Source organism: Nomascus leucogenys, chromosome 15 (assembly GCF_006542625.1).
Source record: "Nomascus leucogenys isolate Asia chromosome 15, Asia_NLE_v1, whole genome shotgun sequence".
Taxonomy (NCBI): Eukaryota; Metazoa; Chordata; class Mammalia; order Primates; family Hylobatidae; genus Nomascus; species Nomascus leucogenys.
The window spans coordinates 15,055,457-15,196,960 of NC_044395.1; the positions used below are offsets into that span (position 1 = coordinate 15,055,457).

At 53.6% G+C, this 141,504-nt stretch overlaps 1 protein-coding gene, 1 long non-coding RNA gene and 1 other non-coding gene across 4 annotated transcripts; 1 reads left to right on the plus strand and 2 right to left on the minus strand.

Moving 5' to 3' along the window:
* Nucleotides 1-5,787: 5,787 nt before the first annotated feature.
* LOC105737591 lies at nt 5,788-15,659 on the minus strand. The gene is made up of 4 exons (XR_001113285.2): nt 15,436-15,659; nt 11,657-11,750; nt 8,489-8,600; nt 5,788-5,880 (listed from the first exon to the last, which is right to left on the minus strand). It is a non-coding gene; the product is annotated as an uncharacterized LOC105737591 (long non-coding RNA).
* Nucleotides 15,660-15,850: 191 nt separating this feature from the next.
* On the plus strand, nt 15,851-111,158 carry NECTIN1 (nectin cell adhesion molecule 1). 2 transcript variants are annotated; one of them, XM_030828933.1, is made up of 8 exons: nt 15,851-16,767; nt 66,081-66,431; nt 66,989-67,291; nt 67,627-67,744; nt 69,532-69,683; nt 109,265-109,412; nt 110,466-110,541; nt 111,024-111,158. In XM_030828933.1, the coding sequence occupies exons 1-8, from the start codon at nt 16,689-16,691 to the stop codon at nt 111,156-111,158; spliced, it is 1,362 nt and encodes a 453-aa protein (XP_030684793.1). In that variant the 5' UTR covers nt 15,851-16,688. The 2 variants fall into 2 exon arrangements, with proteins under 2 accessions (XP_030684793.1, XP_003253328.2); XM_003253280.4 differs by lacking the exons at nt 109,265-109,412; nt 110,466-110,541; nt 111,024-111,158 and adding an exon at nt 79,743-84,048 and having other exon boundaries at nt 15,854-16,767.
* Nucleotides 88,621-88,726, minus strand: LOC115830502. The gene has a single exon (XR_004026056.1). It is a non-coding gene; the product is annotated as a U6 spliceosomal RNA (small nuclear RNA).
* Nucleotides 111,159-141,504: the final 30,346 nt, after the last annotated feature.

The following is a 141,504-nucleotide window of genomic DNA, read 5'->3' on the forward strand; positions in this document are numbered from 1 at the left end:
TACCTCTGAAGGGCCAGTGAGGCCCAGTTTGGTGACTCCTCATAGTCCTCGGTCCTAGGGTAAGAGCCTTCGCCTCAGACCAGACTGAGCCCAACACAGAAACCAGACTGTCTGCAATACCCACAGACCCTGCCCCAGGAGACAAGGGCCACTGGCATTAGACCTGTGCACAAAAGCTCCCTTCGATGGCAAGTTCCCTGAGGGCAGGGCCCATGCCTCTCTAGCAGGCCCACGGTAGTAAGGGAACACACACTACAGAGCCTGCAGCCTCTCAGAGAGGGCCCTGGAGAAAACCTAACCCCTTGCCATTTCCCCCAAGAGGGGAACTTGGCAGAAAGAGTCACTCCAAAGAGACCACTGCTTACACCACAGGAGTAAGCAAGGCTGGGGAGCAGGAGAACCACCGCTCCCAGGGGTACCCTGAACACAGCTAAAGGGGCCACTGTCAGCATGGACCCGTCCTTCTCCCCACCAACCTCCCTTGACACATTCCCACTGCTCTCTGCCCCACCTCCACGTTCACCGACCACAGCACTTCTCCCTGATCCTCCCTCCATAGCCCTTATCCTCCAACCCCAAACTCACAATCTCACTTTCTGCTAAAGAAACTCCCCTTCCCATCTCCACCTTAACTCCAACTCTAATCACAGGACCACTGCTAGTCCCTGTGATAACTTTGTACAAATTAGAAAACGTGCCTCTTTCTCCAGGTGGATGCAGGCCTGATGAGAAAAGCATAGGCTGGATTTCAGCCCCCAACTCTTTCTTGGCCAGGTGTCCTTGCACAGTGCACAACCTAGCCACCTGCACACAGCAGCCCCGTTTGACAGACTCAGGGACTGCACCCACTGAAGGGTCTTGATAGACAGCCCAGCCATGGAGACCCAGGAGAGTGGGCTAATTTATCCATGATGGCATGGCAAGCTGGTGGCACAGTCAAGGTCGAAGATCCAGGTATCATGACTCCCAATCCAGTGCTCATTCCCTCTCCCCACTCCACCTATGTCTCACTCTTGGGAACAAATGGCAAAGCCAAGACAGCAGAACCCGTGAAAGCAGCGCCTGGGGAAGCCTTCTTGCACTAATTAGAAGAGAAATGATAACCTCATCTCAAGCTCTGTCTAGACATAAAATTGAACATAAAACTTTCTGAACCGTGTACCACCTAACCCTTGGCTGGTGTGGAACGTAAATACCGATCTTCCCTATTTATTTCCCATCTACCAGCCACATTAATCTCATGCTACTTCATTGTGAGTATGGCCCCTATGTCTGTCTAGGCCAATGCATCTGTCTTGGCCTGGAAGCACCCAGATGGAGTTTCCAGCTTGCAAGGAACCCCTGAACACACTAGTGCTGAGAAGATGGCTTTTAATTCAGATGAAGGTGAGGGCAATGGTGATGAAGGAGAAAGCGAATGGGAGGGGAAGGAAAAGGTGGGGAGGAGGAAGAAGAAAGGCAATTCCTGATGTCTTGATTTCATATCCAGCCTTCCCAGTTGCCTCTAACACCACTGAGCTCTGCTTCCCAGAAATGGTGGTGAAGATACACACACATGCCTGCGCATTCTTACTTGCTCTCTCTGTGTCTTTCTCTCTGTCTCCATCTCTCTCTCTGTCTCTCTCTGGGCAGTGCCTGCAATATAATGTGGTGATTACACTCAGGCAGAGCCAGGCTTCCTGATTGTATATCAGGCGTTGCCACCTCCTTGCTGTGAGACTTCAGGCAAGTGTCTTAACTTCTCTGTGCCTCGGTTTTCTTTTCAACACAGTGGGGATAACAACAAACATGACCTCACAGAGTTTCATGAAGATTATTAGTGAATATATGTAAAGCACTTAGTACAGTGCCTGGCTAAGGAGGTATTCTGTAAGCATGAGCTGTAACTATCTTAGGGTGCTGTGTTTTTGGCATCTTGTCCTGGTCCCGTTTTCATGCAGATGGGGTAGGGGGTGGGGAATTGTCCAGGTTGCTGGCACAGTTTCCAGCTCGGCATTCCAACAGTCAGCAGAGATGGGCTGCCTGGGGAAGAAGTGAGCTTCCAGTCACTGGGAGTGATCAAGCAGAATCCAGATGAGCATTCGGCATAGATATGGCAGAACAGGTGAGGGAGGAGGGGGAAGGCCTCTTCCAAAGTCCCTTCCAACCCTGAGAGCCTGGGAATGTGTGAGTAAACCCACATCTCCAGGCACCTGCGTGGGCAGAGCCTTGCCCGCAAATGAGGACACATGTACAGGGGCACACTCTCTGCCCTGGCATTGAGGAGCAAGAAGAAGTGTTATAAACCAAGCAAGCCAGCACCCCCACCCATGCTCTCCCCGGCCCCCAGCCAATTCCTGTGTGCACACAGGCATCCAGGTGGCGAGCGGGAGCTCTGAGGGAGGTACCAAGTAGATATCACTCCTAGCTCTCTTTTAACGGGTACCAACTGCCAGCCACACCCCACCCACCACAGCCCAGCTATGAAGCAGGGCTGGGGGCAGGAGCCAGGAACGGCTTAGACAGTAGGGTGTTCGTTGTACTTCTGATGTGGGTGGACTGATAGGGAACCTAGGAAAGTCCTGGCCTCCAAAGATCAGGGTGCCCAGAATTCAGCTGTTGTGGGAGTGAAGGCCTTTGCCCATCACGGAGGGAATCAAGCAGGCGTTTGTAGAAGGGCCGGGCACCCCACCTCCAGCAAACGCTCAAATTCAGCTCCACCTTCAGGTCCAAGCAGCTTCCTTTTAGGGGTAGGATAAGAAGAGAGATTGCGAAAATCCCTGCTGCCTAAACTCTCCTGCTCTGGCCTTCTCCTCTCCTCGCCGCTCGGCGCACGGTCTCCAGCCCTCCTTCCGCTGGGAGCCGCGCCCCCATTAGCCATTCCGCGCTGATAAGCCCGCGCGGCCACACACTCAGACCCTCCCTCAGCCCGTGATGCATTACTGCATATGATTTGTCTTTGCAGCAGCTGCCACAGCAGTTCTTCCTTCCTAACAATGTTGGCTTCGCCTGGTATTAAAAAGGGGCCGTAAGTGCCACCGAACATCTTTGCTGGGGAGAGGAGACTGCACAGTGGGGGGATGGGGAGGCGGGCCCGCCCCGAATGAGCCATTTGCTGCGGATTCATCCAAAGGCCGATGATCCATTGGCAAAAATTAGGCAGGGGGTGGGGCGAGGGGTTGGGGAGGAGACGAGAGCGAGTAGGGGGCGAAGAGACGACATCCGGGAGGCGGGGCTTTCCCCCCAGGCCGGCGCCCCCCCCCCCCCCCGCCCCCCCCCCCCCCCCCGCCCTGCGGAGTGTCAGGCGCGGCAGGAGGCGGGGTGTGCCTGTGTGTGCCTCTCTGTGTGCGTGTGTGTGTGCGTGCCTCTGTATATGTGTGCTTGTGCCTCTGGGTGTGTGTGCCTCTGTGTGTGCGCGTGTGTGTGCCTCTGGGTGTGTGTGCCTGTGTGTGCGTGTGTGTGCCTCTGTGTGTGCGCGTGTGTGCGTGTGTGTGCCTGTGTGTGCGCGTGTTCCTCTGTGTGTGCGCGTGTGTGCCTCTGTGTGTGCGCGTGTTCCTCTGTGTGTGCGTGTGTATGCCTCTGTGTGCGCGCGTGTGTGTGCCTTTGTGTGTGCGTGTGTGTGTGTGCGTGCGTGTCCCCCCCAGCCTTCCTACCGCAACCTGGCCGTTCTTCTCAATCAATGGCCTCTTTGTGGCGGAAGGACTGGAACAACGTGTGCGGGGGAGGGTGGGAGGCTGTCTCCTGGGCACCTGGCGCGCCCGACCCGAGCTGACAGCCGTGGGGCAGGGCTCCCCGTACCCCAGTAAAAGTACGTTCCCCCGAGGGTCTCCACCCTCTGTGGACCTAGAGAATGGGGCCGACAGAGGCGGTGGCTGGAGCCTCCGGGACTCTGCGCTATGGGGCGGTCGCAGGTCCCACACGGGGAAGGAACCGGACGCTCTTTCCGCGGCCCGCGACCGCTAGGTGGCGCCGTGCCCGTCCCGCCTCCAGGAGGCCCCGCAGGGTCCCAGGCGCCCAGGGCACCTGGAGGCGAGCTGGGGAGGCGGAGAGGAGGTGGGGGCAGCATTCCCGCAGTCTCATTCATTCGTGCATTTGTCCATGCCCACTAAATTGGACAGTCGGACAGAGGGACAGGTGCACATCCTTCTCTTGAAGGTCTAAATGCCCAAACCTCAGAGAGACTAGAGAGAGATAGCCCACAGGAAAAGTGAATCCAAGGTCATCTATGGCAAAGGCCAAGAGAGAGGTATACCCAGTGCGCTAAGTTCAGAAACAACCGTGGAATTCGACAGCACAGAACCCCGAGATGAGTTATCTTGACCATTCTGCGCCAGACCAATCAGATGGGGGACAGTCACTCATTCCCGCCACTGCCAGGCCCTGGGCTGGACTTCGGACGCTCAACTGTGACCTGTCCTCGGGGAGTTTATGGACTAGTGGGGGAGAAAGACATCAGGCAGATAACTACACAAATAATTCCCTAGCTAGCTGTCTTGCATGTGAACAGGCGTAGAAAAAGGGGAGAAGAGTCAACCCTCGCCCTGCGTTGCCTGCTCCAGCCCTAACTAGGGTTGGAAGTAGGGGTGTTTGCCTTATGAAGAACATAAATCACTTCCTCTTAGTTCGAAATAGAAATAAGAACAGTAATCTAACATCTGAGGCACAGTCAAGGCAAGAGTGACCATTTTTCGGGGGTAAACTGGGGACCACAGGAAAAGAGCCTGGAGATGAAGCGCTTAATTCTATGTGCGGGGCACGGTGCGTGGTTACTCCTTTAACCTTTGGTCCACTGTGTGGAGTGGATGTTAAGCCTACTTTACAGAGCAGGACACTGAGGCCCAGGGAGGTAAGAGACTGGCCCAGAGTGCCAAGAGCCAATTTATGACAGAGCTGGGACTGGACCCCATAACTGCCTCAGGCCCAAGTCCCATACCTCTTCTGCTATAACAGCCTGCCTCTAGGACCGTGTCTGGTTGCCTTGCTAGGGCCAGAGCAGTAGGGTGGAGGGAGATCAGAAAGAGAAAGGGGCTGGGCAGGTGAAGAAGCCTCCAGATTGGGGCCCTCGTCACCACTCCCAGCTCATCACAGCCAGCCCTTTCTCAGCATCTCCTGACCAATGCACCACCCGCTTAACATTCTGCTCAGTTTCCTCTGTACTCCGACTCCAAATGTTTATCAACACATGCTGTAATGTAATCAGCTCCTGGGAAAATACACACCAGGTAATGGATGCTGATAAGAGTGTCAAACAGATGTCCCCTCCCTGCCCCTCCCTCCCAGCCAGAGCTGGCACACCCAGGAGGCTGGGGAGGCATCTCTTGCCACACCACCCCTCCAGCCCTGGCAGTGGAGGCATTCCTCCAGAAGCTGCCCAGGCAGGCAACAGGGCCTGACCCTGTGGGGCCCAGCATTGTGCCAGGCGCTGTGCCGTGGACTTCATATACCTCACAGTAGCACTATAAGTTTGGTGTTACTATTCCCATTTTGCAGATAGAGAAACTAAGGCACACAATAATGATGAAACCAGAGTGAAGCAGCAGCAGCATCAGAAGCAGATTAAGGGGCTATCACTCCACCTCTCCACTCATCATCAGGCCACCTCCCCACTGAACATGGCCCTTTGAAGGAAGCTGCCCTCATTACCTTTCTAAGTTGTTGGATCTAAGGCCCCAGCCTGTATGGACTTGGCAAGTCAGGTGGAGGAGGGCTTGCAACCTGTTCCTCATTTCCGGCCCAGCCAGGTAGGAGACAGCGTCCTGAACCTGTCCTGAAGGCTCAAGCAGAAGAGGGAGGCTCCCACTAGGCATGTGGGAGCAGAAGGGGATCCAAGGGAAGGGGAGAGCCTTCTTTGTCCTTTTCTCCTCCCTTTTCCTCAAGCGGCTTAAGGACCCACACGTGGACCTAGACAGAGGGGAGAGAAAGTGCACAGAGTTGAGGACAGCCCTGATGGAACAGGATCCCCCCACCCTCAGCACCTTCCAGGACCAGCTGTCTGAGGCTGGGCAGTCCTAAAGGAAATCAGTATTTGCTTTTCCCTCCAATGCAGTCAATTGCTCCTTTCATCTGGCAGGGAGTTGTAAATGAGACTTTATGGGATTTCTAATGATGGCGGTTTCCCTTTATCAGCCTCCAATTCCCACTTCTCAGCTGGGGTTGACCCGGGGAAATGTTTTGACCAGGAATCAAGAATCTAGCAGGCCCCTGCCCTGGCTGCTGCTTTCTGCAGTAAGGGCTGGAAGTTGTCAAATAGGCATGGGAAGCTCACTACCGAGAAGTCAAATCTGAGTTTCAGGCCGCCTCCCAGATGGCGAACTTCACCCCTCTAGCTTCTGTTGCTTCAACCATAAACCTGGGGTAATAATGCCTGCTCCACCCACCCGTCTCACAGGGCTGCTGCGAGGATCAAATGAGATTACAGGCCTGAAAGCCCTTTGAAAAATATGAAGCAATCATCCACCCCGGTTTTGCTATTATTATTATTGTGGTGGTGATTGTGTGTAGGTGCAAATGGGAAAGCACATTATGGCAACCTGCACGTCTTTGAGAGCGAGCCTGTTTGTGTACACAGAAGTGTATGTGTCAGTTTGCGGAAGGGTCGAGCTCTTGTGTGTGCACCCGGGTTTAAAAGAATGTATGGGGCAATGTGTGTGCGTCTATGAGTGTATCAGTACATGGGCACATATTAAAGTGTCTTAATATGATAATAGCGTATTAAAATAGAATATAATAGTCCTATGTGCCAGGCATTGTGCTAGACACTTAATATGGATGCTTCCTTTTAATTCTTGTAATGTGTTTGTAAAGGCATGAGAAGGGCTCTGGGCCAGTGTAGGTGTGCGGGCATCTATGTGAAGCTATGTATAGAGCATTTGTGACATCCATGTGTCAGTGGTGGAAGGGCATGTCTCTGATGAAGGTAATGGCATGTAAAGTAATGCAATGCCTATTCATCTCATCCGGGTAGCAGGGAATCTCTCCATGTGCTCTCCTGAGTTTCAATGAAAGGATAGGCATAAAGGTCAGTGAATCTGAATGTGTGTGCACATGCATGTGTGTGCATTCACATGCATAGGGGTGCACACCTGCCTTCCTGTTCCTAGGCCGATTAGTATAATTGTTTGTTAATCATCAGCTGCCTGGGCTGCGTGAGCCCCCGGCATGCCCTGAGCGCCATTGCCACGCAGCCATCAAACCCACACAGACACACTGTGGTGACAGCAGCATGCTTGGGAGGGAGTGCCGCTCTGCTCTCTGGAGTCACAGTCTGTGCCAGGCTGCAGACCCCTGCCAGGGGAATGTCCAGATTGACTACACCAGGTTTGGAGCTACAGAAGCGCTCCACAGATGGGCTAGGCTCAGAGCCTTAGAGGAAGACAGAGCCCAGAGGACCTGGGCCTAACAGGCAAACCAGTGCCTGGACCAGGAATGCCATCTGAGTACAATACGGGTTGGGGCTGCTGAGTGGCCAGGTATAAAATACGCTTGCTGGGCTACAGCCCTACCATGTACGGCTCCCTGCGACCCTCAGGATGAAGTCCAAACTCCATAATGCAGCACAAAGGCCCTCATGACATGGGCACGTGACTCCCCAGGCCCCTCCCTAACACTCTCCTCTTGCACCGCACCAGCCAGACTGAACGAACTACTCTCAGTCCTTCAGAGCACCCAGCCTCTGGGCCTTCTTGCTGTCTTCTCCTGTGCCTGATTTCTCTACAACATGACATCCCTGGCCAGCCAGTCCTCAGCCCTCAAGGGGGCTCTTCTCATCTCGGCAGGAACATGCCCTGACCCTTCCTGACCCCCTAGACTAGGGAAGGGTCCCTGCACACCTGACATTCCCGAATTCCCTAGCTTTCCCTGCTGTCCACTTCCTTATGGATCCTTGCCTCCCCCATTAGTCTTTGGTCCCAGGAAGGAAGACAGCATGTTGCAGCCATTCACGGAATATCCAAATGCCTAGCACAGATCTGATTGTAGGTGTTCCATACACATTTCTTGAATGAATTATTGTTAAAAGCCAGTTGTGAGAGACCAGTTGTCTTAAGCTCTCCATATATAAATCATGGTACCCATCCAGACAGGCTCTTGGTCTCTCAGATCTCAAGGCTGGGGAGAAACACCCCTTTCCCCACTCCCCTCCTCCATCCCACCCCACCAGTGATAATTGTCATCCCCAACAGGTATGAAGATGGCATACAAAATGCTTTTACAAAGATCCTGGGAGTCATCAGTGTCATCTTACAAGTGAGGAGACTGAGGCTGAGAGAGGTATTAATAGCTCATTAATAGGGTGACCAACTTGTCCCACTTTGCCTAGGACCTTCCCAGTTTTAGCACTGAAAGTCCCATGTCCTGGGAACCACCCGCTCCTCAGCCCCAGGTAAACTCCAGGTTTCACAGTTAGTAAATGGCGGGTCCAGGACTCAAACCTAACTCCAGAACACAGCATCCTCTCCCTTGGCTGCCTCCTGGGCAGCACGTGGTCTCATGTTCCTCAGAATTCAGTTACCTGCATGGGCATTTTCTACCCTCTGGATGTCACCTGCAGGCCACTTGGCAGCCTCCTGGATCACCTCTTTCTGGAAACATGTACTCAGGATGTACAGGGCATTAATATTAACCTAAATCAAATATAATTCAAAAGCTCATTTCTTCAGGAAAAGCACTTTACATAATAGAGGAAAAAAAAATTAAATCTATTATTAAAGTAGCCTTATAATGATATTAAAGTAAATTTTAAATGAAATAAAAACTCTTCACCCACAAATTATTTTCATTTCTCCATGTCACCTTCACATTTTTTCTCTTTATAAGTGTATATTTTTACAGAATTATAATGCAGTCTATGGATAATACTTGTTCTTTTCACTTCACATTATAGAAGTGTCTGGGTTGGACTTTCCTCATTTGGGGTTCTCCATGTCATTAGCATGTCATTAGCCCAGATCACAGGGAGTCTGGGCTCAGGGCTGCCTCCTTCCCAAAGCACTCCTTCTTCAGCAGGGATTCCTAACTCAAGGCCCCAGCTGGGCTTCAGCAGGTTGCCATGCAAACATTGTCCTTGTGCGTATGTGCAGTTTTCAGGGACACAGCGCTCATCAGATCCCGAAAAGGTCTGAGACCAAAGAGTCAAGACCCACAGCTCCACAGCCCCAGCCTCACCTCCCCACTCCCAGGCAGGCATCAACCATGAGCTTTTTCTGCTGGAGTTAGGCTGATCCAGGAACTCTGCTCTTCCCTAACAATACCTTCTATTTCTTGGTTTCCACATAACTTGCAAGAAAAATCTGGTTCCTCTAGACAAGTAGTCCATCCTGATCATTATCCTGACCATAACACCCATCCCTGGATATAAGAGCATCATCAAAGGGAGGAAAGTGTGGGTGGGAGGTTGAGTATCTTCCTTTCTCAAAGCCCTTTTCCCTTTTGTCTTTCGACATAAGGTATGCTCCACACAGAAGCTCCACTCAGTCCCTTCCCATCTTCTTGACCTAAGCTGTCTGGTCTACGTGGATCCTGGATGAAACCCTGTTCTCAGTATCACTGTTGAGTTTTAAGTGCTCCCATCCCTAATCAGGAATGCCGCCTCTACTCACATCCAGAATTCTTTAGGATTTGGGATGTCATGATTCACAGCAGTATATTGAGGGCCTTCTGACCAGACACAAGGCCTAGATCAATTTCCCTACTTTCTGGAGAGTTGGATGGTTCAAGATGGAACTTGGGCCTTCCTATCACCGCTCAGAGCTCAGCCCCAAATGCCATGCAGATCGCTGGGACACCATGGCCCACAAGGGAGAGGCTGGTGTCTGTTAACCATCTTGGCAGCACTTCAACACAGTGGATCATTGCACCGGGGAGTGGGTGCAGCTGTGTGTAGTTGCTCCATCCCCAAGAGCAATGGCAGCCAAGACTCTGCAGTGATCTCCATAGGAATAACAGTAATTAAATGTTGCTAAGCGCTGTGGGATACAGAGGCACCATCATAATCACCACAGCCACCAGCGTGATGATCATAGTAATTAGGTGCTGTGGCTTCCCATCAACCCTGGGAGCACTGCCTGAGGTGAGGTTGGCCTCAGGTTAGGGCAAGAGGGTAGCCATGCCAGGTGGGTCCTCTTTGTGGTTGGCAAAGGCTTTAGCCATACTTTCTTCATGGGATTCCTCCTCCTTTCCTCTCCTCTTGCTCTCAGCCTTAACTGACACCAGGGTAAGGACTGGGGACACAAAACGGGATGACCCCCATCCAGCATGCCACTCCAACATATCTTCTCCTATTGACAGATTTCAGGGGATTGGGGAATCTTGGGGAACTCTTAATAGGGCTCCTCTCACATCAAAGTGAACTTTATTAGCCAATTGATGAATGACACAGAGGGGCCTGGGATATGACCGGGAAGGGAAGTCATTATTGTATTGACTTTGGGCCTTTTCCAAGCCCAGCAGCTGCCTCTCTGAAAGAACTTGTGGAAGTCAAGGGAGGGCTCAGAGGAGAGTTTCCTAGGGATGGCACCTTCCCCAGGGCTGATCTCTTGTCTAGTCGCCCCACCTCCTGCCTCCAGCCCTGAGGTGGGTGAGAAAGGTGAGCCCAACTGCCTGCTCAAGTGGGCTGTCATTCCTGCAGTTATCAAGTCTCAGGGCCAGGAGGGAACATGGACCTCATTGCATCCATGCTCCATGCCAGAGCAAGAAGCCCATGCACAGCATGCCTGATGAATGGGCCTGCAGCCTGAGTCTGAAAAGTGACTGGGATGTCAATCCATTGTCGGTCAACTAGGATCCCTCAACAGTCTTGCCTAGACTAAACTGAAATCTACCTCCCCCAAAAATATGCCCATTGGTCCTGACTTTTCCCTATGAGGACACACAGATGATGCTTGCTCCTCTCTCCCTGTAGATTTTGGGAGCTTTGTAGTCATACCCCCCTTAACACTCCCTTTGGCCTTCTCAATTGTGAAGCCTGAAGCCGCTTTCCAACCTCTCTCTGCAGATAACTTCAGCTCCCACTGTACTGCAATGACCTTATTATAAACTTCCACCTTCACTACTCCACCCCAAAACTTCTACCTTCACTACTCTCTTCACCTTCCCTCCAGGCTCAGAGAAAGATGGGTCTTCTCCTTTCCAAGGCTGACCCCTTCCCACCCTCAGTGCCCCCCAACCCAGGGCTTGCTCCATAAATGACACCCTATTTCACTTCTTACACTTGCTTCTCCACTCCCTCACTGTCCACTAGCTCTTTTCCTTCTGACTACAAGATGCTCAGTAGCTTTTGATTTCCGATGAAAAAGGAGAAAATAAGCCTCTTGGTCTGTCTTGCTAACCCTCTCGGAGCTTCTCATCCACCTTGCTCATTCCGTCCGCCACCAAACTTCTCAAAAGCAGAGAGGATACCTGCTGCCTCTGCTTTTTCACCTTCCAGTTGCTCCTCCTCCCACTTTGATCTGGGTTCAGCCCCTGCCTGGTCACCAACATCACTCTCTCAAAGGTCACTGGTGGTTTTGCCACTGCTTCCAAAGACCCCTTCTGATCCCCACCTGCTTTCTGCAGCATCAGACACTGTTAGCAACCTCCTCCACCTCCTCTATTAAATCCTCTTCTCACTTGGCTTCCATGACAACCCTCTCTCCTCACTCCCCTCCTCCTTCACTGACCAATCATCATCTGTCCATCCTACCCACGTTGTTGCCAGATTCATCTCCTGAAGCACAACTCTGACAGTTCCCAATAAGTGTTTCTCTGTTCAGAAACCTTCCATGGCTCACCACTGCCTGCAAAAATAAATAAATAAATAAATAAATAAATAATAATGGAGTTGTAAAATCATGCAACTATACGTAATTCATAATATACAATAATCTGTCGGGTTTTCAAACATTTTTAAGCAGCAGAATCTTCAAAATCCATTAAGAGATATCTTTCTCAGAAGCCCAATTTTCAAGCACATGAAAACACATGCACTTTAAATGTGGCTCCTATTTAGCCCAGGAAATTCTAGGGTTTTCAAAACACAATTGGAAAACCAGTGAACAAATTAAACTCCTCAGTCTGCAGATGAGAAAACTGAGGTCCAGAGAGGGGAAGTGATTGGCAGAAAGTGGCACAGGATGTGAGTTAATCAACACATTTTCCTTACAAGCCTATCAGGTACCAGGCACGTTCTAGGTGCTAGAGATATAGCAGAGAACAAGAGCAACATGATCCCTGCCCTGGAGGAGCTGACAGTCTAATGGGGAGTGAATCAGGCACTATAAACCATCACGAAAGTGGTCCCAAGTATGCAAAGTCTATAGCAGGGGATGATTGGAAATCCCAGTGGCTCCTCCTCGAAGCCTCAGAGCAGGGTGAGATGAGGCTGCAGAAGCAGGCATGGGCCCCTTAGGCCTTGTTGAGGACTTGACACTGGTCTCAGAGTCTGGCAGGCCAAGAAATTGTTCCTGGACATTGCAACTTGACCATCGGCATTTGAAAATAATCCACTACTAAATGTAATGTTGTATCCTGGATTAAATTGTGGAACAAAAAATAGACATTAGTGGGAAAAAACCTGGGGAAATCTGAATAAATTCTGTAGTTCAGTTAATAGTATTAAACTAACACTAATTTCTTAGTTTTGATAGATATACCGTGGTTCTATAAGATGTTAACATTCAGAGAAGATGAATGCAGGGCATATGAAAACTCTGCACCATTTTTGCAACTCTATTGCAAATCCAAAATTATTTCAAAATAAAGCTTGTAAAATATATATAAACCATTTTCAGGAAAGGGAAAACTGGATGTGGAGAGACAGATGACAATAATAATGATGATGAATACTTAAACAGTTTTTCCTGTACACCAGGCATTGTTCCATGCACTTCACATGTTTGGCTCAAGGCTCATTTAATCCTCACAACTTCAAGAGGTAGGTGCTCTTATTTCTCCCTGTTTTACAGAGAAGGAACCTGAGCACAGAGAAGTTAAGTCACTTGACCAAGAACACATAGCTATTGGATGTCAGAGCTGGAGTTCAAGAATTCCAATCCAGGCAGATTAGCTCTCCAGAGTTCCATGTGCTAGACCATTACATTTTACTCCCCACCTCAGTGCAGACTGGCTATACTGTCAGACAGTATTGTAAAGACCAGGTAGAAATCACGAGTGCATGGACTAGATTAATAACAGGAGAAATGGAGCAATGTCACTAGACTTTATATATATATCTCAGGGGCAGAATCAACAAAATTGGAACATGGTGGTTTAGGAAGAGTTAAGAAGCAAGAGTGACTCCTGGGCTCACAGCTTAAGAGCAGGAACCAAAGCCTGCTTTCCTGCTGCTTGGTCCTGTGTTTCTTCCTGTCACTAAAGGAAACCTTCTGGTCCTTTTGCCTTCTGTTTGCGCCTACCTGTCCCTTTCTCTTATATATCCCTAAAACGCAAAACGAACTGGACTGCCTACTGTCCTAACACAGGTGGCACCCCTCCCACCTCCACGCACCTCCACGTTCTTGTACAAGCTGTTCCTTCCACTTAGGATTCTCTCTCCTGCCTCTTTTGGTCCAAATCTGATCTGTCCTTCAGGGTCTCAGTTAAATGTCCCCTCCCCCAGCAACCTTCCCTGCTTATTTAAAGATGATGAGTGAACAACCATGCTATATCACTTACTTGCTTCCATATTCTCCACCCAACCAATCCCCAGGCAGCCATGTCTTCCCCGTTGGCCGCACCCTCTTTGGAAGCTCATTTAAGATCAGAGGATCAAAGAAGCCTGACTTAAAGATGGAGAGAGTGCAGCTGGGTACAGTGGCTCATGCCTGTAATCCCAGCACTTTGGGAGGCCAAGGAGGGCGGATCACCTGAGGTCAGGAGTTCCAGACCAGCCTGGCCAACATGGCGAAACCCCGTCTCTACTAAAAATACAAAAAGTAGCCAGGCGTGGTGGCACACACCTGTAATTCCAGCTACTCGGGAGGCTGAGACAGGAGAAACACTTGAACCTGGGAGACAGAGGTTGCAGTGAGCTGAGATCACACCACTGCACTCCAGCCTGGGCAACAGAGCAAGACTCTGTCTCAAAAAAATAAAATAAAATAAAATAAAATAAAATAAAATAAAATAAAATAAAATAAAGATGGAGAGGATGGGAGGGTAAGAGCAGGGAACAAGAAGACATTGGTACATCTGGGATTGCCCCTTCAAACCATGCCTTCAGCTTCTACAATGTGCCTGGCACAGAGCTGAAGGCCACCACAATGAATTCAATTCAACCCTGGCCCTTAAAGCACTCAGCAGCCAGATGGGAGATTCCCAGCTGCCACAAACTAAATCTGATAGCGTGTTCCCCAGTTTAAAACCCTCCTAGCGGCTACCGAGCATGATTCACGAATCTGCAGGCCTCTCCTTTCCTCAAGTCTTAGGCTAAGGCTGCCACCAGTCAACGCTTTGTGGGCCCCCTACTCACCTGACTATCGCTTACCTTCATTCCTTTGCTCGTGCTGATTCTCTACCTTAAATCCAGTCTCTTTTATGTCTCTGCCCTCCAGCACTTACCTTGGTCTGACAGATGACTCACTGAGACCCTGTGTTCCCTTCCCTGAAGCCTTTACACCAACCCCCACCCCGGGCTAAACTGGGCACTTTTTCTGTGACCCGCCAAACCCACACGATCCCATATTAAATATTTGTTTACAACATCCGTTTCTATGTCTGTCTTCCCCCACCCTTCAACTAGATTGAGTTCCTTCAGGGCAAGGATGATGTCTCTGTATCCCCAGGCCAGGCACTGTGTTTTGATACAAAGAAAGCCCAGGTTACATTTGTTAAATGTAAAAGACCATACAGTGAGTGGGTGAGTGTTCATGAGAATGCCAGATCTGACTACTTCCGCGAGAAACCGAGACACTCCAGGGCCGGATTCCAGACAGTGGGAATATGGCGCTGTCTTTGCCCCTTCTCCAGTGAGGAACCAGAATTTACATGTTATCAGAAACAGCAACTTCCCCTCCGCTCCTGCCCGCCCAGAGGGCTGGGCAAAGGGTAGAGGGAGCAGTGTCCGGCCAGGGTCTGGGGAGAATTCGGCTCTCCTTAGTGGGAAACTCTGTCTGTCTTCCTCCCCCAGGGGAAGGGGATGGGGATAGGAGGACCAGAGTAAGGGGAACAGGGCAGGCCCAGAGGGCGCAGTCGCCTTGGCATAAATCCTTCCACAGCCGGATGTGGTGGGTGGTGAACGGGATGGGGCGGAGAGTCCCTGCCCTGCCAGGGACACTGACTGGACGATCCACTTTCGCGGGAATCCCACAAATCTCTCAAAACCAAGGTCCTGGAAAGTGGAGGAGAGCTCGTTTTCGGGCTATGTTTGGGCGCGGGGTGCTTCAATTTTTGGAAAAGGAACCCCCGAAGGGAGCAGGGATTAGAAAAGAAACTCTACCAGAAACCTCAGTGGGCCCGTCTCACCGACTCATGCCCACCACTGACTTCTCTGGCAGCTCCCCGTCGCCCCGCGCACCGCTGCCTCTCCGTGGAACGTCCAAGTGGTGCAGAGGAGAGGGATCTCCGGAGACTGGGTTCTGTTGCGAGTTCTGCCACGTTCCGCCCCGGGCGGAACTCTTCTTTGGGCCTTTGTTTCCTCGTCTGTAAAATGTGGCCAGGGTGGGAGCAGAGGGCTTGCAGGAGTCCTGCCAGCTCCGACGCTGCTAGCCGGGATTCTCCATCCCGCCCTCTCCTCCACCGCCGCCCCCGGCCCCGTGCTAACTCCACCCCCACCCGCCGCGCCTCGGCGCCGCCGGCCGCTAGGGGTCACTGCCTGCCTTTGTCAGCGGAGGAGGAGGGCAGCCCGCGCTCCAGCCGGCTCCCCAGCTGGAAGGCGGCCGAGGGGTAGCTCCTGACCGAGGGTCCTGAGCCGGACCCCGCGGCCCGCGCTCGCGATCCGCCTCTGTTTAGGTCGGGAAGGCGCGTGCGCTCGGGCTCCCACCGGGCCCCAGCTGGCGCGCATCGAGGCCAGGAGGGGGTTAACGCTAACCCCTCCCCTCTGGCTGACATCACGGGCGAGCGGGTGAGAGGCTGGAGCTCGGCGAGTGAGAGAAAGAGAGCGAGAGCAGCGAGCGCGGCTCCACATTGTTGCGGATCGCCGGCACCCGGCAGAGCGGCGGCGGCTGGGACGCGCGGCGCCTCCGACCCGTTCTCCTCGCGCCCGGCCGCGCAGCCAGAGCCACCCGGGCCGCCGGCCGCCGAGCCCCGCGCCCGCCGCCTGGGCCCGGAGCCTCCCGCGCCGCCCGGGTGCGTCCCGCCACCCTCGGAGGACGGCCGGCCATGGACGCCTGCAAGTTAGAGCCGAGCAGGAGGGTGTGAGCGCGCCGGGGCCAGGAGCCCGCGCCGCGCAACCGGGCAGCCGGGCGCGCCGGGGGTGGGTCCGTCTCCCCAGCCCCGCTCTGCGTGGAAGAAGAGGGCGGGGACCGGCTCCGGGAGGAGAGCGGAGGAGGCTAAGGGGCATGACTCGTGCAACTTGCGGCGGGCATCTGCCGAGCCTCTGAGCCGGCGGCGGCCCGGGGCCCGGACTGCGGCCGCGCGGATCCCACCCAGCCCACCCCGCCCCGGCCGACGGCTGCGGCTGACCTGGATCCTCCGAGCGCCCGCCGACCGCCAGCGATCTTCCCTCATCTTCTGGGCTGGTTTCTGCTGCGCGAGGAGCGCTGCCCTCGCCGCCCCTATCGCCGGACCCCCGGCCCCCGATGGCTCGGATGGGGCTTGCGGGCGCCGCTGGACGCTGGTGGGGATTCGCTCTCGGCTTGACCGCATTCTTCCTCCCAGGTAAGAGCGCTCACCTCTGCTGTCCCCACCCCCATCCAATGCCTCCCCGGGGCTGGGAGCCGGATGGCGGGCACGACTGGATTGTGGGGAGTGAAAGGAGCCAGAAAAGTTGGGTCACGGCTTGGGTAAAGGGGGTGGGAGGTGGCAAGACGGAGAGAGAGGTTGAGAAGCCGAACAGCCTGCCCTGCAGGGAAGCAGTCGGATGCACGTCTCTATGTAGCATGAAAGCACTTTCTCCGCTCAGTTCTTCACAAAAATAATAATATGTAATAGCGTTCTATTTATTTAATAACCAGCTCTCTGCTCGGGAAGCAGTTTGGAAACACTGCGTGTTACATAAATGCAAAATAATCACCGTAATCACCGTCTCGGGGTGGGAGACAACAGCCCCAGGGGGAGGGCGTCAGTCTCGGAGCTGCGGGTTTGGAGTATGGCGGGGGGGGGGTCTTCGTTTCTTTCGGCGGCCCCTTTGCCAGACGGCTCAGGACGCTCCGGCCCCCTCCCGCCCCACACTGCCCCACAGCGGGCGCGGAGAGTCGGCTGCTGCGGCAGAGGCGGCTCCTCTCTCACCTGCGGTTCCTTTCCTGGAGGGTGAGGCCGGGGCGGCCTCCTCCTGGCCTGCGCGGGACCTGGCTCCCCCTCGGAACTCTGCTCCCAGCTCTGGGGGCTCTCCCTGGAGGAGACACCCGCAGGCTTCGTGCCATCCAAGTAGCTGCATGACCCACTTTCCCGAGGGTGCCCCGCGTGTCCTTCCTCGAGGTGCGGGCTGCCGGCAGCCGAGGGGTTAACCTCGCGCCCGACCCCGGGGTGGCCCTGGGGGCCCATTCTGACGGGTGGGGTGGGGACGGAGGCTGGGACCAGCCCAGGCATATTGTGCTGGGGAATGAACTGGAAAATGCGTTTAGGAGGCAAATCCGACCGAGTCCCCTCGCCTGGATTTAACCCTTTGTGTCCCTGGGGAATCTGCAGAGTTGGCCGGCTGACTGGATACCAAGCGCGGGTCAAGGGGTGTGGGGAGTTCCTCCAGCTCTCTGGGTGGAAACCAGAGACGACCCTCAGCTCTAGCAAGACGGGATTTTGGGGAGGGGGGCGGATCTTGACTGGAGCACGTGGTCCCCGCCTTGGGGTGGCAGAATAGGGGTTCAGTGTACAGAGACCATCTCCTCGTGGGGCAAGAATATTAGATCCCGAGTTCCTGCAATGTGCTTTGCCGCAGAATGGCCAGGCAGTTTGTTATCGAGGGACCAGTCTGGCTGCCTAGTTCCGGGGCTAGGGTGCACTCCTGGAAGGCAGAAGCCTGGCTTCATTCCCTTCTATGTCTCTTCTGCTGCCAGCCAGCTCACTACGAGGGCCCCGCCAATCTCGCTGAGTGGTGGATGTCTGGGAAGCAGTTTGTGAAAGCCAGTACTGGGGTGCCTTTACCCGTGAAGCCTGGGGTGCTGCCCTGCTGGATGTGGGGGGTGGGGAAAATCCAGGGCTCACAGGTGTGACTGCCCACCCTGCCCCCAGAGGGTGGTCTTGGTGAGAGTGAGAGGTCTTCTCACACTGGATGGCCTAGGAAGCCAGCCAGAGATACAGAAGTTCGGGCTCTAGGACTTGCCTGGCCATGGGGGATTTGAGCTTCCAGGAACCCTTCAATTACATATGTCCACATCCTGAACCCAGAGAAAGGAGAGCTTCCCAGAGCTCTGGTTGGTCCAGCACACTAGGGGTTAACGTAATCCTGGGATGGACAAAGGGTGGTGGGAAGGGTTGGGAGAAGGGGAAGGAACTCACCCCATTCTCCCCTCCTTTTGTTATTCTCTTTCCCCAGCTTTGTGATCCCTTCATGGTTAATTCCTTCACTGGGGGCTAGAGGCCTGCTGGGCTCCACCCACTCAGGAAGTAGGAGCAGGCAAGTGAATTCACCTGGCTCAAGGTGGATACAACCCCTGCCAAAAATCTACATGAAAGGGTGGGATGCAGAGAAAGGAACCAGGGTTGAGAGAGGTACTTAAATGCTCTTCCATTGACTGTAATTGACTGATGGGTAGCATCCGTGCACTGAAGTTCCCGGACCACCCAGCTCTTCTGCCCAGTGCCTGGGCTCCTGGTGCCTTCTCTGCTTGCTTGCTCTAGGCTCCACGGGTGCAGGGAGGCAGGTGCATACGGTTGTACCCAGTCTGACACTTGGATGGAGGCTGGTTGGCCCAGAAGTTGCAAGCCCACACCCTACTTTGCATCACCTGCTGGCTTCCTCCCCATTGCCCACTATAGCGTCTCTCTAGGGACTTGCCAGTCTGATGCTCTTTTCAGGGTTTTCCTGGGCTGTGACAGGGAACCTGGGTCTGGGGGTTTGAGGAGAGGAAGAGGGAGGGGCCTGGAGTGTTTGTAATTGCCCCCAACTTCAAAACACTCCCAATCTGGCTATTGAAGTGTAAACACAGAAGTATGTTTTCAACAACACAGACTTTACTGAGCAGTGTGGTGAAGCCCCACAGCCCTGTTTCCTGAGATGACAATCCACGGTTTCTTCCTGTTAACTTAGAGGAGAGGGTCAGTGGGGTAGGTGGGTTACATCCCAAAAAGAGATAGGGGGAGCCCGAGGAGGAGGCAGAGGACCTGCCTGAGAAGCAGGTGCGTTGAGCTGTTGTCCCACCTACACCACACCCTCCCTAATTGGCTTCCCCACACCTTTTGTCTGGAAAGAGAACACACACCCCAGGTGTCATGCACACCCTCGGAAGACCTGTCGGGTCACAGCACACCCCTCTCTGCAGCCTCTCTCTGCAGCTTGTGCAGAGCTTGCTGCTATGTGGTCTTTGAAATTCCAAGTGTCGGGGCTATTGGTTTATTTTCCTTCCTCTCTCTCTATTTCTCAAATACAGTGGTGTGCTTCAGCTTGCTGGGCAAGGCATTACGGCAAAACCAATTCTGCTGGCCTGGGGTTTGCAGCAGGTGTAAATGGGAATCTCCTTACCCATTTATAAGGCAGCACTGTGGAGTGCCTTGGAATTGGATTCTAGGCCTCCATAGTCAAGGCTGGAGGGGAGGAGGAGATACTGCAGAGCTTGGGCCCAGTTGCCCTGGCTGAGTGGCCCAGAAGGCATCCCTTGAACCTGAACTTCTGAGCAAATGAGACAGGTAGCCCTTGTTGCCTGAGGCTGGCTGAGGCTAAGAGTGTTATCGGTTCCCTTCTCAGCCACTCACCTTTGTACAATGAATCCACCCTGGCTACTGTTTGACCCCCGGACTCTGTTGTATGTTGCCAGGATGGTTGAGCCGGCCAGAACCCTAGTGCTGATGACTGAGCAAGTGGGCCAGGCTTGGGGGGCAGAGAGTCAGTTCCAGTTGCTGTGTCTATGATACTGCCATTGTTTAGCAGCTGACTAATGTTCATTGTTCAGCACAAACAGAAAACACCCAAGGGAGGTGTGAATGTATCTTCAATTTTTCTGATTGTATCTTTTCCTGGTTAACCTGGTGAATTGAATGCCTCCTGCCTCAGAGAGGGACAGACAGACAGGTGTCAGCATATTCACCTGTTTTGCTGATTTAAAAAAAAAAAAAAACTTTAAACATTAGCCAGTGTGCCAGGCTAAAATGGTCATGAGCCAGCTGTGGAACTTAAGCTGTGACATTTCTGACAGTCTGCATAGGGTCTCACCTTTAGTATAAAGTGTGTGTGTGCACACACGTATACAGGGCTTTGTCTGTGTGTGTGTTGGTGATCTGCCATTCACTGTGCATGTGCGCATCTGTGGGGACTAGGAGTAGGAGGTGTATGTACTTGTGTCTGTGGGTCACTATGGGACCAGGGCCATAAATATATAACATCAAATGTATATTCACATATAACTGACTGCTTAGAGCTTTCTGACTAGGACTTTGTGAGTGATCCGGACTTGAGAATGCCTATCTTATGTGTCAGAGTGCCAGCGAGGGTGACTTTGGGAGGGCACCTAGGATTTGCCCTTGGTTAGCTCTTCTAGGACACACTACCAGGTCTTTTGGGGGGTGGGAAGCCTCTATGCCACTTCCTTTTTCTGTTCTGCCCTTGGCTTTAGACTGGGCCTCTGCCTCCTCACAGGGAGATGCTGAAGACCTTGACCACACCGGGAGAGATATTCCTCTCTTGTCAGCCTTCTGTTGCCTCCCTGGCAGGCATAGCAGCACTGGAACCTGGCATTACCTGGGGCCTGGCCTGCCCCACGAGTTCTCATGATCCGTGAACGGCTGGGAGGGGCGAAGGGAGGCAGTTTTTCAGCTCCTAATTTGGCATCTTTGCTTCCTACATGGGTACTTGAGAAAAGAATCATGGTGTGTGTGGGGGGAGGGGAGGTAGCATACTCTGGGCATTTAAAAAGAGTGTGAGCATGAACTTTGGTCCTCCATGAGGGCCCTGCAGAGCTGTGTGTGCCCAGGTGGGCAACATACGTGTGCCTGGAAGCATCCTGGGTTCATGCAGCAGAAAGCAGCAGCTCCCTTATTGGAAAAAGAAGTGGGAATAAGGGACAAGGAGTGGGGAAGAGGGTGGTCCTGGGAGCCCAGCACCCTGTGCCCAAGCCCAACTGGAACCTGTTTCCCCATGATGCCCACCCCTGTCCACAGAGACCAGGTCTGCAGAGCCAGCAGCAGATGTGCTGGCTGGGGCAGGAGGTAACTTAAGATCTGAGCAGGGATCACCTTGCAGAGGGAATGCCCTGAGCTGGAGATAACACCCTTTAGTCCAGTTAACTCTTTAAGCTCTGGATTCTCTCGGGCTGTTGGGGGCTAGGAGATGGAGAAATGGAAGAGATATGAGAAAACATATGGAACATAATATCTGTACCTCACCCCATTCCACAAGGAGAGATGAACTCAGTGTAACAGGAGAGACCCGAGATGGACACAAAGACAGACTTTCTGACAGCAGACTGTAGAATCTTCAGGGCAATAGATTATCCCAGGTTTGTCCTGGGTGGGGGCGGGGGAGGCAATAGGTATGTATTCTCAGGGGGCTAGTGGGATGTCTGCCTTTCACAGCCTCCCAGGAGAGAGCAGAGCAGCAGTAGTCCCAGGCGCTGGTAGAGGGAGAGCAGCAGACAGCTTAGTTCCTCTCCCTACAAGCTGATGATCACTCCATCTTGGCAGCCCAGCATAATGAGATTGCAAAGTGGGGCCCACTGGCCTGGGTTAGAATCCCAGCTCTACCAATTACTAGCTGAGTGACCTTGGTCAAGTCACTTTATAGGCCTCAGTTTTCCCATCTTTTTTTTTTTTTTTTTTTTTTTTTTTTTTGAGACAGAGTCTCACTCTGTCCCCCAGGCTAGAGTGCAGTGGTGAGATCTCAGCTCACTGCAACCTCCGCCTCCTGGATTCAAGCGATTCTCCTGCCTCAGCCTCCCGAGTAGCTGGGACTACAGGCACGTGCCACCACACCTGGCTAATTTTTTTGTCTTTTTAGTAGAGACGGGGTTTCACCATGTTAGCCAGGATGGTCTCAATCTCCTGATCTCATGATCTGCTCACCTCAGCCTCCCCGAGTTTTCGTATCTTTAAAATAGGTTTTTGTTAATACAGATTCCCAAAGAGGTTTGTGAAGATGAGATTGAGAATGTTGTATGAAAAGTGCTTAGCACATTGCCAGGCACGTGAGCACATGCAGTGAAGTGAACTTCTATCCCTATGCCTTCCCTCTCAATGGTCCTGGCCCCTCTGAGTCTGCTACTTGTGTTCCCTTGAGAAAGAGCCACTCAGCTGCCTGCACACTGCTGACCTCACTTCCCGTGTCCCCAGCCAGGTGCTACTTGGGAAGCGAGTCCCTGCCCCCAGTCGGGAGCCTGGCTGCCTGTGGGTACCTGCACAGGTCCAGCCGAGGTGGCTGAGGGCTACCTAGGCAGCAGGTGCTGTGCGGCCTTTGTTCTGCCGCATGTCACTGAGGGCTCTCCTGGCACCTGCCTCACTCCCGGGCTATGGCCCAGCTGGGGCTCCATTGCCCATCTGGAGGCTAGCCGTGGCTGTAGAGAGGGCCTGGGACTCAGCCCCTGCCTTCTTTCACTTTCACATTTGAGGGGAAGGTGGGCAACAGCACCCTCCTTCCAGGACTCCACTCACCCCGTGAGATGGTATCAGCCTGATGGGTAGAGAATCCCTGCTGGTGTCACCTCCTTCTCACTGCAGAAAGTCCTTTCAGTCTCCTGTTACAGACTGAATCCTTTTGCAAATTGTCATAATATTGTCTGTGGCACTCTATAGCCACAGTTTCAGCTGAGCCTCTCAGGAGCCCCATGTGAATGGCATTAGTGTTGTATTAGTTCCATTTTAGAGATGAGGAAAGTGAGACCTAGGTTTAGTAATTTGTGGACCGTCTTATGCTGTTGTGGCCAAATTAGACACTGGGTCTTCTGACTGCAAATCCAGTAAACCAGAAGGATGAAAAGATCGGGAATGGACAGACGGAAGAGGATGAACCGGGCCAGTAGGATGTTAGAAAGTGTCCGTGGGATGGTCCTCCACTTTACCAGCCACCACCAGCTCACACTCCCCCCACAGCAGGGCAGAGCCTGGCAGCTCCCTGGGGAAGTGAGGAATAAGTTGAGGATATAGGTTGGAGGGTGGCCCAGCCGGAGCTGACCACAGAGCCCAGGTTGGTGTAGAATAGAGGATGCCTAACAATGGAACATTCCTAGGGGCCAGGGAAGCAGTGTCCTGGAGCATCTCTCTCTGGGTATCTGGGCTGAGACATGGGCAGGGCCCCTGAGGTGTGAGCATGGAGCCCCGGGGCACAGGCAGGCACAGTGCCAGGGTATGGGCCTGGCCCGGAGCAGAGAGCAGGTGTGGACTAGACAGAGCAGCAGAGAGACACGGGGGCTGGCCCTCTCCTGGACAGTCCCCCATCCACTCTGGTCAGCACAGACCCCAATTTCATTCTCAGTTTATGAGAAGTCTCATTACCAAACCACAGACAATAAAACCCTCCTGGCCACTCTGGCCTGGATCTCATTAGAGGACATTAGTTCCACTGGCTGGTGGCTCCACAGGGACACAGCTTCGGGAGTTGGGACACAGCTGCGGGCGTGGCCCAGGCAGCAAAACAGGCCAGTGGCCTTGGGCACCAGAATGTCCCACTGGGAGTCTGAGTTCAAGCTATGGGCTTAAATGGAGTCCCTCCCCACAAAGTCCTGGAACGCTTGCTTCCCAAAGCTGGAAATGTGTGTCCTGCCTACCCACTTGGATGCTCAGTTCTGCCCCCTGCCTGAAGAGGAGAAGGACACGGCTCCCTCCAGGGCTGTTCTGGGGAGCCGGCCTCCTCTGGGAGGAGCTGGGTGGAAGTTCAGCAAATCATCATTCCATGGAGGAAGGCCCTTGGGGACAGGGGACAGAACAGCCTCCCACACTCGGTACATCTGGATGTGCTCTGAGATATACGCCCTGGCACCAGAGATGGACTCTGGAGTCCTCGCAACAGCCTTGGCCTGAATCTTGGCCTGTCTTTCTGTCTGAAAAGTGAATGTAGGGAGTTGGGTACCCTAGAAAGGAAGCATTTCCCCTCACCTATAGATGGAGTTTCACCGATGGCTGAAAGAGCCAGCCACTACGGAGAGCCGGCAGGTAGCCTTGGCAGGGGCTTCCTAGTCCCACCCCTCCCCGGCTTGAGTACTTTGTCCTCAGTCATTGTGCTGGGGCCTTGGATTCCATCTTGTGGTTCTTCCCACCAAAGACAGGAGGATTTCTTTCTTAGCAGATTCTGGTGCCTGCTGACCAGCAGCCTCCTCTCTGCCTGTACCTTCTCTGCTTTGCGTCCCTCCCCTGCAAGCCCACATACCTGCTGGTCATCAGAACACTGCCATGGCTTGAAGGATGTGGCCATGAAAAACAAGACAGGAGCCAAGGCAAGCGTGTCCCTTCTCGATGCCTCAGGCTTGTGAAGGAAAATGAGCACCACGCCCAAATAACTGGCTTTTAGCACACACAGGCTCACTCGGGGTGCTCCCATGGGGGGGTCACACGGGTCAGCCCACGCTTTCGCAGGTGCCTGCCAAATGAGTCAGTGGAGATGGGAGCGCCAGTCTGCTGGGGCAGATGTGAGTCTGCCCTGCTGTGGAGGAAGGGGGACTGAAGGACTGCGTGGGCTCGTGGAGTGCCCCTGTGAGGGCCTGCCGGCAGCTGGTCTGGGGTACGTGCCCCAGGCGGGACTGGGGAGGCAGCTGCTGTGACTGTTCTCTGTGCCCCATGCACCCTCTCCCTCAGTCCCGGTGTCTTGTGGACAAATGCTGTCAGCTGCTAGGACAAGGGCAGTGGAGGAGGTGCCTCTGGTCCTAGCCAGCTCTGCCACCACGTCATGTGGGTCCCACTGCAGGGGAGGATGGTGGCACATCCTCAGTCTGCTGCTCCAGTCTGCCCACACTGCTCCTTGGGTGAATCCACCTAAAGCACACCTGAGGGGGCACAGCACCGCCCTAACTGGTCCACCACTGTCCTCCCCTGCCCACCATGCTTTCCATGCCCAGCACTTTCTTGCCTCAGTGCTTTTGCACATGCTGTTCCCCACATTCCCACTTATTTCCCATAAATATGAAATCTAAATACTGAGGTCAAGAGCCACTTCTATTGTGAAGCTTCCATGACCCGCCCCCCCAAGCTAAGGACAACTTCTCTCATCTCAAATCCCCCAGCGCCTCACCCATGCCACCCCCTGCCACCAATTACTCTCCATCCTGCTATCCAGTCACTTGGGCCTGGGATTTATCTTCATCACAAGACTGAGAGCTCCATTGCTGATGAGGCTTGGTTTCTCCAGGGCCTGGCACAGGGGACCAGTAGGCCATGCTGGGTAGGTAGACAGTTGCTTGTTTGAACCATTGATGAGGATAATAATAACACACTTGTATTGAGAATTCCTGGATGCCAGGCACTGTTGTAAACATCTTACATGTAATTACTTATTTAATCTTCATAACAACTCATATGGAAGGTACTTCTGTTCTCCCCAGTTTTATATATGGAAAAATGAGGTCCAGATAGAGCTTAGGTAACTTGCCCAGGGTCACGCAGCTAGTAAGTGGCAGAGCCAGGATTCTGATTCCAGAAGTCAGGCCCCATGTCCGTGATTATACCATGTGGCTAAGCTGCCTCTCTTCCTGGTGGGTGGCAGACAGGTGATGGAGGAAGACAGTTTCCTAAGCCTGGAGTCCTCACAAGACTTCGCTTCCAGAATCTCTTCCCACCCCTGCATAGCACCTTCTTATTCACGTTCCTGTCCCTTCGATGGTGCAGCGATAACCTGGTGTTGTAGTTGTACATGCCTGATGCATTTGGGCAGTTATTAGTGCTGAATCTTCAGAGAGTCTTGGCACAGGTTGAACATCCCTAATCCAAAATCCAAAGCTTTTGGAGCGCCGACATGACACCACAAGTGGAAAATTCCACACTTATCCTCCTGAAGGGTCGCAATCCAAAGGCAGTCAAAACACTATTTCATGCACAAAATTATTAAAGCCACTGTATAAAATTACCTTCAGGCTATGTTTATAAGGTGTATATGAAATAGAAATGAAATTTCATGTTTAGACTTGGGTCCCATCCCCAAGATAACATTTCATGTATACAAATATTACAAAATCTGAACAAATTTGAAGTCTGAAACACTTTGGGTCTCAAGCATTAGGGATAAGGGATATTCAACCTGTATTACTGGTATATCCTGCCACAGACACTGTTGTGTCTTGGGAGTATTCATGTGGCTGTGCCAGAGTGGAATGTCTTGATGTTATCACTGTTGCATCTCCTGAGTCTTTGGGCATCACTCATACCATCTGGACCCCCCCACACACACCATGTCTCACGGTGAGACCAGAGGCAGGTATAGTAGCTCCTCTGAGAGAATCTGCCTGGTCCCCCAGCACGTGTTCCCAGGCCAGCCCCAGATCCTGGGTGGATCCAGGGCTCAGCAAGCTGATCCTATGCCAGAGCCTGTCCTAAACTTCTGGAAGGTTTCAGGCCTTCTTGCCCTCACCCAGAGATCCCAAAAGATGGCAAGGGAGGAGCCCCTACCAGGGAGTGTGGATGGGGAAAAGGATTTAGGGTGTTCTCCTGTGCCGGCTGCTTTGATCTCCTGGGATGAAAGAGCTGGTGCTTCCTCTGCCCCAGGCAGGATCAGGACAGCAAGCTGGGGAGAGAGGCATTGATCCTGGGTCCAGGCGTCCTCAGCTTCACAGGCGAGGGCAGAGAACTATCCCAGGGAAGAAGATCACGGGGGCAGAAAAATCAAAGCCCTTCCCCAGGGTTGTGGCTGAGGACTAGGAGTTGACTCCAGACAGTCCCTGTGCAGATTGTCCTCTCGAGGGTCACCCAGGGTGATGCTCCTCCCAGCACACCCTAACCCTGCAGGTCACCATGCAGGCTCAGGCCTCACAGACTCTCTTGCTTAATTAGGAAGGTAATTCGGCTGCAAAACAGTCATCTGATCTGTATCGACGCCAAAGCGAAATTCCTCCTAGACCCTCTGCTGTTCTAGATTATCCATGCTCCGTTAGCTTGAATTACCGCACGGCCTCTGTGGCCCAGACACAAGCCAGAGCTATGCGATCAGCTCCTGGGGCTGGATCTGCCCTGCACCTAGGAAGTGCTTGGAAGCAGCAGGAGGAAGGAGGGCGTAGGATCTGCCTGACTCCCATCCAAGCCCGAGCATTGCCCAGCCAGCACAAGGGGACCAGCATTGCCCAGAGCCCCCCTACCCCAGGGCCTGCAGGTGCCTGCCGGGCTCCCAAGCTTAGCCACTTTTATGTCCCTCTCCTCTGCCTGCTGGGACCAGGCCCCTTTGAGGGTTTTGAATCAGTGGCAGAGGCTTTCTGCAGCAACTCCTAGGCATAAATTGGAGCAGAGGCAGGGACAGCCATCTCCCTGAGTGTAAATAACACTGGAGTGGAGCAGCCACACTGCAATGGATTATTTTATCGTGATTGCCCACCTCCCCCGCCCCCTGAACTGTCCCGATCTCATTGGTCTAGATTGCTGCATCTCTCAGAATGATGGAGGGGCTACCTCTCCCTTCCCGGGCAGGGTGGCCAGCCCTGCCATTGAGGCACCCTCCTACCCAGCAACTTCCCAGATTTGTTCCCTGTCTTTATGGTGCCTGGAGAGTCATCAGTGTCCTGGGCCGGCAGAGCACTCTGATGATCTCCACTGGCATGATGGATGGGCCTTTGGGGGAACGTGTGCGACAGCCCCCTGCTCCCGGCCTGCCTCTGCCCTGACCACAGCACCGTTCCCCACCCTCCCAGGGGTCAGATGATGGGCCTCGTGGCCAGTCCTGAAGGGGCAGTGATGATGGAAGAGGGAGACAGCATCAGTCCTCGGCGCCCACCTCTCAGTGCTGCTGCAGAGTCTTTCTGGCCTCCTCCCCAAGCTCTGCTCACAAACACCCTTCCCAGGAAATATCCCCGTTACCCTCTCTCATATCCCATCACTCCATTACTGCTAGCCCCTCGGCACTTGTGTACACAGTTTGCGCTGTAATGATAATCTGTGCTGGTTTATGTGTTTCTTTACAAGTGTTTTTATGTCCTCTGTGTGTGTATGAGGAAGGTTTATGGTGTGTGTGCGTGTATGAGGTCACGTGCTGTGTGTGTGCGTGTGTGCGCGCACGTGTGCACGCGCCTGCTTCTGATTAGACTCTGATCGCCATCTTCTCCCACACACAGATGGGGGGCTCTCACCCCACTCCTGGGGTTGGGGCACAGCCTGGCTACTAAGGGTGGGCGGAGAAGGAGGGGGAGCCAAAGATGATGACTGTCCGGGCAAGGTCTACACTGCCCCCCAGCCGCCAGTTAGAGAACCGGCGAAGGTCAGTCTTAGATCACTGTTTTGTCTACAGGGTCACAAACAACTGGTTTGACTATTTTTCCCCAAGAAATTGACTGAACCCAGTGGTTATTTTGGAGTCAAATGATCTCAGCCTTTTATGACTTACCTGTGTCAGTGGGTGTATCTGTCTTCTCTAAACAAGTTCCCCTAGCTGTACAATGGGATGAGATGATAAGAGTCTGGAAGGGACGAATAATGCATGTGGTGTGCTTAGCACAAGCAATAATTTGCTTGATCCAGAGAAAGTCTTTGCACCACTGGGCTGTTGTGAGCTACCACTCAGAGGGACTCCCAGTCTGGAGAAGGAGGGTCCGTTCCCTGGGGCTGGGGAAGCCAGGCCCAGGAACCCTCCTGGCTGTGCGTGTCCCAGAACGCTGTGCGGAGCCCCTCTGCTGGGCTCTTGTGACTTCTCCAGGTTGGTCAATGCAAGCAGGGTATGTCTTAGTCTCAGGCCCCTGGGCTACTGGAGATCCCTCCCACCCCCAGATGATCACCTGGGCAGGTGCCTCCTGTGCTCCATTCTGAAAGGAAAGCAAGGGTTTCACTCAAGGTGCAGAATTCTGGCTGCCCTAAGTGCCCAGTGCCAGTCCCTGTAGGAATCCCACTGCCCTGGATGTGTTGTGGGAGAGGCAGACAGGTTCATCCCGGCATTCACTCAACATGTGCCAGGCACAGAGGTGGGAGCTGTAGACAGCAACAAACGTAATATCCAGCCCAGCACTGCATGGCATCCACGCTCTGACCTCTGACCTCACACACAGCAGGTGACCCCTGAGGGTGTCAGCTCTTTCAGGCAGGAATGCTAGTCAGGTTGAGGCCTGGGTGGATGGTGGAGAGATGGAGCTACGGCCTTGTGGGTCAGGCCTCCTTCTCCTTAAGCCATCCTGCTTGGACATGAAGGGACAGTGACACTAGGCAGGGGCCTGCATTCTCCTTCATTCTGCAAAGATGTGTTAAACACCTGAGCCCACCGGGCACAGTGGCTTATGCCTATAGTCCTAACACTTTGGGAGGCCCAGGCAGGTAGGTAACCTGAGGTCAGGAGTTCAAGACCAGCCTGGCCAACACGGTGAAACCCTGTCTCTACTAAAAATACAAAAATTAGCCAGGCATGGTTGTGGGTGCCTGTAATCCCAGCTACTCAGGAGGCTGAGGCAGGAGAATCACTTGAACCCAGGAGGCAGAGGTTGCACTGAGCCAAGATCGCACCATTGCACCCCAGCCTGGGCAGCAAGAGTGAAACTCCATCTTAAAAAAAAAATGAAAATAAAAAAATAACCTGAGCCCACTTGTTCCTCTCCCAGACCCAGGTCTGGAAAGAGCCTCCCAGCTGGGCCTGCAGCTGAAGGTACCTCCCTGCCCTGCAGGGGAAGGTGGAGAGGATGTCAGAGAATCCTGGAGTCTTAGCATTGGAAGGGAAATCAAATGCTGTAGCACCCCATTCACTTCCTAAAACCCCTAACCACATTCTGGCCTGTTGGTCATCCTCCAGCTGCAGCTGAATCTCTCCACTGACAGGGTACTCACCACCCTCCATGGAAGCCAGGACAGCCCTGACTGCCCCCAGCTCCCCCTTCCCCCTGAAGCTCCCACCCATTAGTGTTGGAATCGCATGGAGCTCACGTGATCCTGCAGGCATTTACAGACAGCTCGGCCCCCGTCTCTCCTCTCCTGAGTCTCACACACCTCACCATCTCAGGTGCTCCCCTCAGATCCCAAGGAACAGCTCCAGATGTGGGCTGCCCTGCCCAGGGATGTCAGCCTAGGATTCCCAGCCGCCACAGCTGTCCCAGATCTAGGAGGAGGCAGTGTGGGTGGGCCCTCCAAGCTTCCCCACCTCCCTCTATCCCTTTCCCACCCCCCACCCCCTTCCCACCCCTGTTTTCCTTAGGATTAATGATAAATTTCAGTGAAAGATCCGCTTATCTCCAGTAGGAATTAAGGAATTAAGTTGACGATGGGGAGAGAGGGGACTGGGAGAGGGAGCATATTGCAGAGGGTCAGGATGCAGAGGGACCGTGAGCAGGGCAGGACAGGGCAGGGGATGGCGGGGATGTGGAGCAGTCCCTCTGCCTGCATCAGTTCACCCTGGGATGGGCTGGGCTGCGCTCCCCACCTGCCTGCACCATCATGGGGGATGGATGTGGGGCTGCTTGGGGATGGGCGTAGTGACTTGTGGAAGGAGGTGCATCACAGGGATCCTGCAGGTGGGGTGATCTGGCAGCCTCCCGTGTCACCTGTTGGTGCTTCATGCCATGGTGCAGCAGCTCTGTGGCATGTCATGGCCCTGGGAGGGCGAGCCACGGCATGTGGCAGGGTGAGGCGCCCCGCTGTTGGCATTAGGATACAGAGGCACATTCTGCAGTTGGAAGTCCAGGGGCCACCACCCCACAGGTGGCTCATGAGTACCATCCAGGCACTAACACAACCCCCAGGCAGGCCCTGGCTGCCCCTCAAAAGGGGCCCACCCCAGAGGCTGCCGCTCCTGCCTCTGCTTCTTTGATGGGACTGACTGAGTTGGGGTTCCTGCAGCAATGGCTGAAGGAATCTCTCACCCCTGGAGAATCTGAGCTTCGATATATCCTCAGAGCAACTCAGAAGCCTCTGTCCTGAATACCAAGGGGGGCCACTCAGGGTCTGCAGCATCCCTTGCCCCTAAAGCCCAGGAGACTGTTTAGAGTTTCTCCCCAAGTCCCCAGGCTTACTGCTCCTTGGCACCCCCCTGGCATCAGACGTCTCACTGGCAAGCAACGCCGGGCCCAGGACTGCAGCCCCAAACGGTGCCTCCCCTCGCCAAACTCTGAGGCTAACCCAGGAGAGATGGGAGCTGCCCTCCAGAGAGTGGGGGGTGAGGAGGTGAGAAGTGAAGACTGGGTGGGCCAGAGGACATGACTGCCCCTCAGGTCAGCCAGGCCAAGCTTCGCCTGCCCCAAATATGTTTCAATCACTGCGGTCCCATTCTTTCCTGACACCCCCAAGGCTGGGAGTAGGGGTTGGTGTTCAGTAGCAGCAGCCACCAGGACACCTGGAGATAAGAGGAGATAAGGGCAAGGCTGGGCGGAGACAGTCACAGTCAGGGGTAAGGGTGGGGAGGGGGCAGGGGAAGGGGGGAGGCGGGGCACGTTGGGGAGCTCAACACTCAGGAAGCTAGGGGAGGCCAGGAATTGGGGCCTCAAGTCCAGGAGTCCAACTAGTTAATAATTAGTGACTCTGGTTAATAAATCATGGATGGTTATTTTTTTTCCTAATTTCGGCTTCTCCTTCTACCCCACAACCCTAGAGATCTTTCTAGGCTCTGCCCAGGCCTCAGAAAGGAAGCCCCCACGCCTACCCCTGCCCTGGGCTGTCACCTCCCAGGCAAGATTCACCTTCTGTCCCTCCACAGCCCTCCATAGGCCTCTGCCCCCTCCCCCAGCTGGTTTCTGGTCTCCCAAGCCAGCGTGGTGTTTAATCTCCAAGAGAGATTAGTGACCTGCTTTCGCCGCCCTCCCCCACAGGCTGCTTGGATGCCCCTAAATATTCCCTGCTGGAAGGGCAGGCCCCCATGGCCACCCAGAGAGCGTCTCCAGGTGCCCTCCTTGACAGTGCCACCCGCCCCATCCATTGACCCACTTGGCTGCAGGCCCTTTCTGCTGGCCAGAAGGTGTCATGGGGCACCCTGTGGGTAACTGCCCAAATGCTTCAGGTGAGGTCAGTCAACAGATGTTCCTTGGGCATCTACTGTGTGCCAGGCACTATGTGTCAAAAAAAAAATACTTTAAGCAACTGGAATTGAGGTTAAAGGCTGATGCACGTGAGCGGGGACCTGAAGACCAGGTGACTCCAGGACTGGCAGTTTAGGGTGAGGAGAAAAGGGGACACTGGGCATTTTTCATCTCTAACTCCAGGATGCTTCCGTTAAAGGTCAGGCCGTTTTCCGGGTTTCTGTCCCTTTTGCAAGATTGCACCAAGGGCAGAGATCTGCTTTTGTAAGGCTTGTGGTGGTCAGGGAGAGGGAGGGAGGAAGGAAAGGGGAAGGGGGTTGCCTCCTTCCCCTTTTTTTGAAGGTTTTGAAGTTTCCCTCTTTTTGAAGGGTTTAGGCAAAATAATGAGGGGTCCCTCTCCCGTCCTAAACCTTGCACGTGCTGGGGCTGAGAGTACAGTAGTGATGGATGAACTGGCCTCAAAACAGGTGAGGCCCCTGTCTCCCAAGTGATCTTTGCACAAAGCCCCCAGAGATTTACTTAGGTGATTAAACTATGCCCAGGGCTATGGTGGAGACACAGGGGCCTGAACTGGGGGAGGGGAGGGGAGGCTTCTCTGGGACCGTGGCCTTGATTCTGAAACCTGGAGGCTGAGAAGGAGTGTGCTGGGACATGACCAGGACAGCCAAGGAAGACCCAGCCATGAGCATGCCTGGAAGAAAACCAGCGCCTCCGCGGCCTGTGGACTGGGATTTGAAAAGAACAACCCCGCAATCTGTTCTCTCTGATTTCAGCCTGACCTGTGCGCAGTCCAAGCCCAACTTGTCCAGAGCCACCCTTGTCCTCTTCTTCCCAAGACACAGCCCTCCCTGGGCTCTTCCCATTTCTGTGATGAAAGCCCAGTTCTGCTGTGCACTGGAGCCGTGGCTCCCTCCTTCACCCCTGCCTCTGATTTGCTATGAGTTCTTATCCCATTTCTGCAGGACCCCTCCCCAATCCTAGCACCACCACTGCCATCCAGCCATTCCTGTGCAGGGTGACAATAAAAAGTGTCCTCAGACATTGCTGAATGTTCCCTGGAGGACAAGAGCACCCCAGTTGAGAAAACACTGGTCTAGGCCTTCACTGCAACCAGCCTCTTCTTCCAAAACTACTTTTCCACTGACTGCTCCACACTCCCACAACTTTACATGGATCTATTTTAGGTTCCAGTCAAAATAAACTGCTCCTAGCTTCTCCAGTGCACTCCTCGGCCTTGGCTCCTGATGATGGCTGAGCCCCAACACACCCACCTGTGAAATGCGAGGCTCCCAGACACCAGCCCCCCTTCCCCTTCTGTGTTGTTTAGTATTTACTTTCTCTCCTCCGCTAACCCAGCACCTGAGCTCTTTGAAGGATAGGACCCAGCCTTAAAATCTCTGCAGACCCTAGCTCAGCGCCTTGCACACAGTAGGTGTCCCATAAATGTACAGTAAACCGATGGGAACTGGCTGGCTTCACAACCCTGATAAGCTATGAGGTTTCCTTCTCCATGCCCTTTTTTTTTGAAACAGAGTCTCACTCTGTTGCCCAGGCTGGAGTGCAGTGGCACGATCTCAGCTCACTGCAATCTCTGCCTCCTGGGTTCAAGCGATTCTCCTGCCTCAGCCTCCCAAGTAGCTGGGATTACAGGCACCCACCACCATGCCTGGCTAATTTTTGTATTTTTAATAGAGATAGGGTTTCACCATGTTAGTCAGGCTGGTCTCGAACTCCTGACCTCAGGTGATCCACCTGCCTCGGCCTCCCAAAGTGCTAGGATTACAGGCGTGATCCACCATGCCCAGCCTCCCATGCCCCTTTCTTTCTGGTTTTTTGTTTTGTTTTGTTTTTTTTTTTTTTTTTTTTGGCAACCCTATTTAACCCCCATGCCAAGAAAGGAAAACTTCTGATGCTTCCCTTTTACTTGACACCTCCCCTCCCATCTCATTTTGTTTGCAGTAAACAAAATCATCTTTTTTCCATTTGCTCAACATTTATAAGCACCAGGAAGGTCTGCGGTTATGTGTGTGTGAAGTTGTGCGTGGATGTGTGGATTGACAGGCAGGCGCTGTGTGATGGCATGGTTCATTATGTGGGGTGTTCGTGTTTGAGTCAGAAATTATACTCTCCACACCAGGACTTGTATGGGGTCTTATCTCCCATGAACTCCTCTACACTTCAAACTCCTCTCACACTGGGCTTATCCCCTCCATAAGCTCTGAACTTTCAGTCCACCATGCCTTTGCTGTTCCTGTCTCCTCTGCCTGGAGGACCCTACTTCACCAGCTGGCAAACTCCTACTCATCCTTCAAAGCCCAGTGAATTTTTACCTCCTGTGGGACACCTCTTGTTTCTCTAATTCTCCTCCCCACATTCATCATTTCTTCCCTGTATCATCATGGCACTTTGTGAACAGTCCTACCATAGCAGTGATCATGTGAGTGAATTTATCCTGTGTCCTTGATATCCTTCACATGCATACACACGCATGCAGTGTGTGTGTTTGTGTGCGTGAGTTTATAGCCCTACTGGCAGGCACTTGGTAGATTCTTAATACTTATTTATTAAGTAAATGAGAATAAATTGCTTACTTGGTTTTCCAAAGCATTTTCTTTGTACTGCGTTAGAGGAATGTGTCTGTGCAATGACTCTGCCTGACCTTCCTGCACTGCTGCCGCGTTCCTGAGCATGTCGACCTGTGTGCATACCGCAGCGTTCAGCTGCACATGTGTGCTTGGGTGTGCGTGTGTGCGTGCATGTGGCTCTGTTTCAGCGCTTCTGTAAATGGAAAGCTGTGGCTGCCCCTCCCCAAGCTGACATTCCCTCAGCACCACGCCCCCACCTTTGAGGATTGAAGGGGTGACTGGGTGGTGACCTCCCCCAGGCAGCTTTCTCTACCCACCTGATGTCCCCTCCAAGAACGGTGACCCAGGGTTTCCCGTCCATCCTGGGGGCTGAGCTCTCTGCAGCCTCGTCACATCACACTCCCTTCCTTATCCATCTCTGCCCTGTTTAATTGGAATTTGGCTAGTGGAGACCATCTGTTCTATTCCGGCCTGTTTCCATGACAACCAAGTGGCTTGAGACTGAGGTTTGTGGTGAGAGAAGTGGCCTGGGGGATGCTGGGAAAAACCAGCTAGGTCCTCCCCCTCAAACCCGCTCCGCCTCGCCCTGCCCTCTCTCCACAAACCCAGAGTTAAAATAAAGCTGTTCCCTGCCTGAGAGTTGGGGAGTCCCTGAGCATCACTCTCCTCTCCCAGCCCCCAGCCCCAGTCTTTCCCAGGCTCCTTTCAGGCTTCCCACACGGGGCTCCCCTCCCTCCCCGCTTCCATTCAAGAGCACCTTCTGCCCTTACAGACTAGGGAGCTAGCCCTTCCCTTCCCCAACCCCTGAACCTCCACCCCTGGAAGTGAGTGCTTCCTCACAGCCTGGTTACAGACGCTCAGGGCCCCACAGAAAGGACTCTTTAGAGGGTAGTCTCGGCTTCCTCTGCACCCCTGCCCCTGCAGGCTCTCCCCCGGCCCCAGGTAGCAGAGTGGCCCAGGCAAGTGCATGGCAGACAGAGGCACCCTGGGCCCGGATGTGGAGCTGGTGATCCCAGATTCTCAGGGGCTGAGACAGGTCCTGGTACACTGGGGGTATGAGTGAGGGGGTCTCTTATTTCTGAACAGACAGTTCTGTTTTCACGGTGTTATTTTCTGCCCTAATTTCCCCATCTATGTCAAAGCCTCTTCGTGCCTGTTCTATTACCAAGGGACCCGCCTGTCTTCAAAAATAGGTGGTGTGGCTTGTCAGGTGACCGTCTGTCGCTCTGGTCCCAGGCATCTCATGCAGGATATGTGCGATATGTTGGCTACGTGGGCGGGCGTGGGGGGTGGAGTGTCTCAGGATCTCTCTGGTGCCCCCTCCCCCAGCAAAATCAGTCCTGGGCAGAATCAGTCCTGTGCAGTCCTGAGGAGGGAAGCTGAGTCTTAGACTTCAGAAGGCCGGTGCTCTTAGCAGCTGCGCTGAGCCGTGGGACCCCAGGGCCCCCACGCTTGGGGGTGCTTCTGGCTTGCAGAGGTCTTCTGGTAGCCTGCTTGTCTCCAGCCTAGCTGTGCCATCATCCATCCTTCTTCATGTGCCTCTTTTCTTCTTTTGTCTTTGTTGAGATACAATTCGCAAACCACAAAATTCGCCCTCCTAAAGTATACGATTCAGTGGCTTTAGTATATTCACAGGGTTGTGCAGCCATCTAATCCATAGCATTTTCATCACCTCGAAAAGAACCTCGGTATTCATTAGCAGTCACTCCCCATTTTCCCTCCCCCGGCCCCTGGCAACCACTCATCTACTTTCTGTGTCTATGGATCTGCCTATCCTGGACATTTCATATAAATGGAATCATACAGTATGTGGCCTTTTGTGACTGACATCTTCTACTTAGCATTCCACATGCCTCTTTCCAAAGCACAGATGTGACCATGTCACCACTTTGCTTAAAAGGCGTCAGTGGCTCCCAGTTGCCTACAAGGTGAAGTTCAGACCCTCATCTAATACAAAGCCCTTTTACAATTGGCTCCTACCTTGCTTTCCATTCACCCTGTATTCCCCTCTCCTCTGCCCCAAATATCCAGGGCTTTCGCCACATCCAAGCTTTTAAAGACACTTTTTCCTCTTTTCCTCTTCCCCTCCTGTTCCCTCCCCACAACGCCCCGTCTGTCTGTCTATCTCTGTCTCTGTCTGTCTCAAGGACTCCTGCTTATCCTGCAGGACCCAGCTAAAAAATCTCACATCTTCTGTGGCGCCTCCATCACCTTCAGACAGAATCACTCCCCTTTCTGAGCTCCCATTGCTTTGGGTTTGTATTTTTCAGAAACAAACAAAAACTGCGTTTATCACTCAGTCATTATTTGTTTTCATGTCTGGGGCCCCTGCTAGACAGAGCTTTTAAGGCAAAAGAAAATGTCTTAGTCTTTCTTATTCCTCCACGCTCCTACCTCTTGCCACTACCACTGTCACTTTCACCCAAAAGATGCCAGCACCGTGCTTGACACATTGTATAGGTGTGGTAATGCTTCGTGAATTAAAGCAGGGATAGAAGAGTGTCGAGGTGATGGATAGTCCAGCCCTGATTTGATATTTTGATACCTGCCTTACAATGTGTAATTATCAAATCAGGGCTGGGATCTCGTGTACCCCCAAAATATGTACAACTATGATATATCAATTAAAAATCCAAAAAAATAAAAGCAAGGAGAAGAACCAGAGACAGTAGATTTAATCTGAGAGAGGCAACCCTATAGAGGAACCTGGAGGAAGGAGAGGATTCCGCAACTTGGCGTAGCAGGGACAAGGTGGGGTATGACTGGACCTGAGAACTGCCTACATGGGCAGTTGGAGTGGGGAGACGGTGGGGAGGGGTCGTTCACCCCGTTCGACAGCCTTGTGGAGTGTCATGGTGGTCACTAGCATGAGAGATGGAGTGGAAGGTTTGGCAGGGGTGGGAGAATGGGGAACGGCCATAAAAGAGAAGGTGGAGGTGACCTTTAGCAAGAAAAGGGGAGTGGTGGGTACAGGGGAGGGTGATCCCAGCAGACAGAACCACTTGTGCAAAGGCCCCAAGGCAAGTGAGAGCCAGTGCATAAAAGACCCAGGAGTGGAGCCCAGCGTGGGGTGGGGAGAGAGGGCAGTGGTGAGGTTGGGCTGGTGGAGCAGCCTGGTCACGCAGAGAGCTTTAGGACAAGGCGAGGGTGGTGGCCCTTACACCTGTGTCTGATGAAAACCTCCCTGTCCTTCAAGGGTCACTTAAGGATGAACGGCCTTTCCCTGTCCACCCCAGCCAGCAGGGGCAGTAGTGGGCCTACTTCCTTTGCCAGATGTAAGCTACCAGAAGGCAAATGATTGATTCTAACCCCTCTCCTTCCTCACCCAGCTCCGGGGGGAGAATTGAGGGACAGGGGCAGATTTGGGTTCCCCGCCACATACTAGCTTTGTGCCCTTGGACGCCCTACACCAACACTCTGGTCCTCAGTTTCTTCCATGAATACTGACCCATTGAGGACAAAAGTGGGATAATGATATAAACCTAGAGGGAGTTCATGAGGATTAAATAAGATAATATATACAAATGCTCTGAAAGGGCTGTGCCAGCATTTATTCTCCTGTGTGCTGTTAGGACATGGTGACAAGGAAGGAAGCAGAGGCCCAGGGTCTACAGTTTGAAGAAATCACCAAGGCCCCTGCCCTCTTTTGTGCTGTTGTCTTTGATGACATTTCCAAGCGATTAGAAACCCTGGTGGGGGCAATATCATGCTGTTTATTTGAAATCGACTTGAAAGCAATCAATACTATATTTTCTGGGGGGAAACACAAATTTAGCCTCCACCCTTACTCCAAGGGTGCAATGTGTGCAGAGAGAAGATACAGTGGTGCCTGGCTAGGAGGTCCCTCCCTCTTCCTAGGCAACCAGCAGTTCTCAGAGCAAAGGAAAATGGGTCCTTCCTGGTGCTGGGGGGTGAGTTGGTGTGGGCCCAAAGCTTTCTCCACTCGGAGTTACAGGAGCCACTGGCCCTCCCCACTGTGGGACCCAGTTCCCAAGGAGGATGCCAAACAGACCTTCTGCCCCTACAAAAACAAACCTGTCTAATTGCCTTTAATCTTGGGCTGTCGGTCCGCTGGTGTTGGTGCTGAATAGTAAGAGGAGATCATATCTTTCCCTTTGAGTGAAAAGTTATTTGATCTCTGTGTGTCAGAGGAAAGCCTGTGCCCAGGGAAGAGGTGGGGACGGAAGGGGAAGGTGGAAGAAGAGAGGATCGAGGGCCTGGCTGGCGGCCGAGGGGAGGCTGCAGCTGAGGGCTTTATTTCTCCCAATAACAATCATAAATAAAGGGGAACAAGCATCTCTCTTGTCTTGGCTCAAGGCCATTGTTTTGTGCAGGGCTACCTCTTCACCCCTACCCCTCCCTGCCTCCCTCTCAGCCCAGGATGGGAAGACAGCTTGTCTGCAGGGAGAGGGAGCGGGCTGCCAGCTGTCTCACCTGGAGGGGTGGGAGAGGAGGGCTCCATAGACCTTGATGCAGCCTCTGCCCTGCCTCTGGCCTTGGGGCTCCCTCCTCAGCTCCGCAGGGGCCGCGAAGATGCCCCAGACGATTGCAGTCACCTCCACCAGTCTCCCGGCCTGCGCTCCCTCCTGTTCATTCTCAGCAGTTGTCAGTGGTCTTGTTAAAACAAAGCTGGGTCACAGATCTCATACCTCTACTCACAGCCTCCAACAGCACAGTCCAGCTCAGGGGAGAGGCCTGGCCCCTGCATCAGTCTCCTCTGTCTAGCTACACCGGCCACAGTTACCAGACGCTTTCCAGCCGCAGGGCCTTTGCACCTGCTGTCTGCTGCCTGTGCCTGGAATGTCTCCTCCCAGGTGGCCACATGGTTGGCTTGCTCACCTTGTTTTGTTCTTTGCTCAAATGTCTCCTTTCTCAGTGGGATCTTCTCTGGACATCTTTGATCTAAAATTAATTAATCCTACACACATTTTATCTTCTTTATTGTCTGGTTGCCATTGCTAGAACATAAGTTCCATGAAGATAGAGAATGTTTTCTGCTTTGTCCAATGCTGTATGCCTGGGACCTAATACGTACTGAATGACAACAGGAATATTTTAATAAATGAATACCCTAATGGACAGCTGCTGCCTCCTGTGCCTGCACACCCTGTTTCTGCATGCGGTCACATGAAGTCTCCCTGAAATTCCTGCTCATGAAGGCCTAATCTCGAGCCCTGCCTGGCCAGCACACATTGCATCTCCCTTATGGTTTCACCCTGGCCTGTGATGTGGGCTGGCCTCCCATAGAGCCTTATCATCCTGCAGAGCTTTATGGCGTCTACACACTTCTCTCACCTTGTCTTCCTAGCACTCTCTGAGGTCAGGACTATCATCCTGGTTTACATTTGAGAAAAGAAAGTTCAGAGGTTAATGACTAATTTGCTTGAAAATATCACCACATGTAAGTGGCAGGGCCGGGACTCAAACCGGATCTTAGCCAGAAATGTCCCCTTGCTGCCCAAGGTCCCAGGACACCTGATTCCCCATCCCTGGCGTGTGCAGTCATGGCTGAGATCTCAGCCCTTTTTCTACATCTGCTCACCTGCCCGGAGAGAGCCTACCGGGGTGGAGTGGGGCATTCTCACCGCCACCAAGGCCTGCCTCATACCCCACAGAGGAGAGGGAGACTCATTCTGAGCCCTCCCAAAACTTAGTAAACCAAGTTACACATGGGGCACTAGAAGCTGGGAGCATCCAATGGACCTCTTCCTACCCTCAGGCGAGGGGCTGAAATCCATAGCCTCTTTCCGGGAAGCCCTTCCCTCCAGCTCTGGGCTCTCCATTTCAAGAAACATGGGGGTGGGCTGGGCACAGTGGCTCATACCTGTAATCCCAGCACTTTGAGAGGCCGAGGCGGGTGATCACTTGAGGTCAGGAGTTCTAGACCAGCCTGGCCAACATGAACCCTATTTTTACTAAAAATACAAAAATTAGCTGGGTGTGGTGGTGGGTGCTTATAATCCCAGCTACTTGGGGGGCGGAGGCATGAGAATTGCCCGCCTGGGAGGTGGAGGTTACAGTGAGCCGAGATTGCAGCACTGCACTCCAGCCTGGGCGACAGAGTGAGACTCCGTCTCAAATACAAAAAAAGGAAACACTGGGGTGGTCCTGGATGTAGACCCAGAAGGAGGAAGGAGACAGCCCCTGCCCGCAGGTTCGTGTGCAGGAAAATGATGGTGGGGTATGAGGGGTGCACCCAGCTATGTGACCTTGGGTGAGCCTTCTGAGGCAACTCCTTGCCCAGAGAACCATGTTCCTGGGTTAAGCTGGGGAGATTTGCCAGGAGGAGCCATTGTCTTGGAGAAGAGGTGGCAAAAAGGCACACTAAGGCATACTCTGAGTGTGACAGGATGGGCATGATAAAGGCCACCCTCTCCCTGTGAGCGCCGCTCCTGAGCACCTGTGTGCCAGTTCCGAGCCCAGCACCCTGGATGCAGTGGAGTTGACAGGCTGAATGGGCTGAGCCGCGCATCTCATTACTCTAGCAATAAGCTACCTTGCATTTTCCATGATCAATCCTTTTGGGATCTCATGAAGAGTGTGGGTGGCAGAGGACTTTACCAATAATCCAGGGTGATGGAAATTCAGGGTATGAAGCAGACAGGAGGCTCTTTGCTAACGTGGGCCGGGTGTGCTTTCACGAAAGAGCGTCAGCCTCGTCGTCGGGAGACCTGCCTCAGCCACTTGCGGGTCGGGTCACCTCAGGCACTCCCTGGCCTCAATTTCCTTATCTATACGGCAAGTAGGTTGGGCTTGTTGCTCCTGGGGAGCTGTTGGAGTCTCCTGGCCCACCCTGGGTGCGCAGGGGATCTTTGTGGGACCAGCTACTATAATCCTACCACTTGGACAAGTCCAAGGCAAACACCAAGAAGGGTACAAGACAGCGTGGTATTGTGACTTCTGAGGGCCAGCCAGCCTGTGAGCTCTGGAAATGCCTGACTGCCCCTTGCTGAAAGACATTTATCTGTCCCTTTGGTGCCAGCATGAAGGCCCTTCCTGACTACTTGGGCCTCCAGCACGTGGGACACAGAGTGGGGCCAGGCAGAAGAAACTCATGGTCAGATCCTCTGCCAGGAACATTTCTCAAACCCACGTGGGTCCCAATCCTTCCCACTGGAGCTGGGGAAGCTTTGAGACACCTTGGCCTCCTGGTCATGCTGTGTGTCAGTCACCTCTTAATTGTTGATCACCTCCCATGTGCAGGCCCTGGGAGGTCCTGGGCATCAGCTTTGAGCAAAACAGGTGCCATGCATGTTCTCATGGAGCTCACAGGCTGGTGGGGGCCAGACACTGAATATGCTTTTTAAGTGTGGCAAAGGCCTGAGCCTGGTGGGAACATAGAACAAGGGGGGTTTAACCCATACTGGGGGACAGGAATGCCTCCCAGGGTCAGGGATGTTACTCAAGGCATGAAGAATGAATGGGCCATGGAGAAAGAGTTAAAAAAAAAAAAAAAAAAAAAAAAAAAAAAGGAAGAGACCCTGGGAAGGCCCTGCATCTGCCAAAGGTTTGGGGGCCACAGCACCAAAAGCTACCATCTACTGAGCAGTCCTGTGCCAGGGTCAGCTCTCAGGGCTTTGCTTATAGAGCTTTATTTATTCTTCCCTACAGCCTTTGAGGGAGTGATTATTCTCTCTCCATTTTTATAGACGAGAAAAAGAAGTCGCAGAGCTTGCAAGTGGCAGAGCTGGGATTTGAACCCAGGAGCCTGGAGTCAGAGGCTTCTCTGCTGTATAACTAGAGAGAATGGGGATCTTCAGTAAATGCCCCTGGTGAGGTAGGACTAGAGGGAGGCAAGTGGAAGGGCCAGGCTAGGCCCAACCAGAAGCAGAAGGAACAATCTGCTTCTTCCCAGCAGCAGAGTTAGCCTAGCGGTACACAGATGGCCTCGGCCACAGCCCTGGACTCGCCTTGATGGCATCTGGTGGTGGCTGACCCACTCCCAGGCTCTGTATCAAAAGGCTTAGGGAAATGGACTTGCTCTTCAGCAGAAGGGATCGAGATGAAACCACAGGACGAATTTCCCAGCTGTCATGACCATACGCTATTAAAACAGGCAGCCGAGGGAGGTGGAGGCCCTGGTGGGAAAGGTTAATGCTTTGGTTGCTCAGAGCTGCTGGAGAGGTGAGTGGGGCAGGGGGAGGTCCAGGATGACCCCTCCAGTGTCTAGAGATGAGATCACGTCATACGGATCAAAAACACTGTCCCACAGGAAGAGGGCACTGTCAGCTGTCCCCAGGCTGGTGCCACCCTCTTCCTGGGACCCTGTCTGCCCCAGCCCTGCCATCGGACTTCATTAAATTGCATTTTCCCAGAGCAGGGCAGGCCGGTGACAGAATGAGTCAACGCCAGCTTGCTACAACTGTCGCCCCTGGAGCCGGCGGGCATAGAGGGAGATAATTGGGAGTGGTTTGACAGCTTAATGTCTGGGGCTGGCTTCCTGGAGCAGTGGAGGGATAGGGATGGGGCGGGAGCCAGTGAGGAGGAGGCAGGTGGATTTGGGCTGCCCCTGTCTTCAGATTGACCACCCCCCACCACCTTTCCCCTCCATTTCCCTAGCAGCAGCTTGTTGGGCAGGAAAATAAAGCACCGGGAAGGAAATGAGATCTGGAGAATAAATTAGGCTTTCTTTATTAATTTGTCAGAACTAATTAACATCTCCCCTAGGTTTGTCTCCTCTCCAGATGCCCCCTAGAGCCAGGAGGAAGGGAAGAGTCTGGGAGAGGCCAGTTTGGGCTTTGGAATCCCAGCCCTGGCCTCTCCCCACAATACCAACCCCAGAGCAGAGAAGGACAGAAGAGGTGTCACTCAAAGGGGGTCTGTGGTCCCGTTCTAGGGACTGCAAGCTGAGAGGGCCCCCACAATGCATTTTGTCCACTTGCCTAGGGTTCTGAGCCCCAGACACCCCTTGGCATTTTACCTCTCTGTGTTTGTGTCCCTTCAATGAAACAGAGTCAGTGCCCACCTCATTCAGAGTTGGTGGGAGGATGGCCTGCGACAAGCACTGCTCAGAGAAAAGTCAGCTCTCATTATTTTGAGAGGCAGAACTTCAGTAAAGCTCTGGAAGCTTCTCAGAGCTCTTTCATACTCATGAGGTCACTTTGGTTTGACCCTAGCAATAATCCCAAGAGCTATAAGAATCTATAATTGGTGTTCCCATTTCACAGATGACACAGCTGAGGCACAGAGCAGTTACATATGTTACGAGGCCACACAGCGAATGGCTGGCAGTGGCAGGATCAGCGCTTAGCTGAGCAAGCACCCTGCTCCCCAGCCTCCCCTCCTGAGCACACACCCGTACCCCCACATCTGCCCCACTGCAGAGACCTGACTCACGGCTGGGAGTCTCACTTACTAACAGACGCCTCACTTCCTGGGTGTAAGTTCAAGGTCTCAGCCCAGGAGACACCCTAAGCCACAGAAGCTCCAGTGCTACTGTGGGCTGCTCTTTGACTTGGGCAAGAGCCTGGATTTGTTTCGCAGAGTTGGTGCCTTTTCTCATATAGTCCCCCATCCCAGAGAGGGGCCCAGCCCTGGTTTCAGAGAGTCACCAGCTCTAAGAAGCACCCCTCAACAGGCGCAAGAGGCCCTTGACAGAGCCACGCCTTGCATACAACACCTTGAAGGGTTGCAAAATCCATTCTGTTTCATATCCCGCCATGCTGCAATCACATCCTAGAGGTTTCATTTCCGCTGAGCTACAGGACCCTGGGCACGTGGAAGTGAACACTCCGCACCCACCGTCCCACCCCCAGGCCTGAGAGCTTGTTGCCTTCCACACCGGCAGCCTGTTGGAGGGTGGCTGCAGAGCAGAGACCCCCAGACTGGCCAAGCCAGATGGAACCTGAAGGAAGGATCAACCGAGCAGCCTTCCTGTGTTTTAAATGAGGAAACTGAGGCTTGGAAAGAGAAAGCCACACAGTTCACTGGCGCTTGGCAGCATCAGTATGAGTACCTGGGTCTCCTGACTCCCAAGCCAGGCCCCTTTCATGAACTAGGTGTCCGGACTTGACAAATGACATTGTAACTAAGTGAATTTGTCCCATTAGGGACTCTCAGAGCCAAGAACGGGCAACCTTCCAGGGTAGGTGGGGTGTATGCCAATGGTGTCAGACCAAAGGTCAGCGTCCAGTGTTAGGTCACACCACACCCCCTCCCTGCCTCAGTGACCACAAGGGCAGATTCTCCCCCAGGCCTCCTGGCAAAACCCTCAGGCAGGCCCTCACCCCAGCAGGAGACATAGGGTCCTGTTTCAGGGCCTCGAATCATGAACAGGGTTGTAGCTACAGTGCCTCTTCTCCAGTAACACGGTTCCCTCTCCAGAGTTTGTTTCATCGATGGTCTCCCCAAACCTCAGGGGCTGGGCTGATGGTGGTTCCCACTGTAAGAGGGGGGACAGAGACCCAGAGGTTGTGATTTTTCGACAGAGCTAGGCCTGGAAAGCAGCCCTGTCTTCTGAGGTCTTGGAGAGAAAGGGTGAGCTGGTGGGGTACACACTACACTTGGAGTCAGGAGACCTGGGTTTGAATCCTGGCTCTGCCACTAACCGTGACCCTGGCAATCCCGAATGCCACTTCGTCTCGATGTCTTCGGCTGTCTCCTAACACCTGCCTCGGAAGGCTGAGGACTTCATGAGCACTCCAGGGAATGCACCCGAGCGTCTTTCAAAAGGCCCTATCCCAGGCTCCTGCCACTCTTCCTTGCATGTTTGTGGGTGATGAGGGAGCAGGCAGAGATGGAACGGGCCCTCCAGTCATCCTGTGACTCCAGCCAGGCCTCGAGGCCCAGCCGCGCCTGCCCGCCAGAGGGGCCAGAGTGCAGGGGTGGGGCGGGCCGCTGGGACGGGGGCCTCTGCTCTCCAGGACTCGGGGCTGGGCATTGACAGAGCTGGGTGTGGCCGGCCTGGGGAGAAGGACGCAGGGAGAGGGAGGAGCTGGGCTAGTTGGCGTCTGCTGGCCAGCCGTGGGAAAGAGTCCCAGAGTTCCCTTGAGGACAGTCAGAACTCTTAGACTCCAGGAACTCAGGAAGGAGACTGGGAAAAGTCCCCTCAGCTCTGGTCAAAGCTCCAGCACTGGTCCTTGTTTTCCTGCATCCTTAGGGCTCATCACATGCCACGGTATAAACACAGGCCTGTGCTCGTACCTACCAGGGGGCCGGCTGGCAGAGACACACGGCACTTCCCCTTATCCTCTGCAGAGAGGATGATCCTAGCTCTTTGCAGTGCTCTCCTGGGCCCCTACCTGAAAACCATAGGACTCCAGGACCAGGGCAGGCACCACAGGCCAGAGTGAGGATGCTGATTTTCGAGGAAACAATTGAGCTGTCTGACACCCATTGTGGAGCTTTGAGGCTGCCCACTTTTCTGCAGGCTGGCACAGGGCAGCTTAGAGAATCCACACAAATGGAAGTAGCCGTGGCCTTTGGAGAGGGCCTGGAGCCCACTTTGGGATGCTAGAAAGCGTCTTGCTCTGACGCTGAGGGATGGTCTCAGCTTGCAGCCCTGTCCATGATCCTAGGGTACCCACATACCAGTTCACCACCTCCAGAGCAATTATTCTGTGTCAGTCACTTGGCTAACCATGTACATACATTATTTTACTGAATACTTATAGCCATTTTGTGATAAAGTATTAAAAACTGGGGTTTCATGTTACAGATGAGGAAACTGAGGCTCACAGGGTAAGGCAACCTGCCAGTGAGTGGAAGAGCCCAGCCCCAGGTCTGTCCACCATGCGAACTCCCTCTCTACTCCCCACTGCTCTCTCCTTATGGGGAGGAACTACCTGATCCCCAGCACTGGTACCTGATCTCACAGGCCCAAGCATGCCACAGGACAGAGTGTGCTTCCCTTATAATAAGAGGAATTGAGAGTAGATATCAGGAAGAACTTCTCCACTACTCAAGGGTATAGAACAGTTTAGCAGTTTCCCAGGGGGAAATGGTAGAATCTCATATGCTGAAGACCGTGAAAGAAGGGGAAGAGACGATTTAATCACCTGGGTGGGGTTTTTTTGGAGTAAAACCTTGCCAGCATCGGGGGTAGTATATGACAGTACCCTTCAGTTGGGAAAGTCTACAGGCTCAGGCCCCCAACTCTGGTGGGGTATGACCTCTATCTGCTGCCACCTTGCCAAAAGGGTCCGGCATGGTAATTGCTTTTCCAAGAACTTTCTTGTCCAAGTCCACTTGGGAGCCTTTGCCAACCAGTGCCTGGGGCGGCATGTCAGGCAGGGCAGGGCCTGGGCCTGGGCAGGTGTGGTCCCCAGCTACCTGTCTGGGCACCAGTTGGATCCACACCGAGAGCTCTGCCATGCCAAAACCCCAGTGTTTGCTCTTTCTTTTCCCCTTCCCTGTCCCTGGTAAGGAGCTGGGAGAAGACCCAGGCTGGGCAGGACACCGAGGGCTTCAGCCTCTGCAGCCCACCCTGCCTGTCCTCTGGGGAAATCACTCTTCAGCAAATTTGTTGAGAACTTATAATGTGCACACCAGTGATTAGGCACTGCCTGCCTAGAAAGCTGGAATCTGGTATTAAGAGAGGGTTCCAATTGAGGAGGCAGAAAACTAAAGGGCAGTGTCGGTCTGAAAGAGAGCACAGTGGACCACAGCCAGAAGACTCAGGTTCAGGTTCTGGATCCACCACCCTTTAGCTATGCAACTTGGCAAATTTCTCAACCACTGGGCCTCAGTTTCTCCCTCTGTAAAATGGGACTATCAGTCCTTGCTCCAGAAGATGGAAGTGAAAAATAGGACATTCTGAGTGCCTGGTAGATAGAAGGTATTCAGCCAATAGTGGTGGAAATAAAGTAACTTGCTGCCAGAATTCTGGGAAGCAGGAAGCACAGATACTGACCACCAGTATTTATTTTTAGGGTTGAGGGAGCCTACGAAGGAGAGGGGCTGAGCCTTATAAAAACTTGGGCACATAATCTGTCTAATCACTTTGAAGATGAAAAGTTGCTGTGAAATGCCAACCGTGCTGATGGGACCAGGGCTGGAGCAGAGATGAAGAGACACAGCAGGGCCAATTGTGTAAAAATAAAATGCATATTTTTTAATTGCTTGAGTTCACAGCTCATAAAAGAAAAAATAATAAAGCCCAAGCCCTTGCCTTTCCCTACCCCCCTCTCTCGGCTGTGAGTCAAGAACCAGTTCCCACCAGTCTTTCTGGGGTTCAAAGCGTCTCCCCGCCCTAATCCTCACCACGACCTCCCCACCCCCATATCTATTGTGGGTGAGAGGGCCTTTCCCTGAGCTGCTCGCACGCTGCCCCTCCCAGGCCCGGCCTCTGCCCGCTGCAGCGGGCAGCATACAGAGTGGGCAGGCCTGAAAGGAGGCGGGGAGGGGGCTGGAGAGACAGGATGCCCTCCCACCTCCCCTGCCAGGCCTCCTGTTGATCTTAGCGAATTGTGCGGGTGACATGGCGCGGCTATCTCACTATTCTCAGGCCTCAGCATTGGTTCTTCCCTACACAATATGGTAAGATGCCTTCCAGCCTCGCCCCTATCTGCCCCCATGCCGCCAGCAGTCCTGCTTTCCAGGGCCTGCCTGAGCCTGTAACCCAGGAGAGGTGGAGGCCTTGGGCCAAAGACCCACTGAGCCAACCCTGTGCAATTCCCACCCTGGGGAACCCACCCTTTCCTGGTCCCTTCCAGCCCTGGTCCCTGTGTCCTCAGAAATGGGACAGACCTCCTGCCCCTCTCTCTTGCCCCCAACACCCAGCCCTGACTCACCTCCCTCGCTTCCCACTCAAGCTGTGTCTCTGGGACATGTCAGGACAGGGCACCTGATTCTGGTCCTACAGGCTCAGGCTCTGCCCGCTCTCAGTGGGGGTGGGGCAGCTGGGGAGGATTTGCTTTGACCTGCTTCTTCAGCTTCCCTCCCTCCTCCAACCCCACCCCAGGGGGGCGGGCGGGGTTGAACTCCAGAACACCTCCTGATTGCACTGACAAGAGGCCCGCTCTGCTCTGTGATGCTGAAGTCTAGCTGGGGGTGGGGTGCTGCCCATCCTCACCTGACTCTAGGCAGCCTGGGTCGCTGAGCACTGCGCAGGGGGCACCAACCTGCCCTCCAAAGACAGACTCTTACCTTAGGGCTGGGTTCAGTGGCTCATGCCTGTAATCCTAACACTTTGGGAAGCTGAGGCAGGTGGTAATCACTTGAGGCCAGGAGTTCAAGACCAGCCTAGGCAAGACCCCAACTCTACCAAAAATTTAAAGAATAAAATATATATATAGACTTACCCAGACATCTTCACCCACCAGGACTGTAAGGCTGTGCCTTGTTGCCTCTTCCTCACCCCTTTGGCACCAAGAATGTAGAAGAAGGGTCAAGAGACTTGGATTCTTTCTGGCTTTTCAATTAGTTTATTATATAACCTCATGTAAGATACCTCACTTTTCTGGCTCTTAATTTCAACATCTACAAAATGGGTAGTGCCTTCCTCTTGATTATTCCAGGATCCGGGACCCTCCTGGTAAAGGGAGCTGGAGGAGAGTGATGGGATCAGCACTTGCAAACCGACCTGGGAAGCAAAGGGGGGTGCTCCCACTTCCCACTGGAGGCATGAATTGAATGCTGCCCCCACATATGCAGCCCATCAGCCTTTCTCTTACAGAGAATCTTGTTTTGGTAAATAAGCATGGCCCTCACCAGGGATTCTGGTCCTTCTTTGATCACTCAGCTTCCTAAGAAGTCTTGATTAAAAGATCGCAGTGACCTGAGAAGCCACCAGGCACCCCCATCCCTGAGTTTGTTCTCTGGGATTTGGCTCTAGCTCACAGTTCATTGAGCAGGCCTGGATCCAGGGCCTACCGCGTGCCGGGTGTCAGGCTGTGTGCTGGGACGTCGGGGGCGAGCACATCTCTCTTCATGGCACAGCCAACACTGTGTGCCAGGGACAGCTGTTTGAGCAAGGAGCCAGATACTGTGGGAACCTGAGGTCAGAGCTGATGGCAGTGTGGGACCTGAGTGTTGAAGGGTGGGTAGGAGTTTTCCACTGGCAGCGGGGACTGGTGGGGAGGGTGGGGACCTGGGAGGGGTGGGAGAGGGAGATGGGAATATGGGCAGGGACAGATTGTGAAGGCCTGATAAGTAGTTTAGATTTACCCCAAGGCAGTGGAGAGTGACTGGGGACTTGTGTAACAAGATCTGATTTGTATTTAAATCCACTTATTAGCAGTGTGGCTTGGACAGATCACTTCACGAGCCTGAGCCTCAGTTTCTCTGCATACTAGGGAGACGGATTACCTAACGTAATACCCATTGGACAGTGGGTGCTCAGTAAAGGTGACATATTTTCAGTACTGTGATTCCAGATAAGAGACAGTAGGAGCCTCACCTCCCTGTGGAGTTGCAGGGAGCCGAGGGAGTAGAAGGAGAGTCAAGGGGCTATATTGATGCAACTATGGTTGGGCCCTGGGAGGGGTAGGGCTGAAGGAGCAGCTGGAGAGAGGAGTTCAGTGCACATGGAGGGCAAGATGCCTGGGGGGCAGCAGGACACCTGGGTTCAGGCCCTCAGCACAGAGGTATCATTGAGGGCCTGCCCTGGAGTGGACCATGGACCAAATCAGCATCCCCATCCCCTTCACTCCCCTATTTCTTCCTCCAGGGTTCCCCTCCCCAGAGTAATACAAAACTGGTGTGTCACCATCAAGTTCAAAGAGCAAATGTGTTGCCCACCCTGCCCTCTTCAGCCCACATCACTTCAGGCCAAGGCACGCGGCTGTGAGCCAAGCAGGAAATAGACAGAAGGTCAGGAACCTTCTGCAATGAGAGGTAGTGACTTTCCAGGGGACCCAGGCCTCCCAACTGCCTGCCTACTGCCAACTGCTCCTTCTCACCACACCTGGCTGCCTCCTGGCTTGAGCTATTTGCTTATCTGGTGACCAAGAGGCAGGGTCTTTGTAGTCACAACAAGAGAAGCCACCACAGTACATTTCTATGGGCCAGTGTTCAGTTGATGACTCTTGCCCAGGTGCTCCTGGGCCATGATCACACTGCTGAGCCAGCCAAGCCATCCAGGCTCAAATCACTCCTTCCCACCCCTCTTCTCCCTGGGTCTGACCCTGCCAGCTCCTGCTTCCCCTGATTCCCACCAACTTCTTGGCAGCCTTGGAAGAGTTTCCTTCTCTGCCCCTCCATTTCCCCCTCTGTGAATGGGGAGCCGAGAGCAGACAGTCCCTGTCTCAGAGCTGCCAGCTGACCAATGCTCAGCCTGGTCTTTCCTCCTGCCCCAGACTGGTCTCAGCCTGAGTTCCCTGTCCCTTTGACTTTCCTATTTATACACAAAATTCATCCACAATATTCTAGTTTTCCAATCAAATCATTAATTACTCCAGTAATTAAATCTAATTAGCAGTGGTAAGGGCCTTTCTGAGTGAGGAGTCATTAGCTAGGGTGAAAATGCACAGGGGAGAGAGAAAAAGAAAACCCACCCTTTTCCAGCATTAAAAATGAAAGCAGGAGTCAGCGCTGCAACACGGAGGGCCCCTGTTAAAGCTGGGCCTCGCTCATTAAGCTAATTTGGTGTGCTATCCCAGCAGCCTCTGCTGCGGAAGCCCGGCTTCACCGTCCAACATTAGAGGTGTGTTGGAGCCCCCTGCTTGTCTTGGAGGCTGAGCTGGGCCTCGCAGGACCCCAGTGCCCCAACTTAGGGAGGGGTGTGAGGAGCCTCTGCTGACTCTTCATGAGCACCTGCTGCCACTTCCTGGGCTTCATGGTGGTCATGGCCCAGAGTGGGAGGGGCTGAGTGAAAAACGAGGAAAAGAATAACAGCACCTTCCATTCCTGGGCCTTGGGAAAGGACAGAGCTTGACAGTCACTCTCCTCTCTTGGCCCGAGGCTGAGGGGACTCCCCACCCAGGGTAGTTGTGAAGATTAAATGAGATTTTACATGTAAATGGATGACATCACAGGTGCTTGATACATGCACCTGTCATTCGCCCTTTAGTTTTCAGAGGTGCTCAGCGTTCCTTTTTCACTTGGACCTCACCACCCCAAAGCCCCAGGAGGCAAAGCATGCAGGTGCCACCTCCAGGTTTCACAGGTGGAGGAGCTGAGGGGCAGACAGACACACACCCTGAGAGTGTCAGGGTTTGGACTGGAAGTCAAGTCTCTGAGCTCTGGGATGAGGAGGCAAGGGGAACAGGGGAAGAATGGGGGCTTTTGATGTCTGGAGTCTTCAGTCATATCCTTGTGCTGGGCTGCTGGGGTTGCTAGCCCCTGTAGTCCTGGGGAAGGCAGAGGTGTCAGCTCAGCCTCCCCCAGAGTGAAGGAGGAGAGGCAGGGGCGGGGGGATGGTGCCTGCCCTCTCTGCAAGGAGCTCCCAGCAGCCCCGTCGTCAGCCTCAGGCCAGCACTGCCAGCAGGCAGGGACTGCTCACCCAGGTCTGGTTCAGAGGGTGCTGGCCGCCCTTTTCCCCAGGAAGGGGAGAGAGGGAGGCCGTGGAGCCACGAGTGTGGTGAAGAACGTCACCTGTGGAGACAGACTGCCCCGATCAGAATCAGCCTTGGAGACTGTGACTGTGGGCAGATGACTTGACCTCCCTGAGTTTCCTCATCTCTAGGGGACAATCTCGCTCCTGGAGTGTTGTAAGGATTAAGTGAATTAATGTATGTAAATATCCAGCCCCGGACCTGGCACAGATCAGCAGTGCACATGTGTTAACTGTTCTTGCCATCCTTTGGGAGGGGCCTGGCAGGGAACCTGACCCTTTTGTACTTTCTCCCCCAGGGAGGGAAGGAGGGGAGCACTTGAGCCCCAGCTTCTGCTGCTGCTAAGGGGATGGGCCCAACCTTGGGGTGGCCAAAAGGAGGCAGGCAACACTCTTCCCAGATGTGGCAAACATGGGGTCCACTTCCCACCCCCGCCACACACACACACACACACACACACACACACACACACATCACTGCCACAAGCCACTCCTCGGCTTTCAGGGGCCCCTCTGCACAGAGCCAAGAGGGCATGGGAATGGAAGGAGGGAAGGGAAGGGAAGCAGGTGGCCACCGAAGCTGAGCTGCGTCCGCAGCTGGGCGCGAGCTCCGAGCCTACGTGCTGGCTCCTCCGTGAGGCAGGATGCGGAGCAGGCCCTGGCACGCCAGCCCCTACCCAGTGACTCCTGAAACCCCGACAAGTCTGAGCTGGAAGCGGGGCTGGGCGAGGCTTCTGATAGATTCATGTTGGGCAGAGGGATGGTCGGGCGGGGGAAGCATGGGAAAGACCCCACTCTCAAAACTCTGACACCACTGGGGACGCTGGGAGGGAGCAGGTGGGGCTGGGGACATGCGGCCAGGCTCAGGGCTTCTACCTTCTGCCTCTCAGGCCCCTCACCCCACATGCCCCTGCCTGGCGGGGCAGGAAGAAGACAGGCCACAGCGGAGGAGGGATGTGCTCCCCTCAGCATTTTGCCAAGTGATGATTTCAGTGCTGCCGAGAAAGAGGGAGGAAGGGAGGATGACAGCCAGGAGCTGGGAGCAGGGCAGGCCAGGCAGGAGGGCTCCCAGAAGACTCCTGGGACTGGGGAGGTCATTTTATACAGGAGCTCTCCCTCCACCCAAACGAGGTGGATGTGCTCCGGCCCATTTACAGTTGAAAAGTCTGGGTTTCGGGAAAGTTATGAGACTTGTTCATAGGTCCTACTGCTAGTTAAGTGCCAAGGCTGACATTAGCACCAGGAAAAACAAGGAAGCCTCTGCCTTCCCACCGCCCCTTTCAGCCTTCTGGGCACTGGGGAAAGGGACAGCCCAGGGACCTGGACGTGTCCACAGGCCCTGCTGTGGTGGGGCAAGAGCGAGGCAGAGAGTGGTCAGCACTGTGCTCCCCGCGGGCAGACCACCCACAGAGCAGCCTTCAGCTCAGATGGCCTCTCCCCAAAACCCCACGTCACAACCTTTTGAAGATCCCACTTTCCCTGCCCACCTCAAGATAGGGGACTCTCAGGTGGAAAGAAAACTGTGAGCTGTGGCTGCCTGCTCTCCAGGGTGACCCCAAGCTGGGGCTGGATTTAGACCTGGAGCTCCAGAGGAGCTGAGCTCAGGCCTGCTGCTGCACTGAGGGCCATGCTTGGAGTTTGCTTCGTTCTGTGGTTAAACCAGGAAGAGGTTAACACTAGGGTTGGGGTCACGACCCGGGTTTGTGTTGTGGTCTGGGTTGGCACTGATGTTGAGACCTGGGTGGGGGCTACTCTTGGGGTTTCTGTGAGTGGTTGGGGAGAATGCTTTTGGTGGTTAACACTGGGGCAAGTACATTGAGTTGGGGTATTCCAGCTCAGGCTGGTGTCCTCAGAAAGGGTGGATGAGTTTGGGAGGCTCAGCACTAGTTGAACAAAAGGCCATTGCTTATGTTTGGAGGATAACTGCCCATTTTCACAGGACCATTGGCCAGGGGAGAGAATCAGGGTTGCAGTGGTAGCTGAGCCGGAAGGTAGGTTGAGGTGGGGGTGGTGTGAAAAGTGAGTGGCTTCTGAAGTGATGGAAAAGCCACTCAGAGTCCCCGAGTTCCCCCACCTCTGTGGCATCCTGTGATGTGGGACCCTCCCCACCCCAGGCCCCACCCAGATGCTACTCAGACATAAGCCTGAACATCTGGGCATGGGCCGGTCTCCCTCTGGGCTTTGGGTTCTCTCAGCTGAGGGAACACAGAGCCAGGGGTTTTGCCTCTTACCCCAGCAGTCCTGAGGCCCTGATCTGCTGGTGCCTGGGGGACTCTCCCTCCTGGCCCACCTCCAGCAGCCCTGCTGGAGACCCTTTGGTGGGGGCTCCTGGGGCCACACTAGCTGAAGAAGTCAAGAGAAAACTCGACTTTAAGCCTTTGCCAGTTCGGTTTCCCGCCCCCTTTTTTTTTCTGGCCCCAGACCCTGGTCATTGAAGTGCATCAGATAAAGACTGCTACCCACCGGCTCTGAGGTCCCTGATTCAGGAGCAGAGTTCATAGGGTGGCAAGGAAGCAAAGAAGGCTTTTTTTTTTTTTTTTGGATGGAGACAGCCCTGAGCCAGGAAACACGGAAAGAGGAGAGGCTGGCCTGCTGGGGTCTCAGTCCATGGTTGTGCCACCTGAGACACTGCAGGGTGAGGTTTCACCAAGGAGGGGCTGCGAGGAAAGGAGCTCCGGCTGTCTCCTCCAGCATCACAGCTCCCTTTCCTGGCACCGCCTAAGTCCAGGTACAGAAGAGGCCCTGAGCACCTTGTGCCAAGGCCTGGTGCAGTTCTTGTATCATCCATACAGGGAAGGGTTCAGCAGAAGGCCCAGCCCCACCTGGGAATGTTACGTCTAACCCAGACCTTATGTGCAATTTGAACACAGTATCGCTCATTGGGTCCAGACCAGTGAGTTCTGCCCAGAAATGAAATAGCAGGTTTGGTGCCTATGCAGATACCTCCTTCTTCTCAAGCTGCTTTGGAAGCAGGTGGAGGGAAGAGATTGCTCTGGGGCCCTGGTCACTGATCGCCACTCGCTGTCCCAAGAGTTCAAGGTCACCACTGTGCTGTGGCTACAAAGTATTATCTCAGGGGTCACTGCAGTGGGGATTGGTGAGACCAAGGCCTTCTTGAGGGGATGGGGTCGAGAGCCCTCCGTCCCAGTGTTGCTCCAGTGGCCCCCACCTGCTGCTCTGGCAATGCGCATGGAGCTCCTAGCCCTGCTGCCTGGTTGGAATGTGCGGGGCCAACCTTCTGAACAGTCAGGTTGCCTTCTCCTCATTGCCCCTTCAGCAGCAGGGCCCCACCCACACCCTGAAGCCTGAACCGATAGTCCCTCACTTTGCAACTCCCTCCCACAGCAGAGTGCCTCTGGGCAGGCAGAATTCTGACTCCAAAGCCTTGCCTAGGAGCAGGAGGTGCCTGGGGCATGTATGGAAGTGCTGGGAGTGCCAGATGCCAGCCTTGGGTGGGACGGGCCCAAGGGCTGGTGCTGTAGGGTCTGAATGCCACAGGGAAGGTGTGCGTGCACATGTGTGTGCTGCTCCTGAGGCTGCGAGGCTGGAACCACCTGCAAGTCTGCAATCAGGCCCTCCTGTGTTCAAAGAAAAGCCAGGAGAACCAGGCCCAGGGTGAGGAGCGCAAACTGCAAAACTTAATGACTTTAATATGAAAGAATTTGCCACTAATTAAGCACAAACACTCCACTAATGCACAGAACACATGTTGTGGATTTCACTTAAGCAGAAACCAAATGAGGTGAAAATCCTTCCAAAATGATAGCAGTTTACCAGCCGAAGGAAGACGCTGCCTGACTTTGTTTCAGCTCTTAGAAACCTAGCCCAGCCCTTACCTTGGCAGCCTCCCTCCCCTCCCTGTCTAAAGGTGCTCACAACACCCCACCGCATGTCCCCTGTGTCCCTCCCCTCGCTGCCCCTACCCACCCTCTTGCATCCTCTGAGGACACACATGCCACTCTATAACCCACATTCTGACAGCCAGCTCCCCAGAGGGCCCTGTTCTCTCTACCTGTCTCCCCCAAACACAACCCGCTGCCCCTCCTACAGAGCCCAGGCTCTCCAGACAGGAAGACCTACACCCCTGTTCCCAGCCACCTCTGGACCCCCTGTCCCTGGACAAACAAGGACAATTCCCCACCAGAGTACCCCCCAACTATGTTTCCCACTCCTCTCTGCACCACCTTGCCACAGCCAGCCCTGCATATCCATCGTGAGCTCCACCATCCCTGCCTGAGCTTTACTCCCTTCCTCTAGGCCGGTGGTCTTACCCGGGGATGATTTTGCCTGCCATGGGAGATGCAGCAATGTCTGTGGTTATTTTGTCATCACAAGTGGAGGGGGTGCACTTGGGTAGAGGCCAGGGATCTTGCTAAACTTCTGCAACACACAGGACAGCCCCCCACAACAGGACAGTCCCCCCCTCCAAAACGTCATTAGTGCAGAGTTCATTCGTGCCCTGGGGGAGTAGCCTCACCACTGCAGGGGTCTGCTCAGGATCACAGGGTGGGCTTAGAGCCGGGATGGGAATCAGGGAACCAGAGCACGTGATTTCTAGGTAGGTTCTTTCTCCTAGTGAATAATACAACTGCTTGTGTAGCATAGCTATGGGCCAAGCACTATGCCAAGAGCAAAACTGAATTATTTCATTGGATCCTCAAATCAGCCCCAGGAGATAGTACTATTATTGGCCCCGTTTTATACATGAGGAAACTGAGGCATGGAGAGATTAATGCACCTTTCTCGAAGTCAACCAGCTAAAAAGCAGCAGACACAAACCCAGGTCTATCTGAATTCAAAGTCAGCACTCATAGATTACTTTCTACCCCCCCCACCCATGTTCCTCGTAATGTCTCATCTGTCAGGCCTTCTACACAACCCCTAGAGCTCCCACCCCATCCCTATTAGAATGAGCGTTCCCTGCAGGTAAGCATTGTATACCTTCCCCCACTGCCTTCCACTCACCCCCACAGCCGTCCGAGCAGGCAGCTGCCCATAGCTGGACAGGGCATCGGGAGGGTTGGGCGCTGGGGTGGCCCCACAGGCCCCTCCTGGGATGAGGCAGATCGAGAACCCTCTGCTTCCAAACAGGTGTTGAACATCAGCATGAAGCCTGCAGGGCTGAGACAATGCAGATGTCAATACTGAGCTTTTAAAAGATTCTCCGGGGAAGCCTGGGGAATTCTCCCTCTGCTTTCTCGGCAGCCCCCCGCCTCTCCCACCCCCACACTAGCCTTCCAAAGAGGCTGCTGCCTACACTCCCCAAAATGTGTCATTAAAAATGCACACTTGCCGAGGGAAATCCAGGCTGCCGTGTCTGCTACGAGACAGTGTCGTTTGCTGCAGCTGGGGTGGAGAGGGTTGGCATCAGTGGCAGACAATGGGACATGCCTGAATCTTGGCCTCCGAGCCAGGGGGTTCCAGGTTGGCCAGACCATGAAAGGCTGGGACAGCAGAAGCCCCAGCAGTGGTGGGAGGGGTGATGAACCAGGGAGTGCAGACACAAACAAGGCTAAGATCTCCAGAGCAGGGCCTCGGGGATGGAGTTTGCTTGGGTGAGAAAAATGTTTGTCACCTTATGGTCTGGTGTGAGGAAGGAAGAGGGCCCAGGTGCTGGGAACTGGGGCAGAGGAGAGGAAAGGAATTGAGAAATGTCTCGGGGAAGCAAGCAGAAGTTGTGGGGTTGGAGGTGGGTGAGGGATCGGGCCAACCTTCCCCCTGTTGGGATGTGGCTTCCTGCTTTCAGTCAAGGAAGGAGAAGATTCGGACCCTGACCTGCTTCCCTTCCATGCAGGTGTGAGGCCTCACTTCCCATTTCTGCCTTTTGAATAATGTGCAGTTTCCAGGAAGCTGCAGTCAGACCTGAGAAATGGCTAACCCTGGCTCAGGCCCCCAGCTGCCCACAGCCTTTTCCACCTGCCACTTGGGCCCCCTGTGTTTCCCATGTGCCGGGCACTGGGTTGATTGAAGTCCTGGCCTTTTCCAAACTCAGTAGGAGAAATGCTATGACAGGTGCGCGCCGAGATACCGGGACCCTGGGGGTGCAGGAACACGCAACCCATGATGGTGGGAAGAGGAGGGCTCCGGAAAGCCTCCCCCTTGAAAGTCAACTCTAAGGTGATTCCGGGGGGAATGAAAAGGACTTGCGCAGGTAACGGGGTAGTGGTGCGGTTTTCACCGAGGCAGGAACCTGAACTGACCGGATTGTTCAGTGTGGCAAGGAAGAGGAGAGAAAGTTGGGAGAGGAAGTGGCTGGAGGTTGGGGATGCCCAAGATAGGGTCTAGAGCCTGGAAAAACTTCATCCTGAGGGCTGCAGGTTACCATGGGAGGGTCTGAGGTAGTAAGTGATTTGCATTTTACAGAGATCCCTCTGGCAGCTGAGTGAAGGAGTTTCAGGGCGGAGCTGGGGGCAGGAGACTAGACTTAGCGTGATGTAGCAGTGGACTAGGGAAGGGACGATGTAGGCCTGGGCAAGGGGCAAAGCTTGGGGAAATGGAGGGAGGCATGAGGTGGCAGGTGCTAAGGTTCAAAGGAAAGGGCTAGTGCAAAATCCCAGCCCAGGAGTATTGAGAAAATAAGAAAGGGAGACTGCTGGAGGTGAGGTGGAGGGAGGTGTGCACTAGTGGGAGAGGGCTTAGGAAGTTTGAATCGGGACCAGTGGGGCTGGAAAATCAAGAGGAATTCAAAAGCTGTTTAGGAGCTGGCATCAGTAAGACCTGGTGATTACTTGACTGTAGGAGAGTCCCTGTGTGCTCCAGCTTTGCCATGCTGTGGCCTGGGTTTTCCTGGCATCCCACTTCACCTGGGAGGTCTTCCTGGAGAGCTGGGCAGTGTAGAGAGGCAGAGCAGCCACTTGGTAGATAGGTCCCCAGAAGTTGATCCAAGGCAAAGGCACAGCTGGGTCAGAGAGAGCTGGACAGGTCATGTCCAAAGTGCAGTCCCCCAAGGTCATCAGAGCCAATACTCCCATTTTACAGCAAAGGAAACCACCCTGTCCAAGGCCATACAGAAAAACAGTGACCAAGTAGTGGGGACCAGAGCTCGCCTCTCCCAACGTCCAGGTGAGCAGAGCAAAGGTGGCAGGTACAGGAGAGTGATCCGAGGGGTGATGCCTTGAAGGCTAGAGGTGGGCAGGGCCAAGAGAGAGGCTCTGTGTTCCTGGGGTGCCACGATAGAGTCAAAGGCTGGCTCAGGACCGGCCCCACGATGGGCCATGGAGATGGGGCAGCCAGCATGAAAGAGGCCTGCAGGACAGAGTCCAGGTGTCCTCAGCCACCTGGTAGGAGAAGGCAAAACTCAGCTCCCTGACTCATCTCTGTCCCCCAGCCTGTCCTGCTGGAGGGAGGCGGGACTTGCCAGAGCACCCCCATCACTGCCGCCACCCTGGGGCTTCTGCACTGCTGGGGGAGCAGAGCAGGGCCAGCCTGGCCTGTCTGGAAGATCCTGGGCTCTTGCGCTGGCTCCTTCTCGGGGCTTTTCCCAGGCTGCCATGCCCCCTCCTCTCCCACGCACTGTGCTCACCCGCCCAAGGCGCTGGGCGCCAGCTCCACAGCCCATCATTAAACAGCTCCATGTGGGGAGTTAGGGGGTCATCAGGCAAGAGGAAAACATCGGCAGTTTTTGTGACCCCAAAGGAGGGGTGGAGGCACTGACTTGGATGGTAGCAATTAGCCCCTGACTGTGGGCTCATGGGATGTTATCAGCACCTCCCACCAGCCAAAGTCTCTGCACTGCAGGCATCAGGGGAGACAGAGATGCCAGACTAACAGCAGTGCAAGGCCAGGCAGGACTCAAGTTCAGACTGTGCCCAGCCCCAGGGAAAGGTGGCCGGAGCACCAGGACAAGAACTGGGTCTGCTGGGTCTGCTTCTGCTTCCTTGCTGAGCCCTCCTCCCCTTCCTGAGTGTAGAGGGGAGTCTGGAGGCAGGAGGGGGCAGCCTGGGCAACCGTGAATCTCCTGGACTAATGGGGAAATGAGACAGGACAAGCTCAGTGAGAGCCCTGCCCCTCTGGGTTTTGCTGACAGAATGATCGGAGTCTAGGTGACACTGATTGGCAAAACCTGTGAAAGGAGGGGACCCCAGAAAGGGAGCGGGTGTCCTGATTGCACGCTCCTCCACACCAGCGTCTCCCAGGTGGAGCTGGCCTTGGCTTTAGAAGGTATGGAGCTGGCCAGCCCTGGGAGTTGACATTCGGGGAAGCGGCTGCACTGGGAGGAGGGGGCCTATAACCTTTAGGTCACTGTGCTGCCTCAGCAGGGTTTCAGATGGAGGCCCTGCCCCTCCCAGTGGGTGAGTCACTCCCACTTACCACTTAGCCGGTTTCTCACCGGACATCCTGTCCCCTTCTGCCAGTTCCTGGGGTAGGGGTGGGAGCATCCCTGGAAAGCCCTAGAAATGCATCCCGAAGGATATCGATTTCACAGAGGCCCTTATAGGGGAGCCCAGCCCCCGCCTCAGACACACAGGTGCACACAGAGCCACTCCCTCTCTGCAATGTGCCGCCACTTTACTCCAGGCCAGGTTGGCCTCCTCTGCCCAGCCACTTCAAGGCCCCCAGGCAGAGTCTCAGGAAAGGAGGGGCTGGGTGGGCTGGCACAGCCAGGACAAAAGAAGTGGTTCGTGCCAGGAAGCCCTGAATCCCCCTCGCCTCACCTAGGTACCCACTTTCACCTACCCCTGAGCCCAGTTCCAGCCTGCTTGGCTAGGAAGAGAGGGGTCTGGGGTTAGCAGGAGGAGAAACTGCTGGAAGTGGGTATGTGGGGAGCGGAGTGTGCCACACCCCGCTGCGTGGGAACCTGTGGCACTGGCCTGTGGACGAGCTCCACGGCAGGCAGGGCCTTGGGGAGCAGGTTTGTCCGCCACAACTGAGGAGCCTTTGTGCTTTGTTGCTGAGCTCAGGCGTTCGCAGGTCTGTGACGTCTCAGGGGGCCGGCCTGAGGCCCGTCATGCTGGCTCAGCACTTCTGGAAAGCGAGGCAGCCTGAACTGCCCAACCTGAGCTCTAGTGGAGAAACTGAGGCACTTGAGAACAAGCCCCAGGGGCATGGGTCCCAGATCCTGGAGCTCATAGGGTGGTCAGGGAGAATATAGGCAGTGCTTGAGGTCAGAAAAAAAAAGACTGATTCTTTTGATATCTGTGGGATGCAAGAGCCCCTCTGCTGAGGGCACATGTTCTATGGATACCTCTGCCCTTCACTCCCCACCTCTCTGGCTCTTATTGCTCAGCACATAGCAGCCTCCTGCAAGTGCCCCCCTCCCCCGCCACACACACACACACACACATACATACCTGGGATCCCCAAAGCCCCTGTTTCTGACCTATCACCTGACACCCAGTCAGGTGACCTGCAGATGCAGTGGCCACACCAGTATTGTAGCTGGTGTTTGTGCCATTTCTCACAAGGGGCAGTGGAGGCACTGAGGTTATATTCTAGAAGGGACACCACCCAGAAAGAGGCCCCAGGGAGTTAGGTTGAGCCAGAGTCTGTTTTTGTGGGAGGGTGGGAAAGCACTGGGCTGGGTGCTGCTGTTCTGTGTCCCTGGGCAGGTGACCTAATCCCTCCAGCCATTGTAAGTGATGGAGTGCATGGTCCATTAAGCTCCAATATGCTACCATTTTAGTGGTCCCAGTTCCCACATCTGGGCCAGCCTCTGCTTCTCATATAAGAGGGAACCTGCGGGGAAGGAGACAGGATGTGTTCTGTGGACCAGCCCTGACTGTTTAGGGAATCAGAGAAAGTCAGCAGGGAACTCCCCAAGCCCTGGACCCTGCCAGTGTCAGGCGTGACATGGTCAGCTCAACCCAAGGCCAGGCCTGCTCCTTTCATCTCCTGCAGGGGCTTACAATTGGTTGGGAGACAGTAGACAGGCTAGACACGTATGCCAGGAAGTAGAAAATAAAGGGGTACAAGTCAGCGTTATATGTTATTGGGGTATGAATAGAGCTGTCAGCTGAGTAGGAAGAGATGACAGTCACAAGAGCGTCCTGGAAGAGGGGCGCCTAGTAGCACTCCCTACAGTGTCCAGTATGGAGTAGGTTCTCAGCATATATTTGTTGAATGAAGTTCCAGGGAGGGAGGCCTATTGCTTCATAGATGAAAGATGATGGTGATGATGATGATGATGGAAGGTAGCATCTAATGAGCCTTTCATTTGTCCTAAGTGCTGCTTTCTGAGTTTCCCATGGACTCCCTCTTTTAATCCTTACAGCAGTTTTATAGGGCAGGTATTAACTATTATAATCCCCATCTTGCAGATGTGCAACCTTGGTGCAAACTGAGCTACAGAGAGGATAAGTCATTTGGCCAAGGTTGCACAGCTCACCAATGGCAGAGGTGGAATGCAAACCCCTACTGCCTGGCTCCTAACAGCCCCGCCATGCTGCCTGAAAGGGTGGTGACGGAACAGCCCTTAAAAAGGTGGGAGACGCTAGCTCAGCTTTCAGGTTGTCAGGTCTGCACTGTCTGGAGAAGCTTGGCAAGGAGAGGGGCTGTGCAGTATTTAAGCCCCTGTTTCTGCTGCCTGTCCCTGGAGCAGGCTGCCTTTAATCAATCCTGGTCTTTTCTCATGGCCCACCTGTTCCAGGATTCTTGCCCCCCATCCAGCTCTTTCTTTCTTTCCGGTGGTGATCCCTGCTCCTCTGTTGACTCTAACATTCTAACCCTGCCTGTTAGAGTCACCTGGACTCTGCTCCCCTCTGAAAACCTCCCAATCTAAAGAATGAGGGTCCTTCTCCCCAACCCTGAGTCCTTGGACCAAGGCAGGCAGCCCCTAATAAGAGGCTTGGGTTCCCGGTCCCTAAGTCTGGAGTGGAGAAGTGGAGTTTTTAGGCCTTTCCAATCTTCCAGCACCTCCCAGCTCCAGAACTCTGGGATCCAGTCCCCACCCTCAATGACCCCAAACCCCTTACTCCAAGAGCTCCCTTATGCTCACCCCCTGGGTCACCTCCCCGACCCTGCCAGCAGTCAGATGTAGCAAAGAGGCAAACACCAAAGTGAGTCTGTACCTGCTCCTTAAAGATCCTCCCTGCCCCACCCCACCCTGCCCATCACCAGGGCAAAAAGGGGCAGGACTAGGGGCACCCACTTGGTGCCCAGTAAGAGAGAGGCTACGAACATCCTTCACTTCCCCACCATGTGGTTGCTTCTGGGAGTGCCACAGTGCACGGAAAAGAGCAACCTCCACCCCCAACATAGACGTGGGCCGCCCCTGCCTGGTGAGGGATTGGTAGACGTGAGGGGGCCTCTGGGGTGCCCGGCCACCTTGCAGCACCCTCCCCACCCCATGCCTGGCCGCTATCAGCCATCTCCCCTCCTGGCATTGACACAGCTCTGAGGGTGAGGTCACCACTGAAGACAGACAATGAATGTCAGCCTGTGCCCCTGGGACTGTGCCCTGCCTGCCTCCATACCTTCAGGGGATGAGAGGAGACAAGATTGCAGGGGCTCAAAGGGCTGTGTCCCGTTGCGGGTCCACCATGCATAGCACCAATCCATGCATGGCACCAATCCCGAAATGGCTCCTGGAGCCCACACCCCTTCCCTGCGCTCTCACCTGGGGCCCAAGCCCTCCCAACTGGCTTTTCCTGTTCCTAGCTTTGTGTGGCGCAAGTTCCCCAATTATGCCCACATTATCTCAGCCGCTGGGCAGCCTCCAGCAGGCTGGGGGAGGGGTGGGGAGCACCCAATTATCCTGCTGGAGAGGGCCTAGGGCTTAGCTGCTTGCCAACTAGCCCGTCAGCAAGAGTGCTGGACCGTGTGGCCCACTGACCTCACCGTGGGACTGTTTCTGGAGTGGGGCCACAGCTGCACTGGGCTGCCATCAGACAGTTAGGGCCAAGAGGACCACTGGGACTCGGGAGGCCAGCCTGCTGCCTTACAGAGGAGGAAGATAGGGCTCAGAAAGGGGAGGTGACTGGCCACAGTCCCACTGCCTGCTAAAGGCAGAGGCAGGCTACAGCCCAGCCCTCCCAACTCGTGGCTGGATGCTTCTCCCATCGTATTCCCAGCCCATGGGGCCTCTGCCCAGGGAGCATCAGCTCTGAAGCACCCCACAGGCTGGCACAGGGAACAGCTGGAGGGGTGAAGGTGGGGATAGGCCTGATGAACCTTGAAGGGCTGTGTGGATGTGAATCAGCACAAAGAAGGGCGAACCTCAGGGAAACTTTCAGAACATGGCAGGGCCTGGCTTGCTGAAGCCAAAGATAGACTTATTCAGCAAGCATTTCTTGAGTAGCCACTCTATGCTGAGCACCAGGGATACTGCAGTGACCTAGAGACCTGGCCTGTGGCCTCTCGAGCGGAAGAGAGGGGAGCAACTTACTGCACTGACCATGGGTTTTGGGGCCCTCAGAGGAGCCTGTGCTGCTACAATATCCCTGTCATGCCGAGGAGGTGAGTGAGCATAAGCCCCAAATTCCCACTCTTGGATCCCAGACTCCCTTGGGGGGTCATTTAGACCCTCCCCCTGCCTTGAGTCAGTACAGGTCCTGGTGTTGATGCTACGCAGCTGGGCACTGGGGATACAGAGATGGAAAGGACAGACCCTGTCCTTGGAGTTCGTAATCTGCTGGAGAAGTCAGATGTGTAACCACCACCTTCCAAGGCAGGAAAGAGCCAAGCTAGAGGTGGCCAGGTTAGCTCTGGTGGGGAAGATCAAGGAAGCTCCCAGGAGGAGGTGGCCTCAGAGGGCCATCCACAGGTGGAGAAGGGGAAGGGCCGTCTAGGTGGAGGGAGCTGCCTGGGTAAGAGTCTAGGAGTATTGGGTGGATAGGCTCTGTGCTCCATGGAGGCCGGGACTGAATTGCTCCTTGATATGACCCAAATGCTCACACTAGATCCTGGAATATGTCACTCGGCAAATCGTGGCTGAATAAATGGGAGGAAGAGGGAAGGAAACCAGGAATGTGGCATGTTCTGAGGATGGGCCCAGTCTGGTACGGTGGGAAAGGGTGGCTGATGGAGAGATGTGGACAAGAGGCAGGTGCAAGGAGGTCTTGCCAAAAGAAGGCATTTACATTTGGCTGTGAAGGCCATGGGGAGCCAGCAGAGGCCTGGCCTTATGCAGTGCCCACTTCCCTCTGCCTAGCTGGGTAAGAGGGGCCCAGCTAGCGCACCCCAGGGGATGGGGACTCAGCTACGAAGGGGAAGACAGCAGGGGTGGCCATGATGACAGCCACCATGGGCCTTCGAGCTCACCCAGAGCCTCCCGCCTCTGATGCACCTTCTCGTCCATCACACCATTTGTTTTCCCCAGTAACCTCGTGAGGTAGAGAGGACTGGATTCTCCACCCCATTTAACAGAGGAGGAAACCAAGGCCCAGGAAGACAAAGCAGCCAGTGCATGGCTCCTAGGCTGGGGCTCTGCTCGAAAAGCAACCAAAAATGAGGGTGCAGACGTATGTTTACTAACACATAGTGATGTTTATAATCTATCATTAAGTAAAAAAGCAGCTTATGGGATAATATGTACAGCATGATTCTGACTTTTTAAAATAGATGGTTATGTGGATATACACAGATATAAAGTAAAAGAAGATAGATCCTTCAAGATTATCCTGAGTGGAAGGATCATGAGATGTTGTCACTTTCTTCTCATGATTTTTCAGTGTTGCCTAGAGTGTTTTTATAACAAGTAATTAATATTTTTACAATCAGAATAAAAACAATAATGACTGCTATAAAAGACAAGACCAGAGCACAGGGAACTCTGTGGGTGGAGGAAGGCTGTGCCTGACACTGACCACTTCCTGCTGTCCTCCTGGCCAGGCGCCCACTCCCAGGTGGTCCAGGTGAACGACTCCATGTATGGCTTCATTGGCACAGACGTGGTTCTGCACTGTAGCTTTGCCAACCCGCTGCCCAGCGTGAAGATCACCCAGGTCACGTGGCAGAAGTCCACCAATGGTTCCAAGCAGAACGTGGCCATCTATAACCCATCCATGGGTGTGTCCGTGCTGGCTCCCTACCGCGAGCGCGTGGAATTCCTGCGACCCTCCTTCACCGATGGCACCATCCGCCTCTCCCGCTTGGAGCTGGAGGATGAGGGTGTCTATATCTGCGAGTTTGCTACCTTCCCTACGGGCAATCGGGAAAGCCAGCTCAATCTCACGGTGATGGGTAAGCTGCCCTGGGCCCCTTCCCTGTTCATCCAGAGGCCTGTGACCTCGGGGCATGGCCATCCTCAGGATGCCTCAGTGACCCCAGACGTCCCCCTTGGGTGGGCATGCTCCCATCATTCCAGGCATGAGGCTTCCAGTCCCTTCTAGCCAGGCCACCCTACAATTCACTAGGGATTAGGGGCAGGGGCTTAGCTCTAGACAGTGGGGAACGTGATTCTTCAGGTTGAAGCCCACAAGGCACTGTGCTGGCAGCAGCATCAGACACCACGGTAAGGAAAGGAGCCACCTGCACTGCTTGCCTTAGACATGCCGGGACTCCAGGAGGCCTAAGCTCGATGACGGGGATATGACTAGTAGGGCAGGGAGGACATAACGTTAGACATGATGAACTTCCTGCAAGAGGTTCTGGGACAATCTTTGGTGCAGCACAGCTGAGAGGCAGGGATGGCCAAGGGGACCTGAAGACAAGGCCTGACGTACACCACAGCCTTTTGGCTGGTGCATCTTGGACAAGTCAACAGGGCTAGTCCCATCACTCTCTCTGCTTCCTCGCAGCCAAACCCACCAACTGGATAGAGGGTACCCAGGCAGTGCTTCAAGCCAAGAAGGGGCAGGATGACAAGGTCCTGGTGGCCACCTGCACCTCAGCCAATGGGAAGCCTCCCAGTGTGGTATCCTGGGAAACTCGGCTAAAAGGTGAGGCAGAGTACCAGGAGATCCGGAACCCCAACGGCACAGTGACGGTCATCAGCCGCTACCGCCTGGTGCCCAGCAGGGAAGCCCACCAGCAATCCTTGGCCTGCATCGTCAACTACCACATGGACCGCTTCAAGGAAAGCCTCACTCTCAACGTGCAGTGTGAGCAGGGGTGGCTGCCAGAGGCCTCCTGGGGTGGGCGCCACTGTCCCTCCTCCTTCCTCCTCGCCTTTCTCCTCCCTTTCTCTTTCTGGGGGTGCTTTCTTCTCCCCTCCTGTCTCCCGTGTCTCCTCCCTTTGCTCGTTTTCTCTCCTCCTTCCCTGTCCCCCTCCTGTTTCCACTCCCAGGCTCTGTGATTGCCACCCTCCCTCCCACACTTCCCTCTCTCCTGGCTGTTTCCATGCCACTGCTCCTTCCATCCCTTCCTGGCTGAAGTTCCCTTGTTCTAAGTCCCACTCTCCTGACCTCACCCTCTTCAAACATCCCTTGCCCCACAGATGAGCCTGAGGTAACCATTGAGGGGTTCGATGGCAACTGGTACCTGCAGCGGATGGATGTGAAGCTCACCTGCAAAGCTGATGCTAACCCCCCAGCCACTGAGTACCACTGGACCACGTAAGTGCTGCAGGGCTGACCAGTCACCTTGGAAGACGGCTGGCTGGACCACGGGTGATGAGGGGCAACCACCCTACCTCTAGGAGCCTTTAGGCAGGGAAGAAATTAGGGTCTGGGCTCAGTGAGAAGCGGGGCCATGAGAGAACACCCCACCCTGCAACACACACATATACATTACGTCCATGTGTGACAGTGTCAGGGTCAGTGGAACAAGCCATTCCGCCAGAGGGGTTTCCCTTGTGATCTGCTTCCCTCCCTCTTCCTAATAAAGAGTTTTGTCATTTTCCTTTGGTGATTCAGCCTGAGTCACTCCCACCCCAACCCCCCAGTATTTATTTTTATCAAGGTATCCCCAGGGAAGCCGGTGTTCTGGAGCATCTCAGCTCTTTCTTTGTTCCTATTCCTTCTCTCTGGCACCCCCAGATTCTTGGGGAGGAGGCAGCAGCCAGCCCAGAACACCTGTGCTCATGGAGCACGTGCCCTGCGGCCCGCCATCCCCTTCTTGGCCTCACGGTCTTCGCCTTGCCTTGCCTTCGCCTTCTCGCCTCCAGCCGGCTCTGACAGCTGGGGCCAAGGCTATTCCCAGAGAAGAGCTGGATGGAACACACAGAAAGACAGGGACATGGGGAACCAAGGAGAAGGTTGATATGGGTTGCCAGGAGACAGCTGCCCAGGAGTCTGTCCTCTTTTTCTGGGGAGCAGAGGGCACTGGTATGTCCTACCTATGATCCTCCACTTCCTGGAATAAAAAGTGCTTCTGAAGGTGTGAGTGGGCAGAGCCTGCTGGCCAGTTTCAGCTCTGCGGACCCAGGAGCTGCTAGGTTCAACAGGATAGCTTTGTGGCCTTGGGGGTCAGGAGGAAGGAAGAAGATCCCTTGTCCTTGGCAAATTTGCAAGTCACTTCCCACATGAAAAGGTCCTGCGACATTCCCAGCAAAAACACAAAGTAGTGGAATGGAACATACTTCCTATCTCCTTACCTGAGTGGCTTGTCAAATATAGATTCCCAGGTCTTTGTCCCAATGGTTCTGCTTCAGGAGATCTGGGGTTAGAACCAAGGCATCTGTATTATTATTATTATTTTTTTCTTTGAGACGGAGTTTCACTCTGTCACCCAGGCTGGAGTGCAATGGTGCAATCTCAGCTCACTGCAACCTCCACCTCCCAGGTTTAAGCAGTTCTTCTGCCTCACCCTCCCAAGTAACTGGGACTACAGGCGTGCACCACCACGCCCAGCTAATTTTTGTACTTTTAGTAGAGATGGGGTTTCACCATATTGGCCAAGCTGGTCTCAAACTCCTGACCGTGTGATCCACCTGCCTCGGCCTCCCAAAGTGCTGGGATTACAGGCGTGAGCCACCACGCCCGGCTGGCATCTGTATTATTAACCAGCTGCCCAGGAGACCAAGGACCAACAACCATGAGACGTGAATAGAAAGTAGAAAGAGCACTTTACCAGGAGTCCCGAGATTTGGCTGGAGCTCCCAGGCTGCTGCCTGCCAGCTATGGTTCCCTGGCCTTGAACCTCAGGTTTCATCTGTTAAGTGGGACCAGCACCTACCTAGCCTGCCTATATTCCCATATTATGATCAAATATGAAAAGCTGAATAATATAAAACTACCAAGTGAAAGAGATTATTATGATTATTTTTCTTCCTTCAAAGACAGACTCTACCACACAAGCTCAGCAAAAGGTCTAGGGGGCCTGGAGCCAAGTGGCTGACCCAGGAACAGCTTCTTGAGGCTAGAGAGTCATAACCCTACGCTGTGTCTCCCACTTCCCACAGGCTGAATGGCTCTCTCCCCAAGGGTGTGGAGGCCCAGAACAGAACCCTCTTCTTCAAGGGACCCATCAACTACAGCCTGGCAGGGACCTACATCTGTGAGGCCACCAACCCCATCGGCACACGCTCAGGCCAGGTGGAGGTCAATATCACAGGTAGGAAGCTGCATCCTCCCCAGCCTCTCCTTACCCACGGGTTCCTTCGCCACCTGCATCCCTCACCTTTGAGCGGTGCCACTGCAGGAAGATTATCTCCTTTTCCTGCTTCTCTAGTTCTCCCTTGAGCTCTGGCCATTGGTTTTGCTTTGCTTTTCTCTTTCTTTCATTTAAGGGTGCAAATGAGACACTCAGGGTGACCCCCAATCAGAGAGGGGCAGGAGGAAGGCTCTGGGAGGGAAGAAGGAAGTGCTGTTTACAGCAATGCTGTTTTGGGGGCCAATAGAGCCTGCCCGTGGATCTGCCAGCAGAACACGCTGTGGGATGCTGGCGTGGTGGGGATAGGTTTGCAGGTGGAGCTCATCTCCTCCAAGCTCTGCACCTGTGGTCGAGGACCTCTTCATGGGCCAGAAAGTGAGGCTTACCTCAAGCAGGGAGACTGGAGAGAAAGCGAAGATGTAGCCCAAAGCCATAGTGCTTTGTGTGCCCTGCAACTGAGCTTTCCCTGCAGCTTTCTTCTGTCAACTTATCTATCCGGGCAAAGGGAGGACAAGAGGTAGGATGTTCTGAGGAGAGACTTCACCTGGGATGTGAAAGGAGCAGAGGCTTGATGTCAGACAGCTGTGACCCTGGACAGGCCCTCATCTGTAAAACGGGGACAGTATGATGTGCCTTGAAGGGCTGTTGTCAGAATTCTGCATGACGTAGGTCAGGCACCTAGCACGGATCAGTCGGTCGATAAATGGCCAATGCTCCGTGATTATTACCCTGACCTCCGTCATTATCATTATTATTAATGGAAGCATCAAAACAAGTCCACACAGGGGTAAACTGCCATCACAACTTCACATGGGGAGTGTCTTTTACAGTGGACCTGAGCTAGCTGCAGGGTGACAAAGTGACAGAGTGTCTTAAAAGAGGAAGTGGTGTCCCACTGTGACTGAGATATAGGAAGTAACATGCTCAGGGACACAGAAGACTGGTCGGCAGTTCCTGGGCTCCGGCCACAAAGCCACTGCACACCTGCAAGCCATGAGGATTCATGAGCTCTGAGCCAGTGTCTCGGGAGTGGGAGACCTCATTTGTGGGTATATTTAGGGCACAGCTGCAGAAAGAGCCATGTGAAGTTGTCCAGGGTCTGCACCTACCTGTCCTCAGAGCCGTTCTGTCACGTCTCTTACCCAGGGGCGGGAGTGTAGAGCCACTTGCTGTTGTCTGCAATCCCTGGCCTTGGCCCCGAGACTGGTCATAGGAGGAGGAGCATCAGGGTTGGAGCCTGGGGAAAGCTGGGGTGTTCCCGCGGGTTGGCAGGTGGAAGGGGCCGGCGTCACACACTTCTCCTCGGTGGGGAAAGTCCAAGTAGAGCTCAAAAGGAGCCTCATGGTTGCCCAAGCTCCAGCCCTGAGATAGATACTGGGGGAGTCAAGGGGGAGGTGGGAAGGGCAGGGCCTGTGTTCCATGTGGAGTGGCCATAGGGAACATGACTACCCGTCAGGGAGGCACTGTCACATGGGGGACAGCACAGACCTGGCCTAAGTGTTCACACACTGGCTCTTTCTAGCTGTGTGGCCTTGAGCAAGTGCTTCACCTGTCTGAGACTTGGCTTCCTAACCTCTAATATGGGGATACTCACACTTGTCTCAGGCTTCTCACGATCATGCAGTACTCCCTACGTGGCGATACCTTCCCCTGATGGTGGGCTATCAACATGTGAGGGGTGTGGGCTAGGGGCAGGAGGGCCAGGCCACCTAGGGTCCCAGCTGGAAGAGGGACACAACGTGGCTCTTGCTGAAAAGCCCCATTAGGCAGGAGCCAGGGACGCATGGCACTCACTGAATCATTATAGGCCCAGGCGCTGAGCGGCTGGCCTCCCTCAGAAGGGACTCTCAGCCCCCTCCGGAGGACTCAGGGAGTTGGCCTGAGCCTTCTCAGGGCTGTTTGTTCTTGTGCTCTCAGGCAATTTCCAAGCAGCAGCTGACCTCACCACCCTCCATCCCACATTGGCCAGTGCCTGCCACATTCTCTGGGGAGCCCACCCTGCAGGGCACAGCCATGCCCTTGCTCTAAGCCCCACTGGTCCAGAGGGAATGCATGAGCGAGGGGGATAAGTGGAAATTTAATTTTTCATTCTGGCCATTCGTTCAGGTAATAACTTTGCCCTGGGCGCATCTGGAAAGGGAAATGAGGAGTGACTGGGGCAGGGCAGAAGGTGGGCAGCAGGGGGTGTGCTGGAGGGACACGCGTGTGCAGAACACGTGTGTGCTGGGCCACTGCACACCTGCGCAGACTCGCTTTGGCACGGCTTCTTGGGGACCTGGGCCCCTAAGGAGGGAGCACTGAGTGGTTGCTGGGAGATGAGTGAGTAGACAGGGCTGGAGGGCGGGGTGCCCAGGCCAGGGAAGCGTGGGAAGGAAAATGGCTGGAGCAGAGTGGGCAGGGAGCAAGGAGCAAGGCCTTCTCTCTGTTGGCCACAGGGAGTCTCTGAAGGGCTCTCAGCTGGGAAGCACCGTGGCGAGGTGTGTGGGTTAGACTGAGCATTCAGGGGGCTGCGTGGATGGCACTGGGACACCTGTTAGGAGCTGCCACCATGAGCGAGTCCCTAGTGGGAAACAACAGGCCCGGGCTGTGGCTGTGGTGATGGGGGCACTGAAGAGATGGACCCGACAGAATCTGTGTGTGCTTCTGTGGGCACAGGCCCCAGAGAAGCCCCTTTCAGAGGCCCTTACATGGAGGAGCAGTTTCATGGGGTGGGCCCAGTGGTCACAAAATGAAGCTTCCTCCCTTCTCTCTCTGGGGTAATGATAAGGTGGGGAGAGGCCCAGGGTGCAGCCTCGACCAGACTGAAAAAAAAACAAATGAGGCAGCCTCTATCCCTGTGGGTGTCGGGAGGAGACAGGCCAGGCCTCTCCAGCTGGGACCCAGCCTCTCGTCACTCCCAAGAGCAGGACAGGGAGGCTGCCAGGGTATAGGACGTCCATCCCCACTCCCATCCCAGGGTGTGGGGTGTCTGTCCCAACTCACATTTCCAGCGAATCCTGGGCTCATCCCTTGTGGGTGAGGGTCACAGTCTGCCCGTCAGGCCTGGAGTTCTTCAGACCCAGAGTTGTGGGCCTTGAAGGCCAGTGTCCTGGAAGGGAGGCAGGTGTGAGCCTGCAAGTGTGCATGCCCAGCCATGGTATGGACATGTGTCTCTGGGCATGTAAATGTGAACCAGTGTGAGCAGGCTCCGTCTGCATGCTGAGTGTGCACGTGGGAGCCCGTGGCTGTGCCGTGGCAACGTGCCATTCTCTGAGCCAGCAAATGGCAGTGTGTTGGGAGGTCTGAGAAGGCAGCTGCATCCGTGTCTCTGGGAGGATTCGGTTCTCCCCCAGCTTGACGAGGTCCTGCCTGATGGTCTGACAGGAGGCACAGCTGCTGCAGCTGCAGATGGACAGAAGGGCTTCCCAGAGGTGGACCCCAGGCCTTCCCACTCTCCCTGTGGCTGGCTGCACTGCATGCTGGGAGGTGTAGTTCTTGCAGCTTCCAGGCCTAATCTGATGTCGGAGCATTTCCTGCCTGAGGAAGCGCTAGGCATTGGTTTTGGAGGCAAACCCAAACATTCTCTTTGACCCCAAACCTCCAGATCCTAGATCCAGACTGTAAGCCCTAACACTTCACTCCACCTCAGATCTATCCAAAGCCCCCAGCACCAGCCCACCTACCTCAGGCAGAGAACCAGAACCACAAAGGCATGCAGAGCCCCCACTTCCCCACTGTCCTGGGCAGCCAGGGACCCCAGAAGAGAGGTTACAACCCTTCAGGAATGGGGACAAGCTGCTCCCTTTGTAAAAGGATGTGAGGGAGGCTGGCTGGGCCCCTGCCAGCAAACACAAATGACCCTGCGGCCTGGCTCTTCTCTCTCCTCCCAGCTGCGGCCCTTGCAGCTCTGCTCCTGGCACAGAGACAGGAGCTACTGGCTGAGTGTAACAGCTGGAGGGATGGAGGGGGAGGGGAGGACGCTCCACTCCACGCCAGACAGCCCCTTCTGCCTGCAAATGAGTTAGGTCCCCACGCTTCTCCTTTCTTCTCTCCCTCACTCAGTATCCTCACTCGAAAGTCTTTGATGCTGGAAGGTCATCCCAGCCATTCTGCAGCTGCTACACAGACCCAGCCCTAAACAAAATAACCAGGGTTCTTTGGTCCCAAAAGATCCCCAGGAAAGAGTAAACCTCCTCAGGACTCAAGGAAAAAAGTTGGCTGGGCGTGGTGGCTCACATCTGTAATCCCAGCACTTTAGGAGGCCGAGGTGGGCAGACCACTTGAGATCAGGAGTTCGAGACCAGCCTGGCCAACATTGTGAAACCCCGTCTCTACAAAATATTAGCCGGGTGTGGCAGTGCGTGCCTGTAGTCCCAGCGACTCAGGAGGCTGAGGCACAAGAATTGCTTGAGCCTGGGAGGCGGAGGTTGCAGTGAGCCGAGATCGCACCACTGCACTCCAGCCCAGGCGATGGAGCAAGACTCTGTCTCAAAAAAAAAAAAAAAGGACTTAGGAAAAAAAATTAAACAGAAGGCCTGGAGGAGAAAAAAAACCTAGTATAATCTGGTCCCAAGCCACCACACCACTCCTCCTGTCACCCACTCCAGAGAAACAAGGTCCCAGTAGGCCCCATGCAGGTTTGAGTCTCTCCTTAATACTTGCTCCGCCTAGAACAAGGCTTATGTCTAAGACATAATTTTGCCATTGTAGAATTCATTCTGTCGTTCAACAAATATTTCTTGAACATTGGCCACATGACAGGCAGTCTAGGTGCTTGGTATAAATCCATGAGCAAAACAGACAGAAAGTCCCTATCCTTGTGGAGCTTACGTTTTCGCATAGGAGGAAAGACAATAGATAAAATACATTTTTTAAAAATATGTAGGCTGGGTGCAGTGGCTCATGCCTGTAATCCCAGCACTTTGGGAGGCTGAGGCGGGTGGCTCATCTGAGGTCAGGAGTTTGAGACCAGCTTGGCTAACATGGTGAAACCCCATCTCCACTAAAATTACAAAAATTAGCCAGGCATGGTGGCACACGCCTGTAATCCCAGCTACTCAGGAGGCTGAGGCAGGAGAATCGCTTGAACCCGGGAGGCGGAGGTTGCAGTGAGCCAAGATGGTGCCACTGCACTCCAGCCTGGGCAACAGAGCAAGACTCCGTCTCAAAAACAAACAAAAAAAAAGTAGTAATTTTGAAGGTGAAATTGAGGAGGAAAAAAAAGAGGGTAAGGGGATCCCGTGTTGGGGACCACACAGGTGGAGTGGGCTTATGAGCTGCAGTTTTAAATAGGGTAGTTGGGGAAGGTCTTGATGAGAAGGGGCTGAGCTGTGTCCCAAAGAGGGTAAAGGAGTGAACCTGGGGCCCCTAGGGAAGTAGCTTCCAGGGGGCAGAGCAGCCCCTGCAGTGTGTGCCAGGAGTGGGGCAAGCCTGCAGGAAAGCAGGAACAGATGACTTCAGAGGTGGGGCAGGGCGTAGGGCACGCAGAACATGTTAAGGCTCTAGGGAGAGTCATTGGAGGGCTCTGAGCAGATATGACTTACACTTCAACAGGATTTGTCTGGCTGCTGTGTGGAAAACAGTCCACAGAGGGAAAGGGTGGAATCAGGAAAGCAGTTAGGCAGCTATTGCAATCAATAATCCAGATGAAAGATGAGGGTATCTTGGATCAGGGTGGTAGTGATGGAGACGGTGAGAAGAGGTCAGGTTCAAGGTGCATTTTTTTTTTTGTGAGACGGAGTCTTGCACTGTTGCCCAGGCTGGAGTGCAATGGCACAAACTTGGCTCACTGCAACTTCCACCTCCCAGGCTCAAGCAATTCTCCTGCCTCAGCCTCCCAAGTACCTGGGATTACAGGCACCCATCACTACACCTGGCTAATTTTTGTATTTTTAGTAGAGACGAGGTTTCACCATGTTGGTCAGGCGGGTCTTAAACTCCTGACCTTAGGTGATCCATCCGCCTTGGCCTCCCAAAGTGCTGGGATTACAGGCATGAGCCACTGTGCCCAGCCTGCATTTTCAATTTAACTTACAAACTAGTTGGGACACCAGTCATTCTTGTGAAACAGGTAAGACCGTACACTCTACCATACTGCAATGATGTGGCTTGAGAGGTCCAGAAAATTCAACCTAGTTGAGGAAAATGTAGGAGAGCTTTATTTTTTATTGAGTGTCTGCTGTTGAAGAAAGCACAAAAGTAACAATAGTGAGCTTACAGACTACTGCAACACACTGAAATGAGTCAATCCCAAATGATCACGAGGCTGCCACTTCCTCAAACCCTGTCCTCATTCCTGCAGAAGAGAAGAACTTTAGCCATTTGAAAACTGGCAGAAGGACCAGAGCCAGCCATGGTAAATTCTAATTTGCATTTATTTGCAATTTATACAGGCTTTACTATGCTATGTCAGTATGTGATTAATGGAATGACCTTAGCAATTGTTGCAACCAGAATGAGAGGTGCAGACCATTAGTACATAAAAATTCGAAAAAGAAAAAGATCATGGTAAACTGGAGAAGAGAAGGCTCCTGAAGAAGGGGCTGGAGAAGTGCAATAGGTGGGGAGGGAGGATGAGGAAAGGCATTCCTGGTGGGGCAAACTGCATGTGTAAAGGCTTGCAGTAAGGAATCAACTTGGATAACAAAGACAGCAAGGAAGGTGAGTTGACCAAACCCAAGATACGGTTGCATGACGGAAGCTTTGAAGGCCAGACCGCACAGCCCAACAGGCAGTTGGGGAGCCGTTGCTGGTCTTTGAGAAAGCGAGTGGTTGTGTCTACACGGTGAAGATTAACCTGGTGCCTGAGGGTGGGGTGACTCAAGGCAGGCAGAGTCAAAACAAAAGTGGGAGATTTAGGAATCGACCACTGCAGTAAAACCTGGCGGGTGGATCACAAGGTCAGGAGATCGAGACCATCCTCGCTAACGCGGTGAAACCCCGTCTCTACTAAAAATACAAAAAATTAGCCGGGTGTAGTGGTGGGCGCCTGTAATCCCAGCTACTCGGGAGGCTGAGGCAGGAGAATGGCGTGAACCCGGGAGGCGGAGCTTACAGTGAGCCCAGATTGCACCACTGCACTCCAGCCTGGCAACAGAGCGAGATTCCGTCTCAAAAAAAAAAAAAAAAAACCTGGCATAAGTTCCATGGTGGTGACAGTGGAGACAGGAAGTTGTGTTGAATGGAGAGGGTTTAGAAGGAAGATGGCAAACCAGGTTGGTACAGGTGGGTTTTGAAGTGGTGGTAAGAATTCCAAATGAGGATGTGCTACAGGTCAGTTTTTCTACTGTGTCCACCTAGGTATCAGTTATGTGAGACTGTCTTGGAGGCAGGAGGTATGGGGTTCATGCTGCAGTATGTTAGGAAACATGGCATTTGATGTGGCCCTCTAATAGTTCACGGTGTGCACGAGAAGGTAACAGGCTCTGATGCTTTTGTCTAAGCCAACATTTTGACCCCCCCTATTTTTGCTGACCCTTTGAGCCAATGGTTTGAGATTCCATGGGCCACAGTTTGGGAGATGCTGTGGAGATACAGTCCCAGAGTTGGGTGAGAACTATGTACCCTAAATAATTTGGAGAGCCAGCAGGATAAGGGTGACTCCGGAAGTTGATACTAGTCTGTCACTAGGAAAGAAAGCAGAGGGTCAAGGCTGAGGGTCCCAGGACAAAGCATCCAGCGAGACAGCTGGAACAGAGAGAAGGAGCAACACCGCTGGAGATAGCACTCAGAGAGGAAAGCCGAGAACCACGGAATCTTGTACTGGAAGGCAAGGGACATGTTTCGGAAAAATGGCAGCTCCCTCCATCTGGATGCTTCCTTATCCTCCTGGCCTCTCCAAGTCCGGCCTCCTCCAAGAAGCCTTCTCTAATGCCAAGACACACCACCTCGTTCCCCTGCACCCTGCACTTCCCTGCCAGTTTCCTTAACATCTGCATGTGCTGTCTCTGAGTGTCCTTCTCTTCCCCGGGGAGGCTGTGAGTTTCTCATATCCCGTGACTAGCAGGATAGATGCTCAGTATGTTTGCTGATGGGAGGGATGGATGAAGAGAGGAAGGCAGGTGTAGACAGGAGAGACCATTCAGATCTGGGTGAGAACCGAGGAGAGGCAGGCAGGCTGAGTACAGAGGAGGCTAGGTTCTTCCCAGCTGCCTCTGGTGTACCCCTGGTGGAGGCTGCTCCCACCTCGTGGGGAGCAGTTGTGGGGCCCTTTTGAGGGTGGTAAACAGATGGGACCTGGTGAGCCAGGAGACGCTTGAAGTTCCAGGGAGGCTGCTGTGGAGACAGGCGGTCAGGACAAAGATCCCGTGAATATGTACTGGGCGGCTGCTGGCTGACCTGCACCAAGGATGGTGGTGGCAGGTGGGGAGCGGGGTCCTCCATGGCGGTGCTCCTCTGCCAGCGCCCACGTGTACAGGAGCCCCTGGGCGGTCCCGGCTCAGCCGCGTGACCTTGGATGAGTGAGTGGCCTCCCCTTCCTTGGGCCCTGTGTTTTCGTCAGCCCTTCCAGCCCAAATTCCTGGAAGGCCTTTCCTCTTTCCTAGAATCTCCACCCTGCTGCAGCCTGCAGAGTGGGACAGCACCCCACACATGCCCCGGGAGGAGGAAGCAGGCTCAGGGGAGGAGCATGATTCCCATGGAGTGAGAGATACTGAATCAGAGAGTGAGCCAGCAGCAGTATACAGGCAAACAGTATAAGGGCAAACTGGCACTTTACATGGGCCTGGAGCAAGGAGGGCCTGAGCAGCCAAGGTCAGCCTTGTGGGCTTGCCCTAGACCCACAGCCTAGTGCCTCTGACCATGGCCAGCTGTGGTCTCCGGTGCCACCCTGTGGTGGTGCCAGGAACCATTTCCCTTTGCCTCACCTTAGGGCCTCTTTGGCCTGTGGCATGGCCCTGGTTTCAGCCACCTTCCCAGGCCCTGTAAGGCAAGGGAAGGGGCAGTGTTGGCCAAAGAACAGTACTGTGGCCCAGCCCCACTGGCACAGAAAGCCACCCACCCAGCCTTCTCTCCCGTCCCACCTGCTTCCTTTCTCTTCTTTTCACCTTTCCTGCCTCATTTCGGCTGTGTCCACAGAGCATACAGATTTGCACACTCACGTTCCTCATGTCGGCACAGGCATGCAGGCCCAGCATGTGCTCACTGAGTGGCGGGCTTGCTATGACGGCAAGGGTGTGTGCCTGTGCATGTGCCAACTTGTATGTACTCGACATTGCCATGCACGCACACATGCACATGCTTTCATCCCCATTTCTGCCATCCTTGCCCTGTGCTTGTGCCCTGCCATGCTGGTGTCTTACACTTATAACCCAGGCTGGCAGCACTGCCAGGCCCCCACCTTGCCCTGCAGGCTCAGACCACAGCCAAGAACCACAGCCCTGGTTACTGGCACCTTGGCAGCTGATTGGCACTCATGGGGCATCTCCTGAGCCAGTGCCTGGGAACCTGTTTTCCCTGTGCCCTGCAGGCAGACAAAATCAGGTGCAGAACACCTAGGTGGCTCCTGGTTCTGGGTCTTGGAAGCCAAGTTGACGGTGTTGGGGGCAGAGTGACTGCCAGGGTCTGGCAGAAGCAGACTTTGCACATTCTATGTGCGGGAAGCCGTGCATCATGCTGGTCCTCCTCGGATATCCAATGAGAATGAATGGCATACCTCCTCAGGGTTGTGGCTGTGAATGGCATAGAGTGGACAGGTGGACAGTGTGCTGCAGCTGGAACTGGCACATGTGTCTCACTGCACCATGAATGGGGGTTGAGCTGGGCCAGCACCACACCAAGGACAGTGGGGATGGAAGACCCTGGTGCTGTGGGTACTGCCTTCTGCCTCTCCTCTTGCCTGTCTCTCACTCCAGCTACCAACACTGTGGCATGTTAGGGCTCCAGGATGGGTGGGGTGCTGCAGGGCCTCAAACTGGAGCTGCTCAAACCTGGGGTGCAGACAGCCTGTCCTTCCTGGCCTCTCCTTTCCCTGCCCCCCCGCCCCCCTCTACACCCCAGGAGCACACGCTGATGCTGTCCCCTCCATCTCTTTTCCTCACCCAGAATTCCCCTACACCCCATCTCCTCCCGAACATGGGCGGCGCGCCGGGCCGGTGCCCACGGCCATCATTGGGGGCGTGGCGGGGAGCGTCCTGCTGGTGCTGATTGTGGTCGGCGGGATCGTGGTCGCCCTGCGTCGGCGCCGGCACACCTTCAAGGGTGACTACAGCACCAAGAAGCACGTGTATGGCAACGGCTACAGCAAGGCAGGCATCCCCCAGCACCACCCACCGATGGCGCAGAACCTGCAGTACCCCGACGACTCGGACGACGAGAAGAAGGCCGGCCCGCTGGGTGGAAGCAGCTATGAGGAGGAGGAGGAGGAGGAGGGCGGTGGAGGGGGCGAGCGCAAGGTGGGCGGCCCCCACCCCAAATATGACGAGGACGCCAAGCGGCCCTACTTCACCGTGGATGAGGCCGAGGCCCGTCAGGACGGCTACGGGGACCGGACTCTGGGCTACCAGTACGACCCTGAGCAGCTGGACTTGGCTGAGAACATGGTTTCTCAGAACGACGGGTCTTTCATTTCCAAGAAGGAGTGGTACGTGTAGCCCCCCCCTTCCAGAGCCTCTGTCTGTGACCGCTCCTCCCCAGCCCCTCCCCGCACGCCCCCTGCCCGCCCCCCACCTCCCACTCCAGGAGCTGAACAGAGACTTGCCCAGCTGCCCAAAGCCAGCCCCGAACTCCTGGGGGGCCAGGGGAGCCCAGGGCAGCCACGACTTGGCTTTGTGTTTTATTTCCTCCCTCTCCTCCGCCCTTCCCCATGGTGTTGTGTTCGACTGTGGCTTTAGTGTTACTGTATCTTCCCTTTACGGGCCCCACCTGCCTGCCCTCTGTGTAGGGAGCCCTGTTCTCGCCTTGTGTACCTGGGCATCCCTCCAGGGTTTGGGGAGCCAGCCTCCCCCGCCCCCCAACACTGGAATTTGTGTTTCTTCACTGGGGGTGGAGGGCTCAAGGGGCTCTAAGAGGGAAAAGCTCCCCATACCCCCAGATGCTGCTCCTCCTCCCGGGGAGAGGGAACACAACACCCGCTGATGAAAGCTGATGCAGCCGGGAGTTTGGACCTTGGGTCTAGACAGCCGGTGCGCCCAAGAGGTAGGGGGAGGGGTGCGGCTTCCCCCCAGTTCCCAGGGAGTCTTGTTTGTTAAGTGGGGCCTTGGGCAGTGTTTTCCTGCTGAGGGTGGTTTCACATTTTTTTTCCTCATTGGCCCACAGAGAGTGGAGTTGGCCTAGCTCTGATGCATCCCCTCTTTATCCCCAATGTGCCCCCTCCATTAGGGGCTCCAGGTGGGCTCCGGCCCACGCTTGCTCTCTGCCTCTGCTGACGCGTGCACACACACACACACACGCATGCACTGCTCCTCTCTGCCTGCTTTCCCCTGGGGTCCCATACCCTGCCCCATCCAGACACTGCCCAAGGCCCACCCGTCTATTTCCACCTCGTTCTCCCTTTAAGCTGAGAATGGGGTCTGCCTATAGAAGCTTCCAGAGACAGCCGAGACTGGGCCCCCGGTGCCTCCACCCTAGGATCTCAGGCCCTCCCCAAACTGTTTCTTACAGCGTGGAGGTTTCTCTGATTTCTCCCTTATCTAGCAACACTTGGTTCTGTTGGCTAGTCAGGGCTGGGATCCCAGGGGGATCCACCTGCAGGAGTCAGAGGTAAAGAAGCATCCACACGGAGGGTAGTGGAGAAGGAAGCCCACATGGCAGAAGCTCTGCAAACACAGTCCGAGGGACTGAGGAGTCCATACAATGCCTCACACATAAAGGCCATTGTCAAAGCCTCGGGCCTGGCAGAAAGTGAGGGGGGTGGGGCCGCTAGGCCACCTCCTGCTCAACCACCCCTGGTCCTCATTCTGGGATGAGGGGAGGGCCTGGAAGAAGCCCTCCCTTTCAGTGCAGATTCCCTCCTTGAATGGGACATTGAGTTCCTATCAGCCACCCCAGACTGGGTCTTCCCATGTATGTAATGGAGGAAGACCCCTCCCAGCCCTCTTTCAGTCCCCCAGCTCAAAGTGCCTCAGTTCCTCCATCTGCTCCCGGATCCCCTGGCACTCTAGACAGGCATGCCTATGGGAAGGACCCTGGGATGGAGAGGCAGGCTTCTCGGCCCTTCATGCCTGCCCACTGGGATTCCAGTTAACTCACCCCAGGGTGTCAGGGGCTCTGCAGGATGGCAAGTGTTGGGGAGGAGGGAGGCAGACCACTCTGTGCCCCACGGGCACTGACCTACCCTTCCATAGGCTTCCTAAGGGAGCCCCCCCAGCCCCTCCCCTCCCCTCCCTGGTGCTGCTATTGAACCCCCAGCCAGCTCCATTTCTGCCCCGGCAACCCTGGGCCCAGCAGGTGGGTCATCGTTGTCTGGCCCTCACTGCCCTGGCCCCAGCCCAGGCTGCCCAGTAGCCACGTAGCAGAAGTCTGAAGCCATGCCAGCCCTGGTGCGGCTCTCCCCTCTACACATTTGGGGTACTGGATGGGGTGAAGTTAGGGGAGAAAATTATGGAGTCTTTCCAGCCACAGGGCAGAGGGAGGTGGAGGAGCTGGGCTGCTTCTCCCAGCAGTATTAGTGTCCCCCCAGGGCAGGGGACCTTTTCCACATTGTATCACTGCCCCATCCCACCTTACAACACTCTGGCCCCTCTGCTTGGTCCCCTTTTCCCCCAGGCAGGAGGCAATCCCAGGGGCCTGCCTAATAAGAGGCATTTCCTGTCCCTGTCTCCTCCTGCATCTCCTTTATCCTGCACTGCCACCCTCTATTCCCCACTCTGTGATGGACTTTGAAGGCCCCAAGCCCAGCCAAAGCACTGAGTTCCCCTTTAAGACACCTCCACACCCTCCCCACAAGCAAAGCACAAATTTTGGGGTCCATGTAGCATGGGCCACATAGGAGGCTCCTGACTTGCCGGGGCCCAGCCTCAGTATACCCACCGAGCAGCTGCCAGCCTGGGCTGAGGGTGGGCATGAGGCAGGGATCATCACTTGGACCTAGGGATGTGAGGTTTTCTGTGCCCCAAGTTTGTGGGAAGATGGGCACTACTGCTGGGCCCACAGACACAGCCAGCTGGCAAAAGGGAGGTCTAGCCCAGCAGACAGATGAGGACATTTTGCTTCTCCTTCATGTCCACAGCATGAGCCGAGCTTCTGCTTTGCTGGAAATGAAATAAACTTGGTATTAATTGTGCCAAGGCCTCCCCAGTTGTCATCCTGCCTCTTGTTGCCCTCCCTGTCCTTGTCCCCCACCCCACACCCATGCCCCTGTTTCCTTACAGATTTTGATATTGTTCTAATGTGTAATAGAACCAGCTGAGTCCCCTTTTATCAGAAGGGTCTGAAAAGCAGCAGCATAGAGTAGGTGAACACAGGCCTGCAAGTGCAACCACCTCGGACCCAGCACATGTGCCCACAGTGGACACACTCACACCTCCAACACACCCACACGCAGGCATGTGTACACACATGTACACATGCATGCATGCACAGCCAGATGGCCACTCAGCACAGATGTGGCAGAGGGAATGGTCTGAGCCTGCTGAAAGCCCTTAAGGAGAAACGAAGATTTCCCAGTGCCTGGGCTATAAGAGAGCTTTATAGGGGCCCTGTTTCCCGGGCATGCGCTTCCTCTGCCAGCCAACCCCCACGTGCCCAAGTCACTGGTGCAATAACTTTTCTGCCTTCCTCAGAGCAGAGAAATTGGGAATTGTGTTAGGTGGGTGTGGGCAGCTCTGCTGAGCCAAGCAGACACAGGTGTCTCCTCTTCTGGGAGGAGGGGAGTGCTCCCAGGCCTCGGGGGTCCAGACAGAGACCGCCAAAGCCTGAATGCCAACAGAAACCCTCTCCTAGTGAGGGGCAGGTGAGTGTGCCCCAGGTCCCCACACCCACAGGGAGGCTTCACACACCGCCCAGTGCCGAGGGTGCCAGGAGGCAGGCCCCTCTGCTGCTGCCATTGCTGCCAACACTGCCCAGCTTGCGAGGCCAGGAGGAGCCCCTGTCCCACTTGGTGCTGCTGCTCTTCTGACCCCTGCTGTGAGGAATGGGATTCTTGGTCGAAAAAATTGGTTTTCCTTTTTTGTATAAATGAAAAGAATCCAGGAGAAGCTGCCACCCTCCCCTCCGAGCGTGATGCGCTACCTTGCTTCGGCGTCTTGTCGCCCTTTCCGCCTTTGGTCCAGGGACAGCCCAGCAGATCCTCCTGGTTCTGACCTGGGGGTGTTTGCATCACCCCCTTTTACTTGTATTAAAAAAAATGATGGGTTGAAAATGTACTGAGGAAAAAAATGTACTTTTTTATAAATAAAGTGTTCAAAACAAACTGGTTTGCATCCCATCACTGCCCTGCTCCATGGCAGTGGGGGCGGGGAAGGCGTGGAGCTGGAGGGGGTGGCACCGAGGGATAGTGAGGGGAAGGGACCCCCCACCCCATGTCCAGGTTCCAGGGTTCCAGAGGAGCAGGGGCCTTGAGGGAGACTGCTCACAGGCTGCCCCAGAACCATCTTCCATGCAGGTGAGAAGACCGTGGACTTTGACAACAGCATAGCAGAGGGAGGGGTGGGCGTCCACAGACACAGGAGGGAGGCCTTTAAGAAAGTAAGGCCTGAGAGGGCTGGGGGTGCACACAGCAGAGAGGGAAGGCTCTGTGCCGGCTGGTGCCCTCCTGGGGATACGGGTGCCTCCTGCCCCAGACTCCAGTTCCCCTATCACCCACTCCTGCTGTCCTGTTCCTGCCACGTCCCCTCCTGTGGCTGTTTGGAGAAGAAAACCAGCAGTGTCACACCTGCTGTGTTAGGTCCCTGGGGATGGAGAAGAGCTGAGAGCTTTATCCTTTCATCTTCTATTTCGCAGATACTGCCCAGACCCATCCCCTGCAAGCTCTCCCTGTGACCCACCCCTCCTGTGCCTCCCATTTGTCTCCAGGGGGCTGGTTGTTTGGAGAGAAGTTCTTCTTGTTCCTTGGTTACCTCCCCACTCTGCCCACCAGCACCATCTGCTTCCCATCTCCTGGGCTGGAATGCAGGACAAATCGATCCTGGGGGTGGGAGTGGCAGGGGCTTCAGAGACTGCCCCGTCCCAGCCATCCCTCCGTCACCCCCCGCACCCAGTAGCATCTCCTTTCACTGAAATCCACACCAACGACCCCTGGGAAAGGGAGAGGATAGGAACGATAGAGCCAAGACGGCTGCTTAGCAGAAAACCCTCCTGCCCATTGTGGGCAAGGCCACATCCTCCACACCCAGGATTGGGGCTGGACGGGCAGAAGTAGGCGTGCAGAAGGAGAAGCCAGCAGCTGTTGGCAGCTGGCTGAGCCCCCGCTGGAAGGCCAAACCCTAGAAGGGGCTGTGTTTAGATGTTGATATTCGAATGAGATGCAAATTGGTTGTTTAAGCGGTCACTTCCTCAGTTTTCCAGGCTGTCTGTTTAGGTTAATTTTTAATTTGTGCAGGCAATAAATGCGTAATTACATTATTAATATATTGGAAGAGGGCAGTGGACAGAACATCCTAACTGGCATTTAACTAGAGCGTTCCAGCAAATTAGCCAAGACTTTCTCCAGCAGCGGAAGGAGGGCAAGCCAATTCGTCTGAGGCACAACCCCTCTGGACAGAGCTTTGGGCTGGAGAAGCTGGACCCGGTCCCTTCCCCAGGACTTGGTGCCAGTATGTCCCCTTACAGACATCCCGGCCTAAAGGATACTGGGAGGCCAAGGGCATACTCTTAGTCTTCTATTCCAGTTGGGCCTTGGAAGAACTTTCTGCTAGGCTGTGGCTCCTTCTGCCCAAACCACAACCCTTGCCCCATCCCTCCAGCACCACCCTCAGCACAGCAGAGGACCAAAGGCCTGGAAGCAGCACCTGTCTGAGTGTCTAAGGTCCCCCCTGGGATGTGCCCACCATATCCCTATCTTGACTGGTGGGCCCAGGACTAAGCTCCTCTCTGGAGACTATGGAGGCCTTTCTCTCCGTTACCCTATCCTACCCACTCCTGGTTGCAGATGGTTAAGGAGATAAACTTGATGAATTGAGGAATTCATTTATTCATCTACAACACATTTTTGGCCACTCTGGGACTGTAATGCTGTGACAGCCACACCCAGCATCCCAGCTCTAAAGAATTCAGAACGCTGGGTATCCCCGATTCCAAAATGGCCAGTGCCATACTAGCCACCGGCTGTCGCAGAGCTGTGTGTAAAGTGCTGGGGTAGCACAGGACGGGAGTGGGTCATTGTGTTTGGGAGGGTCTGAAGTGATATTTCACCTGGGCCTTGAAGGATGTGCCAGAGTTCTCCAGACAGAGATCTGTTAAGAGTATTTCGGGCAGCCTTGAGAATTTACCATCTTACATTAGTTGTTCTGAAAGAGATCATCCTACTCCAACACACTCATTCTGCACATGGAGAACTAGAATCTAGAGAGGAAACTACGATTTGGCCCAAGCATGCGCCAATCATGCTCAAGGGCACGGCCACATCCTGAGAGCAGCAGGTGGGGAGGAACCCAGGGGAAGGGGTGGCACCAGCCTGACTCGTGGTGGGATGCTAGATCTGGTACAAACTTCTGTTCCCTTACAAAGTAGCAAGAACCCCCAGTGGGATGTAAACTGAGTTTGCAGGATCCATATTTTGTGTTAAGTGGAGTTGTCGGAGTCAGATGGGGCTCATTGGGGAAGACTTCCTGGAAAAGGTGCTATCTGACATGGTTTGAAGAATGAGAAGGACATGGATTGGGTGGGAAAGTTGGAGAAGGAAAGCCCTCTGAACGCTTGAGGGGAGTGCCAGCTAGACCTGCTTCTGAAACCACCTCTGTACCGGCGCCCACAGCTGGAGGCTCTGCCCCCACATCCTCCAGACACTATGCCAAGCAGCATGATGCAGAGCAGTCCTTGGGTTCTACCTAGTTGTTGGCTTCTTGGACCCCAGACCCTATTTTCTCCCCAGGTTTACCGGCTTGATGGCAGAGCCAGGCCAAGTCCTTCTCTATGGGAGACTGCAGTTCCACTCCCCATCCCCGGAACAACTCCCAGATGAGGCGCTGCAGGCAATGTCCTCACCCCAGCCTCCCCTCTGCCAAGCATGCCTCCCATAGCACACACACAGCATATACACACTCCAGGAGCTGGGGGCCTCATCTAAGCTGGCGCCTCTAGCAACTTTGCATCCAAGCTCATCTTGAGCTCCATGGAGAAAAGCACATAGCTGGCCGCTTGGCTTGAGAACCAGCCACAGGGCATCATCAACATACATCACAGGCCCCATGGAGCGCAGAGAACTTAACCCAGGCTACACTCCAGAATCATCTGGGGATTTTTAAAAATCAGGCCCCGCCCCACGCCAATAGGGTCAGAGCCTCTGGGATTCGGATTGGGGCCTAGACAGACCTTTTTTGTTTGTTTTTGAGACGGGGTCTTGGTTTGTCACCCAGGCTGGAGTGCAGTGGCACAATCACAGCTCACTGCAGCCTCAACCTCCTGGGCTCAAGCAATCCTCTTGCCTCAGCCTCCCAAGTAGGCTATGGGTACCTGCCACCATGCCCAGCTAGTCTTATTACTATTATTTTATAGAGACGGGGTCTCCCTATGTTACCCAGGCTAGTCTCAAACTTCTGGCCTCAAGCAATCCTCCCAAAGTGCTAGGATTATAGGTGTGAGCCACTGAGCTCTGTAACAGGCTTTTTTTTTTCTTTTTTTTTTTTTAAGACAGAGTCTCACTCTATCACCAGGCTAGAGTGCAGTGGCGCAATTTCGGCTTACTGCAACCTCCGACTCCCTGGTTCAAGTGATTCTCCTGCCTCTGGCTCCCCAATAGCTGGGACTACAGGCACGTGCCACCACACCCAGCTAATTTTTTGTATTTTTAGTAAAGACAGGGTTTCACCATGTTGGCCAGGATGGTTTTGATCTCCTGAACTTGTGATCCACCCACCTCGGCCTCCCAAAGTGCTGGGATTATAGGCATAAGTCACCGCGCCTGGCCCTAACAGGCGTATTTTTAATAAGCTACCCAGGAGATTCCAATAGACAGCCAGTGTGGAGGCAGAGGCCACCCCAGGTGTCAGTCATGAGGAAGAGGTGGGTCTTGAGATAAGAAAATGGGACTGAAGGGGTGGGAAGTTGAGTTATTCCGTGAGTTAAGATACATAGGGTTTGAGTGCCGAATAATGCTATTTATTGTTGTCATCCATCACTTTCATATTCATCATTCGTCACCTGTGAGACTTGGGATCCCGGATATCAGTGACTGCAATGGAGGTCACCACCTGAGGCAAGTAGGGGGCAGGATGGAGCCACACCCATAATCCTCATGAAGCAGGTTTTTGGGGTTTAGACCACCTATAGGTGCTCGTTCCCTGGGCATCTGTCAGAAGGGGAAGAGGGATTATGAAAGAGCCCAGGCAGGAGGTCCCATAGCCCTGGGTGGAGCTCCTTGCTCCATGTTACTGTCAACCTAGGAGAAGTGAAGGTGCTTCATGAAGGAAGGTGACAGTTCCCCTATATCCCCGTTAAGCAGATGAGGGAGGACCCTTGGAGAGAGGCGGAAGGGTGGAAGGGGAGGGTGGCAGGGCCTGTGCTCTTTGAGTCCTCGGCTCTCTGCCTGAGGATGGGCCTGAAGGTCCCTAACAAAGGCCTCTTCCATTCCACAGTGAGTAAAGACCTCCTTGGGGATGACTGACCCAGAGACTAGCTGGCCAGGGTCCCCAGCCTGACCTCCTGCTCACACCCACCCTCCCCTCAGTAGCCAGCTCCTTTTCATTTTGCAACACTCCTGGGACCCTCATCCCTGAGAGCCCCCATGGCATCCACGGCAAAAAGAGACAGCAAGTAACAGAACGGCACTAGCTGCCTTCCAACCTAGGCTGGCAGCCCCTTGAGGACTGGGATCTTGTCTTTTTCTTTTTTAATGTGATGCTTCACGAATTTGCATGTCATCTTTGCACAGGGCCATGCTAATCGTCTCTGTATCGTTGCAATTTTAGTACATGTGCTGCCGAAGCAAGCACTGGGATCATGTCTTACTCATCCCCAGTACCCAGCCCAGAGCTAGCACAGAGTGGGTGCTCAACAGAGGCTGAACCAAATTGAACGGATCAAAATGAGAGTCAAAAGAGGCCTTTTAGCTGGGCGTGGTGGCTCCTGCCTGTAATGCCAACACTTTGGGGACCTGAGGTGGGAGGATCGCTTGAGGCTGGGAGTTTGAAACTAGCCTGAGTGACATAGCAAGACTTTCATCTCTACAAGGAATTAAAAAATTATCCAGGTGTGGTACACACCTGTGGTCCCAGCTACTTGGGAGGCTGAGGTGGGAGGATCACTTGAGCCCAGGAGCTGGAGGCTGCAGTGAGCTCTAATTGTACCATTGCACCCCAGGATAAGCGACAGAATGAGATCTTGTGTCTTAAAATAAATAAATCAAAATAAAAGAGACCTTTCAGGTGGTGAAGCCCAACCTTCCCCAAGACAGGCGTTTTCCTCCAAATGCGCCCAGCCTCTGGTGCTGGGCAATTCATTACCTCTGAAGGTAAGCCCTGATGCCACAGGGCTACCCTTCTATGCAGACAAAATTTCCCTCCCCTACACTTCACCCATTGGTTTAGGTATTTCCCTGGGAAGCTACACAGAATAACTCCATCTAGCCTTCTTGGGATAGTCCTTCAAATATTGGAAGATGGCTACTCCTCACCAAACCACTTTTTCAGATATTTAAACCTATGCTATCGTCATCAGGCCACTTGGCAACACAGCTGTTAGGAGCCTGGGCTTCAGAGTCAGGCAAACCTGGTTTCAAGTCTTGACCCCATTGATCAGTAGCTGTGGGAAAGCATTGTCACAATGGCCAGCTCAGAGCAAGCCCTCACACCAACATCAAACGACCCCAGTTACCTACGGACCAGTCGCAGTGTGTCAGTGTGTGTTCACCAACTACCACAAATGGACCCCTCTGGTGTAGAATGTTTTTTCTTTTATTTTTAGTATGGGATTTTTGATAGTGGGAGAGGCCATAACTATGTGGAGGTAGGGAGTCTATTTCCCATAGACGGTCTGTACCTTCCACTCAATTTATTGTGAGCCTAAAATTGTTACCCAGTCACGGTGGCTCACGCCTGTAATCCCAGCACTTTGGGAGGCCGAGGTGGGTGGATCACCTGAGGTCAGGAGTTCAAGACCAGCCTGGCCAACATGGTGAAACCCCATCTCTACTAAAAATACAAAAAATTAGCCGGGCGTGGTGGTGGGCGCCTGTAATCCCAGCTACTCATGAGGCTGAGGCCAGAGAATAGCTAGATCCCAGGAGGCAGATGTTGCAGTGGACCAAGGTCGCACCATTGCACTCCAGCCTTGGCAACAAGAGTGAAACTTCATCTCAAAAATAAAATAAAAAATAAATTTAAGTCTATTTTTAAAGAAAAGTCCCTGGGCCAGGCACAGTGGCTCACACCTGTAATCCCAGCACTTTCGGAGGCCAAGGTGGGCAGATCACAGGGTCAGGAGTTTGAGACCAGCCTGGCCAATATGGGAAACCCCATCTCTACTAAAAATACAAAAATTAGCTGGGCATTGTGGTGGGCACTTGTAGTCCCAGCTACTCAGGAGGCTGAGGCAGGAGAATTGCTTGAACCTGGGAGGCGGAGGTTGCAGTGAGCTGAGATTGTGCCACTGCACTCCAGCCTGGGCGACTGAGTGAGATTCCATCTCAAAAAAAAAGAAAAAGGTGTTCCTGAAGAAAAACACACACACACACACACACACACACACATTGCCATCTCCCTCTCATTCTGAGGGCCAGGTATTAAATACTGATCCCTGGAGCTGGTCTGACCAGCAGGGAATGGGGGTGGAGGGGTGAGGAATTGTCTGTGTGTCCTCCCTGAACCTGGCCTACCCCCTCTTACACAGTGGGCACAGCAAACCCATCTGACCTTAGGAGGTTGGCATGGGACACAGAGGGGCTCAATCCTGGTGGTTAAACTTCTGAGGGCAGGAGGGGGTTGGATGGATGGATGGATGGATGGATATGTGGATGGATGGATGGATGGATGGATGGATGGATGGATGGATGGATGGATGGATATGTGGATGGATGGATGGATGAATATTTGTATGGGCAAGTAAACCTTTGAGTTGTTTTCATGTGTGCCACCTCTAAGCAGGTCTTCTTCACTCTGTACTTGGGCTGCCTATTTACTCCCCAAATGTAATTTTCATGCATCTCTGCAATGTTTTATCTTGGTAATGAGGGTCAGCATTTCAGCCTGTGGCATTCCTTTTTTTTTTTTTTTTTTTTTTTTTGAGACGGAGTCTCGCTCTGTCGCCCAGGCTGGAGTGCAGTGGCGCCATCTCAGCTCACTGCAAGCTCCGCCTCCCGGGTTCACACCATTCTCCTGCCTCAGCCTCTCCGAGTAGCTGGGACTACAGGTGCCCGCCACCACGCCCGGCTAATTTTTTGTATTTTTAGTAGAGACGGGGTTTCACCGTGGTCTCGATCTCCTGACCTCGTAATCCGCCCTCCTCTCCCTCCCAAAGTGCTGGGATTACAAGCGTGAGCCACCGCGCCCGGCCTCAGCCTGTGGCATTCCTTTTGGATGCTTATTCCATCAGTTCAGTCCATGGCGGACATTTATAGAAAACCTGGTGCAAGGAAAGAGACAGGGCTTTAGAGTCAAACTGACCTTGATCAATCCCTGGTTCCATCACCTATCAGCTCTGCAGACCTTCAGCAAGGTGACTGCCTTTCCTGAATTTTATTTCTCAATCTGTGTGAGTAGACTGCTGGGATGAATAAAGATAGTTCATATATGGAGTAAGGTATTTGTAAAACAGGTAATAGGGATACTTGCCACCAACGGCTATAAGGATTAAAGGAGAATGGACTCCTTGTAAAGCACTCAACAGAACACCTAGAAGAGACTGCTCAGCTGTGTTGAACTAGGATAGTGTTCTTACTTACTGTTATTTTCACCACTGGGTATCTGCCCTAAGTGGGGAAACAGAACTCGTCATGGAAACAACATCAAGAAGTAAGACACTTGCCAAGTTCCAGGTAGGATCCCAGCTCTGTGCCTTCCTGGCTACGTGGTGAGCACCACTCCCTTATTTTCCCTCTGATTTACATCGTCTCGCACCATGAACCACCAGCCTGTTGGAGGGGCATGGGTCTGGAGGAACTGGGATGTGTCCCTCAGGTCACGGCTGGGTTGGGATTCCCGCACTGGGCCACCCTCCTGCAGGGGGCACTGAGGCCAGATGCAAGAACGTGAGGCCACATTCACCCCAGAGCAAAGGCTTCCAGTGCCTTCTACAGTTTTATCCACAGAAATGCCCCAGGAGCCGCCTGACATGGGAAACGAGAGGATAGGTCTCAACCGTGATCATTTTTACTTACCAGGATCCTGTGTAAGATTTTGGTACTTTGTTATTTTTCATTTTCAAGCTTTTTTATTGAGGAATACGGTAACAAGAGTAAAGCACGCAGATCTTAGGGGTTCAGCTCCATTTGTACACACCCATGTCACCACCCCCGGATCAGGACTGTGAGTCATTCATGCTCCCTCCCAGGCATGACCCCCATTCTGGAACTTCACAGAAATGGAGTCATACCTAGTCTATTCTATTCATAGAATAGAATCGAGTATACTATTTTTGCAGCTCTTTCACTCAACATGATGTCTGTGAGCCTCACCCATGAAGTCTGTTGTCCATTGCTGTGTATTATTATCCTAAAGTGTGAAAAGGCCACAATGTGCCTCTCTTGTACCATCAGTGGGGTTGAGAGCAGTCTCCAGTTTGGGACAATTATGCATAAAGTTGCTACAAACATTCTTCTATGTAACTTTGGGGCCCATCACCCTCATTTCTGCTGGGAGTGGAACTAGGGTTAGTAGATACAATCAGTGTTCCAGAGTGGTTGTGCCAATGTCGCTCCCACCAACGGGGTATGAGGGTTCCCATGGCTCTGCTTCTCACCCACTCTTGGTGCCATCCGTCCTTTTAGCTTTTAGTCTTTCTGGCAAGGGCGTAGTGGTATGTTATTATGATTTAATTTGCATTTTCCCATGACTAAGGATGTTGAGCACTTGTTCATATGACTATCAGAGACATAGGATTTTGAAAGTTTCCAAGGCTTTTAAAAAAAAAGTATGTTTGAAGGCCTATTGTCATACATTCCCTGGAGCTCAAGAGGAAGGGTTGGTGTGTATCCGGTCAGCCAGGCGGGGGCCCTCCTAGAAGAAATCCCCGTTCCGGTGGCCTAGGAGGCACTGGAGAGGCTGGGACAGGATGGCTGGAGCCAGAGGAGGAGGGGGAGGAGATGTGCTCTGGGGCAATCCCGCAGGAACAGGAAGGACAAGCCAGCCATCAAGAAACAGGAGTCTTGGGGCACAACAGAGTGACTGGCATGAGGCCTCGAGGTGTCATGGTGACCACACCGGGTGGGGTTCGCTGGAAAACCTTCCTCTGGTCCCCACAATTGACCCTAAGCAATGGCAATTTCCTGGGGCTTTCATGACAAGAAGGACAGGGGACAGCAAGCCACACCAAATGGGATTTTACCTGTTGACTATAATGGGTTAGAAGAGAAGGGCAGGCAGTCAGGGCTGGATGGCAGCCGACGGGAGGGAGGTAATATGCTGGCAAGAGGCCTGGACTAGGAGGCAGGGGGCTGGGCTCTGCAACCAGCTCTGCCACTTCTCACCAGGTGACCTTGAGCAAGGCCCTTTGCCTCTCTGATTCCATGACCCCTCTCTGCATATGGAACAAAGAGCCTGGGCAATGGAAGATGGGAGCCTAGTGGCCTCTCCCAAGTTGCTCCTGAAGACAAAGCAGGAGGGCTGGGTAGCAGGTCCGCCCCAGAGCTCTTAGACAGCCCTGACAGTGATGAATCACCGCACCCCACTCCATCTCCGTGATCTACTGCAATTGATCCTGAGCCCAGGTGCCTGGGGTGATAGTGGCCAAGGGCAGCTTCCAGAGAAGTCCGGTGTGCAGCAGCTGCAGTGGGAGTGGGGGGATTGGGGTGGGCATGGTCTCATCCCTCACTGTGAGAGTGACCCACTCTGCCCTCCCTGCAGAGAAGTGAAGGAGCTGCCCTGCTAATGAAATAAACAATCCAAGCCCCCACGAGAGGGGAGCAGAGAAGGGGCTCCAGGGAAAACCACGGTAGGAGCAGGCTCCCCATGTCTCCTCCGACAGCCCACTTAAGGAGTGTGGGGTGTCAAGGACAGACCCCCCAAGAAAGATTGGGGCTGTCCGTCTCCGGGATTTCCTCCACAGAAGTATCTGTTCACCCTAGGAAGATCTGGGGGTTTGATCAATGAAAACCGTAGGTCTCTCACATGATACTCTTTCTGAAGACACACCCAAGCCCCAGTGGGAATTGGAACCCCCAGTGGGCTGGTGCTGGCCTTCCTGCAGGCTCTGGGATAAGGACAGTACCCAAAGTTCCCTGATTGGGAAGGCTCTCCCTCTGAAACCCTCTGCCCCCTCTTGTTTTCTGCTGTCACCTCCCAGAGGTCAAATTCTCCCTTCCAAAGCCTGGGCTCACAGGTGTCCTATTCCATGTCTGATTCTTTTGTCCCTGTAGTTCAACTCATGCAAACCCCAAGCAAGAGGTCTAACTACCTATCCAAGAATTACAGACCGTTGGAACCAGATGGAACCTCAAAGATCATTCTCCCCAACTCTCAAATGGGGAAATTGAGTCCCAGGAGCCTAACAACAAGAATTATTTACATTTATATGATGTGTGGAAATTACAGAGTGACTCAAGATATTTTAAAAACAGGCCAGGCACGGTGGCTCACGCTTGTAATCCCAGGACTTTGGGAGGCCAAGGCGGGTGGATCACGAGGTCAGGAGATCGAGACCACGGTGAAACCCCGTCTCTACTAAAAAAAAAATACAAAAAATTAGCCGGACGTGGTGGCAGGCACCTGTAGTCCCAGCTACTCAGAGAGGCTGAGGCAGGAGAATGGCGTGAACCCGGGAGGCGGAGCTTGCAGTGAGCCGAGATTGCACCACTGCACTCCAGCCTGGGCAACAGAGCGAGACTCCGTCTCAAAAAAATAAAAAATAAAAAAATAAAAACAGCTAAGACTAACGATATCACTCCCTAAGTGCCAGGCACTGTTCAACATACTTTATAACACTGAATCCTCACCTCCATCCCTGGAGGTAGGTATTATTACTATTACTATCATTCCCAACACAGGGACATGAAGACATGAAGAGAGTTTCCCAAAGTCCCGCAGTTAGCCATTGAGGAGCTGGGCTTTAAACCTAGGCAGTCTGGCCCCAGAAGCCGTGTCTCTAACCACTCTGCAACCCTACCCTCTGCCTGCTGCCATAGAAACTGTGAAGGGCAGAGCCATATATGCCCTGGCATCAGGGAAGGAGGAAGGAGACTGCACCAGCCTAACTCCACAGGGGATCCCGGGCCCCATACAAGTTTTTGTACACCCATGAATCAGCAAATGCCCCAGGTAGGGTGAAACCTGAGCTCGTGGGAACCGTGTTTGGTATCAAATGGCATCATCAGAGGCAGGCCGGGCTCATGAGGAAAGACTTCCTGTAAAAGATGCTATGGAAGATGATTTTGTAGAACAGAAGTGATCTGGAGAAGTTGTAGAATACACAGCACTGGGAAGGAGCACAGACCTCCGTCAGGCCTCTGAGCCCAAGCTAAGCCATCATATCATCCCCTGTGACCTGCACGTACACATCCAGATGGCCGGTTCCTGCCTTAACTGATGACATTCCACCATGAAAGAAATGAAAATGGCCTGTTCCTGCCTTAACTGATGACATTATCTTGTGAAATTCCTTCTCCTGGCTCATCCTGGCTCAAAAGCTCCCCTACTGAGCACCTTGTGACTCCCCACTCCTGCCCACCAGAGAACAACCCCCCTTTGACTGTAATTTTCCTTTACCTACCCAAATCTTGTAAAACAGCCCCACCCCTATCTCCCTTCACTGACTCTCTTTTTGGACTCAGCCTGCCTGCACCCAGGTGAAATAAACAGCCTTGTTGCTCACACAAAGCCTGTCTGGTGGTCTCTTCACATGGACGTGCATGAAAACCTCCATGTAAATGTTGCCAGTAGTAACTACAATAGACCAAGCCCCTTGACCTGCAGGAAGGGGACCTTGGCGCCGTGATCCTCATCACCCAGGGGAGGTGAGCAAGGGGCAGGTCTGCCCAAGCCTATTTAGCTGATGATTCACCCGAGGCCCAGGGAGGTTCAGTGCCTTACCCAAGGAGACACAGCGGGGTGAGCAGTAGACTCAGAACTTGGATCCAGGTCTTTCCAAGCCAAATGCTCTTTACACTGCCCCAACTGCCCTTTAGAAAGAAACCAAGCACCATCATGGCTCATAGTTTTCCTTTGGCTTATATCTTACTAAATGCATTGAGCATCCACAGCCCAGCTTGAGGTCGTGCTCTAGGATCTCAAAGCACAGTCTAGACACACACAAACGCCGGTCAGTGGGCCCAGTCTTGGAGTCATGCAGGCCTGGGTTCAATCATCAAGTCTGTCTGTTAGTGATTTGGGGAAAGTAGTGTAAGATGGAGACGACAATGACTGAGACTCCCAGGGCTGCGGTGAGGGGCAAGCGAGATGCAATGCCCACTGCCTGTGCACAGGAACTACCGTGTCCGTGCCGCCTCACCCAGCCCACAGCCACCCCCAATCCCAGTCAGATCCAGCTTTTCCCCAAGAAGGACCTGGAGGCCAGCTGTCCCCATTTCTCTTCTTGCCCTGATTTGAAGCTTCCCATGGTGCTGCTCACGGAAATTGCCAGAACTAAACTACCCCACTCCCCACCACATCCATAAATATGTTCCAGTCTTGAAGTTCCCCAGATGCCTTGAGGCTTCAGTCACCCCAGCGTATTGGAGCTCATCCTCTCCCCGATCCCCTCAAAAAACACACGCACTCTTCGAACCAGAACTCCACCTGAGGAGGGTGGATTGTGCCTTCCACCTCGGCCAGGCCAGGAGAAACTCCACAGGGTTCAACTTTAACAGAAGAATTTACATATCTAAATCCCCTCTCATTTTAATTACTTCAGACCATGCTGAGGTTATCTCAATATATACTCGATTTGGGGGATTTTCCACAAGGACCTGAGGCCACAGCGTGGGGTCCTGGGAGGACAGAGGGCCTCCTGCTCAGATGGACAGACAGCTCAACCACCAACCTCCGTCACTCCAGGAAGACAGGAGGCCCCTCAGCTTCTGGCTCTTTGCTTTGGGAATTCTAAGCTTTTCAGGTCCCCTCCTCCACCCATTCCCTCCTGGGTGTCGGGGTCTGTCTTGCTAGCTAATGTGATCATGGGAGGGTGATGCTTCCACTCCCCCTGCTGATGGCTCATTAACTCCAGAATCACCTCTTCCTGCCTTCTAAGTGCCCTGCAAAGGTGGACGTACCTGGAAGAAGAGGGTAGACAGATGAGCAAGACGCAAGCTGGTGGGGGTGGGCTCTCCATGCCAGACCGAGTAAGAAAAGAAACGTGGGTGCCCTGAAGTTGGAGTAGCACTGCCCCAGCACGGCTCAGAATCCAAGTGAAAAGCCCAGCAAGCTTACACTCCTCTTATGTGACTTTGGAAAAGTCACTTTGCTCTTGTGCCTCAGTTTTCTCATCTGTAAAATGGTACTATCAACCCATGTTCGGCGTGTTTTCTAGGATTTAGCAAATACATGAGAATGCAGGTGAAAAGTCTTCATAAACCATGAACTTCTGTGCCAGCGTAAAGGATTATCATTATGCAATGACCTTTCAAGGTCATTTTCCACCAAAGGGACCCCAAGGCCCAGCTAGAATACCCTCTGTCAGGCCTCTGAGCTCAAGCTAAGCCATCATATCCCCTGTGACCTGCACATACACATCCAGATGGTCGGTTCCTGCCTTAACTGATGACATTCCACCACAAAAGAAGTGAAAATGGCCTGTTCCTGCCTTAATTGATGACATTGTCTTGTGAAATTCCTTCTCCTGGCTCATCCTGGCTCAAAACCTCCCCCACTGAGTACCTTGTGACCCCCACTCCTGCCCGCCAGAGAACCCCCTTTGACTGTAATTTTCCTTTACCTACCCAAATCTTATAAAACGGCCCCACCCCTATCTCCCTTCTCTGACTCTCTTTTCGGACTCAGCCCTCCTGCACCCAGGTGAAATAAACATCCTTGTTGCTCACACAAAGCCTGTTTGGTGGTCTCTTCACACGGATGCGCATGAAACCTCAGTGGCCAGAACTTCATTTCCTCCTGAGTAGCCCAACTCTGCCGGCGGGGCTGACCTTGACAGATTTCTAGTGAGTCTGTGGCTGGATGATCAATTATATCAGGAGAAGAAATAGGTGCTCCAAAAACTCTGCCATTCCTGTGTTTTTATATTTTCTGTTTTTCTTATTTTCCTGGTAACATTCCTCTTTTTTTTTTTTTGGAGACGGAGTCTCGCCCTGTCACCCAGGCTGGAGTGCAGTGGCGCAATCTTGGCTCACTGCAACCTCCACCTCCCGGGTTCAAGCAATTCTCCTGTCTCAGCCTCCTAAGTAGCTGGGACTACAGGCCCACACTGCCATGCCTGGCTAAATTTTTGTATTTTTAGGAGGTGGGGTTTCACCGTGTTGCCCAGGCTTGTTTCGAACTCCTGAGCTCACGCAATCCACCCGCCTCGGCCTCCCAAAATGCTAGGATTACAGGTGTGAGCCATTGTGCCCGGCCTTTTTTTTTTTTTTTTTTTTTTGAGATGGAGTCTCACTCTGTCGCCAGGCTGGAGTGCAGTGGCACAATCTTGGCTCACTGCAACCTCTGCCTCCCGGGTTCAAGCAATTCTCCCGCCTCAGCGTTCCAAGTAGCTAGACTACAGGCGCACGCCACCATGCCCAGCTAATTTTTTTGTATGTTTAGTCGAGACGGGGTTTCACCATGTTGGCCAGGATAGTCTCGATCTCTTGACCTCATGATCCACCTACCTCTGCCTCCTAAAGTGTTGGGATTACAGGCATGAGCCACTGTGCCTGGCAACATTCCTCTTAAAAAAAAAATGCTCATCTTGTCCCAGGTGAAATAAGGTGGAAGAACACCTTGTCCCCATTGGCAGTGACTGTCGTAGCAAGAAGCTCAAGCTGGCAGGAGCAGGGTGGCCTGAGTGTATGTGTGTGTGGCGTGGGGGTTGTTGAGGATCCCCAAGAGCCAAATCCTGTTGAGATGGGGAGCAAGGGAAGAGCCTGAAAGAGCTGGATGTGTGGCCCCTCCCCAGGCCACCCCTCAAACCATCCAGGAAGATCCTGTCTTCGTGGGGCGAGTGGGTGGGTGAGGGTCTCCTTGAGCACCCAAGACTGGGAGAGAGTGATGAGCCCCCAAAACAGGGAGCAGAGGGGTCATGGGACAGGCTGTTTCTGAGACCTGGGGAAGTATGTATGTTGGGGTGGGGAGAGGGGCAGTTAGGCTGCTATTCCCTCCTCTCACCAGCCCAAATACAGGTTCCCTCTTCCTCTCCACCCAGCTCCAGACCATGCGTTGTGGGTGGAGCCTGCTTTTGTTTTTGTTTTTTTGAGGCAGAGTTTCATTCTTGTCACCCAGGCTGAAGTGCAGTGGCACACTCTCGGCTCACCACAAACTCTGCCTCCTGGGTTCAAGGATTCTCTTGTCTCAGCCTCCCAAGCAGCTGGGATTACAGGCACACACCATCATGCCAGGCTAATTTTTGTATTTTTAGTGGAGATGGGACTTCACCATGTTGGCCAGGCTGGTCTCAAACTCCTGACCTCAAGTGATCCACCTGCTGTGGTCTCCCAAAGTGCTAGGATTACAGGCATGAGCCACCGTGCCTGGCCTGGAGCCTGCTTTTGAATCCAGCACTGTAGCCCAGCTCCCAGATGCCCAGGGATTGTCTCCGTGGGCCTTGAACTCACATCTTTCTGACTCTGCACACAGTGCCAGTGAGGCAGGAGTCCCACTCAGCTGCTCTAGTGCTGTTGCCATCCATGCCCTCCTGCTCCAGCCCCAGACCCAAGCCCCAGGAAGGGAGGCCAGGAGTGTCGGAGCCCTGCCAGCCTAGATGAGAGGAGGCTCCCTCAGAGCCACCTAGACCCACTGGAATTCCCACCCTCGGGGAAAATGGAAGCCTCCTGGGTGTGGGGAGTCCCTGTGCAGTGGCCAGCAACTGAGGGAGGGAAGGTGGCTGGAGAGACCTGACAAAGACCCCAAACACTCCCACAGCCCTCTCTAAACAGGCAGCTTCCTGGGCTCTGCCCCAGGGGTTTCATTGGCTGGGACCCTAGAACATGGCTGTTTTTAGAGCTCTTCGGGGGACAATGACCCCAAACCAGTGATGTTTGGTTTCTGCAGAAACAGTCTCAGGCCCTTTGCTCTGCCCAGCTGTCCCGCTGGTTGCTGGACAGTGGCTCCAGGAGGCCTCAGCCATGGTGGGTGATGAAGGAGGATCTTGCTGGTGCTGGAAGAGTCTGGTGCTCATCTTCATGCAGCTGGCCCAGCACCGCCACCACCACCATCACCATCACACCACCATCATCATCACCACCACACCACCACCATCACACCACCACCAACATCATCATCACACCACCACCACCATCACCATCACCACCATCATCACCATCACCACCATCACCACCATCACCATCACCATCATCACCATCATCACCATCATCACCATCACCATCATCACCATCATCACCACCACCATCATCACCACCACCACCATCACCACCACCACCATCACCATCACCACCATCACCGCCATCACCACCATCACCGCCATCACCACCATCACCGCCATCACCACCATCACCGCCATCACCACCATCACCGCCATCGCCATCACCACCATCACCGCCATCCCATCACCACCATCATCGCCATCACCACCATCACGCCACCACACCACCATCACCACCATCACCATCACCATCATCACCATCACCACCATCACCATCACCATCGACCATCACCACCACCCATCACCACCATCATCGCCATCACCACCATCATCGCCATCACCACCACCATCGCCACCACCATCATCGCCATCACCATCACCACCATCATCGCCATCACCACCATCATCGCCATCACCACCATCATCGCCATCACCACCATCGCCATCACCACCATCATCGCCATCACCATCATCACCGCCATCATCACCATCACCATCATCATCACCATCACCACCATCACCATCATTACCATCGCCACCACCACCATCATCGCCATCACCACCATCATCGCCACCACCACCATCATCGCCACCACCACCACCATCGCCACCACCACCACCGCCACCGCCACCGCCACCACCATCGCCATCACCACCATCATCACCATCACCACCACCATCGCCATCACCACCATCATCAGCACCATCACCACCACCACCACCACCAGTACCATCACACCACCACCATCACCCCACCCTGACCCTATTTCTATTATTTCTGGGCACCGCTCAGTGCCAGGCTCTCAAGTGCTTACCTCACTTATTTCTACCCTTCCTCCCTTTTTTTTTTTTTTTTTTGAGACAGTGTCTCACTCTGTCACCCAGGCTGGAATGCAGTGGCACAATCTCAGCTCACTGCAGCTTCCGCCTCCCGGGTTCAAGTGATTCTCTTGTCTCAGCCTCCTGAGTAGCTGGGATTACAGGCGCCCACCACCACACCTGGCTAATTTTTTGTATTTTTAGTAGAGATGGGGTTTCTCCATGTTGGCCAGGCTGGTCTTGGACTCCTGACCTCAGGTGATCCACCCACCTCGGCCACTCAAAGTGCTGGGATTACAGGCGTGAGCCACCACGCCCAGTCCCCTTTCTCCCTTTTACAGAAAACTAAGGTTCAGCACAGTTAAGGTCACACTGCTAGCGAGGGGAGAATCCAGTCATGACTTTCCCACTGCAGTTTGTGCTTTTGCAGATTTGGTGCTTCCTGCCCCCGCCTCCCCCGCATTAAGGAAGGTCTTTGTGAGAAGCAGATAGGGAGGAAAGTGTTAGGAGCTGGCAGAGGAGAGGGAAGAGGGCACCCAGAGGAGGTGGGCAGGCTGGGTGTGTAACAGATCAGCCACCCCCTCCAAGAGGACTGGGGGTCAGGTCCCTGTGCGGCAGGGTCCCTAACAGGGAGATAGTCCCTCTCCCCTCAGGAATGTGCATGAAATCCCAGTAACTCTCTCCAGCTGAGCCTGAGCTTGGAGGGGGTTCAGAGTCGGCCTTGCTCAGGTTCCTTCTTACTCCTAATGACAACTCAAGGTGTGGAGGGCAGGGAGCGGTGAGGCGGGGGTGCTGGTGACATTGGAGAGAGCATTCCAGATAGAGGGAACATCATAGGTGAAGTGGGAAGTGACAATCCTCAACCCTTCCCAAAGGGGGTCACTGTCACACACACACACACACGCACACACACACACGCAAGCTCTGGCCCCTCATCCTGAGGGCTGTACAGGCCGAGACCAGTTGGGGGTGTGTGGCCCATGGATCGTGATGGTCAAGGGACTGAGGAAAGCTGAGAGCAGGGACGAGGGAGGCCAACAGGCAGGATGAGAGCAGGGATGCGAGCCCCGGCTGCCTGGCAGGTCTGCCTCAGGAGCAGACGTGTCCCTGCCTTCAGGAACCAATGCTCACTAAGCACTGACTGTCCACAGCCACCATGCTTTAACATGCAGTATTACCTCACTCATGGCCGACAACAGTCCTGCTCTTATTTCATTTCACAGATGAAAACGTTGAGGCTCAAGGGGTTTGAGTGACTTGCCCAAGATTAGACAGCTAAGAAGGTGACCAGCTCACCCTTGAGCTATCTTCCTCTGCAGATAAACTGAGAGATGGAGGCAGTGGGGGGCATGACAATGGCCCCAAGCACTGCACTGAGAACCAGGATGCCTGGGTTCCTCCCTTACCTCCCTCACCAGTGAGCTGTGTGACCCTGAGCATTTCACCAACCTTCTCTGAGCTCCAGTTACCACCTGTCAACAGAGGCAAAGGGGTGGGGGCATCAAATAAAATAATTTAAGTAAAACCACATGAAACCTATAGTTGATATTATGATAATATGACCGCAGGTTTAAAACTTGGCCCAGAGAGCCAGCACAGGTGAAGCAGCAGAGATTCCACGGAGGGGGGATGGGCCGACATCATCCCCATCACCGTCAGCAGCAACTTCATCTGTTTCCATTTATTGAATAGCTAATAACAAAAATAGCAACCATGTATTACATATTGACTATGTGCCAGGTACTGTACTAAGCACTTTACGTCAGCTCCAGGGAGATGGATTGGAAGTCGGGCAAGGGAGGAAAGGGGGCAGGACTGCAGAGCCCAGGGCCTCCAGCCTCCATCCAGGAGGTCTGAAGAAGGGGACTTCAAGATGACCTCCACCTGAGTTCAGAACCAGAGCAAATTCTGTGTGGCCAAGGAGAAAAGGCTTTTTGCACTGAGGGGCCCACCAGAACAGACGCAAGGCTGAAATGCAACCCAGTCCAGGCTAGAGAAAGTGACCGGGAGCCCAACTCAAGGAAAAGGCCTGGATGCAGGGGACTCCCAGCAGCTTCAGAGCAGAGCCCGCCGAAGGCCACCTCAGGCTGTAGACAAGAGGGTTGAACCTCCGAGCCCTATAGCCTCAGAGGAGGAGAGGACAGAGGCCTGGCTGAGTTTGAGCCAAGGAAAGAACTCTGTGACTTCTTCGGTTTTGAGTCTCTAGGTGGGTTCCCTCGCCACCATGGATCAGAGGAAAGTACTTGGAAGAGTCCCCTCCTGTATGGGCTAAACTGAAGAGAAGAGGGGTATGTCCCCTCCTAGCAAGGGGAGGGGAGATTCCCACAACCCCCACGTGTGACGGTGCAGCAGCCAGCCCAGCTTGCAGTTCTGGGAAGATGGAATGGAAATGAGATGTTGAGACGGAGACAGAGAAAGCTGGAAACACCCAGCAAGGCACGTGTGGGACAAAACGTGGGCCTGACTGGGCCTTGGGGGACAGGCTGAGGAGCTTAGCCTGGATGCTGATGCTACAGGAGTGCAGGGATGGCCACTGTTGGTCACTGAGCATGAAGGGTGTGCCAGAAGTCCTGCAAGGTTCCCTGGCTCCAGCCCATGAAGTCAGAAGCTTCCTGTCCCTGTGGATGGGGTCCTGGGTTCTCACAGTTGGGTTTCAACATAACAATGACATTCAGATAAGACTTGGGAGCCCTCCCAGCAGTGAGACCGCTGGAGTCTGCCCCCGACCTTCTGAACACAGGAGGGTTGGCCAGGATGACTTGCCTCCAGCCCTTGCCTCTCTGGTCACTGGGGGAAAGGTCAGTCCGGCACACGTGGGCTGGAGACATGGCCAGGCAGACTCAGCCACTGGATGGGCCCTGGGTGGTAAAATCAGCCCCTCCTCCAGCCAATTTGACCTCCAGGCACCAAGTCCAAACTCCCAGCCTGCTCTGAGCTCCTGGCTCCCCGCAAACACCTGCGTGGCCTGCATCAGAGGAGACTAGCAGAGGGCAGACCAACCCGGGACAGCTTCAGGGGCATAAGTGCCAAGTGGCTGCCCTGGGGAGCTCTGGAGGAGGTGACTCCAGGAGAGCCCTGGTCAGTCCAGCTCATGAGAAAGGTAGTGTCTGTGTCCCCAGGGAGAGGCAGCAGAAAAGAGAGCATTACTATTACCTAATGTCACCTATTAGAAATCTAAACCTCTGAGCGTGCTCTGCTCCTTCCTCCCAGCCCCCTGATTCCTTGTCTTTCTCCCTTTGCAGCCCATTTCCCAGCCATATCCAATACTTGGAATTTCCCTCATATACCCCACATTTCACACACGTGCCCCAGTAGCACTCCTCACTCTGCCTACAATGTTCTTCTCGCGGTGAACTCCTACTATGCTATCAAAACCTTGCTCAGAAGGCCCCCTGCTCTGTGGGAAGAGATCTCTCTTACAGCATGAATCACAAAATAGCGTACTTATTTGTGTACGTGTATGACTCCTCCATTAGCCAGGGGACAAGCCCCTCACACCGGGCACAATGCCTGGCACATAGAGGTGTGAGGCACACATTTGTCTAACTGAAGGAGGGACAACAGGTAGGGCAAGACAGCACGCTGTGAAGGTGGATGTCTGGACTCGCTTCCCGCCCTGAGGGAAGCCTGCGGTGCAGGAACACTGACATCTGGCTAAGAGGGCGGTGGTCCGGAGAAGCAGGTGAAGATTGCTGGCTACTTGCGTGTGACCCAAAGCTCCTCGGGCTCCCCGACCACGAGGCCTCAGTGAATCCAGTAGAGCTGTTCCTAGAAGAGCAAAAAGCCCCCGGCGGCACGCGGCCTGCAGCCCCCAGAATGAACCCGTCTGTGTTTACCCCCAACCACGGATTTCACTATCTCAGTCTGAGGGACAGGAAAACCAGATGCACTATCACCATGTGACAGGTGAGAGAACTGAGGCCCAGGGAGTGTCACTGGTGTGACCCCCAGAGGCCATCCTTGCGGCCTGAGCCAGGACTGAGTGCGGGCTCTCCCAGGGAAGCCATTGAGAGGAGCCCAAGCCCTAATGACTAACAGAACAAAGAGAGACTTCAGTGGTCAACTGGACCCAAGTCCAGCTGTGGAGCCCTAGCTGTGGGACCTGGACCACTGACTTGACTGCTCTGCCCTTTTGCAGTACAGCAAGAGGCACATAGCCAACCTCCCAGGATCATTGCAAGGACAGGGTCCAGCCCAGAGCCTGGCGGGCAGTAAGTGCTCCCTGGAGGCCCCCCCGCCCCCCGAGACTGATTCCAGCTCTCCCGGGCCTCACACTCCAGCCCTGGCCCAGGCCCTTCTCACAGCCAGACCCGGCTGCCTGCAGGTGACTGGGCCTGCCCTCAAGCCTGCGGAGCTGGGAGCGGGGGAACCAATTTGTCACGGTGTAACCAGAGAGTGTCTGGGGGCTCAATGCCAGGGTTCTGGCTGGGGCCAGCACCAGGCCCCTTCCTCACAGCTGTCAAGGGGAGGCTCAGAGACAAAAGCAACCAGGGCTCCCCTATTCAGGGAGGGGGTAGGCAGGGCTATGTCTGATAAGGGATGAAAGGGGGGATGGCAGGCCCATGCCAAGTGAGGGATGAGGAATACTAAGACCCCACAGCCTGAGGCAAGGAGGACAGCACACAGGCACAGATCCCAGTGCCCTCAGCCACGGACTATCTGGACGATCCTGAACGAATTACTTAACCTCTCTGAGCTTTATCTTGCTCATCAGCGATAGCATTATCTCATTTTGCAGGCTCAATATGAGGATCAAATATGCCCCAAATCAGCAAAGGCACCTGGCACAGTGCCTTGCATGCCAGAGACTTGAAGCCAATTTCTCCTCCTTGGATTTCCCTTTTCTTGTCCCCACGTCTCAATTTGTCTTCACTAGGGTGGGACCCTCCAGGTGGATCAGGCAAGGCCCACGGTAACAATGGAAGTTGCACTCAGATGTTGAGAGGGTGGGACAGGGAGGGAGGGCAATTTGGAGGGAACGAAATCAGAGTTATCCACTGTGGCCCTGGCAAGTGTGAGGCCTTGCCCACCACATCCCACCCTGTTTAGCCTTTGGTTTTCCTAATGCCCACATGAGTGCATTCACAGACTCACTAGTTATACAGTCAGCCCTCTGTATCCATGGGTTCCGCGTCCGTGGAGTCAACCAACTGCAGATCAAAAATACTCAGAAAAAAAGAAAATGGAGAGTACTGTCTGTATTGAACATGTACGCCTTTTTCTTGTTATTCCTAAATAATACAGTATTACAACCATTTACACAGTATTTACATTGTACCAGGTATTACGAGTAATCTAGAGTTGATTTAAAGTATATGGGAGGATGTGTATAGGTTATAGGCAAATACCACACCATTTTATATAAGGGACTTGAGCATGCTTGGATTTTGGTATTCGCCAGGGGTCCTGGATCCAATCCCCCAGAGATACCGAGGAATGGCTGTGTTTTTGTTTTCACTGTAAGGATGATGATAGAGACAGCTGCCTCCCTCTCTTGGCAAAGTGGCTGCAGAGTCCATGAGGTGGTGATGGGTGAAAGCCTCTGAGAGAAGTTCCCTGGAGGCAGGGAGTAGGGGCTGAAATCCCAGCCTTTTGTCCTGAACCTGTCTCTCTCTCCTGCTTGGATCCCATGTGGGGCCAACCATGGTAGAAGAGAAACCTGAACTCTGTGAACCAGACAGGGTATGTGTTCATTTCCCTACTGCTCCCCCCTCCCACCCCAGCCCTCTGGAAATGCCAGCCTGCCTCAGCTGTGCTGAGAAGAAAAGGGGATATAGGTTTGAGTTGTGTCCAGGGAAACTGAATTCGTAGCATCCAGCGTGGAGGTGGCTGGACTCAAAGTGAGAGCTCCCCCTAGTGGAAGGTGAGATTCCAGAGGCCTGGTGGACCCTCTCCCAGAACTGTCCACTACACATTCATTCAGTCAAGCCTTCATTCATTCACCACACTTACTGAGCACTTCTGCATGCCAGGCACTGTGCAGGGCTGGGGAGACAAGTCAGATGTGCAATCACAGTCTGTAGAAAAGAGACTGAAAGAGGCCAGGCGCAGTGGCTCACGCCTGTAATCTCAGCACTTTGGGAGGCCGAGGCAGGTGGATCACGAGGTCAGGAGATAGAGATCATCCTGGCTAACACAGTGAAACCCCATCTCTACTAAAAATACAAAAAAAAAAAAAATAGCCAGGCATGGTGGCGGGTGCCTGTAGTCTCAGCTACTCGGGAGGCTGAGGTAGGAGAATGGCATGAACCCAGGAGGCAGAGCTTGCAGTGAGCTGAGATCACGCCACTGCACGCCAGCCTGGGCAACAGAGTGAGACTCCGTCTTAAAAAAAAAAAAAAGAAAAAGAAAAAGAAAAGAGACTGAAACAGAGTGCAGGGGAAGTCCAGAGGAGGACCCCTATTCCGGTGGAGGAGGCAGGGAGGGCTCTCTAGAGGAAGCACATCCAGCTTAAACCTGCAGGCTGGATTGGCCTGGCAAAGAAGGGGGAGGAAAGAGAGACCCTGGTAGACAGAGTGGCTCCTACTAGCACCTGAGGATGAGAGGAAGCAGGGGCTCCCTGTCTGGGAGCTGCAAGTGGTCCAGGCTGGGGGCGGCATGCCGTTTCCTCCAGGAACCAGGTCATGGAAGGCCTCAGCCCTAGGACGCTTTGATAAAGGCCACAAACTCTTGGAGGATTTTAAGTAGGGAGGTGGCCTGATCTGATTCGTAGTTTAGAATGATCACTCTGGAGCCAGGCGTGGTAGCTCATGCTTGTAATCCCAGCACTTTGGAAAGCTGAGGCGGGAGGATCACTTGAGCTCAGGAGTTTGAGACCAGCCTGGGCAACACAGGAAACTGCCTTCCCAAGGCGGCCACAGCCACCAGCTGTGGATGGATGGATGCTGGGGCCAGAGCCTTTGCAGAGAGGCCAAAGAGGGGTTGCAGATTTACTGGGAGCCAGATACCGTCTCCTTCGGGGCACTGGAATGGAGCAGAGAGAAGAGGAGAGAGTGAGTGAGTGAGTGAGTGAGTGAGTGAGTGAGTGAGTGAGTGGAAGGGACTTGTCAATTCCACTTTAGGAAAATTGGCTCCGTGATGTTTACTGCAAACTGCAATTTTGGCATCTCTATTCAGGTGCTCTCCGTGTTGAATTATATGTAATATGGTAATGGAGAAGAAGGAGAGAAAGGAGTACATAAGTGTGTGATTTTCTCCTTAGTCCCTACCCCCCACTCCACGCTGGGGTTGTAAAGGTCAGAGGTGAGAAATAGAGCCCAGCAGAAGGAGGAACTGAAAGCGCCAGCTGTGGCTTCACAGCCAAGCCTGGACCGCTGAGAAGCAGCATGTGCCCCTGGCCACAGGGTCAGTCTCTGCAGCCTCCTGGGCTTCAGGGACAGACCAGTGTCTCCAGCTCAGACCGTGAAATACCTCAACAAGCCCAGCAATCTTCTGGGTCCATGGCCAGGTGGGTCCAGAAGGTGGGCTCAGCCCCCTCACCTTAGACCGCAGCCCTCTGGGCTTTTCACCTATCTGTACTGAAGAGGCTTGGTTTCCTGGCAGGCACCGCCAGGTGCCCCTTCTTCATGGACCCTCCCAGCTCCCGCCTTTCCCTCCTGATCCTCACCCTTTCTCCCAAGCTGGGAGGGCGAAGCACCAATTAGTTCATTTGCTTGTTTAATTGCATAGGGAGGGGAAAGAAATTTAACTCCTCAACAGGAATTTTCCCTGCAGGGCCAGAAATGGAATGACGGGGTGGGGACCCCATCTCAGCACCTGCTGCCTGCCCAGGAGATACCCTCACCCTCGTTCTACCTCCATGCCCCAGATCCCAGGGTCAGAGCAGGGTCTGGGGTTACAGGGTCATAGGGAACTAGAGGAGGAGGCTCCGTCCCACACTGACTGGGAGCCCCTCCTAGAACTGGAGCAGCATGGGGAGGGGAGCTGGGGATGGAATGTCAAGCACAGAGTACTGCCTCAGGGTCTGACTCTCTCACAGCTCTGACTCTCCTCGGGCCGCTTGAGTTTCTCTAATTCTCTTCCCTATCTTTTGTTTCCAGAAAAGCCCCACCCCCAGAGGGGTCTGGGAAGTGCAGCCAGGCTCCTGGGGGGCACCGTGGCCGTGTTCCTCATCCTAGGTGCGGTGCTCACTGTCTTCTTCCTACACAACAGGCAGCAGAAGAGCCCACCGGAGACGGATGGGGCCGGGTGAGCCAGGCAGGACTCTGCCCACTAAACTCCCACTGGTCTGCTCCCCACCACCCTGGGAGCCCCAGACTTAAAGCGCCTAAACTTGTGAAAGCTCAGGGCCTTTCCAGGGCCTGCCCACCCTGGGGGACCAGGAACTAGCCCTTTGGCAGGAAGAGCTGACCCTCCTGAGTGGCGACTGCTGCGTGCCAGGCACCGCCCCAGTTCAGAGGGGCTTCATAAAGATGCATTTTATCCTCACAGCAGCTCAGAGGAGCAGGTGCGTCATTACAATCCACGATTTATAGTGAGGAAACTGAGGCACAGAGAGGTTAAATAATTTGCAAGAGTTTACGTGCTCCCAGCCGTTGACAAGGGGTGAGGGCAGACCCAGGACCAGACAGGAGAGAGAGGCACAAAGTATATGGGGGGAGCCAAAACCCTCAACCATCATGATAAATCATATTTTAATGTGATATTTTAAAAAAATCAAAATGAAAGCAAAAATCCATGATGAACAAAATGTCCACATTGTAAATAAAGACAGGATTAGAATAACTGACTTTTCCTTTCGCCTCAGGCACCCAGCACACCACTGTGACGGATCCTGTCTTAACAATGTGGACGTTTTGTTCATCATGGATTTTTACGTTGATTTTCATCTTTAAAATCTTGCATCACGTGTTCTTTCTCGTGCTGGCTAAGGCGGTCGGTGCCGCATACTGTGCACCTGAGGCCTCATGCCTGCCCTGGGTGAGGGCGCACAGCACTGCTGCTGGTTCCCCCCTGTCCTTTGAGCTAGGAGACCTGAGACTCACATGGTTCCCATCACAAGCTGGGCTGGGGTCTGGGGCAGAGACACCCGGGAAAGGTGGCCAGGCACTCTCAGCCTCTAACCCGTGACCCTGAAGAGCCCCAGCCCAAGCTCTGGCCTCTCAGGAGGCTGCCTGGGAAGCAGAGTTCCCGGGCCTGCTGTTGTGAGTGGGGCTCAGAGACTGGTAGCTGTCTAGTGGCCTGATGGGGAGAGCCCCCGTGTGTGCTTCTGGGCTGAGCTTACCCTCATTCTGTCTCCAGGACCGACCTGCCCCTCTCCCAGAAGCCGGAGCCTTCTCCCAGCAGGCAGAGCTCCCTTGTGCCTGAGGATATCCAGGTGGGCCTGAGGCAGCAGAGGACAAGGTCCCTGGACAGCGGGGATGGAGAAAAATGGGAGATGGCCCCAGGGAGAGAGCCCAAGCTGAAGACAGAGCCCCCACGCCTCCATGGTCCAGTTCCCACAAGGCCAGGTCCATGCTAGAGGGATCCATCTGCCTCACCCTAAGAGACGACACCCTAGGACTCTCCCTACCCAGGGCCCCCAGGGGACCTCTTCCTCTACCTCATAGTCCTTTCTTCATTTAAAAAATGCGTTGAGCACCTCTCAGGTGCCTGGCCCCCAGCTGGGTCCCTGCTAGAGCCAGCAAAGCTAAAGGCTCAGAGTGCACTTGTGCCCTCCAAGACAGCCACCAGTGTGGGGGATGCCAGGATGGGGGTGCATGGGAACTGAGGAGTCCCAATCAAACTGGGAGTCCATGACGGCCACCTGGAGCAGGGGCATGGAAACGTCTGTGCAGCACTCACCGCCTTCTCTTCCAGGTTGTCCACCTGGACCCAGGGAGGCAGCAGCAGCAAGAGGAGGAGGAGCTGCAGAAGCTGTCCCTGAAGCCCCCCTACTATGATCTGGGGGTCTCCCCCTCCTACCACCCCTCGGTAAGGACAACCGAACCTTGAGGAGAGTGCCCCCAGCCCAGCACCACCCAGCCTGGCCATGAGCCCAGCTGCCTTAGAGGGAAACCAGACAGATGAGGTGGAGGAGGTGAGGGCAGGGCGGCACAGGGAGGCCCACCCAAGCACTGCAGGCACCCTGGGCAAGGGGTGACTGGATGCTGGACAGACCATTCTGGGAGACTGGCATTTCCAATGAGTCTGGCCCCCCAGCCTGGTGCCTACCTCTCCCTCCCCCAAGCCCCACCTCCAGCTCTGTACCCTGCACCTTAGTTCCCGGTGCTACCAACAGCCCCTCCTCCTGGCCCCACTCCCAGCCACTCAGAGGGCCAGCATCCACTTGAATGGCTGCCACCTTTGCCCATATCTGGCTCCTTTCAGCAGACTTGGGGGCTAGGGGTGTTAACCGTACAGTGCAGCCCAGAAACCCAGGCCAGACCACCTGGACCCAAAGATAACACACACTCTCCTGGCACTGGCAGGAGAGCCAGGCCTTTGTCTCCATGGTACAGCCATCCTCACTCTTGGCAGGAAGTACCAACATGAACTCATCTGGAGGTGCCAAATCCTGCCCCCCAGGGAGGTAGCATTCCCTTCCCAGGGTACTGAGCCCAGAGAGCCAGCCCAGCCTCCACCTTCTGATACTACCCAGGGCACAAAGGACCACCAGCTATTTGCTATTCCTCAACCAACCTAGAGACATGGAACTGAGCTAGAACTCACTGTGGACACAACATCCATTCCTCAAACAGCAGCTGGGCAGCTCCTGTGCCACTCTCCTTCTCATATGAGGTGCACCCCCACATCCCAGTCTGCACAGCATGGGCCTGCCGGTTCCAACAGAAGGGATCATAATGACAGTGTGAAACACTTGCTGCATGCCAGGCACCTGGCTAGTCACTTTTCAAACATCATTCTTATCACATAGATTGTTCAACAATCTATATGATTAGTCCCTCCGTTGCCCCATTTTATAGATAAGGAAACGGAGGCTCAGTGAACTTGAAGTATCTTAGTCTGTTTTGTGATGCTATAACAAAATACCTGAGACTGGGCAATATATAAAGAAGAGAGATTTATTTCTTACAGTTCTGGAGGCTGGAAAGTTCAAGGTCGAGGGGCCTGCCTCTGGCAAGAGCCTTCTTGCTGCATCAGCCCATGGTGGAAGGCTGGCAGGCAAGAAAGCAGCCCTGAGAGTGAGAGAGCAGGAAGGGGCCAGACTCCCTTTCATAACATGCCCACTGTCTCCATAACTAACCTGCTCCCTTGATAGAGACAATCCATCCATGAGGGCGGTGCCCCCGTGACCTAATGACCTCTCATTAGGCCCCACCTCCCACACCCTTACACTGAAGATAAACTTTTTTTTTTTTTTTTTTTTGAGACGGAGTCTCGCTCTGTCGCCCAGACTGGAGTGCAGTGGCACAATCTCGGCTCACTGCAAGCTCCGCCTCCCGAGTTCACGCCATTCTCCTGCCTCAGCCTCTCCGAGTAGCTGGGACTACAGGCGCCCGCCACCGCGCCCGGCTAATTTTTTGTATTTTTTTTTTTTTTTTTAGTAGAGACGGGGTTTCACCATGGTCTCGATCTCCTGGCCTTGTGATCCGCCCGCCTCAGCCTCCCAAAGTGCTGGGATTACAAGCGTGAGCCACCGCGCCCGGCCAATGAAGATAAACTTTCCAACCCATGAATTTGGGGGGACACATTCAAACCATAACAAAAGGCTTGCCCAAGATCACCCAGAGACACTGGGGAAGGCTTCATACCCCAGGACCCTGGCTCTCGAGTCCAGGCCCTAAGCAGGCAGCAGCCAGCATGATGAGCAGATGCTGGGCAGTTCACCTGAACACAGGGGAGCCTGGGCAGGGCTTGAGAGCCTCGGGGTCACCTGGCACCGCTAATGCCAAGGCTGCTGCAGCCCCGGGCTTACCGTCAGCAGGAGGGCCCAGCTCTGCTGCCTGGTGGCCCCTCAGCTCCAGGGGCCCAGAGAGTGAACACACAGCCCAGACAGCTTGGGTTCAGAGTCCTGCGTGGGGAGCCAGGGAATCGTAAGCACCAAGCAGGGTGAGAATCTTCCACCTGCAGACACCAGCTCACGCCTGCCTCAGGAGAGAGAGAGCACATCATCCCAGGCCCGAAAGCAAGGGAGGTAGGGGAGCGGGGAGACCACTATTTCCAGAAAGAGAAAGCCATGCCCCATTCGGGGTTCTCCAAATGGTCCTTTTCCCTCAGCCTCCAGTCAAGAGTCACTAACCTCACTTGTCAGAGCCATTGTGAAAGAAGGGGAGGAGAAAGAGGGAGCGGTGGGGGCCTGGGGCTGGAGGGAGAAGGAAGATGATGGAAGGGAGCAATTTGGAAAATCATGGAAGACTCCAGTGGGATCCCCCGTAGAGTGGGCCCAGGCTGGGCATAAAAATCTCTGTGATGGAATGGAACAGCTGCAGCTGGCCCTAATCCCCACTGACGACTTCTCGGTCTTGCTGTGACTGCTGCCCCCACGCCTGGCATGCACAGCCCTCCCTGGGGGCACAAGCAGCAGCTTCAGGACAGTGCCCACTGCCTTCGCCCATCCCTCTGCACACTCCTTCTTTCGCCCCCTCCTCTATCATCCAAGCCCAGACCCTAGCTCATGGCCCTGACTCTCCCTCCTCCCTCACCGCCTTCCCTCCCCGGGCTCTGCTTATGTTGGGTTAGTGGAATCCCCCGATGAGTGTATCCATTCAAGAGCCATTTGGGACAAAGAGCACAGTGAGCCCACCTCTACCCACCAGCCACAGGCAGGAGGGGCAGGTTGAGGGGGCCAGGAGAGCACCTACACCCTATGTCCTGAGCCCAGGGGCCATGGTTAGGGCATCTGGATGGACTGAGGCTTGTGAACGGCCTGCGGGGTGGTGTGTGGAAGTCACCAGCGGAAGGGAAGCTCTGGCGTCCTGGGGAGGCTCTGTTGTGGTTGCCAAAAAAAGTGTAATTCCTTTTGGCTTACAGAGCAATTACCGGGCGGGAAAAGGATTTGCCCCCAGAACTCGGATTTGTTGACGGTACAGCTTGTATACCAGTCACATTATTGATGTTATCAATTCTCCTTCCCAAAAAGTCGTGAGAAGGAGGCAGGCAGAGAGCATGCGCTGTTCACCATGGGGGCTCCAAGGGAGGTGGGAAGGCTGCAGGGAGCCTGGGGGCCAAGCTCAGCGGCCCCAGACCAGGCGGGCCCAGGCCCCTCTGTGTGGGCCGGGTCCATGATGCACACACCCAAGGGTGCCCACTAAGGCCGTGGTACTCCACTCAACATCTGCCACGGTTTCTGGACTAGGGACCACTCAGGTGGCAGGAACCATTTAGAGAGCTGGGAGGCTCTAAACTCGGTCTGAGGAAGGACTTCCAGAGGACTCAAAGCCAAGGTCTCGCCAAGGAGGGTGGAGGAGACATCCCCTGTCCTAAGGAGAGGGGCTTCCATCACCTCGGTCTTGTGAGCACAGGCAGCCCAGGCTAGAGGCAGAAAACTGGACCCAACGACCTTTGGAGGGATGGAGTCTGAAGTTCAGGTACCCCAAGGAGCAGATGCCAAGCTGAGATTAGACCAATTTGCCCAATCCTCTGGGGTCTTTGCAGGGTGTTGAATCCCATGTCCTGAGAAAGTGCTCCCAAATCAATGAGTTCTTGTTTATTCAGTCTATGTTCTGGCTCACTTGGTCAAGAACCCTCAAAATCCAACCCAGGGGTGCTCCCCAGGCTTCTGCTGGTCCATGCTAGCTTGCTGTTGCTCTCCTGGCTCTGCAGGCCTGTCGTCTTCCTTCTTGATCAGGTCTAGCATGTCCCCAGCTGGGTTGTGCTGGCTTTAACCCTAGCATCAGCCTGCAGCCAGAACAGAGGAGGGGGCATCTGTTGCCTCGCAGGGGAAAGTCCTCCACAGCATCTTCCAGCATGCAGTGCTATTAGCTCTTTAACTAGAGAAGAGTGGGCCACCCACTCAAGGTTCTCCACTCACTCATCCTCCCACCAGTTTCAGGGACCCAGGTTTTCCCCAGCAGGGCCCTTACCAAGCACAACAGGCCTGCCTTGGCTGAGCTGCCCTGGAGCCCTCTGATTCCTACTCTCACATCCTGGGTCTGTTCCTCGGCTGTGTCCACTCTTCCACTGCAGGATATGGGTCTCTTTGGAAGCAACTAAAGAGGGTCTCCAGCTCTGAGGTTGAGCCTCTAACTGCTGATGGCCCTCAGTTTCTCCTTCTCCAACATGACTTAACAATAACCAGCCAGCTTTGCTGCCCTTGCAGCCCTGTTCCCTGCACATCTTCCAAATGCCTGAAGCACTGGACCTGAAACTCCCCTCCACCACGATGTTCTCCCAGGTCCCCGCTGGTGAAAGATTTGGCAACTGGGCTACCACTTTGTGCTGGGAACTCTCCAGGGCCTGCCTTCCACTTTGAGTGAGGTCCTCCTTGCCAGCAGGTGCTGGCCCAATTCTCTATTACCTTTTGCCACCTGTTTTCTTGGGCCCCTCCTGGTATCACCCAGCAGGAGTCACAGGTCATTGCTTTCTGTCATCTTTGAGACAGATTCTACGAAGGCTAAAGGCAAAGTGCCCAGCCCTCCCTGGGCAGCCCCACATCTTGGATAAGGTGGTCCCAAACCACGTAGTTGAGCTCCTCTCCACTTAGGTGGATGAGATATTCCCAAACCACCTTTGGCCATCACCCTCTAAACTCCCAGGCTTCCCTGGGGCTCAGAGTCAGGTTGCTCCCATCCAGAGGCATGCAGCTAGGGAAGGTCTGTGTAAAGAAGCTGTCTGGAAGACCTCCTCAGTGGAAATCTGTGGAGTCTGCACAACCCCAGGACACACCTGGCCTTGCATTCCCCTGAAGAACCAGTCCCCAGGCATCCTCAGGATGATGGGAGGGACAAGAGGTGGGATCTGTTTAGTCATAGGGACACCATCAATGTACCCCCCTGCCTCTGCAGGATGGCCTTCACACCATCCCAGAGCAGCAGCCACTCTTCCCATCTTTATGAGACTTCCTCCAGTGGAGCCAAAGTCTCTGCAGCTCCTGGGGATAAGAACTTTTGTGGCCAGGTGCAGTGGCTCATGCCTGTAATCCCAGCACTTTGGGAGCCTGAGGCGGGCGGATCACCTGAGGTCAGAAGTTCGAGACCAGCCTGACCAACACGGAGAAACACCGTCTCTACTAAAAATACAAAATTAGCCAGATGTGGTGGCACACGCCTGTAATCCCAGCTACTCAGGAGGCTAAGGCACGAGAATCGCTTGAACCCGGGAGGCAGAGGTTGTGGTGAGGCGAGATCATGCCATTGTACTCCAGCATGGGCAACAAGAGCAAAACTCCGTCAAAAAAAAAAAAAAAAAAAAAAAAGCTTTTGCTCCCAGCATCTCCTACTCGCACTGTGCTGCTTGCCCAGACCCCACCTCCCCGCCCCTCAGCCACCCTCATAGGTCCCCCAACTTGTGGGTTGGGACCCAGACTTCCTGTCTGTCTAGCCTCCTTCCCCTTCCTTCTGCCACTGGTCTCCTGTACCCCCAACCTCCAACCCAGGCTGCTTCCTTCTGGAAAGGAGGTGTCTCCTCCCAACCCCTAACCCCACCTCCAACTCCAGGCAGGCTGTGGAAGCACAGGGCCAAAGGGAGGAGCAGGTGTCAGAGTGTGACTTTCCCTTGTGAGGAATCAGGAGCTCATTGCATTCATCTTAGCTCTGCCATGTGTCCCTGCCGATGCCATGTGTCATTGATGGACACGAGATGGGCGTTGCTGGAGGGCAACTGAAATCAGCACACCTGGCTTTCCCTGCTGCCCAGGCGGCCCAGCCAAGGAAAAGCGTAAGCAGCAGCCCAGGTCACAGAGATCCCTGCAATAGCACACAGCCTTCTTCCAGTACCAGCCCCTGCCCTCCCAGCGTGCGAGAGTCCTCCTCTCCCTCAGCCCCTGCTCTGTGGACAGATGATCTATTTGCCTGCACACTGGCATTGAGCATTGAGCTGAGGAGGAGGAGCTTGTGAGGATAGATCTAGAGAGAAGAGCTGGAAGGACCTCAGGGATCATCAAGCCACACTCCTATTTTGCTGATGGGGAAACCGAGGCCCTGGGAGGGAAAGGAGCTTGGCACAGCCACAGGGTGAGTTGTCACTAGCTACCCACCCTTGCTTCTGGAACACAGCATTTTCTCTACCCCAGTTCTTCCCACCAGCCACTCCCATTCCCTCTCCCAGCTCCCTGTCTCCTGGGTCCCCATTCACACATCTGCAACTCCCAGCAGAGGGAGGGAGAGCCTCTGCTACTCAACTTCATGGCAGCCCCTGTCCTTGGAGCACTCTTATTCTAATAATTTGCAAATCATACTAAGAGTCAAAGAACTGCAGTGCCGCTGAATAGCTAGAGGTGGGAGTTGGAGCCCTGGGTTCTAACCATAGTGATAAGCTTATAAGTTCTATTTTCCCATTTCACAAAAGAAAAACTCAGCTCAGATGGGTTGAGCCATCTGCCTGTCAAGCCACAGCAGGGGGTCTGGCAAAAATTTAAAGCCAGGCCCTTTGACTCCAAGTTCCGTTTTATGCCCCAGGAATCTCCCCGTGACCCCCTGCACAGCGTGTCCCCTCTCCAGGCATCTCTATTCCCTCCGCAAAATGAAAGGGTTAGCACAAATAATGTCTCGGAGGCAAATACAGGGGGTTCAGGAGTGGGACCCACCCTGCCTCTGTCCACCCATGCCCACGGCCTAAGAGGACACAGTTTAGCACAGCAGGTAAATGTTTTGTGACTAATTTTTGTAAACACCTTTTCTAAACCTTTGTTTCTTCCGTTGTCACTGAGTAATTGGTGTTCTGCGTCTCTCTCTCCGCCCATCCCCCTGACCCTCCATGGTTCCCTTCTCTCTCATATGCTTCCCTGCACACCCACACCTCCCATCTCCTCCGACGCCTGGCCCTGGGGTGCCTCGTCTGGTCCTGACCACCCCCCCACCGAACCCTCCTGCCACCTGTCCCTTCTGCCTTATTCCTAGGGCTCTGGCCTAAAGGACATTGACATCCACTATGCAGAACTGGACACCTCTGCCCTGGAATTCATGCCAGGGCTGCGGACCCCCGTGCCAGGGCCTGCAGAGGCTGTGGAGTATGCCACCATCCAGTTGAGCCCACCCTAGCCATAACCCCTAGCCACCCACCCCTGCTTCTGGACCACAGGTAAACCCACCCACCTCCCTCCTGCTCTGAGAGCCCCTTCTTGCCCTTCCTGGAAAGGCCTGAACCCCACCAGCTGGGCTTGGCAATGAAAGGGTGGGGGAGGTGAGCAGGGGCCTGGTGCGCACAGGAGAAGAAATGGGGACCAGGAGCCCAGAGGGTAGGAATGTTGTTCCATTTCTGCCACGCACTGTTTCCCCTCTCTGAGCCTCAGTTTCCCCACCTGTGAAACCCAAATCAAGTCTAGGGCCCCTTCCTGTTCCAACAGTCCTCCTTATCCCTCTGTGGCCCCCAGAAGTGGCCTCACTCCCTGCAACCCAGCTGGCCCCTTAGGCTGGTGTGGAACTCCCGACCTCAGGCGATCCACCTGCTTTGGCCTCCCAATGTGCTGGGATTTTAGGCGTGAGCCACTGCGCCTGGCCTCCACTTCATTTTCTTACCAAGGAGCCCCCAGGGTCAAGGCTGCACACCCACATTTCCTCTTGACCCCCGGCCCAGCTGGACCAGTTGAATTCAACCAACCTTTACTGAGTGCCTGCTCCTTCCAGGGCCTGCGCAGAGGCCCCAGGGTCCAGGGCAGTTCCTAGCCTTGAGGCACTCTCAGTAGAGTGGCCAGCTCGGGACTTCTAAGCCCTGGGCTGAAGGGGAGCCCACAGGCTCTGCAGGGATGGGTGGTGAGCAGGGCTGTCTCCACCGTGGGCCCTGGAAGATACTGCGAGGTACACAGAGGCCACAGTGCAAAGACCCCAGGCAGTGTCTGGGGGACGTGGTAAGATCAGAGGAGTTTCAGCAAACATGTGACCTCCCTGAGAGCCAAAGGAAGGTGAAGGTTGTCTCAGACTGAGAAACTGGAATCTGAGGGCTGGGGACTCAGGCCAAGGGGCCACATACGGTGAGGAAGCCTGGCCTCAGCCCTTGTGCTGAGTGGTTTGGGATGAGCAGGGTGGGAGGGGACAGAGAGGACAGGTGGAGGAGACAGGACTGCTGGGGGGGACGTGATGGCGCTAAGAGGGGTCCCATGGGTCCAGGAGCCAGCAGGTCCCGAGAGGGCTGGCGCAGGGGGATGGGCCCAGGAGGGGCTTCTCTGGTGGTCCCTACAGAACCTTTCCCACCTGCCAGGAGAGCCCACTGGGTCCCAGGACCCACAAACAACAGAACTCTGCTCCCCACTTCCCAGTGTTCCCCACCCCTACTACATCTCAACCACTTCCTATCCTCCTGTGACACGCCATCCTCTGCCACCTCAACAGAAATGTGCTTAGCCTCAATCCCCCACTTAGGTGTGGAGGAGTGAAGGGCAAGGGGCCCGAGGCCATCTGCGCAGCATCCTTGGAGAACCTGGTGTGGGAACCAGGATGTGTCCTTGCTCCAGCCTGTCCTCTCCCTCACCAAGGAAGAGGTGCTGTGGGCATGAGGAAGGGGCTGGGTGCCAGGTGCGGTTCCTTCTCTCCCCAGCCCCTATGAGCCAAAGGAGGCATGCTTGGCTACTGCAGCTCCTTGTAAGGTCTGGTTCCCGGGAGAGGCCAACGGGAGGAAGGCATGAGGCTTGGGGTTGGGGAGACAGTCTGGGGGGCCAGAAGAAAAGTCATTAATCCCGTAAACCCTAATTTGGACCTCCTCCCAGCCTCTCTGAAGTACGTGGAGTTGGGGTGGGTGTAATCCCGGGTGCCCCTGAAGGAAACCCAAAAAAAGGGGGGTCTACTGCTACCCCCTCATTGGCTTTCACTTGCTGCCCTGAACCCCAGAGATGCCCTCTGTTTGGGTGCAGGGTCTGAAGGGCGCTGGACCAGGGTGCCAGGACAGAGGAGGCGCTGCGGGGGAGCTGAAGGGGACCTGAGAGTGTGGGAGATGGGAGGGCAGTGCAAGGCACTGGGTGGGGTAGGCTTGGGGGATTAGCTGGGAATTAGCCCGTCCTGCGGGGCAGCCCGCCCCACCACGCACTCTCACTTGCCTGCTCGGCAGCCCCACAGGAGGAACCAGCATGTCAGACAGGAACAGGTGCACCACCATGCGGCACACACCCTCCCCCATCCCTCATCCCGGCCCCCTCCCCTGGGGTGCAAGCCTGGGCGGTAGATCCCAGAAAAGTCCTGGATGTGAGCTCCCCACCTCCCCCTCGCCCCATCCCCAGGCCATTGGATAAGGCTCAGCCAGGACCTCGCTGGAACTTCTGGACCATTAGACACTGACAGTCAGCCCATGGCACAGCCAGAAGGGCCTCCCTGGGAAGAGAAGGGGGATTTGAAGCTGGGGATGGTAGGTGAGGAGCTGCTGGGCCCAGCCTGTCTCTCATGTCTCCCCTGCCCCCCAGTGGCACACTCAGCTCTTCCCCCTCCCTCCCAGCCTTCGCTGTCTGCCCACAGCATTTCCTCTGCCCCAGTTCTTCCCCCCAGCCGCTCCCACTCCCTCTCCCAGATCCCTATCTCCCGGGTCCTCATGCACACATCTGTTTCTCTCCTTGTGGCTGGCCCCCTCTCTCTCCCACTCTGGCTTCCCCTGCCCTTTCATCTCCCCCTTCCCCTGCACTCTCCCCACTGAAGCTGCTGGTTCCAGAGGCCAGGACTTCAAAAGGAGATCAAAGCTGGGCTCCCCCATCAAAGACCAGGCTCTGCCAGGAGCAGCCCCCTCCCATCAGACTGTAACTCTCCCTGACAGGCCAGAGTCCTGCATTGCAGCCCCCTGGGAAGCACATCATCAGTCAGCACCCGGTGCTGGACAGACCACCGTGCCTGGGGGAAAGCTCCTGGCATGTGTGATTCAGGGAACAGCTGGAAAGCTGACACAGCCAGCCCCTTTTAGGCTGTGTGACCTTGGGCAAGTCATTGACCCTCTCTGACTCAGAGTTACGTTAGGTTTTAAATAAGGCTATTATGGATTTGATTGGGTTGTTGAGTGAATTAAAGGAGAGAAAGCAGGTAAAATATCTAGTGATGTGCCTGTTTTATTAGCAGGTGCTCAGTGAATTGCTGCTGTTAACACTACTGCCATCACAAAGCCCTCTGCATGAGCGCGTGTGGAGATGAGAGCAGAGGTGCTGGGAGGAAGGCTTGTTGCTGTCCTGAAGGGCAGGGGGACCCCGACATCCCCAGTCTGGGCCCCTCTCCACACAGAGGCTCCACATAAACCCCATTCTCTAGGCCTGGGCTTTGCAGGATGTAGTGGCCACTTCAAAGTCCCCATTATCCCCATTACCCTCCCCCGCCAGACACTGGGCTCTCTCCCCATACTGGATTCCACTGCCCAGGCCGCCGCCTCACCCTCAATCTCTGGCCCCAGCCCTCCTCCTCACCCTCAGCCCAGCCCCACATCCCTTAAGGGGATAAAGGCGTCTGGATGGGGTGGGAGGTGGGGCTGAGAGGCCCAGGCTGCATTTATGAAACTTTTCTTGGCTCTGAACATCAGGGAACTTCAGAGATGACGTGACTTGAGTAAGTCCCTAAACCTCCCAAAGCTTGTTTTCTCATTTGTAAAATAAGGGGTTAGCTGCCTCAAATCCTCCTTAGGAAGCAGACTCCGTCTACATGGTAATTTCAAAAAACCGAGGAGATAGAACTCAAAGATCTCTGAGCTCCCTCAGGCCAGCAGGAGACGAGGAGGTGCCGATCTCCAGTCTGCCCTGCTTCCCACAGGCGGAACACACCCTGCGTCTCCCTGAGCCCCACGCAGCCCTGAGACACAGACCTTGTGGGTCCTGTGTCACCGATCAAGGGACTGAGTTTCGGGAGGGGAAGGAGCCTGCCCCAAGTCACAGCAAGCAGAGGCAGCGTGCCAAAGCGGACCTAAGCCTCTCTCGGGCTCTCCCTGCCCCGCCACCTGACTGGGACAGTCCTCCCGGGTTGTAAATGGGCACATGGAAGCTCAGAGCCAAGATACGCAGACAAGGCTCCAACCTGCACCCCCTCGTGTCCCCAGGCCCTTCCTGGGCTCCTTGGATGTCTGCCCTCTTCCTCTGATGCCCCTCCCTCCTCCCGCGTCCCAGGGCACCCCATGGTAGCACCCCACACATACACTGGCTCCCACCCAGCTTCCAGCTCTTTGACCCCAACCCCCCACACCAGGGCCTCCCCCTCCCCCAGCTTAGGGGCTGGACCAGTGTCGTCCAGGAGAACGGCCTGATGGAATGTTCCACCTCCATGCTCCCCCATACATAGCCACTAGCCACAGGAGCCTATGGAACACTGGAAATGTAGGCAGCGCCACCGAGTAACTGCTGTTGTCGTTATGTTAATGCTAATGTTCTTTAATTTTCATTTCACTTAAACATGGCTACAGGCTGCCATACTGCACAGTGCAGATAGAGGCACCACCTGAATGTCTGGTCTCTGCCCTTCTCCTCTGCAGACACCTGCAGCAGTGGAATATATCGGGTGGGCAAGAAAAATTCCTGGCTCCTGAATTCCCCAGCCCAGGACAGTGTCCTCAGCTGAGCGAGTGGAGGGGGAGCACACCCTGAGAAGAGAGGTGCCGCAGCGTCCAGTAGGCTCCTGAGTCTGACTGTGCAGCCCAGGAGCCCTGGAAGCCTGAGCACCCTCCCAGGCCTTTGATGCAGAGGCCACAAACTCACCATCCCTCCCCACATGCAAACAGAGCTGTACAGAGAAGGTCACAGCCCTGGCACAGGCAGACCTGGCATAGTTCTGCTGACGGTGGTTCCATTTTTCATAAGGAAGAATGGGTCAGTGTATCATAGTCACTAAATCCTGATTTCAGCAAGGCATTTGTTCAAATGCAGACAAGATAGAGAAATGTGGGCTGTGTGATACATCTAGGTGACCCCAAAGTGTCTGGCCCCCAGTGCTGTGTGTGGTGTTGCCAGGCTCTCTCTTTGGCCTGGCTCTTTTCAACTTATCATTTCCATGAATGAAGAAATTATGCTCATGGAAGCTCTAAAAGTGAAAGAGAGAGAGCTGAGGCCAGGCACAGTGGCTCACGCCTGTAATCTCAGCACTTTGGGAGGCCGAAGCAGGAGGATCACCTGAGGTCAGGAGTTTGAGACCAGACCTCACCCATGAGTTTGAGACCTCTCACCCATGGAGGTCTCAAACCTCCCAGGCTCACCCATGGAGGGGGCTTGGGAGCCTGGCGGCCAGAGTCTTCTGTCAACCTCATGGGAGGCCAGGATCAGACAGGGCCAGAGGCCCTCCCCGGAGCCAGCCACTCTTGTCCAGTCCTTAGGCCTTGGAGCCCTGGCCCCAGCTGTGTTTAGAGGGCAGAGCAGAGGCCGGCTGCCTGGGACCTCCCGTCCTGTCGGACCCAGGATAACCGAGGCAGGGGTAGGGGCTCCCCCTGCTGGACAGCCTGGGAAACGTGCCCCTTTGCCATATGCAGGGCTGGGAGCCCCTCCCCAAGCTAAGCTCCCCCAGGGAAGCTGCCTGGGACTTCAGGTCCGGGTTAGGAGACAGGATGGAGTGACCAGGACCCAAGACATCTCCTCCAGGGCCTAGGGTGGTGGGAAGCCAAGTGGAGGTCAGTACAGGACCCCAAGTGAACACACCACCCCATGCCACCCACACCCTGCCCAGAGTGCCCTTCTTTTCCCTCCCCGCCTTCCTCTGTCCCCAGCTCCTGGTGCAGGGGAGGGATCAGTCATGGGCTTTAGAGTCAGGCAGACCTGAGTTCAAACCCTGCTATGCCACTTACTTGTGCATGACCTTGGGCAAAGGGGTGGAACTTCCTGGGCCCGCTGGGAGGGTGGGATGGACAGGATGAGGGGATTTCAGGATGCGCTGCTTGCATGCCTGGTGGGTGGTGGGCAACCATAATCTCCAGCTCTCTTTCCTGCTCTCCCCTCCTCCTCTCTCTTTCCCTAGAACTCCAGGGTGAGAACAGCCACCCCCAGGACCTCTAGAGCTACCCTGACATCTGGGAAGACCACGACCTGGGGCCAGCTGCCCACCTGCCACCCCAGGACCATTTCCTCCAGCCTCTTTTCACTGGCATCCCTGGGCTCTGCCCCTTCCTGTAAGGGCATTTGTGGACAAGACTCTGTCCCTCTCACACACACACCCTGCCCTTACCTGCTGCATCCAGGCCAGCCTGGGACAGAAGCCCCATCCCAGACCTCCAGAGCCCCCAGGCTCCACCTCCCTCCACCCCGATCACAGGGACAAACCTGTGGGTGAACACCTGAGCATGACTCCCACGGGTGAACATGAATTCTGAATGGGAAAGGACGGGTGTGCCTGAGGGTGCACAGGTGGGCACCCCACCACTGTCAAACACTCTCATCCTCTCACAGAGGCTACCAGACTCCTCCTCCATCTCCCAGGCTCAGCATCAGCCCAGGCTGCCAGGCCTGAGCCTCCTGCCTTTCCTCTCCTGCTGGGCAGTAGAACCCAAGAGGCAGCTCCGCCCACCTTCCAGCCACTCCCAAACCACCTCCAAACTCTAAACCAACATCCGTCTTCCTACGCCCTATTATCTCAGGATCATGCCTTTAGAGGTAGATCATCTAAACGGGCCAAGGAACTCAGACCAGAACGCAGCCTCTTCTGGGCACTCAGAGCTTGGGATGTCTCCACTGGGCCAAGTCCCTTCACCCACCATCAGGGCCGGGCCGAGGAAGTCCAGGAGGCTTGGAGGCTCCTGGATTGTGAGGGGGGTCCTCCTGCTGGGGGTTACGAAGCTTCCAGGCCAGTGCTGTTCTAGCCTGACTCTCCTCCAGCTGGGGGAGAGCCAACCCAGGAAGCCATAGAGAGAGATTCCCATCTTCCAAACCCTCAGGCCTGGCACAGGTGTATCTCCAGGGTGAGCCCAGTGCATCCTATGGTCCTATAAGGCCGCCATTGCCCTCACTACCTCACCCCTGCTTGCAGGCTAGCAGCCCCCATGTGAGCTGGGAGGGAGTGGCCAGAGCACTGGGAGTCCAGGCATCCCCTTTCTCCTGTGCCAACAAGGGGCCAAAAGATGCAGGGAAGAGACCAGATCTACAATGGTGGGGACAGGAGCCGGCACCCTCAGAGCAGCTCAGGAAAACTTCAGTCCCAGGTAGAATAAATCTCCTGTCAGGCCAGACACGGTGGCTCCCGCCTATAATCCCAGCACTTTGGGAGGCTGAGGCAGATGGATCACCTGAGGTCAGGAGTTCGAGACCAACCTGGGCAATGTGGCGAAACCCAATTTCCACTAAAAATACAAAAATTAGCTGGGCATGGTGGCACCCACCTGTAGTCCCAGTGACTCAGGAGGCCGAGCCATGAGAATTGCTGAAACCTGGGAGGTGGAGGTTGCAGTGAGCCAAGGTTGCACCATTGCACTCCAGCCTGGGCAACAGGGCGAGACTCCATCTCAAAAAAGAAAAAAAATATATATCTTGTCCCCCATTCTGAGTTTCATCTGGGCCCCCAGAGGTTGAGGAGGATTTGGGGGCCTCCACCCCTCCCATACACACTTCTCTTCTCAAGAGTCCCCTCAAGATCTATTTTCAGGATCAATGGGAGATGGAGCCCTACCCTAACAGAGAGCCAGAAAGCTCTGAAGGAGGAAGGCCCAGGGAAAGGCCAGGGTAATAGAAGTAAGGGGAGGGGAGGGGAGGGGAGGGGAGGGAACTCAGAAGGCTCTCAGTCTGAGCTGATATAACCTGTCTGGCCTTGGACAAAAAAGGCTTATCTGTCATCAATATTTCCAGCCATCTTCCCAGCGTCTAGCCCTAGCCAGTGCCAACCAGAGCTCAGCCCTAACCCCCAAAACTGAACTATGGGTCCAGATATGAAACATGTAGAAAAGGCCACAAACTCACCATCCCTCCCCACATGCAAACAGACTTGTACAGAGAAGGTCACAGCCCTGGCACAGGCAGACCTGGCATAGTTCTGCTGACGGTGGTTCCATTTTTCATAAGGAAGAATGGGTCAGTGTATCATAGTCACTAAATCCTGATTTCAGCAAAGCATTTGTTCAAATGCAGACAAAATAGAGAAATGTGGGCTGTGTGATACATCTAGGTGACCCCAAAGTGTCTGGCCCCCAGTGCTGTGTGTGGTGTTGCCAGGCTCTCTCTTTGGCCTGGCTCTTTTCAACTTATCATTTCCTTGAATGAAGAAATTATGCTCATGGAGGCTCTAAAAGTGAAAGAGAGAGAGCTGAGGCCGGGCACAGTGGCTCATGCCTGTAATCTCAGCACTTTGGGAAGCTGAAGCAGGAGGATCACCTGAGGTCAGGAGTTTGAGACCAGCCTGGCCAACATGGTGAAATCCCCATCTCTACTAAAAATACAAAAATTAGCCAGGCATGATGGTGGGCCCCTGTAATCCCAGCTACTACGGAGGCTGAAGCAGGAGAATCCCTTGAACCCAGGAGGCGGAGGTTGCGGTGAGCTGAGAGCAGAGATCACACTGCTGTACTCCAGCCTGGGCAACAGAGTGAGACCCTGTCTCAAAAAAAAAAAAAAAAAAAAAAGAGAGAGAGAGAGTTGAGAGGGACTAGGAATGTTCTGTAGAGTTAAAACAGAAATCCAAAAAGCCTGTAAAAGGCGGAAGGTTAGATCAAAACCAAAAAATAAAGTGTAACAGAGATGGATATAAAGTTCATTTTTTAGGCTCAAAACTCGTCCACTGACATTTAGAATTAGAGATTTCCTGTTTGGTTCCAGTTCATATAAACTATTTCATTGACCTCATGTTAAAATGAGTGAACAGTTTTTCAGGTTTGCTTTAAATACTAGGTGCACCCCCAGCACTGGTTAACTTAGCTGTTCAGTGATTACATCAATGACCCCAGTTGTTTGCCTGCTTGCTTGCATGTTTATTTTGTTTCGTTTTTTAACACATTTCTGTTCTGTTAGCCTTAATTTGTCCTCTTGGCTTTCAGGTTACTTCCCCTCATGGTGATAAGATAGCTGCCGCAGTTCCAGACATCACATATCTGCTTAAATTTCTAATAGAAGAACAGGCCAGCCCTTTTTGTATCTCTTTTTAAAAGAGAGGAAACCTTTCCCAGAAGCCCCTACTGGGCTTCCTCTCTACCTCGTTAGCTAGAATTGTGTCACATGCTCATACACTTGCATAAATTATTCACTGGGAAGAGAAATGGGCTCACTACAACTCTTTAGATCAGTTATGAAGAAGAGTGAGTACTTAATTAAAATCAAGTTCTCTAGCCTGGGCAACATAGTGAGACCCTGTCTCTACCAAAAAAGAAAAAAAAAGTAATTAGCCAGGTGTGGTGGCACCTGTCTGTAATCCCAACTACACAGAAGGCTGAGGCAGGAGGATCGCTTGAGCCTGGGAGTTCGAGGCTGCAGTGAGCTATGACCACACCACTGCACTCATGCCTGGGTGAGAGTGAGACCCGTCTCTAAAAAGGAAAAATAAATAAAAATAAAAATAATTAGGTAATCAAAAGTTCCTGCTCTAAAGGTAATGAACTCTCCAGCATTAGAAGCATTCAAGTAAAGACTGAATAAAACGTGTCAGCGGTATAAAAGGAGATTCTTGCAATGGATCAGAGTTGGATGTGACAACCCTGAGATCTTTTTCCATGTAGTTCACATGTATACACATTTCCTCAACAAGAGACCACGGCTCAAGATCTCATGAAAGGGCTTTGTGACTAATTAAATACAACCCCCACACCCTGTTACCGCCCCCTTAGTTTCACACTGCTTGTCCTTCTTTTCTCAAAGACCCCATCTCTGTCTCCTCTCCACCACCACATCTCAGCAGCTCAGGCTGTCCCAAGAGACTTGAGTGAAAACACAGGCAAAGACAGAGCAGGGGCTTCCAGGCTGAGCCCAGCCTCCTGCCCAGGTGTGGGCTCTCTGGACCCATCCAGGGATGAAATTAACACCCACAGAAACAGACATCGGTGGAGCAGTTGCTGTGCGTGAGGCACAAGGGACCTAAGGAGAACTGGCCATTTGAGTTCCAACTCAGAGCTTGCAGTGAAATTGGAGGGAGGAAGACAGGATACATGACAGAACCAAAAAATCATTCTATTTCCATAAACCACATGTGAAAATCAGCCAGATGTCTTACATCTAAGTAGAAAAGTAGTAATCCAAGATCCACACTCAACAACAGATGAGTGGGGACAGGCAGAGGCACTCTGGGGACACTGAGGAAGGACAGTGCTGTTAAAAATAATAGAGCTTGGCGCTGCGGCTCAGTCCCAGCACTTTGGGAGGCCGAGGTGGGAGGATTGCTTAAGTCCAGGAGTTTGAGACCAGCCTGGGCAACATAGTGAGACCCTGTCCTATTAAAAATAATAATAGTAGCTGACAATAACAACAAAGTGGACATTTCCAGATATGATAAAATTGTCCTTGTTTGGCTAGTGTCACCAGCAGCTGTGTCCCCATTAGGGGGCCTGGGTGCCCAGGGAAGTTAAGAGGAGATAAGCTCCCTCTGTTCCTGTAGATCTCTGCCCACCTCACCTCTGATGAGATTGTTATATTCTTGCTATCTATAAAATAGGACATTATAATGTTTGTTTAAAAAAAAAAAAAAACTCCCAAATTTCTGAGTTTCCTATGTGTTGGGGCTGGGGCTAAGAACTCTATGTACATCATCTAATTTAATTCTCAGTAACACAGATGATCTCTTGATGTCCGTTTAAAGCTTTGGGGGTCACTTTCAGTATTCAGATAAAAACAGTTCCATGCCGTACAGTCTCCAAGATGCCTAAGAATTGCCAGGACCTGGCATTTTCATGATTCCCTCTCATTCTGATTTCCTCTTCTCTCTCAATCCTGTTCTGACTCAGTTCCTGAGTTCATGCAATTTTTTGGGTTGTTTTTTGTTTTTGTTTGTTTGTTTCTTCTTGTTGACCTACAGAAGAGGAGATACCAAAACCAGACTTGGGAGACAGGGAGAGTCCAGGAAGGCTTCCTGGAAGAAGTGGCAGATGGGATCTGTCTCATCCTGAATTTTCCCCCAAAATGTTACTAACCTATGGCAGAACTTGTAAGATAATTTTCCTAGAAGTTGGGGAGTAGGAGGGACCTTCTTGAAGCCTAACAAGTGACTCAAAATTTAAAAATCAGACCTCTTGCTCTTGCCAGTTCCTCCTGAACCAGTCACATCTTCTGGGTTCAGTCTTCAGCCTCTGCCCTCCAATCCCGTGGCTGACCCCCCTCTCCCATTTCCTGGTTCACATTGCTTCCTGCTGAAATGGCTTTTGTCTTTGGAGCAGTTCAGCCCCACTCTTTGGCCTTCCCAGTTTCACTCTGGTGGGTAGAGAACTTTATGTGACACAATCAATGGGTCATTTTCTGGAACAAAGATCCCTGTCTCCCTGGCAGCAATGCATGCCTTTCTCTAGAATACAAAAGCAGCTAGAGATACACACTTGACTCACAGCAATCAATGAGAAGCAGGGATCGCCATTTACATAAGAGGAGACTGAGGCATAGAGCAGGTAAGAAGTTTGCTGAGGCTGAGGTCACGAAGCTGCTAAGTGGTGACATCTGGATTTGAAATAGGTCTGTGGGCTCCAGACTATCCCTCTCAACTGTGACACGAACTTTCAAAGAGGTGAGGCTTGAGCAAAGCTTGGAGGGAGGGAACAGACAGAGAAGCCCAAGGCATGAGGCAGAGCCCAAGAGCTGCTGAGCCCATGGGAGTGAGCCAGGACAACTGAGGCAGGGAGCCTGGGAGGAAGCCATCACTGAGGTGGGCAGGAGATAAGCAGGTGGACTGGAAGGCAAATTAGGAGGAAAACCTAAGGGGTGGTTGGGTCAAATCAAACAGAAGGACTGAGTGTGGGGGCTGACAGAGAAGGCGGAATCAGGAATCCTGTCCAGGTTTCTGACCGGCAACTGGAGAGATGCTTAATGAGATGGTGGCCATGCGGGAAGGCGGGGACGGGTGTTCAGAACGTGCTCAGGTTCACACATGTGGGGATGGAGATGCTCTGAAGCTGCTGGGCTGTTGCTCCTGAGACAAGCCCACACTGGAGCAGCCAGCAGCCTGAAGATGGTAATTAAAGCCACAGGGAGGATGAGCTCACGCAGGGAGAACGCGTGGAGGGAGGAGGTGAGGACTGGGATCCACTCGAGGAGCACCCGCAGCAAAGGCGGAGGGCGACCAGCGAAGGAAAGCAAGAAGCCAGCCAAGGCCACAGGCACCAGCGGGGTTCCGCCTGGGACCTGAGGCTGGACTTCCAAGCAGGCAGCAGCTCACGTGGCCAAATGCCATGGGAGGCAGAAACGTCCTGAGAACAGCAGTTGGATTTAGAAGTGGTAAGGGGGTGGATTGGAGAGGGGACTTGGTGACTTTGTAGACCACTGGTGATGCCACTCAGAGGAAAAACACCTGGAAGACCATTTGCTAAAAAAAAAAAAAAAGTAGTGAATGAGAGAGGAGAACATCAGACAGCAAGGAACGCTAATCCTCCCAAGATATGAGTTGGAGGAGAAAAGATAAGACGTGAAGACGTGATCTGAAGAGACAGCTGGGGCCAAGGGAGAGAGGGTTTTGTTTGTTTTGTTTTAAGTGGGAGAGTTGAGCCAGCAGCTGTGAGTCAAGAGGGGAGGTAGAAAGCAGAGGTGAAGATTCAGATGGAGGCAGAGATGGCAGCTTAGGAGCAGAAGGTCCCACCAGCCTCTCCTAAAGACACGCTCTGTCAAAAACATCCACATCGATAGAAATCCACGAGAAGATCAGGGCCTGACCGTGAGCCATGGTCTCAGGAGGGTCAGAGTAGGAATGAAAATGGCTTCTAGTGGAAGGAACAGCTAGGGGCTGGGGAAGCAGTTCTCAGGAAATACAGTGGCATCCTGGGTCCTTCTGGGCCAGCCATGCCCCCCACCCCAGCACAGGGGCCACAGCGAAGCTCTCTGCCCACCCCCTGGAGGCTGCTTGTGTGGTCCTTGCACCACCCACATGGGCTGCCCCTGCTGGTTTAGCATGGACCTGGGTTTTTCTCTCCTTATGCTCTCTGGGGCTTACCTGCATGCCTACAACTTCTACCTGAAGTCACCCTGTCCCCTGGCCTGGGTGTGGAGTATCCCAGCTCCTGGCTCCTCCATTCAGAACAGAAGGTGTCCCAAAGCCCTCATATCCAAAGAAACTGAATTCTTCCTTGAGCCTGCCCTCCCCACAGCCACTGAAAGGTGTCTGCAGACCCGGCTCCTCCAGGCTCTCTTCCATGTCCCCAGGCTCGGTGAGTTCCACCAGCGATCCTGTTCCTGTACAGTAACTACAACAGTGACTGATCCATTCCTTTGTTGAATACTGCTGGAGCACCTACCACGTGCCTGGTGCTTTACCGATTGCTGGGATGCAGTGGGGAGCAAGTCAGATTTGTTCCTGCCCTTGTGTGGCTTGAAGCCTTCCATCTAGCATTGTGCTAGACACTGCTTGTGTTACCTCTTCATCCATACAGCAGCCCTGTGAGACAAGCATTACTACCACCATTTTAGAAAAGAAGAAATCAAGGCCCAACATGGCAAGAATTCCACAGCTTATAGAGAGCAGATCCTTAACCCACCATCCTGGGAGGCTCTGCTTCCTCCACCCAGGGTTGACTCAGCTTCTTTAGGCTCAGGTTCCCCAAGTTCTCTTCTAGAGTGACTCCTCTCCCTCTTCACTCCACTGGAGGAAAGGGTGCATTGTTTGAGTCTGGAGACCGAGGTCTGAGGCCCAGCTCCTGGATCAGGGCTGGGTAACCTGGAATGGACTATTTATTTCATGGCTCAAAGCCCAAGTCCTCTCCTTGGTAAAATGAGTAAGGATGATCCTCCAGGGCCCACCCTCCCCAGATAGGCGCTGGGGGGATTACGTGAGGTCAGAGATGTGAAAGTGCTTTCAGAGGCACTCACAGGCAAGGGGTTATGCTTATGAAAACTTTCTCTAAGCGGAAGCCCTGGCATCAACAAATTACATATTAACGTGTGCTGAGTCACTACACTTCCTGTCCCAAGCTGTTTATACTGGGAGTGCTTTGCTAGCTGTGTAATGAAAGGGTTTTCCTTTCCTAAAGGAATTTCAGGTGTCTCCTAGCAGGGAGAGGAAGGAATCAGGGGCCTTCCTTGCACCTCTGAAATCATAGCCCAGAAGGCTGAGACTAGCATTTGTTGAGCATTTAGTATATGTCAGGCACTGGGCTAAGCTCTTTGCACACAATACCTCATTTATTTCTCGTAAACCCTTAAGATGAAAATACTATCCTTACTTCACAGATAAGAAAATGAATGTATCTGAAGCCACAAAGCTTTGAAGTGGTGAATTTAGGACTTAGAGCTAGGCCTGTCTGACTCCAAAACTCATGCTTTTCCCAGGAAGAAAAACCCAGCCCTGCCCCGAATCCCTGCCAAAAGCGACCTCCTCCAACTGCAGCCTCAGCACTGACACTCTGATGCTCGCTGGTGTGCCTCCTGCCCGCCTCTGCACCACACAAGGAGCTCTTTGAGGACAAGGACTATGTTGAACTCATCTCTGTATTTCCAGCCATTAGCACAGTGCCAGGGCCAGGGACGGCATCAACAGACATTCTGCTGAATGATTGAATGGTCAAAGAATAACTTTTTCTTAAGGACAAAATCGTGACTCTCATACAAATAATCAACCTATGTCGAAAATTGTATTTAGTTCATTAATTCATGGGGGAACCAGTAAGATATTACAATTGGTTAAAAGAAAATCTCAAAGAACCTGAAATATAGCTCTCATGGTCTGCTCCAACTGCCATAAGAAAACACCATAGGCTGGTGGCTTTAACAAGGGAAATCTATTTCTCACAGTTCTGGACGCTGGAAGTCCAAGATCAAGGTTCAGGTGTCTGATGGGGGCTCACTTCCTGGCTTGTGTGTCCTCTTGCTATAGCCTCACATGCCCTTTCCTCGTTGTGTTATTACCAGTTTTCTGTAACTTCTAGGGCTGTAAAATAGCTCAAAGACCATGAAAGCCTGAAAAAAACCCAGAAGAGTATGCTAGACAAGACGCACAATCATCTTTTTGGTCCATTTCAAAGTCTTTCACAATTTTCCCTATAGAACGCATCAATGAAAACAGCTGTCTGGGATGCCACTGGGAGTGTCCACTCCCCCATCCACCACCAATCCCATCTCTCTGGGGTTGCACTTTGTCATGCTTCTTTCATAACCCACTTCCATCAGACAGTGGGTGGTCCCACAGCTTGGCCCTGAAGCCTTTCAACTGCCAACCAACTCCACCCACAGTGATACCGACAGCCCAGACTCACACTTACAACTGCCTGTGCAGTATCTCCTTTGTCTAGGGTAAAGAAAGGCCGCATTACAACGTCCTAAATGGAGGGGGCCTCTGACTCAGAACAGCCATGCAAGGGCACAGATGGGCTGGGAGGGAGAGCCCTACAGTGCGTGGACTCCCTTGCCACTCACATTGGCATTGGCCCATGGAAGATCTTAGCCTAGGAAAGAGAGTGTCTGACACAGTCTTACAGGAAAGGGGCATCCCCAGGCTGCCCAGACCTAAGGGCTTCTTCACCAGCTAGCTGGGCACCACTGAAAAATTTAAGACCTCGCCAGAAACTGCACCTGACAAGGGGCCGACAGTGTAAGAGGAAGATCATGCATGTCAGGAGGTTCCCACTGGAAAATCAATGGAAAGCAAACCCTGGGATGTCTAAATGCCAAGAAAAGTCCAGCTGGCTCATTGGAAAATTCAACCTTGACTTCAGATCCCTTGAAAATCCAACATTTGCTCTTAAAAAACAATTTCTGATGTCTTTCTATGTCTTCCTTTTATGAAGGTCAAGTTCTACCTGCAGAATGGTGTTTGTGATGCAGGTCCACAGTGTTTATCTCTGGAATAACAGTGGGCATGAACTGGCCAAGACCCCCATCAGCCGCTGACAGCTTCACATCTCTAGCTTGCACTAGCAACAGCATCTAACTAGTTCGCTGGCCTCCAGTCTCACCCCTTAACCCATCCCACATGGATGCCAGAGTCAGCTTTCAAGATACATTTGGCCTTATCATTTTTCTGCGTAAAGTATTTCGTTGGCTTCTGATTGGCTGCCTGTAAGATAAAGGCCCGTGGTGTCCAAGGTGTTCCACAACTGCCCCCTGCTCACCTCCCGGCCTTGTCTTCATCACTCCCTGATCTCTTCTTTGGGCTCCAGCCTCACCAGCTCCTGGGAGTTCTCTGCATGCCCCAGGCCATTTCTCCCACCTTTACTCACACGCTTCTTCTGACCAGCTCCTGTCCCCTCAGAGATTGGTTCAGGGGTCTTCCCAGCACACATGCTCTCTCTCTGCTCCAGCATGCCTCCATCAATCACCACATCGCTCCTCTATGTTAATAGGTCTGCTCCCCCTTCCACCAGACAATGGGCTCCTTGAGAGCAAGCATTGTTTCCCGTACTGTTGACTGCTGTCCCTGCAAAATGCATGTCCATCTAGAACCTGGGAATGTGACTTTAATTTGGAAATAGGGTCTTTGCAGATATGATCAGGGTTAAGATGAGTTCACACTGGATTAGAGTGGACCCTCACTCCAACGCAATTGGCATCCTTTTAAGAAGAGGGAAATGTGGACCTAGCGGCACACAGGGGAGAATGCCGTGTGAAGACAGAGACAGATTGGAGTGAGGCTCTACAAGCCTAGGCATGCCAGGGACTGCCAGAAGCCATCAGAAGCTGGGAGAGAGGTGTGGGACAGATTCTTTTCTCGAACCTCAGAGGGAGCATGACTCTGCCGTCACCTCGATTCTGGGCTTCCAGCCTTCAGAGCTGCGAGAGAAGAAATGTCTGTTGTTTAAGCCATGCTGTTTGTGGTAATTTGTTACTGCAGCCCCTAGGAAATTCATAGAGTTCTTATCGGAGCCCCTAGCCTGGTGCTTGGCAAATGTTTTGAGTGAATTAATGGAAGGTCTTACAATACACTGCCTGCCTCACTCCCTGGCCTCAAATTGTAGCTGAGGAAGGGAGAGAAGACTTGGGGCAAGAGTACTCCCTCTGACCAAGGGAGACAGGCTCAGTCAACACATATTTATTACATACTTAGCAAGTGCAAACAGCTCTACCCCACATAGTGAATCAGAAATGGCTCCCATCCTGACAGAAATGACCTAACGCCATGGATAATAGTATTAGTCCGTTTTCACACTCTATAAAAACAGCCTGAGACTGGGTAATTTATAAAGAAAAGAAGCTCAATTGACTCACAGTTCAGTGTGGCTGGGGAGGCCTCAGGAAACTTAGAATCATGGTGGAAGACGAAGAGGAAGCAAGGCACGTTCTTTACAAGGCAGCAGGAAGGAGAATGAACACAGGTGGAACTACTAAACACTTATAAAACCCTCAGATCTCGTGAGAACTCACTATTGTGAAAACAGCATGGGGGGAGCCGCCCTCATGATTCAATTACCTCCACCTTGTGTCTCCCTTGGCCTGTAAGAGATTATGGGGATTATAGGGATTATAATTCAAGATGATATCTGGGTGGGGATACAAAGCCTAACCATATCAAAAATGCACCCAATGACTGTGGAATGGATTTGCCTCTCAAGGACGTCTGGGTGAGGCTCACCTCAGCATGGGTGACTGTGCAGAGCTGCTGAGGGAGGTGAAGATGTTGAGTTTGCAGAAGAGAGGCTTTTAAGGGGACAAACTCCAAACATGGAACAGACAGGGGGATGAGAGAGATGTGCCCCCTGTGGCTCCAAGACCAATGTTTAGAATTCACAGGAAAACAGATTTAGGCTCAATCTGAGAACGAGTTTTCTAATAGGCGGGAAAGGAAACCAACGCTGCTGAGTGCCTGCCCAATGCCAAATAACAGCCCCACCAGGCAGGTGTTACTACTTAGGCCCAATCTGCAGATTGAAAAACTAAAGACACCTGCCCTAGATTCCCTGGCTGAGGGTGGAGCCAGGATTGAAGTCCAGAGCTGCCTGCCTGCAGGTAAATACACAACCCCCATTCCCCAAAGGCCATGTTGAGTATCCCCAGCTGTCTGTCGTGGAATCCAGAGACAGGACAGGCTAAATGGGGGTGATGCAGAAATGCTCCAACTTCCGGGACAGGAGGGTGGGCTAAATAACCTTTAACATCTCCTCTAAGTTTGAGGGATTCACTGCCCACCTTGGATCACAGGGACAGTGTTACAATCACTTTCCACCACCTCACTGTCAGCATCACAGGGCCAGAATCCACACGTGCCCTCAGCGGCTGGCCCTGAATGTAGACCAGCTCACAGGCATGGAGCTTGCCTGCTGCATCATCTTTTTGTTTTTTAATTTAATATTTATTTAATTTTTTTTTTAACTTTTTTGGGAGAGTGTCTCACTATGTTGCCCAGGCTGGTCTCAAACTCCTGGGATCAAGCCATCCTCCCACCTCAGCCTCCCAAAATGCTGGGATTCCAGGCATGCACCACCATGGCCAGTCTGCACCATCTTTTTAGCCCACAGAGAAGAACCTTAAGTGGAGAGTCAGAAGGGACAATAATGTCCTTGGAATGGTATCTTCAAAAGGCCAGTTGTGAGAGAAAGCATTTTCTGGACAGAGAAGTGAAAAAGCGTTATCAGTAAAAGGAAGGGAGTAGCAGGAGATAAAGCCAGCAGTAAAGGAAATCAGGTTAGATGTGGAAGAACCTTGCAGGCCAGCTGAAGGGACTGAAACGCATCCCCCTACACAAAAGGAAGCCATTGATAACATTCTCGTATACAAAATATATAAAGAATTCTAATAACTCAGCAATTAAAAGACAAATCACCGGCCAGGGGCAGTGGCTCACATCTGTAATCCCAGCGCTTTAGGAGGCCCATGCAGGTGGATTGCTTGAGGCTAGGAGTTCGAAACCAGCCTGACCAACATGATGTAACCCTGTCTCTACTAAAAATACAAAAATCAGCCAGGCATGATGCACACCTGTAATCCCAGCTACTTGGGAGGCTGAGGCAGGAGAATCACTTGAACCTGGGAGGTGGAGGTTGCAGTGAGCTGAGATTGCACCATACCCAGCCAAGGGGCTCCCCCTGCCTCCCCAGAAGAGAGGCTGAAGGGTAGCTTGTTCTCAGTGGTCCTGGGCATTGGTTTCTGTTCGTGGTGCATCTGCCTCTGCAGTGGACTACCTGTGGGCGGACTAATCTGTAGTCTGTTCTCCAGACATGGCCACCCCGTAAAGTTGTGCAGATTCTACTCTGTACAGAGGGGGCTGCTGAGATGGTGAAAGAAACTGAAATCCAGCCTGTGCTCTTGTCAAAAAGCAAAGGCATCTTATAGAGGCAGCAGCCCTTACCACTCCCCCAGCCCCTCTGACACAGGTCCCACCTCCTAGGCCAAGACTGGGGCAAGGAAACCAAGGCACTCACTACAGGCACAGAATATAAGGTATAGCCCCAGAACTCAGCAATTGGGCTGGGTGTGGTGGCTCACACCTGTAATCCCAGCACTTTGGGAGGTTGAGGCAGTGAGACTGCTTGAGCCCAGACATTCAAGACCAGCCTAGGCAACATAGCAAGACTCCATCTCTACAAAAATTTTAAAAAATTAGCCACACATGGTGGCACGTGCCTATAGTCCCAGCTACTTGGGAGGCTAAGGCAACAGGATTGCTTGAGCCCAGGATTTCAAGGCTGCAGTGAGCCATAATCACACTACTGCACACCAGCCCCAGCAACAGAGCAAACTCCTGTCTCTAAATAAATAAATTAATTTAAAAAATTTTTTTTAAATCAGAACAATAGATCAAATTTTAGAGGGAGGATCCAACCCTTCACATGGATGATCCTGTCTCACTCACCTCACTCTAATCTTAGCCCTAGTTCCAATAAAATTTTATTCATAAAGCCAGGCAGGCCAGGCACATTGGCTCACACCTGTAACCCCAGCACTTTGGGAGGCTGAGCTGGGTGGATCACAACACAAGGTCAGGAGTTCAAGACCAGCCTGGCCAACATGGTGAAACCCTGTCTCTACTAAAAAATACAAAAATTAGCCGGGTGTGGTGGCAGGTGCCTGTAGTCCCAGCTACTGGGGAGGCTGAGGCAGGAGAATAATTTGAACCCAGGAGGCAGAGGTTGCAGTGAGCTGAGATCGCACCACTGCACTCCAGCTTGGGCGACAGTGCAAGACTCCATCTCAAAAACAAAAACAAAACAAAATAAAACCAGAAAAAAAAAAAAAAAGGCAACAGCTGGGCACTGTGGCACAAGCCTGTAGTCTCAACTACTCAGGAGGCTGAGGCAGGAGGATTGCTTGAGCCCTGGAATTTGAGACCAGCCTAGGCAACACTGAGACCTTGTCTCAAAAAATAAATAAGTAAATAAATAGATAAATAAAAGAATTAAAAATAAAACTAGGCAGAAATCCCATGAGCCATACTTTGCCAATTTTTTTTAAGTGTTGCATTAAAATATTATTTATCTTGATTGCTGGGCTGCTCCCCTCCTGCTAGCCTTGACTTGTCCCCCTAGTCCTCATCTCTCAGATTGGAGGACACTCCAGATTTCCTTGGTACCAGCTACAGGCCAGGAACTCGAAGGGGGTTATGGGGAAGGATCAGCTGCAAGGATCTCAGGCCCTCACACTGCCTAAAGGCACCTTCTGCTCTGCTTGTCTGTTCCCTGCTGGTGCAGGATATTATGAGAGTTCCAGAGGGAAGCAGGGCATAAACTGCCTGGGGCTGAGCAGACGCACCTGTGGTCTCTATCACCCCCTGGGGTTCTGACCTCTAAGTAAAAAGAAAAAGAGGCAGAGGTGGAGACCAGACCCAACAGCTCCTTCCAAATGATGGTTCCGCCTCTCTCCTTGGGCTCCCCAATTTCCCAAGATGCCTCTCCTGCGTGGAGGGGCAACTACCCTGAGGTCTCTGCTCTGTGGTTAACTTTTTTTCCCCCATTCATCCATCAGTCACTTATTTAATAATCATTGGTCCCTACTATGTGCCAAGCATTTGCTAGATTCTAAAGATACAGAGAAAACCCCACTACCGTCAGAGCAAAGAATAAGACCAACGTACACAAATAATTACAGTAATGTTCTGTATATAAAGTGCAAAAAGAAAACCTGTGTGTGCACACGTTTAACTGGGGCATGGAAAAGGATATGATTACTTGTCTCTGGAAGCCTCAGAACAAGGGGGTCTGATTTCTCCAGAGACAAGGTGTCAATGGATCTTCCCAGCAGCGAGAAGAGCAAGCACAAGAACCTGGATGGAGAAGGAGCAATGGAAACAGAAGTGAGAGAACTGATTGAAAGACAGAGAGGCATTGTTATAGCTGGGTAGCAGGCAATCGACATGAGCTCATCTGAGCGTAGGAATAATAGTGCTACCATTTCTGTGAGGTTGTTGAGAATATTAAATGAGTTATCTAACCCTTAGCACAGTACCTAGCACAAGGTAATCGCAATGTTAACTACTACTACTCATTAAAGCATTGCATGAGAATAAAAGTTGAGTCACATAGATGGATTTTTGCACGCGGAGAAAGGTTGATTTAATCAACACTGAAACACCTACTACATCCCCAGACACTCAATGGTTAACCTTCAGAAATTCAATGACCAGTCCTGAGTTTAAACTAAGACTTCTTGGAATTTAAAGCTAAACTGTTTCTCTCTTAAGCTCTAGCTCTTGCAAATCAAAATCGCTTTGCCCATAGACTATTGTATCTGCATCTGCCTCGAGTTAAAAAAAAAAATCCATTCAGCAACTCAATTGACTTCTTTGTTCTAGGCTGTAGCCGCCCTCCCCAGAGGCATCGATGTCATTGACTCAGTGGGTGCCGGGCTACCAGGCAATAGGAACACGTAGGTTTACTATTTCAAAAACATTATCCAGCCTCTCATGAAACTGGCAAGATTTAGGGATGAAGCTTAGGTAATGGGGATGAGGGAAGGCTTAAGATCCAAGAGGTTTAATTTACAGAAGGATTTGTCTTTGGGGGGTCTTTCTTGTTCCTCCCAGGAGGGGATAAATATCCTGCTAAACTGTTGCACTTGATGGAAAATAGGATGCCGTGTATTTACTGAGCACCTACTATGTGCCAGGCTCTATTCTCAAAGGGGTTCCTTGAACAGACTGGGACAATTCTGCTTCTATAGATTCCACCTGAGGCATCTATCTCATGGGGGCAGGGGTAGAATTGTCCCAGCTCTTGGAATGTTAGAGAAAAGTTATTGCATTGCTTAGAATTTAGAAAACTGAGTTTCTACTTCTTCCAGGATTCCTAGCACTCAGAATCTGCCCTTTGGAAAACTGATTCTGCTATTTGTATTTTCTATTTCTATTTTCTAGCTTTTAACAGATACAGTTATATTTGAAAATACCAGCCTGTCTTTGGCAGCGCTAAAAGAACTAAAGAAAGGATTTAATTTCAGCATGAGCTGAAGTTAAAAGGGAAAAACTGTCCCTTACCTCTGGGGAGGCTGGTCCCCAAAGGGATGTGAGAGATGTGAGAACCCTGAGACAGAGAAGTCTTGGCTACTAGGGGGGCCTTGAGAGATGGAGAAAGTAGGTTGGGTTTCTGGCTTCCCTGGTTTCTGGAAAAAAAAAAAAGTTCAGGAAATATCACCCCAAAATATTCAGCTCTGGTATGCTGATTACCTCAAACTGAGAGCACTTGGGGTACAGTAAATGCGGTCAGGGGCTCTCTCTCTCTGAACTCCCTGTATCTGCCTAAAGACAGGTCCTCCAAAAAGAAGCCAGTTGTCATGAACCCCTCCCCAGGAATCCATCAAGCAGAGAAGACTGGCTCCTATCACGGGACAGAGAGGAAACTGGGGGTCTAGGGGGCACCCACGCAGGCAGACTTTGTCAGACCGTCGCTTATTCTCCCAAGGGCCCATTCATTTTTCCAAACCTCGTATACTCTCCCCTAACTTGCCTGCATCCCTGCTTCTCCCTCCTCTATGAAGAATGCATCTCAGCTTCTAGATCTCGCTGGGTTTGGGGTATGCACTTTTCCTTCATGTGACGCTCCTGTGCACACAAAAAAAGTGTCTACCTTTTCTCCTGTTAATCTGCCTGCTGTCAGTTTATTTCACAGACTCAATTACGGAAGTCTCAGAGGGAGAGGGAGGGGTTTCCCTCCCTGACACAGGCTCCTGCGTGGATCAGCTGTTATTCCCTTCCTTCCTTGGGGTATCCACAAGAGCCCCCCGACCTTGCCCTTGCAATGTCTCCCTTGTCACTTGAGCCAGTCTGGGAGGCTTTCTTTCTATTTCTTGCAAGTCACCATCCCAATGTGTTTCTTTTTTCTTTTTCTTTTTTAAATTAATTTATTTTGGAGTGGG

Coding starts and splice junctions, on each gene's coding strand:
- NECTIN1 (XM_003253280.4), top strand. CDS start 16,689: ATGGCTCGGATGGGGCTTGCGGGCGCCGCTGGACGCTGGTGGGGATTC. Junction 16,768..66,080: donor GACCGCATTCTTCCTCCCAG/GTAAGAGCGCTC, acceptor CCTCCTGGCCAG/GCGCCCACTCCCAGGTGGTC. Junction 69,684..79,742: donor GGTGGAGGTCAATATCACAG/GTAGGAAGCTGC, acceptor TTCCTCACCCAG/AATTCCCCTACACCCCATCT.